At 39.6% G+C, this 110,191-nt stretch overlaps 5 protein-coding genes across 16 annotated transcripts; 3 read left to right on the forward strand and 2 right to left on the reverse strand.

Annotated features, from left to right (window-relative positions):
• Positions 1 to 7,777: 7,777 nt before the first annotated feature.
• Positions 7,778 to 9,533, forward strand: LOC108104168 (galactosylgalactosylxylosylprotein 3-beta-glucuronosyltransferase I). Its single transcript, XM_017210073.2, has 2 exons — positions 7,778 to 8,064; positions 8,129 to 9,533. The coding sequence occupies exons 1-2, from the start codon at positions 7,856 to 7,858 to the stop codon at positions 8,838 to 8,840; spliced, it is 921 nt and encodes a 306-aa protein (XP_017065562.1). The 5' UTR covers positions 7,778 to 7,855; the 3' UTR covers positions 8,841 to 9,533.
• A 2,090-nt stretch (positions 9,534 to 11,623) lies between these two features.
• LOC108103524 (galactosylgalactosylxylosylprotein 3-beta-glucuronosyltransferase I) lies at positions 11,624 to 12,067 on the forward strand. Its single transcript, XM_017209036.2, has one exon. The coding sequence runs from the start codon at positions 11,624 to 11,626 to the stop codon at positions 12,065 to 12,067; it is 444 nt and encodes a 147-aa protein (XP_017064525.2).
• Positions 12,068 to 14,434: 2,367 nt separating this feature from the next.
• Positions 14,435 to 84,271, reverse strand: LOC108103528 (fasciclin-2). Of its 12 annotated transcripts, none has more exons than XM_017209043.2 (11): positions 84,049 to 84,271; positions 80,790 to 81,120; positions 36,664 to 36,835; positions 36,443 to 36,487; positions 30,735 to 30,898; positions 24,595 to 24,719; positions 23,037 to 24,530; positions 22,782 to 22,965; positions 17,131 to 17,332; positions 15,832 to 15,918; positions 14,435 to 15,133 (listed from the first exon to the last, which is right to left on the reverse strand). In XM_017209043.2, the coding sequence occupies exons 2-11, from the start codon at positions 80,869 to 80,871 to the stop codon at positions 15,010 to 15,012; spliced, it is 2,679 nt and encodes an 892-aa protein (XP_017064532.1). In that variant the 5' UTR covers positions 80,872 to 81,120; positions 84,049 to 84,271; the 3' UTR covers positions 14,435 to 15,009. The 12 variants fall into 12 exon arrangements, with proteins under 12 accessions (XP_017064532.1, XP_017064531.1, XP_017064530.1 ...); XM_017209042.2 differs by having other exon boundaries at positions 15,832 to 15,945; XM_017209041.2 differs by having other exon boundaries at positions 15,832 to 15,948.
• A 12,505-nt stretch (positions 84,272 to 96,776) lies between these two features.
• On the reverse strand, positions 96,777 to 97,340 carry LOC108103537 (bypass of stop codon protein 1). Its single transcript, XM_017209066.2, has one exon. The coding sequence runs from the start codon at positions 97,295 to 97,297 to the stop codon at positions 96,806 to 96,808; it is 492 nt and encodes a 163-aa protein (XP_017064555.1). The 5' UTR covers positions 97,298 to 97,340; the 3' UTR covers positions 96,777 to 96,805.
• A 926-nt stretch (positions 97,341 to 98,266) lies between these two features.
• Positions 98,267 to 103,227, forward strand: LOC108103533 (mucin-19). Its single transcript, XM_017209061.1, has 12 exons — positions 98,267 to 99,064; positions 99,130 to 99,447; positions 99,523 to 99,552; positions 99,614 to 99,748; positions 99,818 to 100,099; positions 100,170 to 100,304; positions 100,379 to 100,657; positions 100,725 to 101,000; positions 101,065 to 101,196; positions 101,260 to 102,006; positions 102,070 to 102,204; positions 102,278 to 103,227. The coding sequence occupies exons 1-12, from the start codon at positions 98,272 to 98,274 to the stop codon at positions 102,892 to 102,894; spliced, it is 3,879 nt and encodes a 1,292-aa protein (XP_017064550.1). The 5' UTR covers positions 98,267 to 98,271; the 3' UTR covers positions 102,895 to 103,227.
• Positions 103,228 to 110,191: the final 6,964 nt, after the last annotated feature.

The following is a 110,191-nucleotide window of genomic DNA, read 5'->3' on the forward strand; positions in this document are numbered from 1 at the left end:
ATAAAAGTTGCAAATTTCTGTTAAAATGGGATTCATGATTTTTCAGTCCTTAAATTAGAGCTCTCATCAAAAAATCAGAGCACTAATGAAAAAAGCAAGTATAGGGTTGCTAAGAGTCGGTAGTAAGCTGTATAAAACAGTCATTGTTGTAGTCATGGGGCTTGTTTTAAGAAAACTAGAGCTTAGAAACGGCAAGGAAACCGAAATATCTGCTGCTAAAAGACGTAACATACTTTTGGGCACAAAAAAAATCATTTTTTTGGGCATAGCTAAGCCAAAAATGGACGAAATGAGGAATGTTATACCGCGTAGAGCTCGTAACTTGATTGCTATGATTCCCAATTGGTTTGCATTCAAATCTGGGAAACTTCATTTTTGGCCCATTTTTGAAAATTTTGATGATGGTACCCCTTATCAAAAATGCGAAATTTGGGCCAAAATTGACTTTCCCAAAATCGAAAAACCAGTGATAGGGGTGGTTAGTGTTGGTCGTTAGCAGCACAAAACAGTCGTTCTTTTGGCTGTGCGTCTTGTTTTGGCCGAGCTAGAGCCAAAAACCCGCGATAAAAGTTGCAAATTTCTGTTAAAAATGGGATTCCCGATATTTTACTCCTTAAATTAGAGCTCGCATCAAAAAATCAGAGCAATAATGATAAAAGCAAGTATAGGGGTTTTAAGATTCGGTAGTTAGCTGCACAAAACAGTCTTTGTTTTAGCTGTGCGGCTTGTTTTGACAAAGTTAGAGCTAAAAAACTGCAAAAAATACTGAATTTTGATTATTTAGCCATTAAATCAGCACTCGCAGCAAAAAGAGCAGTACACTAATGTAAAAAGTGGGTATAGGGGCTTAAAGTGTTGATTGTAAGCTTTATAAAACAGTCATTGTTTTAGCTGTGAGGCTTGTTTTGACAAAGTTCGAGCTAAGAAACGGCAAAAAAGCCGGCCTCTCTGCTGTCACCCGACGTATACGTTATTTTGGGCGTAAAAAAATCAGTTTTCTGGCCATAGCACAGCCAAAAATGGCCCAAACTAGGAATGTAATACCTCGTAGGGCTCGTAACTTGATTGCCATGATTCCCAATTGGTTTGCATTCAAATCTGGGAAACTTCATTTTTGGCCCATTTTTGAAAATTTTGATGATACCCCTTATCAAAAATGCGAAATTTGGGCCAAAATTGACTTTCCCAAAATCGAAAAACCAGTGACAGGGGTGGTTAGTGTTGGTCGTTAGCAGCACAAAACAGTCGTTCTTTTGGCTGTGCGTCTTGTTTTGGCCGAGCTAGAGCTAAAAACCCTGGATAAAAGTTGCAAATTTCTGTTAAAAATGGGTTTCCCGATTTTTTACTCCTTAAATTAGAGCTCGCATCAAAAAATCAGAAAAAAAATGATAAAAGCAAGTATAGGGGTTTTAAGCTTCGGTAGTTAGCTGCACAAAACAGTCTTTGTTTAAGCTGTGCGGCTTGTTTTGACAAAGTTAGAGCTAAAAAACCGCAAAAAATACTGAATTTTTATTATTTAGCCATTAAATCAGCACTCGCAGCAAAAGAGCAGTACACTAATGTAAAAAGTGGGTATAGGGGCTTAAAGTGTTGATTGTAAGCTGCAAAAAACAGTCATTGTTTTAGCTGTGCGGCTTGTTTTGACAAAGTTAGAGCTAAGAAAAGGCAAAAAAGCCGGCCTCTCTGGTGTCACCCGACGTATACGTTATTTTGGGCACAAAAAAAATCAGTTTTCTGGCCATAGCACAGCCAAAAATGGCCCAAACTAGGAATGTAATACCTCGTAGGGCTCGTAACTTGATTGCCATGATTCCCAATTGGTTTGCATTCAAATCTGGGAAACTTCATTTTTGGCCCATTTTTGAAAATTTTGATGATGGTACCCCTTATCAAAAATGCGAAATTTGGGCCAAAATTGACTTTCCCAAAATCGAAAAACCAGTGATAGGAGTGGTTAGTGTTGGTCGTTAGCAACACAAAACAGTCGTTCTTTTGGCTGTGCGTCTTGTATTGGCCGAGCTAGAGCCAAAAACCCGCGATAAAAGTTGCAAATTTCTGTTAAAATGGGATTCATGATTTTTCAGTCCTTAAATTAGAGCTCTCATCAAAAAATCAGAGCACTAATGAAAAAAGCAAGTATAGGGTTGCTAAGAGTCGGTAGTAAGCTGTATAAAACAGTCATTGTTGTAGTCATGGGGCTTGTTTTAAGAAAATTAGAGCTTAGAAACGGCAAGGAAACCGAAATATCTGCTGCTAAAAGACGTAACATACTTTTGGGCACAAACAAAATCATTTTTTTGGGCATAGCTAAGCCAAAAATGGACGAAATGAGGAATGTTATACCGCGTAGAGCTCGTAACTTGATTGCCATGATTCCCAATTGGTTTGCATTCAAATCTGGGAAACTTCATTTTTGGCCCATTTTTGAAAATTTTGATGATGGTACCCCCTTATCAAAAATGCGAAATTTGGGCCAAAATTGACTTTCCCAAAATCGAAAAACCAGTGATAGGGGTGGTTAGTGTTGGTCGTTAGCAGCACAAAACAGTCGTTCTTTTGGCTGTGCGTCTTGTTTTGGCCGAGCTAGAGCTAAAAACCCGCGATAAAAGTTGCAAATTTCTGTTAAAAATGGGATTCCCGATATTTTACTCCTTAAATTAGAGCTCGCATCAAAAAATCAGAGCAATAATGATAAAAGCAAGTATAGGGGTTTTAAGCTTCGGTAGTTAGCTGCACAAAACAGTCTTTGTTTAAGCTGTGCGGCTTGTTTTGACAAAGTTAGAGCTAAAAAACCGCAAAAAATACTGAATTTTTATTATTTAGCCATTAAATCAGCACTCGCAGCAAAAGAGCAGTACACTAATGTAAAAAGTGGGTATAGGGGCTTAAAGTGTTGATTGTAAGCTGCAAAAAACAGTCATTGTTTTAGCTGTGCGGCTTGTTTTGACAAAGTTAGAGCTAAGAAAAGGCAAAAAAGCCGGCCTCTCTGGTGTCACCCGACGTATACGTTATTTTGGGCACAAAAAAAATCAGTTTTCTGGCCATAGCACAGCCAAAAATGGCCCAAACTAGGAATGTAATACCTCGTAGGGCTCGTAACTTGATTGCCATGATTCCCAATTGGTTTGCATTCAAATCTGGGAAACTTCATTTTTGGCCCATTTTTGAAAATTTTGATGATGGTACCCCTTATCAAAAATGCGAAATTTGGGCCAAAATTGACTTTCCCAAAATCGAAAAACCAGTGACAGGGGTAGTTAGTGTTGGTCGTTAGCAGCACAAAACAGTCGTTCTTTTGGCTGTGCGTCTTGTTTTGGCCGAGCTAGAGCTAAAAACCCTGGATAAAAGTTGCAAATTTCTGTTAAAAATGGGTTTCCCGATTTTTTACTCCTTAAATTAGAGCTCGCATCAAAAAATCAGAAAAAAAATGATAAAAGCAAGTATAGGGGTTTTAAGCTTCGGTAGTTAGCTGCACAAAACAGTCTTTGTTTAAGCTGTGCGGCTTGTTTTGACAAAGTTAGAGCTAAAAAACCGCAAAAAATACTGAATTTTTATTATTTAGCCATTAAATCAGCACTCGCAGCAAAAGAGCAGTACACTAATGTAAAAAGTGGGTATAGGGGCTTAAAGTGTTGATTGTAAGCTGCAAAAAACAGTCATTGTTTTAGCTGTGCGGCTTGTTTTGACAAAGTTAGAGCTAAGAAAAGGCAAAAAAAGCCGGCCTCTCTGGTGTCACCCGACGTATACGTTATTTTGGGCACAAAAAAATCAGTTTTCTGGCCATAGCACAGCCAAAAATGGCCCAAACTAGGAATGTAATACCTCGTAGGGCTCGTAACTTGATTGCCATGATTCCCAATTGGTTTGCATTCAAATCTGGGAAACTTCATTTTTGGCCCATTTTTGAAAATTTTGATGATGGTACCCCCTTATCAAAAATGCGAAATTTGGGCCAAAATTGACTTTCCCAAAATCGAAAAACCAGTGATAGGAGTGGTTAGTGTTGGTCGTTAGCAACACAAAACAGTCGTTCTTTTGGCTGTGCGTCTTGTATTGGCCGAGCTAGAGCCAAAAACCCGCGATAAAAGTTGCAAATTTCTGTTAAAATGGGATTCATGATTTTTCAGTCCTTAAATTAGAGCTCTCATCAAAAAATCAGAGCACTAATGAAAAAGCAAGTATAGGGTTGCTAAGAGTCGGTAGTAAGCTGTATAAAACAGTCATTGTTGTAGTCATGGGGCTTGTTTTAAGAAAATTAGAGCTTAGAAACGGCAAGGAAACCGAAATATCTGCTGCTAAAAGACGTAACATACTTTTGGGCACAAAAAAAATCATTTTTTTGGGCATAGCTAAGCCAAAAATGGACGAAATGAGGAATGTTATACCGCGTAGAGCTCGTAACTTGATTGCCATGATTCCCAATTGGTTTGCATTCAAATCTGGGAAACTTCATTTTTGGCCCATTTTTGAAAATTTTGATGATGGTACCCCTTATCAAAAATGCGAAATTTGGGCCAAAATTGACTTTCCCAAAATCGAAAAACCAGTGATAGGGGTGGTTAGTGTTGGTCGTTAGCAGCACAAAACAGTCGTTCTTTTGGCTGTGCGTCTTGTTTTGGCCGAGCTAGAGCCAAAAACCCGCGATAAAAGTTGCAAATTTCTGTTAAAAATGGGATTCCCGATATTTTACTCCTTAAATTAGAGCTCGCATCAAAAAATCAGAGCAATAATGATAAAAGCAAGTATAGGGGTTTTAAGCTTCGGTAGTTAGCTGCACAAAACAGTCTTTGTTTAAGCTGTGCGGCTTGTTTTGACAAAGTTAGAGCTAAAAAACCGCAAAAAAAATACTGAATTTTTATTATTTAGCCATTAAATCAGCACTCGCAGCAAAAGAGCAGTACACTAATGTAAAAAGTGGGTATAGGGGCTTAAAGTGTTGATTGTAAGCTGCAAAAAACAGTCATTGTTTTAGCTGTGCGGCTTGTTTTGACAAAGTTAGAGCTAAGAAAAGACAAAAAAGCCGGCCTCTCTGGTGTCACCCGACGTATACGTTATTTTGGGCACAAAAAAAATCAGTTTTCTGGCCATAGCACAGCCAAAAATGGCCCAAACTAGGAATGTAATACCTCGTAGGGCTCGTAACTTGATTGCCATGATTCCCAATTGGTTTGCATTCAAATCTGGGAAACTTCATTTTTGGCCCATTTTTGAAAATTTTGATGATGGTACCCCTTATCAAAAATGCGAAATTTGGGCCAAAATTGACTTTCCCAAAATCGAAAAACCAGTGATAGGGGTGGTTAGTGTTGGTCGTTAGCAGCACAAAACAGTCGTTCTTTTGGCTGTGCGTCTTGTTTTGGCCGAGGTAGAGCTAAAAAGCCAAAAATAATGTTGCAAATTTCTATTAAAAATCGGTTTCTTGGATTTTTAGCTATTAAATCAGCCTTCGCAACAACAAATCAGAACAATTACGTAAAAGGTAAGTATAGGGGTGTTAAGTTTCGGTAGTTAGCTGTTGTAGTCATGGGGCTTGTTTTGAGAAAGTTAGAGCTAAGAAACGGCACGGAAACCGGAATCTCTGCTGCTAAAAGACGTAACATACTTTTGGGCACAAAAAAAAATTATTTATTTGGGCATAGCTAAGCCAAAAATGGCCGAAATGAGGAATGTTATACCGCGTAGAGCTCGTAACTTGATTGCCATGATTCCCAATTGGTTTGCATTCAAATCTGGGAAACTTCATTTTTGGCCCATTTTTGAAAATTTTGATGATGGTACCCCTTATCAAAAATGCGAAATTTGGGCCAAAATTGACTTTCCCAAAATCGAAAAACCAGTGATAGGAGTGGTTAGTGTTGGTCATTAGCAGCACAAAACAGTCGTTCTTTTCGCTGTGCGTCTTGTATTGGCCGAGCTAGAGCTAAAATCCCGCGATAAAAGTTGCAAATTTCTTTTAAAAATGGGTTTCCTGATTTTTCAGTCCTTAAATTAGAGCTCTCATCAAAAAATCAAAGCAATAATGATAAAAGCAAGTATAGGGGTTTTAAGATTCGGTAGTTAGCTGTGGAAAACAGTCATTGTTTTAGCTGTGCGGCTTGTTTTGACAAAGTTAGAGCTAAGAAACGACAAAAAAGCCGGCCTCTCTGGTGTCACCAGACGTATACGTTATTTTGGCCACAAAAAAAAATCAGTTTTCTGGCCATAGCACAGCCAAAAATGGCCCAAACTAGGAATGTAATACCTCGTAGGGCTCCCAAGTTGATTGCCATGATTCCCAATTGGTTTGCATTCAAATCTGGGAAACTTCATTTTTGGCCCATTTTTGAAAATTTTGATGATGGTACCCCTTATCAAAAATGCGAAATTTGGGCCAAAATTGACATTCCCAAAAGCGAAAAACCAGTGATAGGGGTGGTTAGTGTTGGTCGTTAGCAACACAAAACAGTCGTTCTTTTCGCTGTGCGTCTTGTATTGGCCGAGCTAGAGCTAAAATCCCGCGATAAAAGTAGCAAATTTCTATTAAAAATCGGTTTCTTGGATTTTTAGCTATTAAATCAGCCTTCGCAACAACAAATCAGAACAATTACGTAAAAGGTAAGTATAGGGGTGTTAAGTTTCGGTAGTTAGCTGTTGTAGTCATGGGGCTTGTTTTGAGAAAGTTAGAGCTAAGAAACGGCACGGAAACCGGAATCTCTGCTGCTAAAAGACGTAACATACTTTTGGGCAAAAAAATTATTTTTTTGTGCATAGCTAAGCCAAAAATGGCCGAAATGAGGAATGTTATACCGCGTAGAGCTCGTAACTTGATTGCCATGATTCCCAATTGGTTTGCATTCAAATCTGGGAAACTTCATTTATGGCCCATTTTTGAAAATGTTGATGATGGTACCCCTTATCAAAAATGCGAAATTTGGGCCAAAATTGACTTTCCCAAAAGCGAAAAACCAGTGAAAGGGGTGGTTAGTGTTAGTCGTTAGCAGCACAAAACAGTCGTTCTTTTGGCTGTGCGTCTTGTTTTGGCCGAGGTAGAGCTAAAAAGCCAAAAATAATGTTGCAAATTTCTGTAAAAATCGGTTTCCTGATTTTTCAGTCCTTAAATTAGAGCTCGCATCAAAAAATCAGAGCACTAATGATAAAAGCAAGTATAGGGGTTTTAAGATTCGGTAGTAAGTAGTATAAAACAGTCATTGTTGTAGTCATGGGTCTTGTTTTAAGAAAGTTAGAGCTAAGAAACGGCAAGGAAACCTAAATATCTGCTGCTAAATGACGTAACATACTTTTGGTCCAAATGCGGAATGTAATACCTCGTATGGCTCGTAACTTGATTGCCACGATTCCCAATTGGTTTGCATTCAAATCTGGGAAACTTCATTTATGGCCCATTTTTGAAAATTTTGATGATGGTACCCCTTATCAAAAATGCGAAATTTGGTCAAAAATTGACTTTCCCAAAATCGAAAAACGAGTGCAATAGTGTTGCAAATTTCTTTAAAAAAGATTTCAGCGTGAATTGTATGGCTCAAAGAATACAATATTTAGCCGGGACATACTCCAATTGCTAAACGGTTGTAGAATACGGTAGTCATTTAGTAATTTAGTAATTTTTGTATAATTTAATAAATTTTAAAGGGCAGCATATCTTTTAAAAAGTAACTGTAAGGGAATTTAATTTAAATTCTCTTAAAGTTTTAATGGTGGCATTATAGGCATAAAACGAGAGTAACGGGTATAATTATGTCGTTGTTGCTAAATAGTGTGACCAGTCCGTTGAGTGGTCTTATTTAGGCACATTGATTGCCCATTTGTTTGTTTTAATAAAATTGGGTTATTTATAAACTTTAAATACTGCCGAAGAATGTCGGAGGTCCGCATTCGCCCGCGCCAAGTCCTCATCCTGATAATCGTCTTCCTGGTGGTGCTGATGATGGTACACCGGAATGGGAAGCGCACCTGCCAAGGCCCAGAATACCTGCAGGCCATGTTTGTCCAGGCGGACACGTTACCTATAATTTACGCCGTAACTCCCACATATCCGCGTCCTGCCCAAAAAGCTGAGCTAACCAGGTATCATCTGTGCCCCATTGATTCTACTATAAATATTCGTTATTAACAATCGTGTTTCGATCAGGCTATCACATCTGTTTATGCTGCTGCCTCACTTGCACTGGATCATTGTTGAGGATACGAATTCCACAACACCATTGGTCACGAACCTTCTGGAAAGATCTGGCCTTATAAAGCGTTCCACCCAGCTAAACATCAAGACCCCACCGGAGTTTAAGTTGAAGGGCAAGGATCCCAACTGGATAAAGCCACGCGGCGTTGAACAGAGAAATCTGGCTTTGGCCTGGTTGAGAGGCCACGTCGACGTCGACCGGCATTCCATTGTGTTCTTCATGGACGACGACAACTCCTATTCAACGGAACTGTTCGAAGAGATGAGCAAAATTGAAAGGGGTCGCGTAGGCGTCTGGCCTGTAGGCTTGGTTGGAGGTCTGATGGTGGAGCGACCCCTGCTCAACGAGGATGGTAGCCACGTGACTGGATTCAATGCTGCATGGCGACCGGAAAGACCATTCCCCATCGACATGGCCGCCTTTGCCATTAGCATGGATCTCTTTATTCGGAATCCGCAAGCCATGTTCTCATATGAGGTGCAAAGGGGCTATCAGGAGAGCGAGATACTAAGGCATCTGACCACCAGAGATCAGCTGCAACCGCTGGCAAACGGATGCAAGGATGTCCTTGTTTGGCATACCCGCACCGAGAAGACCAAACTAAATGCTGAGGAGGCCCTCTTAAAGAAGGGCCAGCGATCCGATGGCGGTATGGAGGTCTAACACCCGAGATCCCACTGTTTATACATATGTTTATTTACCTAGCTATTATCCTAGTGAATTTATTTAATGTGTTCGTCTCCTGAAACTATCTGGGGTGTCACTGCGATCCCCCTCTAAGAAGCAATCGCTGCTTTCAGAGTTTCATGTTCCCTCATAGAACCTAAAGGCCCAGAAATTTAATTTTATTATCGGCAAAAATACTTAGAAACTTTGATTTTCCTAAAGAGTTTATGTGCATTTACATCATAAAAAATTAAAAAGCACAAAAAAAAATATTTGAATGGCACAGTTAAACAAATATATTCTTAAAACACAAGAGATTATAAACCATATGTGAATTATGTGACACCCCTGAGTATTAGCGAAAGTTTAATTTATAAAGTACTACTAAATGTACAATGCTCAAATCAAAGTTGTAATATATCTGTGTAAGATAGTACCTAGTCTATCTAAATGGCGGTTGCCTAGAAACCCAATATATGCTACGGCATGTTATTTACCTCAATTTAGTTCCATTTTGGTACCTCCTGTTTAAAGTCATTTAACGAATTTTCTGATTTATGTTATATCTGAACTATAAGAATGTTTTAATAGAAATTGAAAATATATGCAGTAAGAAGTGCATAATGTAAGCTTCCCTTGTGTGCCTCCTGTTTAACGCCAATAAAAACGATAATAACAATGATACCCTAACAACTCGGCTTTGATTAATATGCTTAAATTATTAATAATAATAAATAAAGTATTTAGTTAGTTTCACAACCACTTTACGATTGGATCTAGTCGCTGCTAAATCAAATTTAAAATTCCCAAGTGCTTATTTCTCCAATCCATAATATATAAGGCTCCCATTGCTCATTCCTCTCAGACGTACACAAGAGGGTTCAGAGACACTTGCACCAACAAGTGGCTCTGGCCTTTTTGTGGCTATCATCTGCAGAAGATCCAGATGAAGATGGAATTAAAACCACATTGTTTGGAATTATAGTACAGTAAATACGATTTATTTTTCCCCCTCTTCAGTTTCAATGTATAATTTTCCATCAATTTTGTTTAGTTCATATAAAAAGCTACACTGCCGCCGAACGAAGGTATCGTTTAGTTCGATCCGTTCGGGTTTTGCAAACATATTTCATATGTTTCAGCAGTTCCAGCAGTAAACAATCGCATCCAAATTCAAATTTATATAGCCTCCTGTAATCTCGATTTGGGTTCGCTTTGTGGGTTATTCGATAGGGGTTTTTAGTTTTTCTTTTTTTTTTTTTTTTTTTTTGTTTCGTATAGTATCATTTTTGTATATGTATATTAATAGGTAAAAAGCTCTGACAAGGCGCTTGACTTAACTGGCAACAGAATCTACAAAGCACAAAAAATCGGGGAACTCGGCGAATGATCGAGGATATTTACTGGGGTGAAATGAAAATGCGCTTTCCATGGGGTTTATAACATACATACATACAGATACATTCAGATCGGCGTGGTTACATATATGTAGTTCGCATTTTAGGTTTTTCAATTTTATTTTGTATTATTTGTTTCGTGTAGAAAAAAAACTTACGAATAACTTTAAATACATGTACATATATATATTTAGATTTATATATCCGTTAGATTAATGCGGTTTAGATCTCTTAACTACAATTTGTTTAATTTTTACATACATAAGAAAATACTTTTAACACAAAACTGAGCGATTTGCAGTTGTTTGATGGAAGTGGGATGAAAGATAAATGATTTTTTAATGTTTGGCAATCTCGTAGTTCTCCGTGTTTTCTCTACAACTTAGCAATTATTTTGGATTAGTTGTGCTTTCTTTTCGTTATTTTTTTATATAAATTTTCTTAGCATGTTTGAACTTGTGTGGGATGAAACGGAAGCGAAAACGCCTTTCGGGCCGTTCATTTCCATTTTGCAAGCAGCTAAGCAGTTTGTAAACATTTTCAATTTCTTCAACATAAATGTACATTGAGCATTATTCATTAAGTGACGTCTTTGGATTACACTTTCTGATGGTTAAGTATACGAATTAGCAATAGGAAACCAAGGATTCCAATATCATTTCAAGTCATTTCCTTTGTGGTCCTCCCTCCAAACTATCCGTTTTAATGTCATGGTTTCGTGGAAAGAAATGCTCACAAGTCTTTTGTTCAGCGTTTTAAGTACTACGAATTGGTGGGGGGCGGGGGGATGATGATCATAGGGGGCAAACTTAATGTTAAAACTTATTTATGGCATGTTTAAGTTAGTTATACTAAAGAAATCGTTCTCATTCCTTGCGGCTTACATGCATAAATCCCTTCTCTCTTCGCTTTAACGGCTAAATAAATGTAATTTTTTTTTTTTTTGTAAGGCATTAATTTAAGATTTCTTTCTTGCATACATATTTATATATATGTATATATATATCTATATAACTTAGGCTAGGTTCTTTCTTTATCATCTCTTCTGTTTTATTTACTCTTCCTGCTTTTGTTCATCGTTATTTGTAATTTTTTGTTATCTTGCTTTGTGTTTTTTTTTTGTGACAAAGGAGAAACAAAGCAAATGCAGCGATATAAAATACTGGTTTAAACTAGGAAAATGAAGCGACATGGAGTTATTCTTTCTTTTGTTTGTTTGCTTAACGGTTTTTCGAGCTTAATGTGCTTGATGTGTTTTAAATGCATTTAAGATATCGTATGTATTAATTATAGTAAGACATTTAGTTAGATTTACGCTGTGTAGAAAGTAAATTAAAACCAAATTAGTGTGCCAATCATCGATCGATATTCAAGTGTTTTTTCATGGACGACGACAACTCCTATTCAACGGAACTGTTCGAAGAGATGAGCAAAATTGAAAGGGGTCGCGTAGGCGTCTGGCCTGTAGGCTTGGTTGGAGGTCTGATGGTGGAGCGACCCCTGCTCAACGAGGATGGTAGCCACGTGACTGGATTCAATGCTGCATGGCGACCGGAAAGACCATTCCCCATCGACATGGCCGCCTTTGCCATTAGCATGGATCTCTTTATTCGGAATCCGCAAGCCATGTTCTCATATGAGGTGCAAAGGGGCTATCAGGAGAGCGAGATACTAAGGCATCTGACCACCAGAGATCAGCTGCAACCGCTGGCAAACGGATGCAAGGATGTCCTTGTTTGGCATACCCGCACCGAGAAGACCAAACTAAATGCTGAGGAGGCCCTCTTAAAGAAGGGCCAGCGATCCGATGGCGGTATGGAGGTCTAACACCCGAGATCCCACTGTTTATACATATGTTTATTTACCTAGCTATTATCCTAGTGAATTTATTTAATGTGTTCGTCTCCTGAAACTATCTGGGGTGTCACTGCGATCCCCCTCTAAGAAGCAATCGCTGCTTTCAGAGTTTCATGTTCCCCTCATAGAACCTAAAGGCCCAGAAATTTAATTTTATTATCGGCAAAAATACTTAGAAACTTTGATTTTCCTAAAGAGTTTATGTGCATTTACATCATAAAAAATTAAAAAGCACAAAAAAAAATATTTGAATGGCACAGTTAAACAAATATATTCTTAAAACACAAGAGATTATAAACCATATGTGAATTATGTGACACCCCTGAGTATTAGCGAAAGTTTAATTTATAAAGTACTACTAAATGTACAATGCTCAAATCAAAGTTGTAATATATCTGTGTAAGATAGTACCTAGTCTATCTAAATGGCGGTTGCCTAGAAACCCAATATATGCTACGGCATGTTATTTACCTCAATTTAGTTCCATTTTGGTACCTCCTGTTTAAAGTCATTTAACGAATTTTCTGATTTATGTTATATCTGAACTATAAGAATGTTTTAATAGAAATTGAAAATATATGCAGTAAGAAGTGCATAATGTAAGCTTCCCTTGTGTGCCTCCTGTTTAACGCCAATAAAAACGATAATAACAATGATACCCTAACAACTCGGCTTTGATTAATATGCTTAAATTATTAATAATAATAAATAAAGTATTTAGTTAGTTTCACAACCACTTTACGATTGGATCTAGTCGCTGCTAAATCAAATTTAAAATTCCCAAGTGCTTATTTCTCCAATCCATAATATATAAGGCTCCCATTGCTCATTCCTCTCAGACGTACACAAGAGGGTTCAGAGACACTTGCACCAACAAGTGGCTCTGGCCTTTTTGTGGCTATCATCTGCAGAAGATCCAGATGAAGATGGAATTAAAACCACATTGTTTGGAATTATAGTACAGTAAATACGATTTATTTTTCCCCCTCTTCAGTTTCAATGTATAATTTTCCATCAATTTTGTTTAGTTCATATAAAAAGCTACACTGCCGCCGAACGAAGGTATCGTTTAGTTCGATCCGTTCGGGTTTTGCAAACATATTTCATATGTTTCAGCAGTTCCAGCAGTAAACAATCGCATCCAAATTCAAATTTATATAGCCTCCTGTAATCTCGATTTGGGTTCGCTTTGTGGGTTATTCGATAGGGGTTTTTAGTTTTTCTTTTTTTTTTTTTTTTTTTTGTTTCGTTTAGTATCATTTTTGTATATGTATATTAATAGGTAAAAAGCTCTGACAAGGCGCTTGACTTAACTGGCAACAGAATCTACAAAGCACAAAAAATCGGGGAACTCGGCGAATGATCGAGGATATTTACTGGGGTGAAATGAAAATGCGCTTTCCATGGGGTTTATAACATACATACATACAGATACATTCAGATCGGCGTGGTTACATATATGTAGTTCGCATTTTAGGTTTTTCAATTTTATTTTGTATTATTTGTTTCGTGTAGAAAAAAAAACTTACGAATAACTTTAAATACATGTACATATATATATTTAGATTTATATATCCGTTAGATTAATGCGGTTTAGATCTCTTAACTACAATTTGTTTAATTTTTACATACATAAGAAAATACTTTTAACACAAAACTGAGCGATTTGCAGTTGTTTGATGGAAGTGGGATGAAAGATAAATGATTTTTTAATGTTTGGCAATCTCGTAGTTCTCCGTGTTTTCTCTACAACTTAGCAATTATTTTGGATTAGTTGTGCTTTCTTTTCGTTATTTTTTTATATAAATTTTCTTAGCATGTTTGAACTTGTGTGGGATGAAACGGAAGCGAAAACGCCTTTCGGGCCGTTCATTTCCATTTTGCAAGCAGCTAAGCAGTTTGTAAACATTTTCAATTTCTTCAACATAAATGTACATTGAGCATTATTCATTAAGTGACGTCTTTGGATTACACTTTCTGATGGTTAAGTATACGAATTAGCAATAGGAAACCAAGGATTCCAATATCATTTCAAGTCATTTCCTTTGTGGTCCTCCCTCCAAACTATCCGTTTTAATGTCATGGTTTCGTGGAAAGAAATGCTCACAAGTCTTTTGTTCAGCGTTTTAAGTACTACGAATTGGTGGGGGGGGGGGATGATGATCATAGGGGGCAAACTTAATGTTAAAACTTATTTATGGCATGTTTAAGTTAGTTATACTAAAGAAATCGTTCTCATTCCTTGCGGCTTACATGCATAAATCCCTTCTCTCTTCGCTTTAACGGCTAAATAAATGTAATTTTTTTTTTTTTGTAAGGCATTAATTTAAGATTTCTTTCTTGCATACATATTTTATATATATGTATATATATATCTATATAACTTAGGCTAGGTTCTTTCTTTATCATCTCTTCTGTTTTATTTACTCTTCCTGCTTTTGTTCATCGTTATTTGTAATTTTTTGTTATCTTGCTTTGTGTTTTTTTTTTGTGACAAAGGAGAAACAAAGCAAATGCAGCGATATAAAATACTGGTTTAAACTAGGAAAATGAAGCGACATGGAGTTATTCTTTCTTTTGTTTGTTTGCTTAACGGTTTTTCGAGCTTAATGTGCTTGATGTGTTTTAAATGCATTTAAGATATCGTATGTATTAATTATAGTAAGACATTTAGTTAGATTTACGCTGTGTAGAAAGTAAATTAAAACCAAATTAGTGTGCCAATCATCGATCGATATTCAAGTGTTTTTTCCCCAGCTTTGGCTTTGGCTTGTTCTTGCTAGATCATTATCATACATATTATATAATATATATATATATATATATATAGAATATATATTTTTCCCTCTTCTCTCTTGTTTTGTGCACATTGCGGTTGGACTCCCGGGTTCCTTGAGCTCTGGTAACCCTCTTTATACCGCCGAATTTTTACCAATTATTTCGCCACTACGTGAGTGCACGAATCGACCATCGAACTCGATGGTCGAGTTTTGTTTAATGCTGCCGGTGGGCGTGCGTAGCGGCTCTTTTTCATCCCTGCGAAAGTGAATAGAAAATTGAAATTGATTATTAATCATGTCGCTGCAATTTTGAATTTAAATCTCAACTGTAATTGCAGCCGTGCCAAAGCTGCCTGCTACGCATGCAACTTGTGCCAAGCAGTTCACGCGCACTGCTTAAGGACACTCAATTTTTCTACTTTTAATATATTTTAATATTTAAAAAAAATAACTTTTCGCAAGGGTATGACATATTGATATATTACCTGCTTTATTTGATTAGTAATATTCGAAACTAAATGTAAGCTAGTTACTAAATTTAATGGCTGCTTATGGAAATAAATCAGATTTAAAATAAAGCTAAAAAAAGTGGAACATATCCTGAACAAAAGGTTCTTAAAAGTGTCATACCCGTTGAAGTACTAGGAAACAAAAATCTCCTACATGGCATGCAGTGCTAGCTGAAGATGACTTATGAGGTAATTTTTGATAAGTGGATAGCTATAGGTGATGAAAGTTATAGAATGAGAGGCAGAAACAGAAAGACAATGCGCTATAAAGAAGATGCAGAGGGATGCAGGGTATGCGCGGAAGCAGACAGGCCGATAAGCGTAAGCGAGGAAAATCAAAGTGGAAAGCGGAAAAGAAAACGGAACGGAAACGGAAATGGAATTAGAAACAGAAACGGAAACGGAAATGAAAACGGAGACGGAGACGAAAATAAGGGGTACGTACAATGGTGATGTCATGGGCGAACCGCCCAGTTTGACGGGCGGCGGCAGTGGCAACGGCGATGGTGGTGGCTCCTTTACCAGCTGGCCACTGCAATAAGGTAGCGGACCGTAAAGACTGCTAAGTTAGATGGTTTTGGGTTGATATTGTTTTGGTGGTTCGGTTTTTGGTTGGATTTGATGGATGGTGTGATTGGTGATTGGATGATTGGAATAATACATGATGAGGTTGATTTAGTATCAAAATGAGAGTAGAATACATAGATAGCAAAATGGTGTAATTGATGTTTTGGTATGTATGTATGGTAAGTAACAACAATGATCAAACAGAAACAATGTGTGAATATTTCGGTGTGTGTGTTGTTTCGTTTCACATTTATCCAAACAAAGAGTCTTTCTGGGAAAATAGTTAATGAACATGGAAATATTTTTCAAATATTTCATATTCAAAACTATTTTCTTATATATTCTCAACTTTAACTTTTTGTAGCAGTGTGATTTGGTCTGCCTTTTAACATTTCTTATAATTTAACACACACTTATAACGCATTAATTTTGTACAATTAGCCATCAAACTAAGGAAATGATTTTGAAGCAAATTTCAGTGTATTCTTGTTAACGAGTGTGAAATTGTGAACTACTTTTTAGTGACTGAATGACTGGGTTTGTGTTGTTCTGTTTGTTTGTTTGGTCTTTGAATTACATTCAATATTGCACTAAAAATTTAATGGCAAACGAAAAGTAAAACGGTTGACAATTTCGAATTTTGAATCTTGTTGAGTGTCTCTGGGACTTTCGGGACTTGGCGAATCGTTCATACGGATATCAGGGAATTGCGATTGAACAACAAGGACTTGGGCCGCGCATAAACCCAATTGTATTCAAAGTCCTCGCGCCTGTGAGTTCGGCTTTTTATCGCAAAATAGGAGCGTGTAGGGGAAAAACACAAGCAGAACGCAAAAACCAAAAAATTCGTTAAATTCGATTCCGATTTTGATTTTTAGTGCAATATTCGTTTCATTTTGACGTCTTGCGCCAAAAGTTTTCCAATCAAATTAAGTAGATAGAAGAAATAAGATTAAAGAAATAAGTGATAAGTTCAAGTTTAATTTGATCTTTGAATGTAAATTTAGATTTAGCGAAAGATAGATAGTAAAAACATTTTAAACTTCTATTATAATATCAATAAAGTGTATTAGAATTATTAAAAATATTAATCGTTTATTATCAGATCAAATACGCCTTGGTTTATATCATTTATTTCTGGCTAAGACATGGATATTAAGAAATTGATAATGCTTACCTGCCCAGCTTTGCCTCGTCATCGATTTCGGAGGGCGATCGCTTAGCCTTGCGGCACATGGACGCCATGACGCCCATGTGAACGGTGATGCAGCATAGAAGATCCACTACGAACAGGAGCAGGAGAACGCCGCCGAGTGCAATGCCTACAATGGCCGCCGAGGAGAACACCTGTCGTTCAGCCACCTGGATGACATCTTTTCCTATTTTTTTTTTTTTTTTTTTTTTTTTATTTTGTGCGAATTAGAGAGGGTGCAGACGGAAGGCGGATGCGGGCGTGGATGGGGGGGAAATAAGTGTATTCGATTAGTAAATTCTCATTTAGATAGCATATATAACGAATGGGGGGAAAGAGGTTGTTGTTAACTATAAGTAACTCTAGATGGTACAATGCCAGCACCTGGCTCACTAGCCTAGGAAAACTCCTCCAATTAACAGCTAATCTTACACACTTTAAACTCGGTTTCTTAATTCGCTGGTTAATCGTTTAAACGTATTTTACATTTTTGTGTGTGTATTATATTTCTTTGTGGTTGAAATTAGTTGAAACTAAGGTTAAACATAACAAAATCATAGCAGTAACAATAATAATAATAATAGTAGTAGTAGCAATCATAACAACCGAATATATAACAGGGAAATACAAAATCATTTTCAAATTGCACCAATTCTCATAACATGAAAAGCATTTTCAAACAAAGCAACAAACTTAGCAATATCAATTTCCATTGGTTTTTAATGTCTTCAGATTTTTAATTTTTCTTTTTTTCTTTTTGCCATATATCAAAAGTTGGGTGGGGGGGTTTTTTTTACAAATAAAGCATGCAGCAGTGGGCAGGGGATTTTCGCTCAGCACAGAGAGAGAGAGAGAGAGAGAGATAGTTTGAGAAAGTGACGGTGAGTGAGTGAGAGAAAGAAGCAGTTGGTTGGAGTGTTTTAGTTTTCTTTACAAATTGCAAAATACAGAAATAGGCCAATATGCAAAGTATACAAGCAGTGTTAAGCGCAGATCAACTTAGGAATATAATTCTCTTTTAACCTTTAGTTTTATAGAGGTGTATTTTTTGTATGTACATTATGTGTGCAGGAGTAGGAGTATATAGAAGGTTGGGGGATTCGTTTGCCTAGAGTGCTTTGCTTCGGTTTTTAAAACTATAACAATAATCAACAATTAACGATCAACAATAAGGTTATTTGGTGGCTTTTTGGTGGTTATATAAATTATTGTTTATTGATTGATCAGCTGCTGTTAGTGTCTTTGATTGGTTTGTGTGCAGTGCAATTTTAAACGGGTTATAAATACATAGATATATGGGCGTTAAACACATCCGTTTTGTTACCTGGCGGCATCCAAAATGCTGAGTTGGCAACCCTGTCCCAAGTCACACACGCACGCACTGCTTTCTGTTTCTGTTAAAGTTTTCTCTTTATTACCCAAAATGAACTGCTTAAGTGGTAGGCGCTTTCTTTTCGTTTCGTTTCGTTTTTTTTTTTTTTTTATAGTTTTCGTTTACGATTTCGTTTTTCATGTTGTTTTTATTTTCATTTGCTTACAACATTCATGACATTCTGTTTTTAATTGTGATCTGTGAGAACAGTGAAAATTCCTACTGCTTGCCCGAGGGCGTTTTAAAAAAAATCGCTTTCCCCATCTCTCTTCTCAGCAACGTTAGGCGGGCTGAATTATTCACTAACTATATGTGTATACGTATGTATAACTAGATATTGTAAAGGTATAAATTTTATTTATCCGTTTTTTGTTTCCATTTTCATTTTCATTTTTTCTTCTGTTTTTAATTTACGATATATATATTTGGCTAGAAAAATCGATTTCGCTTGCTAAAAAAAAACGTGTATACAGGAATATCGGTTCGTCTAGATCGAGTTGTGGCATTTTAGTTTTAGCTTACTAAACTCGCTCGCTTACTATCATCAACAGAAGGTTAAAACATTCGTGAGCCCCCACATTTGGTTGGAAAAATTCGTAATCGCTTTAACTTAGTTAGAGTTACTTATTGTCCCCTCTCTTTAACGTTTAGGCGGCGCTCAAAACAGAACAGAGACTCGACTAAACAGCTAGTAGCTTGCAACTGCCTTGGAAACAGTATTTGGAAGAAGCTTTTTGGCTAACTCTAGGTGTAAGGTATAGAGTGTAAATGGGTAACTCTTGTACTCGTGTATCCACTTGATATTTGTTTATTCTTCTTGTAGAATTTCGCTAAAACGTCTCATATATAAATTTGGTTTACTTATGTGGTTTTTTTTATTTTTTTTATTTCCTTCATCTTATCGCTTGGCAGTGTTGTGTGTTAAAAATTCACATTGAACTAAGCGGAACGAACGGGTGGTGGTGTACGTAATCGGAATGTGTTCTATAAATGCTCTCGCTATACACAACATACAACTAAATAACAACATAACATTTGGCTTAGTGGTTAAACAAGGTCTCTAGCGGTTAGACATAGGATATAGGATACATATAAGTACAATTTATCAGTTGTATTAAGCATGTGTTTCGGTTTTGGCATTCCGTTTTCGTCTTTCTTCTTTAGGTTTCTTGAACTAGGTACTATATCATAGATTTTCGTTTTTCTTATTTTGTTTTTTTCTTTTTTTTTTTTGTACAGTTAATGAAATCGTTACCCGCCCTAAGTGATATAATTATGGATCATATTCTCTACTTGAGCACATTTAACGTAATTTATGTCCGCTTCTTCTTGCTAGTTAGATGTATGTTTAATTTTATTAGTTGTTTTTTTTTTTTTAATTTTTCATTAGGGTTTCTTATTATTTACACATTGACACACCGAACGAAAACTAGAGAAAGGAAAACCCATGATAACGGCCATCGGAAGGATCCTCCAAGCACTGCTTGCTGATGGGTGGAAGCAGGAGAAGCATCGTCAGCTGAGGTCGTTTAAGCTGTGCGCGTCGTCGGCAGCAAAATCAGTAGCAATGTCGGCAGCAGAGCAGCGCTAAGGGCAAGCAGTTGGGTGGCCAGGGGTGCAGCAGCGCCACTCGGCGAGGGGTGGGGATTATCTGTTGGTTTTTTTTTTTCGATTTTTTTTCGATTGTTTGTCGATTTTTGAACGCATTTTAGCATTTGAACAGTTCGTTTTTAATTGATTTTAGTAGTAGGAGTTGTTGTTGTTGTGGTTTTAGCACACACACACCATAAAAGAGAGAAAAAACAAGGAAGAAAAAGTGGTAGAAGAAAAAGGAAGAAAAGGAAACACACAAAAGAACATTTCGTTGTTGTTGGTTGGTCTTGATTTTAAGTTTTTTTTTTTTTAGTTTTGGTTTTGGTTACTGAGAAGACGACGACGTTGGATCAAACACAATGTGCAAAGTGTGAGTTGGTTGTTTGTTAGTTTGTTTTGTTGTTGTTTGGCTCGGTTTCGAGTTTTAATGTGTGTTTGCGTGTGTGTGTGTGTTAGCTTTCGAGTGTTTGTTTCTCTAACAAAAGGGCCACGAATGTGTTTTTAGTTTTAGTATTGTTGTGGTTGTTGTTGTTGTTGTTGGTTAGAATAATAGCTATGACTAAATTCCTAATTAGATGCACACACTAAGTCCACTGGTTAGCGAAAAGATCAAGGTTAAATGTTAAAGTTGAGGTTAGGTTAAGGTTTAAATTTAAGGTTACGTCTAGGCAAAAGCGACAGGGATGGGTAATTTCGGGAATAACGGTACGCACAAAGGGACAGAGACAGATAGATAGATAGAGAGACGGCACACATATAAACATAAGTTTTTACTTACACAAACACATACTACGCACAACATATATGTATGTACTTATAATTAGCAAAAGAAAAGGACAACAAATCGAGGGACAGAGACAACACAGCGAGAGCGAATAAGTGGATTTGAGCGAGACAGAGAAAGAGAAAGAGATAGGAGACAACGCAGGCATAACTGATAATAAAAAAGAGTACGACAGCAGTTGCAGTAAATTACAGTTTGGTTTTCTTTGAATGTTTTATTTGAGAAACGTTTTCTTTTATATTAATCGCTTATATTTCAAAAATTTAACTAAAGAAGTAGTCGCAGTTATACACACAAAATCAAAATGAAATCAATTAATAATCGATTTGATAGAAAAAATAATAATCAAGAACTCTGGTGTGATAGTGATCCAATTTCGAAACAGAAAATATTATTTTTCATTGTGTTCTTTAAATACTAGATAGAATTACATTTAACATGGTTTTTGTTTCGTCATACGTGTCATATTAATAATAATAATTATTACAATCGAAAAACTGTGATGAATTCTCAGACACACACACACACAAAAATATAAAATTATAAATTTCGAGTTTTTCTTATCATTTCGTGTCACAAAATATGTAATGTTTTAGTGTATTGTTTGGTAATTATAATTAAGTAAATGCTTAAGAATGGTAATAAAAAAAAGAGCGTAAAGTAAGCTAAAAAAATTCAATTCGGGACGCGCGCATCTCCCCTCACATTTCTATATATCGTACAACGTGGCTGACTGAGACGAGAGTGTTGTGATGAATTTTGCATTTAAATGCGAATTTTGATGAGCTTTGGGTCTCTGCGAGAGCCGGCACAAATACGATCTCAATAATGAATTGTAATGCTTAGTCAAATGCGTTGCAAATACTTTTGCCATATTATTTTCCTGGCTCAGTGGGGTGGGTGTCTGTTTTCGTTTGGAATGTATTCTTTATATGTATATTCAGGGGGCGGCTATCGTAATTAAAGAAAGTTAAAACGGTTAAGATGCTCTAGAACACGCACAAAAACATGCAAAACAAAACAAAATGTTTTCAAAACAGAGGACAATAAAAAATAGGTTTTATAACGTTGAGCAAAATAAGTTAAAATTCGGGGGAAAGTTGGTTGTTTGGTATTAAGGTTTTAAGGTTTTTATGTGGGACATTACTGGGCATATGGGGGGGAGGGGGAGGATGTTACACTGAGTGTGAACAGAAACAAAAGTCGAAACGCAATTGAAATAAACACTACAAAAATGTATGCAAAATTAATCGATTATATCTGGGATATATGTATCATATTCGTATATATATATATATAGAGCAGTAAAAATTATGTCTTTATCTAGATATCATGTAGATGATGTCTGTGTGTGAGAGATTGTATATATATATATATATATAGAGATTTTTCAGTATATATGTTTGATGTTTTTCTTTTCTTTTTAGCTGGGATCTTGTAGACTCGATACGATTCGTTTCGATATTTTCCGATACTCAAAATCGAACGTTCGAAAAACCGAAAATTACAATGGGTACGTAATAATTTCTGCTTTTACTGTTTTTTTTTTTTTTTTTTTTTGAAAAATAATACACGATTTCGTAAACGCAGAATTGAATAGAACCCATTGCTTTCGGTTAATCGATCGATCGACTTTTCTTTTCTTTTTATGATCTTTGTTTTAGACTAACATTGAGGCTAGGACACTAAGTAATGTTATGCTTATTGTGGTGGCCAGCGTAATGATTGTTGTTGTTGCTGTTGTTAACGATGTGATTGTGGTTGTCGATGTGGCTGTTGTTGTTGTTGTTGTTGTGAACAGTCGTTTGTGTAGCGCGCCGACACCGGAATTAAATCCGGCCGAATAGAGCAACGTGCCGAGATTGTTATTAGCTGAATCGGACTCACCTCGTGTCGTCTTCATAATAATGGATGCCGGCGATGAATAGCCGATGGCATTGTGCGCCTTCAGTTCGATGCGGTAATAGGTGTTGCCCACCAGTTGGCTCAGCTCGTAGGATGTGGTCTCTACCACCTCGACAGTGTTGCAGGAGTTCTCCAATTCCGTCCAAGTGCCACTGATCTTAACGCCCTGAGATGAGAAAAAGATTAGATGATTAGTTTCAGAATGAAAGGGAGCTCTAAGATTATGATCCCACTTACCGGGCAGTATTTGATCTGGTACTTGTCAATGGGCTCTCCATTATCAGCGGGCACACCCCAGCGCAGCTCAAAGTGATCGGAATAGGTTGAGGCGACCACTGGTTCCTCCTGGTCTTGCTGGATGGGATAGTGCAGTGGCTTGGGCTCCTCGGGAGCCGATCGACGCGGCGTTGACTGTTGCTGATTGACACCCCAATTGCCCAATCCCACCTGGTTGCGTGCGGCAAAACGGAAACTGTACTCCGTCTGTGGTCGCAGTCCCTCGACAATGTACGGTGAATCTGGTGACCAACTGCGATTATAGGCCGTCGACCAGTCAGGATTCAAGGCCTCCTTGTACTGTACACTAAACGCCAATATGGGCAGACCCAATTCGGTGGGTGGACCGCGAATGTCGAAGGTCATTGTGGTGGCTGTCAATTGGCTGGGCTTTGCTTCGGAAACAAAATCTGGCACACGTGCCTCCTTCAGCTGGATATCATGTTCGGCGGTACCATGGATATTGGTCGCAATGCACTTGTATCCTGAGTAGTAGTTCCTGGTGACTGGATGGACAATCAAATCGCTACGTGGTCCTGTTCCGACGATTTTTAGATTGGTATCAAACCTATCCTTGACCTTCATTCCATTCCATTGCCATTCAATGGTGGCATTCGGGATACCCATGGCCAGACAACTAAGATTTGCCTTTCGCTGTTCCCAGGAGAATACAGGTGGCAGATCCTTCATGTGACTAAAATCTGGTGCAAATTCAACGGTAATGTGTCCGGTCTTATAGGCATCGGCTCCCTTATTACGGGCAATACACTGATACAGTCCATCGTCGGTACGCTCGGCATTGGCTATGCGAAGGGTGCCGCTGCTCTCGCCGCGTTCCTCATCGTAATTGGGATCCAATAGGATGCGTGGATCATCATCTTGCTCTCCAGTTGTGAACTCCTTCTGGGTTCCCCAACGACGGAAGGTAATAATCGGTGCCGGACGTCCCTTAGCACGGCAGGTGATTGCAATTTCCTTGTTCCTGGCACCGGTCACATTGTACAACTCATAGATCTGCGGACGAACCAGGACATTCAATTTGGTCTTCTGATCGACCACACCGGCCTTATTCTTGGCCAAACAAGTATAGGTGCCGTAATCATCCTGGCTGACAGAGCTAATGGTAACCAGACCAGTTTGTGGATTCACTTGAAAACGATCGGCGGTGGCCACGTTCAGTTGTGTAGCATCGCGAATCCAACTGATCTCCGGAACTGGTTTGCCTCTCGCTGTGCAGTTGGCAGCAAATGGTTTCCCCTCGATGGCCTCCAGGTTGGTGGGCAGCGACACGATCTCTGGCTTAATGAATACCTCTACGCGAATGGTACGTTCCAATAGTTCTCCAGTCTCAATAACGGCAGCACGGCAAGTGTAGATGCCCTCGTCACTTTCCTGGACATTGCGGATAAGCAGGCCATTGGTTTGAACCAGATACTTGTCACTGGTAGTGCGGATCTGCAAATGAGGGTTAAGGTAAGTTGACTTTATATAGAATAGAAATGAGATAAATTGTAATTACCGGATCTCCGTTGCGTAGCCAGTCAATTGTTGGATTGGGATCGGCCTTAACTTCGCACATTACCACATAATCCTGGCCCAAAGTGGGATACTGATTCTCGGGGGCATTTGTCCAGGTAATGGCCACTGCAAAGAGGATAGATAAAGTATGGTTAGCTAGACTTTGACACATAAATCATAAACTAATTAAGTTAAAGTATAAAGTTGTATCCTGTGTTCGGGGTTTTTCTTGACTTGAATAGGACACCTCTTAGCACAGTGCAGTTGCTGTTGTTTTGCAGACAGCAAGACAAGGATTTGGAGTCCTGAAGTCCTGCGACAAACAAATTCTTCGGCTAGGTGTGCGCAAATTGTTTGATTTTGCTTCGCATTCATTTACACAGCACACAGACGACATGGGACAGAAAACGAAATACAAAGAGAAAAAAAAATAATAGAGAAAAAAAGGAAACTGAGCCCCCAGAGAAAAATGCAAGCCAAGCGCTCCAGACACTATTTTTTCTGGTCATGTTGACAATCCGAGCGCAGCAGTACGTGGCGTATACGTAATATAATTTTAAACAAACTGTCGGGCACATAAAAGCAATTCAAGCATCAAGCGCAAAGTCCAAGACATCCCTTCTTTCTATCCTTAGTTTTTTTTTTTTTTTTTAAGGGTCACTAACGAGCTGGAAAAGGGGTGGCAGATGAACACCCCTTCCCCCCTGCGCCTGGCTGCCAATAAATCTCCAATGCCAAGATGACTTAGAAATTGAAAATGTGTAAAAAAAAAGAAAAGAAGAAAAAAAAATAGTGTAAAGTAGTGCATTGCAAAAGTGAAATTCCTAAATCAAATACTTGCAAGCAGGACTGTGCCAAGTGGCGGCAAAAAACAACAAAAGCAAGACACACAGAAGGGGGGGGCGATTGTAAAGTACTAGGTGTTGGCAAATCAAAGCTCAGCTCACAGGGTGGCTACCAACCGGGAAGTCAAGGCGTGAAGCGGAAGAGTTGTTGTTGTTTAAGTCTGGAAAATAATCAAAGAGCCTCAATGCAAAAAGGGGAAATCCCAAAGGTAAATTACAAGTCCAGTTGTGCGCCAAAGGGCAGGCAGAGAATGGGGCTTAAAGTTAGCCGCCTAAAGAAGAATGGTCAAGTGCACAGCTGCACAGCTGCATAGCTGCACTATAAACTAAATAGGGTTAGGAACTTTTTCATTACATCTGCAGGCGATATCCTCTTCATTTAAAGTGACGTCCACATTGTTTTCTAATTAATGTTTCCCTTTTATTTTATTACTTTTCGAAATATTCGCCTGTCCAGAAACTGGCAGCTTAGAGTTTTCTAATACCATGTCAATCCCAAACATTAAATCTAGCTGTCAGTTGATTTTCATTTTATATTTTACACTCAGATTTAGGGCTACGAATGCATGAATCTGGTTTAGATTTTGCGCCTGTTTGGAGATGGATGAAGAAGACGAATCCATCTCTCTTGGCAGCATTCAGGTGGTAATGGATCCCAAAACCCATTTAAATATGCCATCATATTTTGCATTTGAAAAAGCAATCTTGGCCAAAAAGCTGTTACCCATCATTGGCAGCCTTTCAATACCAGCATGTGTGTGGCTCAAATATTTACAGTTTATTTATAAATCAGTGTAATAACAAGCCATCTCTGTCTGTCGGCCGGCTGTCAAGCTTCCCTTATATCTATATAGTACATATATATATACGATATATATATATATATATAGAGATGGGATGTCCGGCCAAAGCCAAAGCCAAAATAACGGAAAGTTGTGTTAAAAACATTTTCTATTTGCAGTTTTTTATTGGCAGTGTCTGGGTCTGGATGTCCTGAATCCTTCTTCGCCCTGCCATCCTTGTTCCTTGCTCTTGCTCTTGCTCTTGCTCGTTTCCTCCTTCAGTTTTTTTTTTTTTTTTTTTTTTGCACCCACACAACATATATAAAATAAATAAAAACTTGCTGCTCCTGTCATTTCTCTACGTTCCCCAGGATTTTTCCAGGATATTCCCTGCCCCTGCCTTCTATCCCACCCCCACCTTGCTCTTTTCAGTTTGGCTGCATTGTCGTAGCGTGTGAGATTTTGTTGTTCAAACACTTTTCGCTAGCTGCGTTCGTTCCTGACGTCTGATGGGCAGCCAGCACACACAAATATATATATATATATATCCCGATATATATATATCCACCCAAACGCCCAGAAACGTAGAGGAAAAAAGATGAACTAGTTTACGATTTCATTATTAGTTTGAACAAGGACAGGCCAGAGTCCCGGAGTCCACGAGTCCAGGAGTCCAAGAGCCCGGATCCGGAGCTTTCTTTGCCGGTGCCGGCGAGCACCGAACATGACTCACAACTTATTGAAAAAGTTGCTGCAACAACTTATTAAAAAAAAAAAAAATCAAAAATAAAAATAGGGAAAAAATAATGGATAAAGGAAGGAGGAGGCAGGCAGCGGGAAGTGCAATTTGATTTGGGGCCTGGACTGGCGCAATGGGTTCAAATTACCACAAATTCCGCAGAGTGATAATAAAATCTAACAGATTCCGTCCATTTAAGCGGTTAAATTAAATACTTAAGGGTACTGATTTTTAAGATTAATGATAGATTTCCTCAGAAGTAGCCTTAAATTTGAAGTAACATCAAAACAAGCAGAAAGCTCAAAAACTAATTAAATTCCTGGAATGCAAATATTTCAAAGATTTTAATTGGCAAGCAAAGCTCAAAAAGGTTGACACACAAATCTCAATTAATATAAATGCAAATTGATCATTTTGGCTGGCTTGAGCCTGCCTGCCTGCCTGCATTAGAGCTGAAAAGTATGCTATAAATCCTTATTTGTTTCCAAACTATTCGACAGTCAAACGAGTAATTCCGTTTAAGAAAATCCTCAACTTACAGACAATGTACAACAAAGTTTGCAATGCCAACGAAAACCGGAACAAACTAATTGGGCAGACAAATCGAAGTATATATATATATACGAGTATATATACATGTATATTTATCAACTGCAAACTCTCTAATGCCTCCAATCAACATTATTAGTGGCAATTACATGGCCAACAATGCAAAGGATGTCGACTATTATCGGCTACCACAGATTGAGTTGGAGTATTTATGTATATATAGGAATATATATATATATATTAAATTAATGCACTGCTTTCGTTCTTTGAGCTAATGCGCTTTAATGGCTTTAATTGCAAGAGCTGCAAATAACAAATTGCCAGAGATAACTTAAAGCGGAAGTAGGATTCTATTCTGCAGCTGAAACTACCGCCGTTGCAGTTTGCTTCTGTTGCTGCTGTTGCTTTTCTGGCGGAAGTTTGTTTTGAGCATATGCATTTATTAAAAGCATAAATATTGAAATATTAAGCTGTGACTGGCACAAACAACGGTATGTAAATATGCCATACCCGTACGACTTCCCCCCCCTTTCATACCTCCTTTTCGAATTCCACAGCTCGTGTGAGCTTTGTTTTCCTACACTTAGATTAGTATTTATAACTTAAAGAAGGTATATAAAACTAAATGGATTATAGGAATCTACAATCTATTTATGTTTGTATACGTCTTCCTAAAAAGTATCTTCAATTTTTAACAGCTAGTATTGATATTCCTCATTCTTTTTCTCTCAGTGCAGGAAAAGTAAATCTTGCAATTTGCCTTCAGCTCTTCTCTGGCTGTCTCTGTCGCAGTGTGTCTGCTTATTTGCTTAACTAAATGCAACTTGTGAGTTGTCAACACAATGCCAGTTACTTCTATAGACACCAAACCCCCTTTCCACACACTCCTAAACTCACACACACACACAGTCGTAACTTGGCCACATCCTTCGCCCGAAATCCTTAAGTTGCTCCTTGTTGGTGTTGATAACTAACTGCTGTTAGGCTTTCTATTTGAATGCTGGTCAACCTGGTTTCTAACTCGCTCAAACATTGTATGGGCTTAAACAAGCTTAACGGGAACATTCTGACCACTGAGTTGGAGTGGAGCGCAGCTCTTAAAGTTACACGTCCGTATGGTTTGGCATTTGGCAACACTCACGCTGACCAACACACCGAGTATGTCGTCTCCTGGCATTTAGTCAACACCGATTGTGTGCAAATTACATGGACCAGCAGCAGACTTCGCTGCAGCAAAACGCGTATTTACCTGGCCCCTGTCATTCTCTAGTTAGCAGAAAAGGAGATTTCATTCCGGCGCAGTCATTCCAAGTCAAACAGTTAGCCTGACATCGATCCCAAACTGAAGTACCCGGGAGTCCTTGTATTGCTTCCATACACTATACATACACTGGGAGCTATCTCTTACTCTCTCTCTCTCTCGGTGCCCGATATCACTCCGGGCACAAATTGTTGCCCGGCAAAATATTTGATTTCATTTCAATCGTACCAGCCTGGACGGCCTCTCAATACGGTTTGCTCACTCTCTAACGCAATGAAAGGACGTCGCTGGGCACAGTTAGAAAAAAGTATGGGGTTTCGATCAAAAACTCATTATGGATAACAGCTCTATAATTCCCAACAGCTTTTAGCTTTGCAGGAATATGTCAAATTTATAGATCCTTAAGTTAAGCAAAAACAAGCAAATTATCGGTTTTGGTAACCTTTAAAAACAAATCTTCTAGAGATTCTTCTTTTACTTTAAAATTAAAGCATTTCTAACTTATCTGCCAACTAAGAATTGTTTTCTTTCCGTGTAGCTCAGTGCTATTCCTGCAACAGTCCAGAATTTCTCACATATCACGAGCACGAGGATTGTTGGCTCACTATTTCTTTACCTTAACCAAACTCCACCCTTCGGCGCCTGAACACCGGGCGAAAGTAGATAGGGACAGCAGTCGTAGTAGTTGTAGTACTAGCAGGTTCCAGTTGTTAGCGCGCGCCCAGTGGTTTTTGCTTCGTGTGGGCAATGAGTACGAACTTTAAATTGCTTAGAAAAATCAATCTCGTAAAAGTTTTGAGCTGCAGCGTCACTTATGTGCACTCGACTACAGAAAAGTGGGCGGGTTGTGGGAGAAAGGGTTTAGGGGAAGGGGTATCCAGAGTTGCTAGAGAGTCAACGAGCCAGCAAAATGTGTGCAGGTGAGTTTTTTTTTTTTTTTTTTGTATTTTGCAGCTGCTTATTGAGGAACGTGTTCTGCTTTGTATTGTTGCTGTTATAGTTTTTTTTTTTATTTTTGTTTGAGAAAGATGAAAGCGGGCGGCTGCAGGGTCGGCGGGGGATCCACAGCGATTGCTTTGTACTGGACGCATCCATTTTTGTTTTAGATTCGCTTGCAATGCTGCGCATGTAATGAAATCCCAGCAACTGCAATTTCTTACTGCCGTAACTTTGGACCAGGCACTCTCTGGGCACTCTGGCATTCTGGCACTCGAGCAATGTGCAGGGGACACAAATTGCTAACAAGATAAATGAATCATGCAGCAGAGGAATCACGTCGAGCTTTTTCCGCTTTCAAATGGCGATTACTCACAGCATCACAAGGACAACGAGACGAGGGGGAGTTGAGAAGGTCCCTAATCGATGGCGACAACAAGTCAAGCATGCTCGGACATGTAATGACAAATTTCGGCCACCCTGAACACAACTGTACTTGGGTCGGGACAAAAGGATAAGCGGCGACCTGGCTAAGCCACAAAGAATATGTGTCTTCTATTTCTAGACCAAGGATATATTATATAAAATTTATCAATGACCAAATTGCCCAACTAAACCTGTTTTATTGAGGCAACATTAAGCACTATAAAATACATTTTACTTTAAGCTTTTCTATTTTGGAATTAAAAATGATCAACAAATTTACATTTTTGCGTTTTATTCAGTCAAAATTTTAGACCAAACATTACTAAAAGCAATAACAATGATAATAATCATTGTCAGAAGCGGAGTCTTTGCCGAAATTAGCATTTTAATATGAATGTTGTAACATTGGGTGGGTACTGAGGGTTCTTTTTTTGCTTTTGAAAATATCATAGTCTTAGATCATTTACGCTACCAAGCAACGGGATATGACCTACTCCGGGTATGCCGGAAAATGCAAAATAAAAACCCCTATCCAACGAACAATTTGCGGATTCGCCGCCACTGGATTGTCCTTACATACATACAGGAGTAGCGGGGACTTACCGTAAGTTTTAATTGTGACGCCCTTCTCGAGGATCTCGGTATTTGCATAGGAGGCGGTGCAGTAGTACTTTCCGTCCATTTCCACCGACAGCGAGGTAATCATCAGGGCCAAACTTTCGCCGGGCAACGTTTCCGTGTACATCGGCTGCGGGTTGCGTCCATTCCTTTTTTTTTTTTTTTTTTTTTTGAGAAGGGAAGTTCCGGGAGCGGTGGCAAGGCGGGTAAATGAAAGCGAGTTTGTATGTGTATTAGTAAACGGAATAATATGCATTTCAATTGTACGATTACGAGTATAAGAGTATGAATGTCAGTAGTAGTACACGGGAGTATGTTTTCGGTATAATTATTATTATTATTATTATTATTATTATTATTATTATTATTGTGTTTTTATGCTTATGCTTATAGCAATTGCTGTAGCTGTTAGTACAATTTTCCCTGCCTTTCTTCTGCTCATTTGCATGCCTTACCAAAAATGTGTTACGCATTTTTCCTCATGGCTTTTTCGTTTACCAAAAAAAAAAAAAAACAAGTCACATACATATACATTTCGCATTTTCAGCAAATTTTACCACGGCAACTTGTGAATGGGAAATGTGAAAATTTCTTTGGCTTCAACAGCAAGTGCGGTACCTATTTTCCGCCCCCTTAGAAGGGAGCAAGAAAGAGCTGCTTTTCCTTCAATGTAAATGCGATAAGAGCCATCACGTTGTTCGGCCAAATCGAAGTTAAAATCTTCTTTGACTAGAAATATTTGGTATTTTCTACATAATTGATTCAATAAAATGGTAAAATTACACTACTAAATCTTTTAGTAGGATTTAAGTTTATGTTTTCTAGTTATTTTATACTTTAATGTCTATTGAAATCGAAATAGAATGCATTTCTAAACCATTTATCACGTCTATACAAAAATTATATAATAATTATTAAACAGTTGATCATCATAATTGCCTTGAAACCATTCCGTAGAGCCAACTAAAAATAATTACCAAATAAATTACCTAATGGCTCTCTGTGTGCGTGCTAGCCCGATATGCTAATTAAACCTTAAATCAAATTAGATTTCCCTCGCATTTTGCCTTCTTTCCTTTTGCACTTTTGTATGTTTTTTGCAGTTTTCCGTGACTGCTGCTGCCTTTCGGTTTTCTTCTTTTGTGTTATTTACGAATTAGGAAAAGTAAATCGCATAAGGCAAACAAATTGTTGTGGTACTTCTCTTTCTTTCTCGTCGTTTCCCCTTGAATAGTTCGTTGGGGAGAGTTATTGCCCGAAAAACTACTACAATTTTCCAACTGCTGGCCATTGTGCGACTCACGTACTAATTAATTAAAAAAGTTTCCTTCATGGCGCCGAAACTAAATATGCATAGAGGCGGTTATTATTATTATTACGACTTTGCGAAGCGAAACCAAAAACAACAAACACAAAGACAAAGCTACACAAAGAGAAAAATAATGCAAAAAAAAAAAAGAAGAAGATGCATTTTTTCCACTTTTTTTTTTTTGCTAGGGAAAATTGCAATATTTGAAAAAGCGGCAAAAGTCAATGAAAGCCTCTGCTCTTCTTCGCATTTTTTTTTTCTCTGGTCGGCTGTGGATTTCAATTTTTGACAGTCGCTCGTCTTTTATTTTTGCAACTTTTGTTTTTACGACTGTAATTGGTTTTATATATTGCACATGTGTGCGGGCGTTTGTTTGCATTTCCTTGTTTGTGCGAGGACAGGCACAACCTGCGTTCGATTTGCGATTCGCAATTGTTGGCAAAAATGCAAAAACAGAAAAAATATTCCAGAAAACGAAGAACGTTGCACGGTTTCAGTTTGCAAAAAGAACAGTAGGGGTTAAGAAAATAGTACCAAAGATGGTTCTTTTTAGGGATAAGGATATTTGGGATAAAGGACTTGCTGGGCCAAGAGGAATATCAGTTTTTATTCTTCTTACTTTTTGGGATATAAAATTAAGGTGTATCAAGTTTTCTAACTTTCTTTTTTGAAAGACTTTTTAAGAAATAAATTTCCCCCAAAATAGAAACCTCAAAAACCATTCCCTATCCTATTCACTTGCCCTGGATTGTCTGCATGGCAAGCCGTCATTGCTGCGCCCAAAATTATGCTAACAAAAGTTGTTGACGCAGAAAAAAATACGACGCCTCGCAGGGTAAACCGCAGCAGCAGTGGGTGGAAAATGGAAAATGTTTTCGGGGCGTGGAGCGAAAGAGCGGGGCGCCGAAGACATTGTGCAAAAATTTCGCTGCATATTTGCGTTGGATTTTTAATATTGCGCCAAGCACCGGGCACATAGGAAAACCAAAAATAAAAAGCATAGAAAATGCAAAGAAAAAAACCAAAAAAACAAAAAGAAGAAAAAGAGAATAGGATAGAATAGGGATGAGCAGCACAAACCGTTACGCATACGTAAAAATCAAATTTTTGTTCGGTTTTTCTTTATTTTTTTGTTGATTGTCTCTCGGGAGGAGACTCTCTTGGCGCCTTGGGGACTCGGGGCCATACAGCATATAGCAATTTCTACGGTTTTTTATTGCATTTCTTCTTGGCCAACCCTCCCTTCCCATCTCTTCAGATGCGAATAAAGATGTCGTTTGGCTTTGCTGTTGTTATTGCCATTTTCTCTGTTATTGAATACGCAATGAAAGTCGCGGGGAAATGGCGAAAAAGCATGGGTGTTTTCCCCATTGGCTTTCCCCCCCTCCCCCCTTAAGACTGTTTAGACAGGTCCCGAAGTCATTTCTCTTTGTCTAGTTAGTTTACAGCAGCACAATGTGCAATCCTGCAATATTGATCACTGCCGTTTTTTCCCGCATTCCATTTCAATTGCAGTCCATAAAATTGACAATAGCCATGTTTTGATGCACTTTCTTCTTATTGAATTTCTTTGACACTCCAATATGCCTCTTAATATACGTTTTTTTGAGGCTTAAAGAGGCTTTGGCAAACTTCATCTCGAAATAGGAACCTATCTGATCTCGGACCAGAGGTAACAATTTAAAGTTTCACCATCCATCAACTTAATGAGCGCACAAAAACTGACTACGAGATACTTTCACTGGGCATCATATTGCCTACCCACCTACCAGGAATTATGCCTGCAATCCCTTAACCCCCCCGTCAACACCCCCTGGGGGCTGTACAGTAGAAAAGATGCTGACCGCTGGCAGGACCACTGGGCAAAAATCACAAAAAAGCAAAAAAAAAAAAAAAAAAATGTTGTGAAAAAGGGAAAATTGGAAAGCCAAACCCCCGCCAAAAGCCGTGCCCAAAAATGCGAGCAATGCCCGGCCGCAGAACTATGCCGAACTTAATCGTTTTAATTAACTTGGCCCCGAGTATAAACGGAACCATGGATCCTACCATTCCTTCTCTTCCCTTTTTGCGGAAGGGTGGCAAAAAGTGGGCCTGCTTGTCGGTTGGTTTTTGGCAGCTTAATTACATTTCGCGCCTGCAAGTATGCAATGCATTGCATGCGTATTGAGGGCGCAGAGGTTGAACAGTGCTGGGCGGGAACGTGGGCGTGGTCAGCTAAAAAAAAAAAAAAGAAAGCTAAACCGGCCAAGAACAACAACAGAATGCCCGCAGAGGAGAAGGATTTGGGCAGGGTGGGGAAGGAAGCACAGTGAAACCAAACCAAACCAACACAAAACAATCAGCAGAAGGCAGAGTAGGCGCAGGCCAGGAAACTGTTGGAGAGGCGGACAGAAGGGGGATTGTCCACTAACCCAGAGTTGCCCCAGCAGCATCATCGTTTGAAATGAAAAATTGCATTGCAGTTTTGCGTGAACGCAATTGAAAAGCCCGCCGCCCAGCCAGGGTTGCCGCAATCATAATTAAAACTGACTTTGCATGCCCAAAGGAGAAATGATAAATGACGGAAAATAATAAACGAAAAAAATTACATAAAAATATAAAGAATAAATATTACAGAGGACTATCCATAACATTCATAAATATCATCCTGATAATGTTTTCAAAAACCTTAATATTTATTATAATCGCCTGCCTCGAAAATATAAAAGCCAAAAAATAAAACTGAACCCAAGCTGAAAACACAAATTTCCACTCGCCTTAGTTTGAAGAGGGAAACGGGGTTAATTGGCACGCAATGAGTTGGGTGGAAAATGTCTCGTCCGGCAAAGGCTCCCCCCCTAAACCCTTGCACGGGTTAAACGGGCTGCTGAGGGGGGGGGGTCAGGTGTGAAACACTCTCTAGGGGCACACACAACCAGCCCTTTTTCTTGTATTTACCCATGGATTTCTCTAGATTTCCCACTCCGGGGTCCGTCTGCAGGCAAATTAATTAACACGATTTCGCTTTTCACACGCAAACACACCTATACACCTATACACCTAAACACAAATACAAACACATTGAGAAAGACAAACTGGGAGCTGAGATTTCGATCTGAATATTTGACCTAAGAATTCCCATTCGCATTTGCCTTTCACATTCCCTTGCACACGCCTGCCTTTCTGCACAGCATTTTCCTTTATTGCAATTTCGTCCTTTCTTTTTTTTTTTTTGCTGTTGTCAAGGGAAGGATTTTCACTTGATTTCGCCGAGGAAAACTTTTGTTTAATTCCATTTTGTGTACGAAAAAGTTTCTTAGCTTTCAATTTACCTGCTCATGAAATACGTTTTTAATTTATTTTACTCTTTTTTTATGGATCAACAAGCTGGTGAATTGTAACTGGCTATGCGTAAGCTGTATGAAGTTTGACAGTTCTTGAAAAAAAAAATGTAATTACTTTCAGCTGTCTTCGGTTGTTGATGATTCTCGAAAGTAAGAACTAATTTTCTTTTTACTTATGGAATGCATTTTCTGATTAGTTTACATTTAAACATCGAGTTAAGTTAGATTAACAGATTAAAAATGGATGGCATTCTCATCTATCGATAATAAAATCGATTTTAAATCGTTCTTGAATCTATTTCTCAAAAGAAAATCCAACTTATGGGCCAAGATGAAGGCGTGTTAGTACAACAACTAAAAGGGATGTTGCATGAGGAAAATGGGTGTGTTTGTATGTGTGTGTATGGGTGTGTGTGTGTGTGTGTGTGAGTGCTTTTTAGGTCAGTTTTCGAATGGGAAATGTCAAATGCCAAATGCTACTCTTAGGTTAGGTCCCTTGCAAAACTGGGCCTGGGCAAAATGCATCGAGATGAGTTAACACAACAAACAAGAACAAATCAAACAATTAATCATGCCAAAAAAACAACCACAAAAAAAGGAGAAGTGGGCGGGGCAGAGGCAAAGCTACGAAAGTCTAGAACTTTTGTGTCTCAGTCGCAGTCGATTTTGTACCAGAAACTATCGAATGTTGCAGTTACAATAACTTTTTGCCAATTGTATATTTTTTAATCGACGATTAAAGTCAATCGAAGCAGCCTGTTAAAGTCAGGGAAAAGTTTGTCAAAGGTCTGTCCAACATTTATAAGGAACTTTTGAAAGAGAAAGTCGTCCAGAAGCCAATAAAATCGATTGTTAATCGAATATCGATTAACTTAACTGTTTAGTCAGTCTGAGTTTTCTATTTACTGATGCTCGGTTGCAGTTGCATATTTACTGATTACTGTTGCAGTTGCAGTTAAATTACTGGTTACTGTTTACTCTTGCAGTTGCTGTTACTCAATTACTGGTTTTTTTTTTATCGGTTTTTTGGTGGTATTTAGCTGATCGCTTGCTTAACTTACTCTTTCTTTCTATTGCCCTTGGAATCATACAGTGGATCGTAATTCCTACAATTCGATATACGATATAGAGTGTGAGTGTTGTTGTTGGTGTATTGTTCATTGGTAAGTGTAACAGTGTTTGTGTTTTGTTTTTCATATATATATATTATATATTTCCATTTAATTTATTTGATAAGAAAAGTCACCAATAACCAGAAGGACTCATTAGGGTTAATACTTACGGCTTGGGCAGGATGGTGTTGTTTCGGTTATCCTTCCATTGCAGATCGGCAACCAGGGACGTCTCGGGCACTGTGGGTTTGCAGGTGAGGATCAGGGGCTTGCCAACCGGCTTGCGCTGGACCTCCTGTTTGGGGAAAATCTCCAGGATGGGAGACTGGGCTTGGCTCAGTTCTGCAAAAACGATAACGATACAGGCAGGCAATTAGCGAGATTGTACACAGAGAGAAAACATAATAGGAAATGGATTTTCAAAGTCTATGTAACATCATACCAAGATCATTATTTTGATAGCTATAAAGGAAAACCCTCGATAAACTCATCTGATATTGCGTTTTCCTACTGTGGTGGTCATCGGTCTTTGTTTTCATTTTATCTGCTCTTTTTCCGAGTGACTCATTTGCACAGGCGAGTAAATTTTAAATTAATTTTAATTGCCTTTGCTGTGGACGCTTACAAAGGGGCGGGGCTAGAGGGCGGGGGCGGGAGCGTGTGCCACCAGCTGGGCCCCTTTGTAATTTTCGCCTCTGCTCATTATGCACAAAAATCAACGAGAGTGTGTGTGTGTGTGCCTAGGCATGGGTGTGTGCGTGTGTCTCAATTAAATGAAATTATTCCGGCGAAATTCCAAGTGAAATTCAATCGAAATTTTGTAGAGATGTAATGGAAATTAGTGGAGCGCACTTAACATTCGAGTTATTTCATTAAGAATTTAATAAAAATGTTTGCACCATTTTCCGGTGGAAAATTTGTGTAATGAAAGCTTATCAATAGCATTCAAAATGTAAAATGTCTATCAACAAATGTCACACAGTCAAACTTTGAAATTTAATTTGAATTTGAGTTTGGGTTTTCCAAACTCAACTTGCCCAATGGTAAGTGAAAATAATTGAGTGATGTTAAAAACTTGTCACAAAACGGAAGCCCAATTAAAAATGTGAACTGACTTTCCATTGAAATTTATCATTAGCCGCACTGCGTTTTACACATAAAAGTTCATTTAATATTGTCATTGCGCTCCAGCTTATTAAAAATGATTGTTCTCGCTTTGCATGAATGCTTATTGGTAAGTTTTATGCGAAGGCTGTTAACATTTTAACAACATGCCCCCCGTTTATGTTCAATTTTGTAACAATTAAAAATTCTTAATAAATATTTCTCTGTTTTTTAATGTCACAGAATATCAACTTATATGGTGTTTTCCTTTGCCCCCAACCAACCGGAAAGTGCATCTGTTTTAGCCTCAAAAGGCACTCTATAAAGCCTTCACTTATATAAGCTAGTTACCCATTTGCTGCTGCTGGGCCAGGCCAGCTGCTCTTTTTGCCCTGTCTCTTTGAAACTTGCTCCATGGCGACTAAAAGTTGGCCATTGTTCATCTAGCTAATTACCGACAATTAAACGCTCATGAAACCCTTTGTTACGAGGTCTAGGGGATAGGATATGGATGGAGGGTAGAGGATAGAGGAGCTAAGCTGGGGACTCTTCCAAGGCAGTACTCTGGCAGGACTACTAGCCAAAAAGGCCAAGAAGTCTCAACGTTTTTGTGCCTTAGCCTTAGTCTTACATTTTCATTTTCGCTCTCGTTCTCATTCTCATTCTCATTACAATTAAAAGCCTTTCTGGCCGTTTTCTTTGACATTTTATTGGACAGTCTCAGTTGACTTGGCAGGGCGGCAAGTTTTTGGGGTGGCATAAAGTCAAGGATAACTGCTTAGACCTTTTGGCCAAGTTCAAGTTGTGCTCGCTGCTTAATGGCCAATGTCTGCACATTTGTTGGCCAATTTTATGTGCGCCTGTCTGTGTGTGGTCAAGATTAAAGTGGCGCAGCAAAAAAAGGGAGTCCCCGTCAGTGTGGCAGCTGTGATCAGTGTGTAACCTACCCCTTCTCCTTTCTCCTTTTTGTCAAGCCGCAAGTGCTCCACACAGTCGAGTGCATAAATAATTTAATGTAAACGAATCCGCTCAGGGAACGTGGGTGCAAAGAGAGGGACAGCGACGTGGGGTGCATGGTGCATGCAACAGAGTGCATTAAACTGCCCCCCGGCTTCTCCTCTTTTTTTTTTTTTTTTTTTTTTTTTATACCCCAACCAACGCCCCTGTGTCTCTGGCTCCATCTGCAGCTCAGGCGAAATTAAATATGAGAAATTTATGCGACGTTGCCTTTTTGCATTGCAATTAATGCAAGGCAACAACAAAACGGCGCCACCAACTATCCTGGCAACAAAAACAAAGAAAAGCCCAGCACAAAAATACAACAAAACAAAAAAACGAAGAGATGTGAATAATAATGAAAAGCTGAAGGTGGGTGGGAAAACTCCCACCAAGATGGAATGAAACTGCCGAATGCTCTTTTCTCTCCCATGCCTTTGCCTTTCCCCAACTGCAAGTTGTCATTAAAATAATTAACGAAAATTGCTAATCACCGACCGGCAGGGGCAAAAAATAGATTAACAAATCAATAGAAAAAACCTATTACGTTTTCTAATCATTTCATTTAGCGGTTTTTTTTATTTTTAGTAAATGAATTAACTATTTAGTTTGGCCTGCCTGTGCATTAGTATTTTGCTTTTTTATTTATTTCAATTTGTAAATTGAAAATGATTTCAGTTTTTTAAGCCGGCAATAATAATGCATTAGCATTACTTATTTAAAGTGGCTTTTGTTTTTTCGTTGTTAATTCATTGTTGGGTTCCATTTTTGTAATAAGAAATTCAGTGTGTTGATAGCGATTAATGGATTTACTAGTTTATTGATGTTTTTTTTTCTTTATTTTTTCTTTATTTTCTCTTTTTTATTGAACATGAAAAATGTGTGTTCATTTTGGCTTAATGATAGCGAAAGCGCATCGATAGTTCAAATAGCCATTTATCCTTGATGGTTTTTGCATTTAATTTGTTAATCGGTTCGTAGACTGCATTCTGGATTCTGCATTTTGCCTATACTTATAGCCAATTATTTTTAAATGCTGATATTTATTATATCATATATCGAAGTAACATTTAATGTTCTGACAGCCATTTACCATATTTTTGATGCCCGGCTGTCTGTGAAGGGCATTTCCTTTGGGACTCTCTGGCTATGCTTAATTTATATTTATTTTATTTTAAATGCATGCTGCATAAATAAAGGCGCAAGCTTTCTCTCACACACACACACACACATGGACACACATTATCTTTCTACCTCTTTGAGTCCCAACAGCCAGCCCCCTTTTCCCGCATTTCCCCTTGATTTTCCCTGGTGTATGTGTGTTGCTTTTCCGGCGCCGCATAAATAAACAAGCGGTTAAGAATTATCGCGAGGCTCTTGGGGGAAAAAAGTGCCACAGAAAGAGAGGACCGGAAAGAGAGATAGGACGATGATGGTAGGGGCGTGGCAGCTACTGGACACTGGCCGCGCCCACTTCTCGAGCAATTAATTCATTGCGCCTGGCCAGAAAATATTGTTGAAAAACAATTAAAAATTGCACATTAAAATGGGCAAATTAACAAACAAACACATACACACGAGACTTTCACACATACATATACATATATACCACCCAACCCATTTAATGCTTTAAGTCTTCATTTTTATTCCCTTCACTTTTTTGTTGTTGTTTGTTTTTTGTTTTTATTGCTTCGGTCGCGTAAAAGTTAAAATTAATATTTGTTTGCTTGAAAGTTTCTGGCGCTTTTTCGGCCAGCAGAAAATGTTGATTTATGTAATCCCCGCATTTTCTCCCAGCAAAAGTTAGTTTTCTGAATTATGGCTGCAAAATAGTGGCCATCTCTGCTACCTCCCCCCTCCCCACCTCTCGCTTCTACGCAAATATTGTCCAGCCTTCGGTTGTTTCACGCCCCTTACCCACCTTGTTTTTTTTTTGTGTTTTAGATCGCCCACCTCTTCACCTTCTGGCCAGAGGCGCGTGCTCAAGTGACGCCGACCTGAACCCAAAGGTTCCAAAAATAGCATCTATTGGTTATTGAGAGAGCAGCCTAAATTTACACAAGCCCCTCTCGAATGAAACAAAAAAAAAATATATGAGATCAAAGGGAATTCGCGAGGGGGTGTGTTTGCTAATGGCATGGCGTGTGGTTGTAGGGAAAGTGGAACCCTTTTTTCGATAATAAGACCTTGGGATTGGGGTTTATAGGTGAGATGCATTTGAAACTGCCTGAAAAGTTGCTTTAGATTAGTGAAACTCAAAGAGCTACAGCTTTTTATCAATCAAAATGAAGAAAAGTAGCCCATTTAGGCACTTCCCTGTACAAAATATTTAATATTTCTATGTTAAAGAAACTTCACTGTAACACAAAACCAACTGTTTTGCGCGATTAGCGTGTAAGCACTGTACAACTGCCGTTGTTTCTGGCAATTCAAGGCCGAATTTATTTGCACAATAAACATTAAAGGGCGCCAGGAAACCGCCAACCGCCAACCGCTATCCGCACAACGCCCACTGCCCACCCACCACAATGACTCTGCGCTTCTCTTGCCATCCACCCACTCGTTTTGGCCGCAAACATGTTTGGCATATTTGATGGCATTTCCTTTAGGCATGCATGCGTGCCACCAAACGATTGCAGACATCCTCGACATCCCTGTGTTTTATTTGCACTCGTTATAATATTTCCCCGTTATGTTTCTGCTCCTTTTTATCTCTATCTCTCTGTTTTTTTTTGCTCTGATGTTCCTCCTCCTTCGAAGATTTTTTTTTCTTTTTTTGTTTGTCGCTCAGACATGTTGCATACTTTTGTGAGCGCTGGCGACAGGAAACTGGAGCAGCCGCCTCAAGTGGTCGTCGATGATGCTACCCCCTAAACTACCCCTTAAAAACAAGGACCCTCCCACTCACTGGTTAAAAAACACAGCTAGGATGCGTTTGTATTTTTTTTTTTTTTTTTTTTTGGCATGTGGAGCTGGCTCTATGCCTTTTGAATTTTTAAATAGGCCACAAGAAGAACGAGAAAAGGAAGAGGGCGCGAGACAGCGGCATTGACAGTTGGGCTTCGTTTTTGATACCCATTGAGGGGGAACTTCTTCTGGGGTATATAGTATAGGTTCAAATTTAGATTTTTGTGAAAAATTGCAAAAATCTTATATTTTTAGGTGTGAATCCAATTTTTTCAGAAATTTAAAGACGATTTGAACGAGATATGACATTCTATGTTTGAGCAATTATTTCCATAGTTGTGAGAATAATAAAGACATTTTTTATTCCTAAAATTAGGTAATCCGAAAAGTTAAGATTTCAACAAAAAAGAAATATTTTTTCAGGTTTTTAAGCTGTAACTCAGCCGAAAGAAGTCGCACAGGTAAAAGAAATACAGTTTTCAGCTAACAACCGAAACTTCCCTGTGGGTTTTGTGCTGATTAATGAAAATCCTTTTTAAAGCGAAATTTTTCATAGTTTTGTAAGGGAAACCATAATTTTCTATGAAAAATCGTTAAAATCTTACATTTTTAGGTGAGAATGCAGTTTTATCACAAATTTAATTACGATTTTAACGATATATAACATTCTATATTCGTACCATTATTTCTAATGTTATAAGCAAAATTCAGATTATTTTATGCCTAAAATTTGAGTTAAGAATTTTTGGACAAAATCTGACATCTTCTTTGGGTTTCCCCTTCGTAACTTGACTAGAAGTTGTCTTACAGAAAAACTGCTTACGACCCCTCAACTTTCGATCAGCTTCAGTTTATATCACCCTTTATCACCCTTTTTTCGAAAAAAAAAACTAAAAACTAGAGGGCATCACTTCGTCTAGACCCTGAACTTTGACCCCCAGTTTTTAGTTTTTTGTGATTTGACTTGAAATCTTTTCTCGTGCGCACTTCAAGGCGAGAACTCAAGTGGGGGCTTTGAAATGGGAAAGTGGTGCAGCAAGTGGTGCGGAATTTTTGACGATTGCCGCCGTCTGTGTCTGCACGGTAATTGCTGCCATTTGCACGCTTCAGCCCTTGCCATATTCCATTCCATTTATTTGCCATATATATGATGAAGAACTTAAGCCCAAACGAATGCTCAAAATGTGTGCAATATGCCAATGGAGAAAAGTTAGATATTCTACATTTTCTTATATAGAATCTCCCCTATTGTAAATGCCAGACGAACCCAGTGAGTCACACTCAATTCCAAGCACTCACTCAGCTGACCTTTAACTGCGACTGGATTGGGCGGGGGATGTAACGATCTCATGATCTGTACATCTCATCATTTCATTTCGGAATTGCCTTTGGCTGGATAAACAATTTATTATTGTCTAAATTGGCACAAAATGTTTGCGCTCAATTCGGTTTGCACTTGAAAAAGTCAGCGACCCAGAAACCCAGTAACAAGTTAAGTCTCGCCCACCCTCCACCCCAAACCAAAAATGCTTCCCACCCACAATTTGCCAGCCAATGTTTAAACAAATGAGGTCATTATGAGAGCAACAGAGAGCGAGATATATAGAAAGAGGGAGAGGGAGAGAGAGAAAGATAGCTGAATGGCAAATGGCGAATAATGGCAGCAGCCAAGTGGCGACAAAGTAGTTAAAGTTTTTATCTCCCTGCACAGAAAAAAACTATAAAATGGCAAATGAAAAGTTGATGAACATTGAACAAGGCAAACTGCAAACTGCAACAGCAATTGCAAGTGCAAGTGCAACTGCAACATCCATTGCAATTGCCCCTGCAACTGGCAGTTGTTGAGCAACTGGAGTGGCAAACTGCTAAGTGAGTACTTGGCACTTGGATGCACACGCTCCTCCTCTTCCTCCACTGCTCAAAAACTGAGAATAAAAGGGATATAATCCCTAAAAGAAAGGCCAAAGAATGGGCAATGGTGTTGACATCCAATGCAGGCACGTTCTTGGAGTTTAAAAGATGCAACTGATTTGGGGTGTAATCAGTAATTAAACGGATTTATGAGTGGCTTAGAAAAGGGCTACTTCTTGGCAAACAGATTGTTAGAGAGAAAGTACCATAAAAAGTGGTAATTAATTGGGGAGTTTACAGCCAGAAGGGAGATAAATATTCTTGGGAATCCACTTTACATTCATAACAACAAATTATGTTATCAACTGAGAAAGATTTTAAAATCAACTACAATATAAACTTTCCAAACAAACACACACCCAAAAGGGCGACAACCTGCGTATAAGACTTTCACAAATCGCCGTATAAGACTTCTCAATGGTCCCACAAGCAATCCATTATAAGTAGCAGAGATCAGCTGCCCTGTTGAAAGTTTTTCAATCACTGCAAAGAATGAATCAGGTATCAGGCGAAAAGAAGGAGCCCAAAAATGGGTGGCGGCGCGTTGGGAGTTCTCTCTGCGGTGGACGAACGTTTCATATTAAAAAGAACTTCCCTGCGAAAACAGAAAAACGTCAACAAGAAAATGCATTGCGAGGAAAATGCTTGGGATATTAAGCGCTCGAAACCGAAAGTTGCTGGAAAGAGTTCGGGGCGGGGTGGTAAAATCAAAGAAAAATAAAAAATAAAAAACTACACGAAAAAACATCAAAAATTGCATATAGAAGTTGAGCTTATTATGCGCGTAAAACTTTTGGCCGTCTCCGTCATCGCCGCTTGCTTTTAACTTACTTTGCGTATTAAGTAAACTTGGCTGATAAAGTTCCGACCAGGATGGGGGAATAAAAAAGTAAAATCCAAGAAGAAAAAAAAAACCAAGCGAACGGAACCACCACGCGCAATGTGTGTGACCTCTGAAGAACCGAGAAGAATGCGCCGCTTTCACTGCTTCTTTTCATCAAGTCACCTCAGTTATAAGTTGTGCAGTGCAAGAAATCCTCTAGGATTTCGTGGGGATAAGAATAAAATATAAGTTTGCGAACGAGTGGGTGGCTGTAAGGATCAAAAAACAGTTGAATTTATTGAACATTACTGAGATTACCAAAAGAAGAGTTGTCGGTAAAGTATTTTCCCACAGTGCAGGCCCCGTAAATTAGCCTTTAAAAACCAAGCTAAGTGTGACCAAGTCACGGTTTGTTATAGACATTTGTCTCTTGCAGCTTAGTGTTACCATGCTGCCTGCATAGTTAATGGAAATTTGGCCTACAGATCATATAGAGTAGAATTCTTAAACATTTTCCGCCTTCTATCTCCAGCTGCTTGATAAAAACTCTTGCCTTGCCTTTTTTTATTTCGTATTTTTACGTTCCTTTTCTCCTCTGGCGTTTTATTTTGCTTTTAAGTGCTTGAATATGTCTTGTTAAGTAAGCAGTTAGTTTTTTGGGCGCATGTTGTCCCTGTCCCTGTGCCTGTCCTTGTGCCACCACCTCCTGGCATAAAATGTTTCGCAAAGTGTTTCCACCGCCCCCTCGAATTTTCTTGGCTAGCAAGTTTCAACTCCAGCACCGCCTGCAAGCCAAAAGTTACAGCGTTCACTCTCAATTTTTCTCCTCCTCGCTTTCTTTAACATTTCTTTCCTTTTTTTTACTATTTTTTTTAGTCAAAAGTTTTGTTGCCTCTTATTTATTTTTCTTTTCTCGGTTGGCCCCTTTCTGGTTGTGCTGTTCTTTTTCTCTACATTTTTTTTTATTTGCGGCGCTAGAAACTTTAAACAAACCCGAAAAGTCAGCTTGGTTAGGGGCAAATGGGTAGTGGGTAGAGGGTAGTTAGGGAAGGCAAAGTAACGAGAGATGAGTCGGCATTCCCTGACATAAGTAAGCCTAAGAGTTTTTCCCCCCAGAATCTTCCGGATTAGAGATGGCAATGCAGGGGAGAGGAGCGGAGCGAAGAAAAACAAGAAAGGCTGACTTTCGATAAGTTCGAAACGGTAAAAGCAAGTGGTTAACCGGTTTCATGTTGGCAGGGATTTGGAGAAGGATTTAGGGCCACTTCAGGGATCAGGCAGTAATCTCCGACAGGCTTAGTAAGTCCACATTGAAACTAATTGATGGGCTTTAGGCTTACAGTTAGATAGATTTTTTTCTCTTGTTATCGATAATTTAGATTAATGTTAGTTGATAGGCATTAATTCGTAAAAGATCTTCAAACTATAATACTTCATAGAGAAGTAATAAGCCAGACTTTACTGATTTAAATCGATGTCAGTTTTCTTATTAAGAGTTTATCGATAACACTTCAACTTCTTTAATTTTCAAAATCAATGCAAGTGAAGTGAGCAATTAAAGTTCAATATGAAAAGATTCTTGGCAATCGTTATCGATGGCCCTTGACCAAGTATTCTTCTCGGTTTTTTCGCTGGCGCTTTCTCTTTATTATTTTCCCCCTATTTTTCTCCAATTTCCCTTTGATTCTTGCACCATTGCTTTTCCTCTGTGGCGCCGAACAAAAGTTCAATTGCATAAATTAACCAAAAGCACACACAACTATACACACACACACATATTCATTTCACATTCCACATTCTGCTGCCACGGCCACATAGCATTTGGTTCTTCTTCATTATTGATGCATTCAATGACAATTCGTAGGATCTATGGGGAGATTGGAGATGGATGGAAATGGTAATGGGAATGGAAAGGGTTGAGAATTGGTGTTTTGAGGGGGTTTCGCTCGCCAGTGAACTCATTAAAATGCCATTTAATTAATCATCGCAGCGACGACGGCAGCGAAGCCAACCAAATGCTATAATTCAACGCTCTCCTCTAATTGTTATTGGGGTTCTGAAAGGGGGGGGGACGACAACGACGATGACTATTTCCATGGGGAAGAGGGTCGGTCGCCTCATATATACGAGTATGGGTGGCTCTACGTCAGTGGTCGATTGATTCATTCTCTGGTTCGCTGCTGCTCGTCCGCTCATTAAACATTGCCCATTGCTCAGCTGCTACTGCTGCTGCAGCAGCATCATCAGCATTATTACCATCAGCGCTGCATATCATCATTATCATCATCCTCATCAAACTGGGCTTATCATCACTTACTGCCCATCAACAGTTACTCAGTTTTTCACCTTCTCTTGCCCTTAGAGATGCGTTATATATATATATTGTGATTCCACTGGATAACCCTTTCTTTTAGTTGTTGTTAACCCAGAAACTTGCTTTTGCCTTGCCTTTGCATTAATCCGGTGACTCCCCACATCTTCTTAGTTAGTCAGCTATCTTTCCTAGCATCTTGCACTGTTTTGTTCCTTTTCCTTCTTCTATATTTCCCGGACATTGGAGCGCGGACGTGGACAATTCCAATTAGCTGAGCAACTTTCCGCTCAATTGACTCTCGTCAAAGTGCACTCAGAGAAATCACCTTTACTAGAAGGAAACAAGATCTTTTTGACAGAAGATATTTCTTTCAGTGCTCTCTGTAGGCTTAGCCCAAAGGCATTCAACACTTTGCACTGGCTAGTTGGTCCGTCCAAGAGATGAAGCGGAGCCATCAATCAGGTTATCAATCAAATCCGTTGGCCCCTTTTTCCCTTACCTACCCTTCCTATACCCCACCACCGTCGATGTGATGATCGATTTGTGCTAGACAATTTCTATGCTACCTGCCTACTGCCCCGCCTACTTTTTTCAGGGCAGCTGCCTAGAGTTTTGACCAACACCCCCTCCCCCCTACCATTCTGATTTTTCCTTTTCCCGGGGGACTGGCCATTCGTCCCTCTAGCTGCAAATTATGCAGCCCGACGGGGCCATCGATCAAAAATCCGTATGCAGGAGCAGCTGGGCCGGATTCCTATCTGCGGCTCATATTTTTTGCAGTCATCAATTTGGTCTTTGATTTGCCTCGCTTCTCTCGTCCACATCGCTTTCCTTTCCTCTGTTATTTTTTTTTTTAGGATTTTGTTTGGCCGGTTTTAATTCTTGGCTGCAACGTTTGCATTTGGGATTTTAGGCCTCGACAAGGGGGCGGCTGGCTTTATGCTCAATTGAGCCACTATGATGGATGGGTGGATTCGGGTGGTGGATTTCGATTTGGATTTGGACAAAGGTATATATATATATATATATCTATATTTATATTGCAGCGGGCCATAAGTCGGCTAAATATGACAGATGAGCCATGCCCCCCTTCTGATTTCAATTCTCGGCCTCATGTGTCAATTTGCATTCAATCGGCAAACCAAATTGACTTAAAGCCAGCACAGGGCAAAGGCTGGCCTATATTGTGGGATTATAAGGTGATAATATGCCATAATAGATTAACATCCTTAAAGGTAATCGAATAATATTCATTCCTTACTGTATATAAGACAGTTTAATCCATAGACCAAAAACAAAGTCTCCTTCCCAAAAAGTATCACTCTTTTCGTACTCAATTTACATTTTACAATCGAATAAACCATAAATGCAGCAATTTTATTTAGCAATTTAATCTGGCCCATAAATTGAGTGAGTTCGACGATACACAAAAATAGTAAATAAATGCTTTCAATTCCCACTGAATTCAAATTCAGATTAATGAAAGCGATTCGTGTGATTGATTCAGCCGAGTAGCAGCTATTCCCGTGGCCCCCATTTCATTTGCTTATCAACTCGGCTGGATGGTCAATAAAAAAGAAGGAAATCGTCGACTATCAAAACAGCCAAATGGCCAAAACAATGATCGAGGGGGGAGGGGGGTGGATATTGTGAACATTAACATTAATGTCTTTTCATTTGCATTGACAAAGTTGCAGTTGTTGCCTGAAAATGGGGATGCTGAATGGGGGTTAAGTGTTTCAATGGAGGAAAGGAAAACAAAAACACAAAAAACATGAAGAAATCGAGTGTAATAAAAACGATTTTCTTCTGGTCTTGCTCGGAATATCTATCTATATATATATACATATATATTCTGTACATAAAGCTTTTATATTCTCGGTCTATGACTTTCATAGCCTGTCTCTTTTTCCCATAGAGCTAAATTAACACCATCACACAAACTAATTGACTTCAATTAAAACAAATAATGCCAGTGCAGACTGCAATAGTTGAATGCTGCTCAACGTTCAATGCTAGATGTTGAATGGAATCCGAAACGAAACGGGTAAATATTTCTGTTCTATTTATGGTTACCCTGTAAGCTAGCAGGTTTGTTTGGGTATATTTGGCTGGCAAGAAAGACAATTTATGGTAGTATAGAAAGTAGAAAGTGATACCAAAAAAACTATTCAAGTTTATGAAATATTTCTAGTTTTCAACTATTCTTGAAAGAAACTTCAAACTCAAATTGGTATCTTTGCGTCTGTTAAACTTTTTGTTTTCAACTTGTAAAAAGGTAAACAAAAAGTTCTTACCCACCCCCAATTTGCTGCCCCTTTTCATCGTTTATTGAACAATAGAACACAGAAATATAGATGGTTGGAGGATATGAAAACAAACAATTGCAACTGCTCCATTTGTTCATTTGAAATTCATTTAATTTGGTGGCGGCGTAAGTTAATATCTTTCTCTCTCTCTATCTATATCTATATATATACTATATATATATAGAAATGAATGCAAATTGAGGCCACAAATCATGTAAATGCGAACAATATGTTGCTCCCATCCGGATCTATGGGAGATTACACAGGAAGAGTTCCAGTAAATGTTTTCCCAAATTCAATTGTCCATTCTAATTAACAGTTTCATGCGGTTTTCTTGCGCCTACTACTACTCCCTTTTCCATTGCGGGTGGAAAATTGCGGAAATTGAAAATGTTAATGAACATTGAAAACTGTAGAGTTGAGTTCCTAGTCGATAATTCCATTTGTTAGTCTCCTCCCTCCTCCTCCTTCTTAGCTTGACAAATTTCTAACCATTGAAAGAAGCATCAAATCGATTGAATGCCATTTGTAAGGAAATAGTTTGTTTAATTGAATCGCAAATTGAAATTGATTGAGTAATGGAGGGCAAGATGAATATACATACAATTGCAGTGAATATATCGGGCTGTTGAGCATAACAATTGCTGAATTGATTGACTGACTAAGTGTTATTGTCTAAGGGTTTTCCACATTCATGTTACTTTTCAGACATGCCGTAGAGTTGATTCTATTGATAGTTTATAGAATATATGCAAATTGCTTTAATTTAAATTGCTGGAAATTCCCTTTTGGTATTTCGATTTTTTCATTGAAAACACTTGCCTGAATTTTATGGTAAAAAAAAAATACAACTATTGATGAGAGAAAGATGATGCTAACCCTCCTCTTTGGGGGCCTAGAAAAGCTGTTGCGGTTTTGTGTTGCTTTTTCTGTGTGGGCCTTGTGGGCGCATTAAATATTTAATTAAATTTGGCCAAAAAGCCGCAGCAAGCGTCTAAGAAAGTAACCAAATGAAATGCCTTTTGCGGCTACACCATTGAAATGAAATGAAATGAGCGGGCGGCGGCGGCGGCTACTGACTCCACAGAGGACGACTGCTACTTGGAGACCTCGACACTGAGAGAGAGTCTGCGACTGGAACTCCTCCGACATGAAGACCCCGACATTCGACCCCGAACTCTCGAGAAGAAGCACTTGAAAATGCCACTGACAACCAAAGGAAATTTATAGCAAAAATTTATGTACTCATTGTTGTTGCTTCTGTGGCAGTTGCAGTTGCCGCTGTTGCGCGTCTGATGTTGCTGCTGCTGCTGCTGCTGTTTCTGTTGCTCTTGCTTTTGCTTTTGCTTTTGCGGGTTGTGTGGGAACGACAGCCGCCGCATTTCCAGGGGCAACAGTGGGTTAAGAGAGGGTAAGGGGGCTCGGCTCCTTTACGCAAAATATTTGCATGCTGTTTATACTTTTATTGCAAATATCTCATTCGCCAGCTCTACTCTCTGCCTTTTCGCCTGACAGCGGCCCCCGAACAGACATGTGTCAAAGTTTGGGGCACTGGCTGCTGTCCGAGGGCCATTATTACACTGAGAATAAACAGCAGGCATATGTGAAGTGAAATACAAACATTCTTTCAGGTTCATTCAGTAATATTTTTCAATAATATGAAAGCTGTAGCTTGCAGACCCTTTAACCCTTTTGGAAAAACTCACTTTTTCCAGTGGATTCACAGATATATTTTCATGTTTTTAAACATTGCCCCGCTTCGAGGCTCATAAATCACTTGGCAAAATGTGCTGCGTCTGGTCCCCGGATTCGGATACGGATTTTGGGTCTCCATCCAGCAGCAGCAGCAGCAGTTCCATCTGCAGAACAGCAGCTTCCCCAACTCCGATCCTTGGCAGCTAATTCCGCCTGATGCCTTTGCACCGAAGCATGGAAAAGGAGGAGGGACTTTCGGTTATGCCTCATTTAAATGCGGCAGCTCTGACACTTTTCTCTCTCCTCTTCTACCCAAAAAGAGAAGAAAAAAAAACTTAAAGAAAAACTTTAATTGTAATAAATTTTCCACATACTTGCGTACGACGGTCTGAAGTTTTACCTCCCCAGTGTAATGAAATGCTAAACAGCCAACAGACAACAGCCAACAGCCAACAGACAACAGACACTTGTTGCCGCCCCCTCTTTAGCTTTCAAACCACGCCCCTGTCAGGCACACACATGGCAGGCGAAAGAAAAGGGAATTACACAGACCGAATAAAACCGAAAAGGACAAGACAGTTTTCAGTTTTATGACATATTTTTTGGACTGTCTCCCCCCTCCTGGCAGAATATATAAACTGAAGAGCGGAATGAACGTTCTTCAACTTGATGGAAGGCAATCATAATTGAAGGCAAGTTGTTAAGCAATTTGAGTTTTTCATGGGAAATGCAAATGAATGATGACGAAAACTATAAAGAAAAATATTTCATATTTTGACAATTACCTCTCGTCTAAGTATTTAAATGAAATTCATTGGGACGTGACTTAAACTGATTAAGCTCGATTTTATAACAGGCCAGAAGTGGTCTAAAAACCATGGTTAATTTACCTAATCGGCTTATGGTCTGGCCTTAATTGATTATTTGCTGCCATTTACGAGCGCACAATGAGCCCGCTCGCTCCCATTCAGATATTCACAGACCAGTCCTATTGATTGTCCTTATCGCCTGGCAGCAGGTTAAATGGATTGATTCGCAGCAGAATGATGAAGGTGGTTCCTCAGAGTTACCAGCAACCAGCTGCCAGTCATCAGTTTCCCCCCTTCAAAGATTCTCGCCCAGTTCTCGAGTGAGTTGCCTTTCAATTGGGCGATTGAATAGCGCAGATAGCTGGCATTTGAGCCATTGAAGCCATAAGCAGCACATTATGCCGCACCTCTTATCATTGCAGGAAAATCTCGCACTCTCTGGGAGTCCATTAATTGGGCCACACAGACACAGGCTTACTTACACACATGGGTTGGAAAATGGTTGGGGTGGGGGGCTTGGCAAAAGCAGCGGGAAAGCAGGAAAATGTCTCATACAAAAGCTTCCATCTGAATGCAGACGCTGCATGGCTTAATGGCATAAGCGCAGCTACCGAAGTGCTACTTAAGACGCCTCTGGATTCCTAACCCCCTTTGCCACCTCAGCGACCCCTTTTCTAGATGCATAGATAACACCCGGATAGCTCCTTCTGCCAATCCGGGCATTGAGTGAAAAGGATTTGCCATCGTCAACTGACAGTTAGCTAGCTACTCCTCCTTGGCAACGAATTCCCACTCTGACTTCGACGTGCCGGCGTCAATTGAGGAAACAAAGTGGGGAGAAGACCCAAGGAAGTCCCCTGTCTTGACATCCTCTCTACCTCTACCTCCGAAGAACAGGACACAGAACCACGTGTGTGTTCTCCAGCAGCATCCTGTTCGATGTACTGCGAGAAAAGCAATGAAGATCGTTCTCTACTTTATGGATCTGACCGATTAACGATAATATCACCATTATAATTACTCAATAAATCGAGTTTTACTTGTCCGATTTGTTTTTTGTTAGTACATCTTTTTGTTTGTTTCAGTGTAATGGCCCTCCCCTCCACTGCTTATCCTGCTCATGCATCGCTACTCTTGTGTTTTTTTCGCCCAGCTCGACACATTCGCTTCTTTTCAATCTTTTCTTTCAGCTCCCTGCTTGTATTTCATCAACAGTGCCTGCATAATTTCGCACTGCATTCATTCCGGTTTTTTTCCCCCTTGCTTTTTTCCGCCCCTCTTTCGATAAGGATGTGCCGGGAGATGTGATGTGAGTGCCCCATGCAGCGTGTGGCGCTATTAACACTTCTGTCATTATCGGGCAATGGGCTGCCGTTGCTGCTGCTTCTGCTTCTGCTCCTGCAGCAGCTCTCTGAATCTGCAGTTTCATTTCAGAAGTGTGGAGGGGGGAAAATACCATTGCCATACTCCACCCCTCCGCTTAAACGTTGCGTTACGGTTAATGTTACTCAGGTGAGAGGTAGGTACGGAAAACGGAAGTCTCAACTTCCGTTTGTCGCTTTTCGTTCGCTACGCTCCCTCCCCCGCTGCACGACGACACCACGATGATGAAGCCATTCGATATAAATGCTGGTGGCCAGCCCTTCAGGATCTCGGGATCCCCACCAGAAAATCCCCGCCAATCTCCACCACCGCCTGCCACCCGCCCCCCAGTCAACCCATTTGGCATTCATGTGCTCCTCTGGACGTGGCATGCGTATTCAAGTGTAAGCGAGTTGAAGTGTCATTCGGAATTTGGAGCACGGTTTTCCCTGACTGGAAAGGAGGGGGTTTTTCGGGGGATTGGTCCTCTGATTAGGGTTGCTGCACTGCCTCACAATGGCCATGGAATGTGACATGACGTGTACAAGTGCTGCCATCCCAACGGAAGTAGCGCGCACAGATACTTTTCAAAGGGAGTAGAGTGATACCAATGGAAAATTTAGGTTACTTCACAAGGGCCAAAGAAAATGGGATCCTGATGTTGGGGCGGGGCAGTGGGGGCGTATAAAAAAACGCTGATGCGCTGACAAGGATTCGATTATTTCGGATGAAATTTCAAAGCATTTAGTCGGAATTGAGTGAATTCAATTAGGTGTAAAGGCGGCTAATTGCTAATTAAAGCTATCGTTTATCGAACAAATCGATAGAATCTCGTTTCCTTTTTCTCTAAAACTTGAAATCCTATGGATGTAGCTTTCCAAAGTTCATAGTTTTCAGTTCAAGTTTTGCATTTCGAAAATGTATAAAATATGTTAAGTGAAGTCAGGCCGAGATCTTTCTCTTGACCATTTGCCACTTATCGATAACATATTCAAATCAGGCCAAACAAAAGCCAGCGGCAATCGCAGTTGTGGAAAACAAAAAATGCATTCGAATTTGCATCTGCTTGCGAACACCATACCATGCTGATGATGTGCATATCGATATCCGATATACATACAAATGACCACTTCCGCGTACGACGGGAAAATAAGTGAGAGTGAGCCGCCAAATGAATTATTTATCGATTGCCAACCCACCGCACTCTTCCGTACTCCCGCTTAATTTCGTATGTAATCGGATTCTGGGCACGGCCATCGGACTTAAGACCCCCGGAAAGCAGAATGAGAACCGTTCACGCACAATCGATAATTCATATGCATGGTGTCTCTGCTCTTCCCTGTAAAACTGATTTCCCCCCTTAAATAGCTCGACACTGCGACAAAATTTGTTTACAGACAAGAAGTTAAAGTTCGATCAAAGAACACTCTTCTTTTCCCATTTTTTCCCCAGTGTACTCCTCTGAGCCCCACAACATTTCCAACATACTGTAATTCATTTTTGACTTTTTTACGTGCGGAATTATCTGCGCTTAAGATTTATGCAGCGAAATTGTGTGTCAATTTACTCCGTCGACGATTCCTCATGGACCTGCTGCTTGCTGTGTCGCCTTCTGCCCTATTTCCCCTCCATTTCCCTTCACTTCTTCCCTAACCCCCCCCCGCACACGCCCACACATGCAAAGTAGGGAGGGAAATTGCCGGCATCGTTGTCGCAGCGGGCCCAATGATGTGGAAAATGTGAATTTATATGTGAACAGTAGCGAGTACGCGGCGGCATAAGTAATAAAAAATAAAAAGAGAGAGGAAGGGAAATCGACAGGAGTTTCGCCCTGGTATCCTTGTCATTGATGCCAGTAAAGATAATTTTAACGATGTCGATAAACTTCAATTTCCATTGGCAGCCAAGGAGTATTCTCGGTCCAGCCATTTATGAGAAACTTTTTCGTATTTCTCCTCAGCCTTCTTTTTCCGAATTTTCCTATTTTTTTTCTTTTTGATATTTTTCTGGCCATTTTTCATCATTTCTCGAATGGCATTTAACTTGTGTAACACACACTGGGTGGTAAATGCGATGACGGGCAAAGGAGGTGTCTCTCTTTCACACACCATTACTGATTGAGTCCCCGGGCGGACCAGTCAACGTTTCGATAATAATAATTCCTTATTGCATTGCCATCGACCGATTGGCAATTGGATTATTACGAGGGGCATGAATGCGGTTGTCGCAGGACAAGGCATAAAAGCCATCGCCTTACGATCCTTGATCACTTATTCTCTGTAAAAGGCGATTTAACTTTGGGTCAAAAAGAACTGCAGAGAAGAAGAATCAGAGGACTGGACATGTGTGGTTTATCTTTAAGAGAATATTTCCATTTTTTTTAACGATTTTAAATTAATATTTTTCTTCTTTTCAAAATCAAAACACAAACTTTTGCCTATTGACCTAAATGAAAACATTTTGAACGTTTCGTTTGTTCTTCTCATTTTTGCATAACACTTTGAATCTGCTTTGCGAGAGACAAAAAGAAAATTTGAGGGGGATTTTCTCAATTATTTTCCTTTTTCCGCACTTCCATTTTCGGCTTATCAATTGCATGCGAATTCAAAGCGACAGTGGCAATTAAAAGTGAACCCAGTCGGAGCTATGAAAAATCACAGCCAACAATTCGTTGGCGGTTTGCAATCAAATCAGATTCCACTTTGACCAGGACAGACAGGCAGAAGACCAAAAACAAGAAGCACAAAAAACCAGAAAAATAATAAAAATAAAAAAAACCAAAAGAGGGCTTCAACATTCAGTAGTTATTTAATGGGTGCCGTTTGCCGTTGTCGTATTCAATTCATAACCACGTTCCAATCGAAATATGCATTTGTACATGGAAAAACGGTACGTGCACTGGGGAAAAACATGAGCTGGAGGAAAAAGGATTAAACCTGCTGGTATGCTGCATATTTTCCAGCAAACTGATTTCCATTGCATATATAAACCTATAATTTTTACCATAGAACATTTAAGATGCCAAGTGTTTTTCTTTTCAGTGTTTTCATATGTGCTGAATGCACGTTTATCTGCCCACATAGCTGTAAGCCTGCTGGCTATTTGGGGATTCTTTTTTTGTTTTTGTTTTTTTTTTATTATATGCACCACTTTTTGCGGTCAAATGATTTTTATTTCGATTTCAGGACACATAAACAAGAAGAAAAACGAGAAACCACAACGGTGAAAATTGAAGGATCGCGGATTGGAAAGAGGAAACAGGAGTCAATGGCAGTGGATGTCTGATGATGCCGACAATATTTTCAATAGCTTTTCCCAGCGATTCATTTCATTTTGATTTTATTATTTAGACTGGCCGCCTGTGTATGTGTGTGTCTCGTAGACTAGCTCTTTTTTCTCTCCACCCACCCATTCATATCTCTCCTGCTCACCGATTCCTCTGCTCTACAGTATTGCACATTTTTCATGTCACTAAAAAGGTTTTTCCCACCACTCCCTCACTTGAAACATAAATGCCATTGCATGGCTCGTCTGCTTCTGGATAACAATTTACCCTATTTTCTGGATTTTTTTTTTATATTTTTGGATAACTTTCGACCTTTCACAGTTTGCCAGCCATTGTTCCCTGTTATTGGTGGGTTTATTTCAAAAAGTGAAATCAATTTATGCCCTCAAAGTAATCAAATTTATTGTTTTCGATTAATTTTTTTTGTTTTTATGATAAGAGTGTCTCGTATGTAAGAGCTGATATCTGGCATATTAATTGATTTTAAGTCTTATCTCTTCATAGGGTTGCCATCATCTAGTTTTAAGGATAAATTTCAACCATTTTCCTTAAGTAGCAGCCACGTTTGCTGCTTTTCTGAAAAGTATTTTAATATCTCATATTTATGAACCCCACATATGCATTAATGCAAGTGATTGCAAGAAAGCCAAAGCATCTGCGAAATGGAGCAGGGTATTTCTTTTTTCTCATATAACCCAACCAACCCACCCCCCAATCTCTTCCTCCTCCTCCTGCTGGCTGAATCTAACAGCATATAAATATTGGATATATTGAAAAAGCAGAGAAAACGGCCAGAGAAAAATAAAAAAGAAAAACAATGTATATGGAAAAACATATTCCCATATATGCACTCGTATCTGTCTGCTTCAGTTTAATGGGCGGGAATATGGGGGGAGTGGTTGTTGGAATGGGGCGCCACTACCCCTCTCTCTCTTTATGGCTCCCTCATCGCCACCGGCTGCCATTTAATAGCATGTGTCAAGTGCATTGAAAAAGTCTATTTACGTTGCAATTGCAACTGTGGCAGTGCCACTGTCAGTGGCAGGCACTACCCAAACCACCCACCTACTTCCCTCTTCCGGCACCCCCTGGCAACACTTTGCACCACCATCCGCAACCCTATTCCTTATGCTACCATCCCCCCCACCAGTCCCAGCCCCAGCCCCAGAACAGCTAGCTATTCCGATTTCTGTTGATGATTTTGTATTTTTAGGATTTGTAGCCCAGCAAAAATAGTGGCGAAAAAAAATGGAAAAAGAAATGGAAATTCCCAACAACAAAAACATATAGATAGTGGAAAAACAAAGGAGCTATATAGAATATAGGAAAAAAAAAAAAAAAAGAGCGCAAAGAAAATTAAATTTGATGGGAAAAATATTGTTTTTGCGGTTTGGCGAAAAATCATTTTATTTCGACGTGGTGGAAATTTGTGGTCAAAGTGAAATTTATATTTCATAAACAATAAAGGTAGCTGCAGGTGGCAGGGGTGTATGCATGGGATTTATCGATAATCGGACAGGGTTGCCAGGCACGCATATGAATAATGGCTTTGAGTCCCCAGCACCCAACCTTCCCCCTGTCCCCTAATCCCCCCTCCTGTTGATCCAAACATTTCGCAGTCCATTTAAAGATGACTGAAGTGGGGCGAGTGTAGGAGGTCTAAAAGTAGGTGCCTGGAAAACTGCTGCAGCTGGCAACAATTTTGCACTCAAGTGAGTTTTCAGTTCTCTCCCCCAACGAGGAAGGCAAGCCAACCAACCAGCCACAGCCCAGCCACCAAGTGTGTTTACGAAATATAAAATTGAAAATCAATTAATTATACCAACTATACAGAACATTTTCCTTATTTTCTCAAGAGTAAAAGTCAATCGATTGCCAGCAGCAGCACATACCTGCCAAGGAAACAGAAAGAGAAATTGGTTAAATTTATGATTAATCGAGGAAAAGTTAACAACGAATAAAAATCAATGCAAAAAGTAAACGCACACATAAAGCAAAAGCCATTGTCGTCCTGATGATGTCATCGGAAAAGTGGCAAGGACGAACTTTCACTTTTCCCTGCTCCTACTCCCGTCGCCCTAATGTATGCTGTGATTTCGTTCGTTTTCCCCTCTTTTTCGGTTGCCAGTAATTGACAGTCGTGATTCAGATGCAGTCGAGAGATAAAAACTTTCTGCGCATCCCCCCCTCCCCCCTCGCCACTACAACCAAAAACAATCAAGACATAAAGTCACCCGAAAAAAACACCAACCACCCACAGCAAATACTCCCCAAAAACACACACACACACACACTTCTCCTAGTTTTCGGCGAACAATGTTCGTTATGAAAATTGAAAATTTATAGCCAAAAAAGCAAGGAAAGGAAAGGAAAGTTGCCTCGTGCCCCTGTCACTTTCCCTAGCCCCCGCGCTCCTGCTCATTTTTGGCTCTAATGTAACTGAAATTAAATTGTATTAAGGAAAAGTTTACATCGCCGCTTTCATTCTTTTTATGGCCCACTTAATGCTGGCACATTTTAGGGCTTAATGATGAGATCATATCTTTATCTGGGATTTTGGGTTATCATTTGCATGTTTTTAAGTGAAATTATAACAGGACTTGGGTTTCCCTCTAAAATTCCTACAATTAAACTTAGTTTAAGCAAGACTTAAACTAACTAAAGACTAAAGACAACCTCCAGGTTAAGTACAGGCTTCAACTCGAAGTAGGATCAACTTTTGAGGCCACAGCGATTCGAAGTGCTTATGAATTCATGACAGTTCAAAGAGATGTCAACGCCATTTGGTCGTTTCCCTCTCATTGATTCGAGATTCCGATGCGGAACTTGCCACTTGCAACACTGCAATGCCTTCTTCCGGAGGAGTACCCCCACACACCACCTCTCTATATACACCAACACCAGCTCAGCTAGATAGCTGTGTGTATTGACCCCTCTTGGGCGCTCCTCTGCCACTAAATGGGTCAACTTGTCTACTTTAGCCGCACACACAAAACGGCCAATTGTCACTGCGTTTGGGAACAGTTTTGTGGCAGAACGGCAGCAGCAGGAACACAGAGTCAGAAGCTCTTTTTGACGCTACTTTGGAGCCCACTTTATGCCTGACTTTTCTTTACAAAAATACACGAAAAACATTTTGTTTGGACTTCAAAAAAAGTTTAGAAAATAAAATTAGAATATTAAAACATTAATTTGTTAAAGATAAAAATATTTCTGTTTTACCAAAAACTTAAGTTAATTTTTCTGCTGTTTCTTCTTCTACTATTTCTATGATTTTCCAGTGTGCAAATATCTAATATCTATATATCTATATATATATATCTCGTTTAGATAGCTCCTTTCTTTCTGCTGACTTTGCATGTCAACTGACTGCAGCAGCAGCAGCACCAGCTGAGGCTGCTTCTCCACTTGATTTTCCCGACTCCATCCGTGGAGGATGGAAGACGACGGCAGCGCGTTTTAAGCGGAGCAATCAACTTGTCCGGAAAAACAGACAGACAGACAGACAGACAGACATTCAGGCATTCAGACAGAAGGACGACCAACGACGAAGGCCTTGACATTCAGGAAGAGACTCAATTATTTTCGGAGGACTCCTCCTACTCCTCCGCTGCCAGCAGATTAAACTTAAATAATCAGCACAAAAACTTTCCAAAGTAGTTGTTGCTTTCTTTTTTTTTTTTATTTTTTTATATTTTTGCAGCTCAACGTTTCCTTCACAAAAGAAGCCAAATGAGCTTTTAATTAGCCGAACGAAGAAGCCTTCGATGTGCTAATCAACTTTGGCTATGCAAAAAAGAACTACAGAGGTTAAGATTTAATGAGATAGACCACAAAAGAGATATACCAGAATGAAAGAAACTGGGAGACCTAGAGGCGAAACTGTACTTTCTGCCACAGAAAGGTTAAAGATGGGGTAGTGACTTAAAGAAAAAGTTTGTATTGAATTCTCTTTCTTAAAGTTAAGTTCGTTAATCATTAGAACTGTCAACTTCTGCTATAAAAAAATAGTAGAAAATATCCAGAACTACTCCACATTTACTCTCGTCGTCTAAAGCAGGAAGTTCTGGTGGCAGCTGCTCGTCATCATCATGGAATTGAAGTCAATTGATGAGGTTGCTGTTGCTGTTGCATGTTGCATATCTCTCTTTTTCTCTCTGTCTTCTGTCAACTAACAACAATGCCATCGAACGAGACAGCCGAACAAATGAACATATGAATACACATTCCCTACTAAAAAATAAAGACCAAAATCCCTCCCCCTCCTCATCCACAATTCCTCCTCAGATGTCACTTTGTCGGCATGGCTTTGAAGCAGGTTGTGTCCCTCCTCCTCTTATTTTATCCATTTTCCGACTGCCTCAAGTGGGTGAAAGAAGTTTAATTAGGCGCCCAAGATAAAAAAAAGGGAGAGAAGAGGCGGCACTTGGAAGAGGGGAAAAGTTCAAGCTACCAGAGTTGGGGGGGTTTTATTGATATCGTAAAAAAAAGAAACATTTAGAAAATCATTAGAAAACCTCATTATAAATCAGCAGTACGAAAATATAAAGTTGCTTCCCCCCCATTGAAATGTTTTTTGAATACCAAAACACGACCATAAAAGCATTTTCACTCCCTGATATCCTTTTATGAAATATATTTTTTGGTCCACCCCATGGCAAAATGACAAAGTTCGTTAAATAGTTATATCAAAGTGACACAAAAACGTGAAGAATTTCGAAACGAGAACACATTATTTTGAACTAATTGAAAAACAGTGAACGGCATGCAAATGCATAACCCGAACTTGACAGATTACAAAGTTTTGGGAATGGACATGAGATCGGATTACCGAAGTTTGAAAACACTGTTGTTTGGGGCAGAGATGACAAAATGCAATGCAAAATGAAAAACATTCGTAAATTAATTATGCATCAAGTCTGAAACGAAAATTAGCCGAGTCCCCATGGTTGCAGCATCAGCACATCAGCATCAGCAGATCTAATTGAGTTTTGAATTACCCGAAAAGGGATTTCGGTCGGCTTTGAGTTTGCAACTTTTTGTGGCAAAACACGCGGGGCTCCCTAGCATTGTTGGTCATTTTTCCCCCAGCTAACACTCACACACACACACACACACACACATATCAGTCACACATTTCAGGGCAAAAGTTTCTATGCAACTCGAATGTAATCGTATTATTTTAATAATGCCCTGACAGTTAGCCAAACTGTCAACGGAAACCGGAAGCGGCAACTGCCAGAGTTGCCACACCTAACTGTGCCGCAGTAATGTTCATATTCTGGGTTCTCTCTTCTCAGTTCTGGGTTCTAGGGGGTTATAAAGAGGAACGTTTACAAAGTCAGTGATTAAACTATTTATGACAGCTTTTTAAATGGCCCCTGGTTCGCGTCATTTCCACTCTCAGTGCGGCCATAAAAGTTGTGCCCGTTGCTGCTGCTGCTACTTCTGCTGCTGCTGCTGCTAGGGTTGCCACCAAAGCGGTCAGTGAAACTTGCAACAAAAACCCGCAAAGAGCAATAAACATTTTGCTGGCTGGCAAAGGAAATTAAGAAAATGAGCTCGAAATGGGGCAACAAAATAAAAAAAATAAGAAAAACATAACAGAAGAAGTCAGCAGATCTCAAAATGCTGTGCGGTTGGCAACACTGTTGCTGCTTTTAACTCCTAGTGCTGGCACCAGCCACGCCCCTATATATATATGAACGCCCTTAAAATGCCTTCACGTCCCAGACACATTGTTGCCGCTTTTTTTTCGCGACGCTTTCGCTTTGGCTGCGCATCTGATTTTGATTTCAAGGCCCTTTTTCCAGCCATTGTTGTCAAGTACAGTTGTGCTTGGATCTTTGTAGTTGAAATGTAAACGGGACTAAAGGCTTGGGGTAAGAAAAGGATTTTGGAATTGAAAAGGTCAACTTATATGATGTGCCTTATTTCTGTTTCGAAATTAATCAATTTTTTGTTACCTAAAACAAAAAAAACAATTCATTAGTTAAGGTTAACTTCAACTTTTTACTTAATCATTTCTTTCTACCATATGTAGTTCCTCGGCGTTCCCCAGGGTGCCATTAATATCTGTTGAGCTTAATTCGAGACCTAAATGTGCCATTAACACGATAGCCGTTGTTTTACTTTCAGTGTAGTCGCGTGTGTGTGGCATTTTGTGCTGACATCAAGTTGCGTGACTCGGCGGTGAGCAATCGATGTTGGATGTTGCAGGTTGCCGATGGTGATGTTACCCGCTGCCATCATCAGCAACATGCAACAATGACGTCGGCGTGTGTGTGCCCATTTCTTTTGTTCGAGAGTTTGTAACAGTTTTTTTTTGTTTCTTTTTCTTTTTTTAATATTATTTTTCTACTCTACAGTGTCTACTGAATTATTATCACAAATTGACCTCGTGCCGAAATTGGTAACGAGTATAACTGCATCAGTTTATGACCCAAAATGTGAAGGCATTTTACCCACCCTCCCCCGTCGACTTGGTTTCGTTCCGTTCAGAATGTCATCTGCATGAAAATGACATTTTGCAAGCCAAACAGCTTAGCTTGACCTTTGATCGCTTTAAATGTCCTGACTGCCTTCTGACGAGGCGATGATTTCCAGAAATCCCTTCACCCCCGGAAAAAGCTAATGGCAAAATCGATGGCAATCAGGTTTTAGTTACTAAAACGCAACTAAAACAACGGCAAGATAATGCTCAGATCGAGATACTGCCCTCCTCTCCTGGCAATTAAAAGGCAATTAGTCGGCAGATGCACAGTTTCAAAATGCATGAGATACTCGGGCAGCAACCCAAAAAAAAAAAAAACAAAAGACCAAAACAAAAAACATTTCAAACAATCAACCTGAGTCGTCCTCGCAAATCGAATCAAATCAAAACGAATCGAGAGACCCATCTGATGCTCTTTTAATTAACACATTTCTGCCAAAAGGATTCAATTTATATATATATGATACATATGATATATATATCTAAACGAAAATGCTGTCAAATTACAGAGGAGAAAGGATTTTGAAGGCTTTTCATATGAAAATTGTATAGCAGCAGAAGACCAAAGTCAGATTTCTATTGGATCTTGAAATTTTCCCAGGCTCCCAAAATGAGACGGACGGATGGACGATGATGATGATGATGCGAAGAAATCTGGAAATGAGTTATGTATGTCGGCACATATATATCATTTACGAGTCTATATCTGTCCGCACTCGGCACTCTTACAGCTCGTATTTCGACAAATTGATTTCACACACAATTCAGTTGGTCGTTTGGGTCGGGTCGGTCCATCCATCCAATCCATCTATCCACATTCAACAATACTATACAGCCATTCACCCATTTACTTCAACAAGCGAGTACAAGCTCGCTCGCTTCATCAGCAAAACTCAGCATCAAGCAGCAAGAACAATTATAATGCTGATGTTGCTGCTGGCGTTTGCTTCTTTTTATACCATTTAATATGCATATAAACAAAACGCAAACCGAAATGAAAACAGAAAACCAACCGAAATGGGGGGCACAGCACTATAGTCATTATGAGTTATATCCAAGTCATGGCTGCCCCCTCCGTCCATCCATCTGTCCCAGTTGTTGTGAGAAAGTTGTACAAATTCGGTTTCGAGGGGGGATTGGTACTACTGTGGACCCTCTTCCCCGCGACATTTGATCGATGTGGCAAATGTTATCCAACTCTCAGCTTAAAGTGATTTCCAGTGAATTAGAGCGCAGCAGAAACAGCTTCTAAGATCACATATCATCATATATAGAAAAAAAAAAATATAAACAGAGATCAGCAGAAAATGCAAACTGAGGATTATCCTGCTTAAGCTTACCATTCCTCCTTACCATTCTTTAGAAAAATACCAAAGCTTAAGAAGAACTTGCTGAACAGAAAACAACAAAGAGAGAACTCAATCGACAGACTGAAATTCAATTAAGAAGTGCAAACAAGAATTCAATAACTTTTTGACTTTGTCCCGAGTGTGAGAAGAAAGAACGAAAGGCTGCTCTGCCAACTTAACTTAGCCACAATTTTGTTTATAAGATTCTCCAAAAAAAAAAACTCCCCAAAGACCAATCCAATCGCCATCATAAACAAAGGCCAAAAGTGGATGCGAAACAATAGAGTTTTTCGCTTTTGTGCAAATAAATTTCATCGTCTAAACACAATGCAAGTTTGTTGATGTGTCAATTGTATAGAGGGGAAAAGGCAACTTTTTCACTCATCGCCAATAACAAATACGGGCGAAAAGCGAAGGAAAAAGAACGAACTGAAACTGGCAACAACGAAAACAATAATACTCCTCTCCGTTTCATTGGGCATCTCAATCTAGAATCTCGAATCTCGAATCTCTTCCATCTATATATCCTCCTCATCTGTCCATCTATCCGACTGTTTTAATAACTTTTTCTTTTTTTTTTTTCTTTTTTGGCCATGTTTTCGAGTTGTTTTGTTTGGACAGCGATTGGTTTTGCTTCTATCGTTTTGTTTGGCTAATGGTAAATGGCAAAAGGCAAATGGCAAATGCGGCAAACGGAGATGGCGTTGGCATGATGAACCAAAATATTTGATGGCTTTCAGTGTTTCCTTTATGCGCTTAATGAAATTCTCTTGCGGTTTGTTTACAAATCAAATTTGACTAATGTGGTTTGATTGATTCGAAATCTGCTGTTGATGCGCGTCTTCTCAGCGACTCAGTTTTTGTTTTCCTTTAAAACGTTTGCCGGGGCCTGCATTGAAATATCCAAATCGCCCCCAAAAGAAACGTTTCCAAATATCACTATTTTTTTTTGCATATCCATACACACCCGGTGTTATTTTCGTATTTTTTGTTTTTTTTTTTTACCTTTGCAAAATGTTTTTTGCCCGGCAATTATACAAACAAACCGTGTGCGCAAACACAGATACAGATACTCCACTTCACATGCTGTGCAAACTTTTCAAGCGTATAGTTTCGCCCCCTTGCCCCCTTGGCTCGCCACTCCTTCTCCTCCTCCTCACCCTCCTCCTCCTCCAAAAAAACTAAAAAAGAATCGCCTACCACCCCTGTGTTTTTCGCATAGTTTGGCAATCCATTGGATGCGTCGAAAGCATTTAGATATTTTCCCCCTTCTTTTTTTACATTTTTTTTTCATTTTTTTGGCCAGCAAAAATCGCTGTTAACATTTTTCTTTTTTCTCCCCAAGCGAGCAACACTTTTCGCTTGAATTGGCGATCCATTTATTGTCTTTCTTATCAGCGGGTCTAAAGATACAGCATGGTCTGTCCACTAGGTATCTCTTGGATACAAAATCATTTCAGACTTTCATATGAGAGAAAACATAAAAGATGTTAATTTTATCTTAAGACAAGATTAGCTATTTTTAATTTAGATTTTCAGGCATCTATGATAAGATATCTTTTAAGAAAGTCATGGCTTTTCCTTATCCTAGACAGCTTACTAAATACTAAATTTACCCAAAAGATACAAATCAAAGTCTAACCCCCAAAAAACACACACCAAGACTATCCGAAAGATACAAAATGTAGCTGGCAAGATTGGAATTCGAGCATACATCATTCTCCGCTGGCATTTCCCAGGCAGTTAATGAGGCAATAGGGGTCTCTCCTTGATTAGTGGCAACCATTTTCACGAAAAATCTAAACCCGAAATAAAAGAAAAGAAGAAAATTCCCAAGACTGGCGCCTGACCTTTCCATCATTTCAATCAATACGAAAGACAAACACACGAAACTGAGCCGTTAAAAGCCAACAAGGCAAATTCTCCACTGGCTTGACCCCAAAAATCAGAAAAAAAAAAAATCCATCCATGAGTAGGCACCAAAAATATCCACCGTAGATGCGTAGCGTAGATACTTTCGGGTCAGAATCGAATTCAAGTGGCGGAATGAATACGCAACATTTCTATATATATATTTGGCGACACCATCATCTCCGCACACGAAAATGGGAAATATTTTTAGCCTCGAATGAGAAAATCAATTCCAGAATGAGCCGCAGGCACTTTGAAGTCCAACGGATTGTGAATGGAGAGGCGGAAGAGATATATTTATATATATAGTCTAATAGTATATAGTCTTCTATATAGTCTGCCTTAATTCATATCTAAATCTGAGACGACGACTGAAGCTGATTTAAATGGTCTTTTTCTGTTGTTGCTGTTGTTGTTGTTGTTGGGGCATAAACAAAACTATAAAAAATGTTCTGTTTTGGTTTTGCCAAGGCGCCACAAAGGGGGGGCAGGGTTTACTCTATGTTTTTATGCCACCACCATGGCATCTGTGTTTGCATTTGACCCGATTTATTTATAAAGAATGCAAAACGTAGAAGGAGTTAGGCTTTTTGGGTTTATGCCCAAATAGAATTAAATGCTGCCGGGGCCTAATTGCATTTGTTGCGTGTCACTGAGCAGCAGCAGCAGCAGCAGCAGCGGCGACGGCAACTCCCCAAGGGCTTAAGGGGGGGTTCTCTTTCAATTAATGGAGGGGTAAAACTAGAAGGGATAGGATATCAAATAAAATCAATTAGTAGAAGAACAGAGCCTGAGGCTTAGATATCTCGAAAAGCAAACTCATTCCCTACTCTGCCCCCCCTTGGGCGCTAACCTTCAGCTCAAAGGGAAAGTATTTAAGTTTTTATTTTTAAACTTTAAGTTTAAATCTACTCTTCTAATCAACTATTTCCTTTTACCCAATTCAAATCTATTTATGATTGCATCGGAATTGACCTTTTACCTCGGCCAGTAAATCGTATCTGTCAGATACATTCTCTGCGCTGGAGTTTCCCCTTCCCAAAACAAGAAACAACAACAAAATGCCCGAAAATCCCATTTCAATGTCATTGCAGCTGTTTGCCATTGACAAAAACAAGCCATCGACAGCAACTGGAACATAATTGTGGGCAGATACACACACACACACACACACACACACGAACGTGTCAAATTAATTGCCACTTTTAGATGTTCGCACCTTCGGTGAAGAGCTGGAATTTGAGTGTGCCGCATTCCCAGGAACACTCACTCGCTGTCTTTCTGTTCTCAGCGATTTTCCTTTATAACATATAGGCTGGCATATTCCTTCCATAAATTCCCATTCATGTATGACAGGCAATTAGTGGGCGTGGCTTTTGGGCCTTGTCGCCACATTTGCATTGTCACCTTTAATGAGTTTCTCTTCGCCGACACATGGAGCATAAACAGGTAATAAAAACGCGACATATTCTTTGGGTATTATTTCCCCCCCCGTTTTGGAAAAAAAAAAAGCAAAATAGAACCCAAACTTGGAGGTGTGAAACCATCAATCATGACTTACGAGCCGCGGGCTGTGCGTGTGTGTTCTTTTTTTATGCTTTTTTGTTGTCAGATTTCTTTCTTTTTTTTGATGGCCATTGACATTGACACTTACCTGGAAAGAGAAAATGATGGAAAATGGTGGGAAAGAACATAATTAGTGAGGTGTTTTTGGTATATCATCATATAAGTACTTATTTGTTAGGCAAAATAACTAAGAATTTGGTTGATTGATTGCTTGAGGGGATGCTAAGATATATCTTTCATTATATTTATGCAAATTTCTGTTCTAATTTTTCTCTTCATTAGAATAAATTATGCAAACTAAACTACTTTTCCTGTAAACTAATTCGATTTGAATGAAAATTTTCCCCTTGGCCTACCCCTGTACTTAAGTACAGATTTCCTGCAACCTGTTAATTGAATTGTTTATTATTTAGAAGACCATCCTTAAGATGGCTTAATGCCGGCATATTGCTTTGAGGCAAACCAATTTGAAAATCCCCCGGAAGAGTCTTTGGACACGTGACAACGACCACTTGATGGCATTTTGTAATCTCCTTCACCTAATCCACTTCATTTCCGCACTTTAGATTTTGGGGTGCGCGCTGGAAAATTGAATTGTAAACAACAAATTATAGGGAAAATGTTCCATAAAGTCAGAACAAAACAGAAATCCGGATTTGAAAACAGAACAAAGACTGATGATGACGACTGTCACTTAGCCACCCCTAAAAAAAAACAAACAAACTAATTGAAAATCCTGATGCTGGAATGTTCCTTTTTTTTTCTGCAGATATATATATTTTGTTCAGTATCTGTGAAGATATTTCAGCTTAAATGAAGTGTTAACAGGCTGCCAAGAAATGCCTTACGGCCGCATAAATCACATTCGCAATTTGGCAAAGTGCAGTGGCGGTTTTCTTTTCCTTTTTTTTTCGGCGTTTTTCTGGGGGTGGATCATGAGTTAGTGGGGAGTTTTCCACCCGAAAATATCGAAATAGAGAAACAAAACTTGAATTTTTGATTTAAGGACAAAGACAAAGCACAAAGGCGGGCAGGCAGCCAACCCTTGAAACAGACTCTGATTTATGTGACTGAAAAAAACAATAATAATAAAAAAAGCGGAAATCAAATTAATATGTTGGATAATGTTTCTGGGACGCAGAATCCTAGATATCCAACTAAGAACTATGCCAAAATCACAGCGGGTCATAAATAAATCGAATTCAAAGGGGGCAGATAGCGGCAGAGAGCCTGGGTAAAAGCTTTTCTAAACATCCCTCCCAACTCACTTGATATAATTATAATCCCACCCCCAAGATGTTGCGCCTTTAATTGACATATTATGTAAACAGGATAGTTAACATTGCTCATTTCATTTCATTTCATTTCGTTTCATTTAGTCACAGCTGTATTTGTTCAGATGGTGATAGAAAAGGGGCGGGCGTAACACTCTATGCGGAGGTGGTTGGACTGTTCGGGGCTTCAAAGTGCTTCGTTATCGTCCTCCCATTTATTTCCCATTGTATTCGAATTTCACGAAAACTTTATGGATTTCCTGACTCAATCAGTGAGTGCTTAGCCTTTTAGAGGGAAACATTTCTTAATAATAATTTCATTAGAAGCTGACTTTTTATGCCCCAAAAAAAAAAAAGAAAAGCTGACATCTCCTTTTCTAATTGGTTAAATATGTTTTCTGTGGGCTCTCCTTCTCTTTCTAAAGCAATTCAATTTTGCTGATTGAGGCTGGCAGCGTTCCTTCTGTAGGCTAAATGCTTGGAAAAAGTCAAAGAAAAAGCCAAGAAAACTATGCTAGTCGTTTTTCCACTCTTTATTCGTGTGCGTAATTACGTTTTTTGGTGAATGTTTTGTCAGTTGGCTGTCAGCTAAGCGATTGAGGCGTTTGATAAACTGCAGCTGCAGTTTGAAATTCATTCAGATGCGCTTCGGCGATATCAGCTTGAAGAATATTTTAAACCCAAAAACATACAAAAACTGGAGATGTAGCTAGAAAACTTACACGAATGAATTTCCATTATTACCATGATCAGGGGTTTGAGATTGGAATACAGATATACCAGATCGATGTCGCCTTGAGTTTGCCACTGCCACTGTGTTGCATTCTATTTTTGGAATGCTAATTGTGGGTACAGCATAACCATGAGATACAACATTCTTCTGCACAGCCGCTTTAAATGCCGTCTGGGGAGCAGCCGTCACTCGAATGTCTTGAGATATATATATGGGGGGGATAAGCAAAAGGGAAAGCAGCAGCATAATTGGCATCCCTCCTAGAACAAAAGCCACTTGCGGTCCATATATCATGGCAGATCTGCAGAGTTATAGAGGGGAAAACTTCAAACTGAAGTTGCAGTTTGGTTTGGCGGAGTGTGGGAAAGGCCCTTGCCTTTCCATCCACAGATGGAATCCCCCACACACATAATATCTGTTTGTTGTCTTTGGCACTTTTTTTCCAAAAACATTTCTCTAATGATATGATCCTTGTGTTTGTTTTTGATTACTCAAAATGTGTTTCTTTTGCTCCCCCCAACTAACAGTTTTATTGTTTTGAAAAGATCCTCATGGGATCGAAAATGACGAATTTATGAGAGATTTCTTTGATATATATATATCTGATATATAGTATATACTATATACTACCTTTCCTTTGCTTCCCCATTAAAGTGAAACTTCCTGTTTGTAACCTTATACCCCTTTTAGACTGTCGCCATATCCATACCAATATCGAATGCCTATCCATCCAACCATTTTCACGCATCAGCTGGCACCGAAAACAAGTCAAACACCTGTTGGTTCTTCTCAACGGGAACAGAGAACTTTAAACATTGCACGCCTCGCTGGTTGCATTAAACCCAAAACAAATTCAATTAAATACATCAAAAAAAATATATAAAAACAACAACAAACTTTCAAGTGTAAAAAAGCCAGAGAGAATGGATGGGGGGTTAAGGGAAAAAAACAGGCAAATATTTATGATTCATTGAGTGCAAAATGTCGTGCTCAGTTGTACGACTTCCGCTAAGGGGACTCCAAATAACAAGTACAAAAAAACCTATACATACTTCTATATATATATATATATATATATACTTGTACAACAAAAAATATAGGTGACCATCAAGTCGAGAGTCTTGTGTTGACAAATTGACAGCAGAAAAAACACCAACACCAGCAGCAGCAGCAGCAGCAGCAGCAGTAGCAGCCGCCAAAGGAAGTCGTTTCAACATCATTAGGCACACAGACTCGAACCACGCCCCCTCTTTACCAACGCCCAACGCTCTCAAAAACGACAGTTGTTGGCAAGTGAAAGGCTTTTTGTTGCAGCTAGATCAGAGGTTTATAAATACAGGAATATTGCCAAGGAATATAAAACTTAATGCGGCACTAATGGCTGACAAATAAAACTGCAACATGGCTTAAAAGCCATAGGTCTGTCAGCAGACATATCTATTTTTGGTCCAACTGACTGACTACAAGCTATAACCGATGTTGTAGAGGAAATATTTTTAGCAAATGAACAAACAAATGGGGTGGAAACATAGCAATGAGGGGATGGATGGTATTATGCTATATATATATCTTTTCACTAAAAGTCGTTAGAATGAATGGTCTAGAAGTTATTAAGATGGGTAAGATAAGTTATAGTTGGAAGGGATGTTTTGGGATATAGTCATAAGTTGTTAAGCTATCCGATTATAATGGTAATAGAGTAGTAACTCTCTCTCTATAGAAAAGAGATCTCATTTCTAGGGTCTTCATTCCCCAACAAGAAACTCCCCTGGAACACAAATATTTGTAGGCTTCCCTGACCGACTTTTTGCTATGCTGAAACAGTTGGCCGAAATGAAGCCAGAAGAGGGACAACAACCACCAAGGACCCTCTGGACGATTCAAATTCCCCGAAACGATCGCCAGGGGAGAGGCAATCAGCAAACAGTGAACACTCGGCACGCGTAACTGCCATAAACTATCTGCGGATGGCGCAAAAAAAAAAAGAGAAAAAGCTGAATAATTAATAAATCTAGAAACAAATTAATGAGGCCGCAACACGCGCAACGCATCTAATATTTTTCCCTGCGATGAGCAGGGGGAGGGTTAAGGGGGGAGTGGTAAATGGCCCGGGCGCATGCCGGGCTGCAGTACGTTAAAATTTTCCGCCTATTTGTTTGCAACAAAACAGAATTAAAACAATCGTAAAAACAAAAATAACCAACAAGAGGCATGTGGCACTCCCCGTTGTTAACCCACCAAAAAGGCCTCCCCCCTCGCTGCCCTGAAACACACACAGAGAGAGAGTATTTTGCTGTCGTTAAATCGGCACGCGTCAGAAATCAAATGTCAAACGACACACAACAATACACAATACCATAAATGGGTGCCGGGGGGGAAGTCATATTGTAAGAGATGAAGCCACTTGGATGATATATCCTGGCAGGCTATGTACATCCCCCTAGGCACCTTTTCACTCCGATCGAAGGGTATCTCTATAGAGGCATTGTGCTGCTGCAATTACGTTTATTAGCAATTGAAAGGCGGCAACCGGCAACCGTCAACCGTCAAAGTTGCACAATTGCATCCGGAATCAGGGGAACTAATAGCCAAAACTCGTAGAAGAACAAGCTGGAAAATAGTCTTTCCACAGAGATATGATTTGGGTGGCCCATGTAGCATTTGCTTTTTGAACTATCGATAATTCGGACGTTGCCATTTCGAAAGTGATTGTCAATTTATCAAATATTTAATACAAGGTTTGCGGTTTACGAAATTATTAAGTTTAAGCTCAAAGAAAATTGTTAAATATTGATAATTAAAACCGCAAATCCTACGTGGGCCACCCTTTACTATTTTTTATAGCAACAATTCCGCATAAACTTTCCAATTCACAAAAATTCTCAAATCATTAATAATTCCCAACTGCAAGAGAAAAATGTTTGCTCATCAGACAGCTTAAATTAGAGATCGCTTCATTGGCAGAGGCAAAAAACCAGGACTTGGCCACGAACAAAAACTTCTTTTGCTAGCCCTACTGTATACTTTTTTTTTTCTACCGATTTCGGGATTAATCAAACCAATCGGAAACAAATTCGATTGCAGCATTTTCAGACCCAAAAAACAATTTGGAAAAGTCTCTACACACACACACAAACACACACACATGAGGATGGTTTTAATGGCCCCAAGACCATAAACAACCAGAAAAATAAAAAATCCAACAAGAAAAAATATGCCTGGCTCAGCTTGAAGAAAATTGAATCACAGGAATTTAATCATCAGTCAGTCCATCGTCGTTTCTCTGTGTGTGTGTGTGTGTGTGTGTGTGTGTGTGTGTGTATGTATGTATGTGTGTAAAAAGAGTGCTTTATGCGCTTTACTCAGAATTTGCTGCAGAGCTTAAAACATAAAGTCCAAAAGTGACGACAGACATTGGCAGCGTTTTCACCGGAAAGTGGGAAACCCAAGACTGGGCGGCCTCTGCAAGTCGACAGATAAAACTCAGCGAGTTATGTGAACGCCCAGGAATCTCTGAGGTAAAGAAGACGAGACTACAGATACCCTGGATTAGTTGGCTCTATATCAGCGAAATATTCTAGATATCAGTTTTCGAATTTGAGTTCAGGGAATCTGAAATATTTTTCACATTTTTCTAAGCTTTCAATGTCTGCACTAAAAAACTGCATTCCTTTTTATTTTAAAGTTGGCCAACAAAAGGACAAAAGGTGAATCACTAGCAAAGTGTTCTTCCTCCTTTCTTTCTTTTTTTGGTTAACAAAAATGATAAAAGCCCGAGATTCAAAGGGTATAGAAAGGATGAGGATGAATAAGGCGAAGAAGAACTTTCAACTGCAACAAAGCAATGTGAATGAACTTTTACTTTTAGCAGACATCAAATCACCCAGCATCGCTTTCTCTCCATCTCCATTCTGTTGGTAGGGAAAGGTAAAGGCCATCATTAATCTTGGCTGTCCACTGGATAAACCCGTCCGCTCGTCCCCCGTCCGCCATTCCTCCAACATTCATATAATCCCCGTTAGCGATATCTGGCTAAGTTTGCTGACTCAGTTTCCCACTCGTCTGGCTGTGCTGCTGCTGCAACATTCTTGGGTTATTAATGGGTTAAGCTAATTATTGACAAAGCTGTTTGCCCCTACAGGGTGAGGGTTTATAAGTTCTGGACACGGAATGCTTCACTCTGAATTTTGTATTCCCGACAAACTGACTAATGTCCGAGGAGAATCCAAGTCCAAGTCCGAGGGTGCATTATCCCATCCTTCCTGGACAACACAGCACAACGATAACAATCAATTTAAAATTCTTTCCAATACATTTGCTGCTCAAATTATGCATGACAAATGCTTAAAAGTTCATGACTAAAATGCAAACACAAAGAAGGGCGCCGAAAAAAAGGGAAAAGGGATAAGGGGGGTCGGTCGGTCGGTCGTCGAAGGCAGTTGATTGTTGCTATTTTGGTCGTTTTCATCGCTTCTTTTGTTTGCCCTGCATTGCGAATGCGCATGTGAAAAATTGCCATAAAATTATGAAAATTTACGCTAAACTATGCCCAGTGCAAAAAACAAAAACAAAAACAAAAAAAAAAGAAGAAAAACTGGATAAAAAGGGGGGGCCGACGACTCTTCACCATAAAAGGGGTTTTCTCATGGTTCCCAGCCAACTTGGCGTCGGCTAAAAAGTTTTCGTAACTTTGGGAATGGGATAATGATGAGAATGAAGCCGGCACACGGCTCAGTCGAGAGGTTTCAACAAGGAGGGCAGGCAGGCAAGACAGGCAGTAGTGGAAAATGGGGTTTATCAAAGAGAAGGAGGTTTCCCAGTCAGTCAAAGCGCCAAGTTCCAACGAACTAGTTATTTTCAAGTCGCGGAACTAGTTTATCAACAAACTCTTTGATAACTTTTCCCCATAATACCGTATTCCCTATATATATAGTTAATTTTCTATTTGCCAAAACTGTTTTGCCCCAGTTTCTTCTATATAATTTATGACTACTTTCGATCTAAGAGTAGCTCTGCTTCCCATCAAAGAGAATCCTTAAGGATTAGTTTCCTTTTAATTACCATATAGTTTTCACTGATCTGGTTAGACTGGAGAATCCAATTTAGACTGAAGATGGCTATGCAATGTTGCCAGAATAAGAACAGGTTAGTTTGAGTACCTTTTCCAATCCCAAACCCAATCCCATTTCTGTTTCATTGCAACTTGCAGCAACCCATTTTAAGGGGCAAGCGAAGAGGAAACAAGAAAAACCGACAGCGGAACATGGCTGGCGAAGGGAAAAGGAGGGGTGCTAGATGCGAGGGGGGCTTTCAAGAGGAAGTGCAGCAGGGGCGTATGGGGTAAACGTTGATAATGACGCGGGGAGCCACTGAGCACATCATATGAATGTCAGTGAGGAGCAGCAAAGGCAATGGCTGAGAAAAATTGAAGGACACAGAGAAGAAAATTTGTAGAATTTATGATCAATTTTATGATTTAAAATAAAACTTTGATCACTTTTGATGGAAATACAAAAGATTCTTTTAGGGTTATCAAAGAGGTTTCCAATTTTTCTAAATAATTTCCAAAACTGCTAACCATTTTGCGCAGTGCAATCAGAGGGCAGAGAGCAGACAGTGCTGATGGCAGAGGTTTATTTGGTTAAATGCTGAAAATTGCCAAAAGCAGCGGAAAGTGGCGGTGTGCTAAAAGGGGAGCAAAAGGGGGGTAAAAGAGGGGGGCAAAAAGGGGAAACCAAGGGGAATTGCCTTATGCTTGCACTTTTTGCCGCTTTTCGTTGTTTTGTGCACATCTTGATGAGCTGCCGCTGATAGTTGAGGCTTAATGGTGGGAAAAAAACAAAAAACAAAGCGGCAGGGCAAGATAAGTGCTGCGGATGGAGCAGGAGGAGAAGGTGAAGGCGGAGGATTGGATGAGATTGGGTTTGGGATTGGGATTCAGTTTTGGGAGGACGATGAGAGGCTGGCGGCTGCCAAGGGCGCAAGGTGCACGACGGGGTGATGTTCGTGGGAGTGGAAGTCACTCAATTTGCAGTGTGGGAAATTTAATGAGTCGGGCGGCAAAGCGGGGTATGGCGAGGATCAAGGGTATGCAAAGTGGAGCACGACTCCGTGGCAAAAAACCAAACAAAAAAAAAAAAGACAATTTGATCCCCAGACCAGAACTAAAAATCAAGTACAGTGGGCTAGGCCAGGCCACTTGCCAATTAGAAGTTGTGGCAAAATTCACATTCATACAGCAATCCAGGTTCCCAGGAAATATTTTCCTATATAAATATAGTTTTCCTTCACCAGCCTTAAAAATCACAACCAGAGTTGTCCTCTCTCTCTCTTAAACGGACAGCTATCCCACCTTAAACGGACAGTACACTTGAAAAATGCGAAATAGAAACGAATTGATTAAACGACCGACGACCAGGGCAGGCAACCAGAACAAAGGCCAAAAGCGAGACAATAAAGGGTGTGGCTTACCGGGGGAGTTGCAGAGGAAATAAAAGAAAGGACCCAAATGGACAAGACGGACGGACGAACGGACAGACAGACAGACAGAGAAACGGACAGTAGAAGTTGGGACCTGGCCATGCACTTTGCATTACCAATTAGAAGAACCCGACGACGAGCGGACCGACGGCACAGAAGGTAACAAAAATTGACAATTGACGCCGCAATCAGGCAGGCAAACACACATGGGCGTCGAGTCGTGGGCGGGGTGGTGTCTCTCTCTCTATCTCTCTCTCATTGTTATGCAATTGCAATGGGGCAAGTCAATTAAAAACATTCCATTCAGGGCGGCAGGCACAACCCTCAGGTTCGTCTGGCCACCGATGACCGTTTGGATTACGGCCAAAGGCGGATATCAATGACCCAACCTCACCACTTCCCTTATTTCCCTATGTGACCCATGTGACCATGTGCATCTCACCCATTCTTCCTGATAACCCTCCTCCTCCTTGTCCTCTTCCACTTACTTTTCCTACGTTTCTCATTCGAGCAAGACATAATCCAATTAGCAATTAGTTGTGTATGGACGGGGCGTCATCGGGTTACCTGAGCACCTCCCAGATGGTTCGATTCCGATAGGATGGTGTGTGTATAAAGAAAACAGGTAGTAGAACACCAGCCTTTAGGCCCTAAGGAATGTGTCCCCCAAATCGAAGGCCTGCCCTGCCAATTGGTTATAACTCAATTTTTGGGCTGGTTATTAGGCCTGGCACGTCTCGGGACGTCGTTTCCTGTTTCTGAGCCTTGAGATCTCGATCTCTTGGCAACTTTTTAACAATTCAGGAGCGCTCAGGTGATGGTGGCATTGGCAAATAATGAAGAGAAAAACACTTCTAGAATATATTAATAGATTCAAATAAATATAAAAATTTTAGTTTTAGAAGTGAAATAGAAAGAAAAACTAATTCAAGTTTTTGGAAAATCTTTTGATTTTTGGTAAAATGAAAACCTTCAACTTATAGTCAAATGTAATTAACTTTCGTGAGGCCCCCAGATTGGGCGCAATGCGGGTGGTGTGGACCTGGGCCCCCAATCATTTTTTTTATGCTTCGCTTGAATTTTAATTTAAAATTCATTCATCATACTTGAAGATGGAAAAATGCAAGAGGAGGGCGGAGGACGGAGGGCTGGTCGATGGCTTAACAACAATCCTTCATTTGTATTTTCTGTGCATTCTTTGTTTGCCGGGCTTTGCCGGTCTGTCGTTTTTGTTTTATATACATTATGTATATATAGGAATGTATCTTATCTTGCTCTGAGACTCATTGTTTAAGCTTCATTGGGATTATGCGGGCTTAACCCCTCTCTTTTTCTTCGTTTTTTTTTTTTGTTGCTTTTTGTTTTTGGTTTAACTCTCTCTTACCCACACTCACTCACTCACAGCATTCCATAACAAGTAAAAGCAACTGAAAGTCTTGCCATATTTTTCACACTAATTCAATTCTCTCGTTTTTCCCTTTTAATTTGATGTTTTCCTTTTTTATCTCAGCTTATTATTTTCACATATCATTTTTTGTGATAATTAAGCTTGCTTTTTGGAATATTTTATGAGAGATGTAAAAATGGTTAACAGAAGAAGTCACAAGAACACACTTTTCTTCTGGTTTTCGCGTGGGTTTTCCAGCTCATTTGCAGTTAATTTAAATGGTTTGGACTCGGGCTTTTCCGCAACAATGCCTGCTAATTATGGTGAAGTTTTTCTTTTTTTTCTTTTTTGGGTTCACGGCTGCATTGAAAAATCAAGCACCCATTAAGATCTCTGCAGAGAGATATATATATATAGAAGAGAGATATAGCCCAGGCACAGCTCATTATCATTTCTGCAATCCACTTGAATCCTTTTGTTTTTCTGTCCCATCCGAAATGTTTTGTTTTATTAATTAAAGCGAAATGCAAGGCTTTCCGGGCATTACTGGATTAAAATTAAAACAAGGGAAAAATCATGAAAAAAAAGAAAACGAGAGCTAGAAAGAGGCAGCAGCAGTGTGTGTAAGTGAGAGGCGCATAAACAAGAAACGGCAACAATTCTTTTCTACGCACGGCCAGACTTTGCAACATAATTGGAATTTCCTTTTTCCTGCCCATTCCCCACATTACCCCTCTCTCTCTCTTTCCGCTGGCTATATTCGCTCTCTTCCATCTTTGTCTTGTCAAGTGGCACAAAAGACAAGAAAAGAAAGAACTCAAGAGTTGCCCGCTTGACCATAAGCTGTCCCATTCAGGCAACAACTTGAGCAGCAGCAACCTGATGTTTCTCCCCCTACTCTTTCTCCTTGATAGAAAGGTGGATACTAACCGGGAGGGTGGAGGGTGAAGTGGACAAATGGAACGATGATGCTGCTGGGCGTGAGAGACTAAGACTGACTAAGAAGTCAAAAAGATATGAGTCAGAGAATTCTGAGAATGTCCTCAGTTCGAGGAAGAGAGGTATAAAGTCGAGTTCATGGGCTTGGGTTATAAACTCAAGACCCTCCTCTCTGAATTCTCAGTCTCAGCTTCCACTTCTTTGTGTTCCACCACAGTGATTTAAGAAAGTAAATGAACATGTGCTTGAAGATTTCCTTAAATTTTTATTAATATTTCTTTAAGAATCTTGAGAGATTGTATAAAATTCAAGTTTATGAAATCGAAAAACAGGTCCATGAAACACCCCACAAGGCTATATTTTATCACCTGCTAACCTGTTAAGTTTAGCAATTTGGCATTCGCATTCCATAGGAAATACTAATCGTGACTCTTCTAATATAAATCTTGCTTTGCCAAACGGGTTTAAAGATATATATTCACCATTAAAAAACATCTCAACTTTGGTTTACCCTAAAAGTCCAGCTTTATTTTCCTTTCTTTGAGAGTGGTCCGCCCAGTGGAAAAATCTGGAGTGCCTCAGCTCTCAAGATTCTGCTGGTCCCCGCTGTGGACCTCTCAGATTTTCCATTTTCCATTCATCTAGGGAGCCCTCATCGTCCATTAATGGCTTGACGAACTACTCGGACTATGTCTAACTGACAGTTTTCCCAGGCGCGATGGCCGAAGTGAAAGCGGCACCCAATTAAGCCAGTTTCGGGCTTAGCTAATTAGGACTGTCCACCCTTTTTTTTTTTTGTTTTATTTTTGGTTGTATTTTTGTACTTTAGCTGCCCCTTCCCCTCCCCACCGCTTTTCTCAAGACATTTTCTCCTGTGCTTTTCTTCAAAGTGTTTTTCTCACACAAAAAACAAAAAATAAAACAAGACGAAGAATATATAGAACAAGCTGCCGTTTAGAGCGCGGCAAACAAAAAAAGAAAAGCGCGCCAGTCAACAACATAAAAAGTTTTAAGTTTACTACTCGAAAATTAGAGCACAAACTGACCACAACAAAGGCGGTACGAGGAAGAAAGGGGCTGCTTTTCTCACTTTCTTTCTTACTCAGGGAAAATACTTATTTCCAACTAACCGAAATATGATCAGTTAATCCGATGAGTCATCTAGCAATGACTTAACCAATTTGTATTTTGATTTCCTTTCTAAATAGTGGAAGAAGAAAATTTAAGAGATTTTTCTGACGGGAAGAAAAGAAGAAATTACGTTAATTAAATTCGACTTTCTGCGGTTTTAGAACCTTGCCTTTGGGATCGTCTGACCAGCGCTTTTGTGGTCCAAAACCGGATGCGGTAATTGCTGGGAGAGAAGTCGTCTTTGGTCTCTTCTCGACTTAACAGTTAAGCCAAGAAGTCTTCTGCCAGCCTATAAACTTCCTGAATTATGTATCCAGCAAGAAGATATATCTTGCAATTTGTTGCTAATCTGGTTTTATGGGCCAAAAGCTAGTTTCAGTAAGCGGTTCTTTGTTCTTAATTTCTAGCCTATTATTTAGCCATTAATTAAGAATCATTTTTTGTTTAGATTTTTGGCATAATCAAGTGATTATTTCTAAGAAACTTAATATCAAGATAGTTGATTATAGATTGGAATCTTTTTTTGTGGATATTAGCTAGCCAGAAAAGTTCTAGAAATATTCTCAGATAGCTACCAAATCTCTTACTTAACAAGCCTAGTCTTGCGCAATATTTTCAAGTTGTCTAGGCAAAATGTTTGCTCAAATTTTATTACCTCAAAGTCAGGTGCCGGAATCTTAGATATATATACATATATATACCTTAGTAAGTCTATCATGTATACTGAAAAATTTACGATATTTGAGCAGAGCTACGGTATATAGTCTGTTTTGAGGTAAAACAAATATTGACTCTAGAGTTTCGGGAGATTGCGGCGATAAGGAAAAAAAGATGATTTTAGTTTTTCCTAAGATGTTGTTTTATTTCCTTTCTGAGGTCTCTATTTACCTAGTGTTTCAGGGTCGCCCATGGTCGTCATCAGGTAACCAAGTGCAAGTGCTCAGGTAAAGTAATTTGTCTGCCCAGTTTTTGTGGTGGGATCAGAAGAAAGAAAGAAAGAAGAAACCTGAGAAAAATATGATATGACCCTGTCTGACTGATAAGCGGATTTCAGCTAAGTTGGAAGATCTCATTGGAGTCATAATCGTGATAGGACTGATATAGTACTTAGGTTACAACAGTACCAGACGAGTAAAGCTAATGATTTGTCAATTTTCAGAATGATAATTAAGAGCCAAGTGGAAAATTAGGGCATCATAAAGGTTATATGAATGGAAATGTAGGGTTTTTTAGGCCTCTTTATCAGTTTAGATCTTGCTAATTTTGCATTTAAGACAATTTTAGAACATCTCTTAACCACTTCCTTTCAGTTTTCCTCAAAGAAGTACACAAAGACTTTGTGTGATAAACAAAATTTCAAAGTTTCTCAGACATATGCCCCATCGAAAAGCCATAAATTTGCAACTTTCAATGCAATTTGTGCCTTGGCTTCCCATTTCTAATTATAATGCCAAAAAAAGAAAAGCATTTCTTCGACTAAAGAGGAGCCTTCTTCTAGTTTTCTTCCCGTTACTCACCTATTAAAGAGCAGCTGCAGAGGAGCAGCGCCAAAAAGACGCCGACTGTATTCAGCGGCAGCGATTTTCGCAGTTCACCCATTTTTTATCGCTGTTTTTTCTTGTTGTTGTTTTTTTTTTTGGATTTGGTTTTTGCAGTATTAGTAGTAGTTTCCCCTGCTTGCAAATTGATTGCTCTTTCTCGCTATCCCTCTCTTTTTAACTTCTTTGGTTTGTTTACGGTTGCACACGAAAAAAAATGTTTAAAAAATTTGCAGTTTATATTTTTTGTTTTTTTGATTAACACTTCTTTGTCTTTTGGAGTTTTTCTTGCTGTTTTAGGTGCGTGAATCTGGAAAAGAAATATGGTAGAAAAGTGAATTAGTTAGGTTTAGATTTGTATTAACTTTAATTTGTGTTTAGATGTTAAAGTTAAAGAGTGACCTAAGAGAGTTGCTCATCTTTCAAAGCTTCTTCGAGCTTCTTCAAGATAATGTTTCTAAGATAATGTTTAATACGCTTTTTTATTAGTGAAAATGTCTGGCTTTTGATTATTATTTCTTCCCAAGTTTTTTTTTTATTAACTTTCCAAATAACTTTGGCATTTTTGTTTATTGCCGCTTAAAGCCATCTTGGCCACTTCTCGCTGTAGAAGTTCATCTGGATTTGATATTTGTCATAACTTTAGCATTTCTGATTCAAATGGCAAATGTTGGCATTTATGGGCGCGAAGAAGAGGCAGATGCCGAATGCTTTTTACCAGTGCGACTGCTACAGCAATAGTGTGTGGCAGGCGGCGGCGGCATGACTCTTTTGCATTCTAAAGTTGGCGGCGGCACCCAAGTTAAAAAACAGGAAAAAAAAATAATACATAAGAGAGAAAAAAACCTGCTGCGCCGCTGACTTCGCACATGTTGGCCAGTTTTTTGTAACGGAAATTGCGGGCCTTTTGAGCAGTCGAAACACGTAGAGCGGGAAATATTACAGGGGGTGCTGCGCGCACTACGGATGGGGGGGTTTTCATTTTTAAATACAAAGAGGTCCTCTCTGAATTCTTAAATACAATTCTTCTACCTAGTAAAAATGTTCAAACCAAAAAAATGTATATTCTCCCGCAGATTGTTATCTTTTGGGCTAAAGAGTGGAATATATATTTTTCTTATCGCTACCAACTTATTTGCTTTCGACTCTCTGATTAATCGTGACTCAAGCTATCTCTCTTTGTGTTTCATGCTCCCTCTCTCTCTCTCTCTGTCTCTGTCAGACACTAAACGTGCACCTATGCTTTATGTCCTTGGATTGCAACAAGTTCTAAAGTACAGTTGGCACTGGTTAAAGGGGAAACTTTAGGTTTTTTTGGGATAAGCATTTTTAAAGGTCTTTTTTGTGATGTTGACTAAGACATTCTATATCTTAAGGTTTCTTAAATGTAACTATAATATATTTTTTATTAATATTTCTTTTTAACGTAATGATGAAATAAGTATTTCTTTTCTAACCTTATCACTGGCAGAACGTGACTCTTAAATCATGACTAATACCTAAGGTAAAGAAGCATTTTGATAAAAATAATCATGTAACTTCCAGCGGATTTTAAGTTAACAAAAGTGGAAGTAGCTTTTCTAAACTATAAAGAAGTTATGTTCCTGACATTAGCCTTTCTAGATCATTAGCTTTAGCAACAATTTCATTATCAAAAAATCCAAAACAAAACCCTCAAATCTGTAGCTGCTTCTTCGCCAACAACATGTCTTGCCACTAATCCCGCCCACTTTCCTTTAGCGGGACTTCTCCCAGCGCCCACCCAGCCCCCTCATTTGGCTTACGGTTATTACAGTTACTGGGGTAATCGATATTTAAGGCAGGCCTTGACTTTTTTTCTATAGAAAAACCATGTGTCTGCGGCACGCGAAATATTCTTGAGAATTTTTTTTTGGTGTTTAGAACAGGCCAACAGCCAGCTTGCTTTTGGCAAATTGAGACATCCCAAAACAGAGTACTACGAAAGCAGGTCTTAAAATATTCATAAAGTTTCAAAAACGCTAATTATAATGGGAAACTCTTGTGCTAAAAGCAGGGGGGGCTAAAAGGGGTGACGGGGGAGCCAAATAGCGGGAGAATTTTTGGGAATCTGTTCAAGTTGCATAAAAGTTTCAAAGTTTTCCACTTGAAATTCGTGAATTATTAATGCTGATGTCAAATGATTTGATTTTGACTTTCGACGTGGGGGCCCAACAATTTTTAATTACATTTTCAAGAGTTTTCCTCCCATTTGCAGTTGATTTGTTGAGATTGGTTTTGGGAATGAGAAAGTTCGAAGAATTTTGATTTTAATTTCAAATATTTAAAACTGCTAAATTGTTTGATTTTGAATCGAATTAGTTCTAATTTAAGAGAGCTTCCTTGTTCTTACGTAATACGTTACGTTACGGAAAATTGAATTAAGCCATTAACTTTACAGCCGACGACTTGTCACATTTTGAAAACTTTACTTTGGAAAACTGCCAGAATTAAGGCTTAAAAACTTTTTTTAAGTCAAAGAAATGCAGTTGGCAACTTTTTACTGGCTTGTTTAACACAGTTTAAACAAATATTTTTAATCATGTTATAACTTTTGTGAGAAGCCGCCGCCGCAGCCAACAAAGTTAACTTTAGCTTAAAGGAGATTTTGGCCTAGACAAAAAGGTAACATGAAATTGACTGTAAAATTCGAGGATCCCTTTTCTACTTTCTGTTTTTCATTTAGTTATGTTTTTCATTTTAATATTTTCCAGCTGCATAGTGTGAGTCAATTTCCAGTGCCCACTGTTGGTTGGCAGCAGCAACAACCACAAAGCTGGCAGCGAAGCGGGCCCAAAACCAGTTTTCAGTTTTATTTTTCTTGTTTTCAGGTGTTTGTTGTTTTTTGTTCTTTTTTTTCCATAAACGTTATATGCACTTTTCCAACTCGATTTTTGTATGGAGTTTTCAAAGGGTTTTTCATGGAGTTTTTTATATTTCTTTTTTTTTTGGTTTATTGAAAATAAACTAACTTTTGCACGTGACTCATTGGAATCTTAAACAAAAAAAAAACATTAACAGCAACAACAGAGAGTGCGTGTGAACGAGAGAGTGATACTTTTTTTGTCACACGCTAAAAAAAAAATTTAGAAAAAAAAAACCATCCAAGAATGCCGCCAGTTTATTTTTGGTTTTTAGGGAGCGCTGTCTCGGAGAGATGCTTTTAGTTATAGTTTGGCCAAGTTATGTGTTTTTGTTATAAATATTTATTTATTATTACCAATTTCTCATTGTTTAACTGGCACACTAACACACACGCACACGACGCGCCATAACCGCTAACACAGACAACACACAAACAGTGAAGAGAGCCGCGAGAGAACGATAAGCTAGTAGCCAGCTATTATTTGTTGTTCGCTATCGCCAGTTTTGTGTTTCTCTTTCGTGAGCAAAGAAGAGCACTCGACGCGTTGGCCGTCGAAACGTAACTGAAAGCGTCGCCATCGGAACGCCAGCCAAATACCACAAATTGAGTTTGTTGCGCACGCTGATGTGGCAACGCCGAGTGTTGCCAGCGGCAGATGGGGATATGTTGCGGAGTGGGCGAGCGAGAGAAGTAGAGATACGAGGCATATATGGAGGCACAGTTTGTTTTCAAAAGATCTTAACATCTACTTATTCATTATTAAGTGAGTATAACATAAAGTTGAAATCATAAACTTTTTCTTCATATTTATATTATTTATAAATATAATTCCCAAACTATAATTCCAGTGGAGAGACCTTGCAGCTACCGTTAGACGGCGAAGAACTCAACTTTTTTTTTCTTCTCGTATGTCAAGCAAGGTCAAATGGCGATGGGGCGGAGAGTAACTGGGCGGCGGCACTTAAGCCCCATTTCGTCACTTTTACGAGCGACTGGTGTTAAGTTTTTGACACATTTTTTGTTGCCCAACCTTTCGTAGGGGGTTTGTCAAGAAGCCTCTAGAACAGGCCATTAAAAATGTAACTACCTTATTCGGGGGCACAAAATGCTATTTCAACGAACTTTAACGTATATTACGAAAATGTTTATTATCAAGAAGAGGTTTAGCTGTGGCTTATAGGAAAAAGAATTTAAGAAATACCCCTCCTCCTCTGTTGTAACTGTAACGAATAGCAACATCCTTCGATGTTAGCAACATGTTGCCCGGGCCCTCTTGCAACATTTAGCCTCGGGAAGAAACCGGAGTTTAATGTCTTATTTTTCGGAATTTCATTTTACGATCTTGCTTGCCTCTGCTTGGGAAAACTTGGAGATGGGGGAAAACGACGACGACGACGAACGACTTTTCCGGCTGGCAACATTTCGATGATTGCCACTTGTTGCCCGCGCAACATCGACTGAGTTTCGATTCGAACTTCGTTTTTTTTTTTTTTTAATTACAGCGCGCTGTCAAATTAACCTCCCACCGCCCACTAACCACCAAGGAAACGGGAGAAGGAAGGGGGTGTTGTGCGATTTTCCCGGTTAAGTGGAAACAAAAAGAATAAAACAAAAACCAAAAAAAAAAAAAAAATCCCAGTTACGTTTGAATGCGTTCCGTGCAATTTACTAAATGAAATTGCGTATCTGACAGATGCATAGATGCCAATGCGATGTATTCTGCAGTTATCATTGTTGTTTTGTTTATGTGTGTCGTGTGTGTGTGTGTGTGACGGAGCAATTTATCACCCTATACAGAGGGATATATATATATATATTTATATAGATATATAGCAGCTATACAGCACCCTCCCTCCTTCCCTTACCCGAATCGCCAATAAGTGATTTATAGGATTGTTATTTTGTCGTTGATGTCGCACTTTCGCTGCGCTTTATTTATTGCCCTGCACCTCCACATCTCATCCCCACTGCTTTCCCACCCACCACTGCACAGCAAACCCGATTCGACCGTTTCGTCCGATTTGTTGTGTGTTAATTTTACTTCCATTTTTCCGCCGCACGGCCACATGAATTTTCCGAATTTTTCACAGATGAATATTGAATTGATCGGCTGGGACTACTGAACTGACTGTGGGAAATGTGGTGACAATCGTTCTTCATGCTTAATTTGCTAATGTGCGAGACCTTTGACCTGCAAGCTGGTCATGTGAAATTTGTTCCCATTTAAAGATTGAATAAGGGAAGCATAAATAGGATCATAGATAATATTTTATCTTAATCCCAACTCAAATGGTAACATTTGATAACGTAAATTTTGATTTTTTAAAACTCTCTTTCTTATTAAAAGAACAAATTTATGTTTATAATTAACACATCAAACCCAAACTAATCGTGTTTAACAACAATAAACTGCAGCTAAGAGCTAAGTTTCCTTTGTCAGAGTAAGAAAAAAAAAAAGAAACGACTTCCCCCCTTTGAAAGACTGCAATTATTTAACAATTATGGGAACAAGTGAGCAACAATGGCTTTAGCTCGAGAGTTGATCGAACCCACTTGAAATGGTTTCGCCTGACCTGTGACCCTGATATCCGATCATCTGCTACCTGATTTGATGAAGACATCGACGTAGAAGGAGAACGCAGCCCGGTGGGATGTTAGATTTCAGATGGGTGGTCTTCGAATTAATCTCCAGCGATCATCTCGGCAATTCTGTTCCAATTTGTAAGCCCATATCGAGTTCGTTTTCTCGTTATGCCCGTTTCTATAGCTGGAAAATCTATGATGAACACCTGAATTTTTGGTGGTGCATCAAGAACATGGTTCTCAAATGACGGCTGTAACCGCACAGCCCGAAATCATTAGAAAAAAAATGGTTAATAACTCTATAAGCAATTAGATCCGAAGAGTTCCCTCCATTCTGTGTTTAATTTCTGACAGGTTTTGTCCGCACCGAAGGCAGAAACTCACTCCCCATCTTGCCGCTGATGCTGCTGCTGCTGCTGCTGCTCTTGGCCAGAAACTTTAGCCGGGCATCATTAGAGTTCACAGAAACGACAGCCATTCAGCGGGCCGAATGATGAATTATGGTCGTCAAATTGAACACACAAAGCACACAGAATCCGAAGAGTTCTGGTTTCGAATACATATATCTTAAGATACTCTGTTGCACTTACAGACAATGTGAATCAAAAGATGCCCAAGGTGCCAACGACGGATGCACAATAATTAATTGATATTTAAGCAGTCTCGCCTTATGAGTTCATTTGCCAGGACTTGGACGGCACAAATCAAAGATGAAGTTGCTCTGAAATGAAGAAAAATAAAGGATATTTAATGGTTTTCAGTTTCAGATTGATTTTTTAAGGATTTTTTTGTGATTATGTTGTAGAATTTGGCAAAGGATCATTAATATTGTTTAAAAATCGATCTTAAGATCAAGTTTTTCTTTTTGGTTTAAGTCTCATTTCGTACTTATTTTCATTCAGAAATTATATTAACTGATATATCATATTTTGATATTTCTTACAAAGGTACAATATATTCCTTTTTATAATGTCACTGCTGTTGTCTTTCCAAGAGTCTATTATCTTTAACCCTAGGTTTTTGGTCACAAATGGGTTAATGAGTATCTATTGCTGACCCATGTCCATGTCCATGGAAACCCCTCAACTTTTTCGAGTGTTTCTGTATAGAACCCTTCTGTTATTATTATACCATTAAATGGCCCCTCTCTATTCGTCCCCCAAAAAATAACCCTTGACCCTGGAAACACACACAGAAAAACAAGTTGATGAGGCCTTTTCTTTGACATTCTGAAAATAGTCTCATTAAACCATCAGGACAATAAATGGACATGAAATATTTTCACAGTTGACCTTTAATGAGCTGAACCCATCTCCCTCCCCCCGCTCCCTTCTATAGAATTCCCAACTTCCGTTCGTATAGCAACCGCAAAAATCCTCGATTCCTTGCGATTTTCAGACTCGGCGACCCTTATTTTTCAGCACCCTAACCCCCACCCAACCAGAATTTCATTTCTATTTTGCTCGGACTTTGGTATTGTTTATTTGTTTGTTTGTTGACCTTTTAGCCCTTGGCGCGTGACTGTGACCATTTGTCCATTTCAGTTGCGCACGCGTGCCCAGATATTTCCGATTGCCTTGACCCAAAACTATACTTCTGGGGTGACATCTTCCATCCGCCCCTTTGTTTTAAAAACATTTTCGACCACCTCCCTTCTGCCTTGCCATTTTCGGTTTTCAATTAAATTGCCAAAAATTATTGCTTGTGGGTGTGTGTGTGTGTGTGTTTATGGGAAATGCCTATGAAAAGAGTAAGAAGGGGTAGGTAGGAGTTCCACCGGGGGGTTAGTTAGTGGACAGCATAAACAAGATCGGGGTCATCCATTGGGTAATGGTAATTGCGACCAGTTCTCATTTCCTGTTGCGTTTCTAACGATTTGATTTAATTTAACGCACTTCGCTTGCGTAGTTAAAAGTTTTTGTTAAAGGAAAATGAAAAAAGAGGATGGGGAAATAGTATTCTGTTGGGTGGCAAAAGGGTGGGTTATAAAGTCGAAAATGAAAAACGACAAAAATCACTTTCTTTTCCCTATTCAGAGGCTTATAACTTGACTAAATGAAGTCAGATTTACAGTTTACAGTTTGGTGATCTAAATTCAAAAACCAATCAAACTGCATCAGAGAAATATTCAAAATTGGGGGAAATTTTTTTTTCAAAATTTTGCATTTTTTGATAGGGGTACCCCTTACAAAATTTTGAATTTTTTGAAAAATTTTTTTTTTTCCAAATTTAAAATATCTGGTAAGCAGCATTTTTCAGTGTCAAAAAACATTTACAAAAATGTATTTCCTTTTCCAAGAAACCCATTTTTGAGAATTTTACAGCAATTTTTCCAGGAAAAAAGTAACAAAAATTGATCATTTTTTAAGATTGAATTTTATGCATTGAAAAATACAAAAATATTTATTATTGTAGTGTTTTTAAGAAATAAAATAAATATTAAATATAAGTAAATAAAAATTCAATCAAATTCCATATTAAGATTCATGAATTTGGACAAACAATCACCTCTGTGATTGCCCTCGCCCTCCTAATCTTCATGGAAATGGCTTCTACAATCACCTGGCGTCAGTCAATCTGAGCCAAAAATGACGCCCGCCTAATCCACCGAAATTGTGCATTCAAAACAGGCTAGGCTAAAAGCCAGGAGCACCGAATTCGAAACCCCGAAAATTTTCGTGAACAATGGCAAAAAAAAAAGGGAGGTGTGGCAAGGACAATTAGCGTCGGCCGCAGCTAATTATGATCCCATCGCCGCGGGTGGTGGACAAACCTACATACATATATCTATGTACTGTATAGGTGAGTCTGGAAAGAGCGAGTCTCTCTGAAGTTGGGAAAACTCAAACTCATTTGCGGTTCAATGCACGGGCAGGCAGGAGGGCGGGCGGATGGTTGGTCGACGTGCAGACCCAATTTCACTTTCCCTCGTTGCGTTGACATTTTCCGCATAGATTGTGAAACCCTTAATTAACTTTCGAGGGCAAATAAGGACCCCGGATATGTCCACTAATCCAGACAGACTTTCCTTTCGTTAGGTTTCGTTTTATTCTGTGTTTTTGTTTGCCGCGTTTGCAATGTGAGTACAGGACATTCGAGACGCCACCAAAGGACCAAACAAACGACGACATACAAACAAAAACCAAACAAAGACAAAACAAAAGACCCATTGGGTCGGGGCCCCCCATTCCCCCATTCACAATGTCCTGGTTTTTTATTTCTCGGCTGCCATGTCGCGTGCTCCTCATCCATCCACATATCCTCTGTCCAGTTTAGTTTGGCTTTGCCCTAAACAAAATGGTTTACCTATATTTTCTTTAACTTTAAGGATTAGTTTTAACGACTGTATTCAAAGAACCTTCTTTTACTAAGACCAACAATCAACCTCTCAATCAGATTCTCTGCTATCAATCAAAAAACTGGGCAGCACTAGGCAATTACTCAGCCAGAGGTATTCCCAATTGCCTCATTATTTCTCTCAGTACAGTGAGTGCTAAAAGTAAGGTAATAACATTCGAATTTTACACCTACAAGAGGCAATCGCCCGCCGTGTGTGTCCTGACCACAGACATCCTGCCAAACACACCCGCACCGCCGCCTGGCGGAAAATCCACCTGAGTCCTTCTTCCCTTACTTCGGCTCCTTTGTCCTTTTGCCGAGCGCACACTCATTATGCCATGTGGTCAAACACAAAGTATGTCTGCATGTCCTGCGGTCCAACAATGTTACTTTGAAGCTATATATATCTACTTCTCTATATATATATATATATATGATATGGCTATAGGCGGTATGCGAACATGAGGTATAAAAAAAAAAAATGTAACAAAATAATTCCCATTCCCATGCCAACATTTCCGGGAGCTGGGCAAATTTAGGGCTTCTCGCCTGGGCGAGGAATGTGTGGACAATGCGTTGCCATTTAACGCATTACTGAGCCTGCTTCATCTCACAAAAAAAGAAATTGGCCAAAGGACGTGCGAAATTCCAACTTCAGGATGCTCAGGGTTTGCTTTTTTTTTATTAATACCTCTTTTTTAAGCAATTTTTTAAACAAATTTTTAGGTTTTTTCATGGATTAATTGCCATGGAAAATGATGTTTATTTCCAGAAGTTGCTTTCCATTCTTTCTAATATTCTTAACTGCCAATATACCTTTCATTCCCATTAACCCATTACAGGGTATATAAACAGTGTCTGCGGCTGGGCTTTTTTTTTTGTTAGTCATAATTATTACCTTTTGGTTAGATAAGGCGTCGCTTGGTCTGGTCATCTCGAAAGGATGCTTTGTTGTGGTCGATGGGCCAGGTTAGCTTCCCCTTCCCTTAAGGGGGCAGGACAATGCCCACCTCTCAAAGTTGAAGTTTATGTGGCATGAGATCAACAACGCTCTGGAATTTTCTTCCATCAAAGTTATGGCTTTATTTGAAAAGGATTCGGGAAAATCTTTTTTCTATTTACGGAATTTTTTAATCAAACAAAATTTGTTAAAAACGTTTCTTTCTTTTTAATTTCTTTTAACTTCTCATTAAAAAAAAATATTCCCAGAAATATCAAAAATCCTCATTTGCTGCTTAACTAGCTATGTGGTCAATTAATTGGTCAGTTTTGACTAAATGATAGCAAATTGTTTACTTTATTGCTGTTAAGTGGAAGTGGAAAGAAGTACCAGCATAGTTTCGTTTAACTATCTAACCAATTTGACCAAGAATGGGAGGAAGAAGTTCCTAAGTTTCGGGGGAAACTATAGAAACATAGAGAGAGATCTGCGCCGCATAAAATGTGGAAAAAGAACCGCCGTGTGAACGTAATCCGATCGCTTTTGTGACCATAGAAACCTGATGGTTACGTTTGCCATCCAATTTCCAACCGCTAATCTAGGCGGAGAGTTTGCTGCGCTATTTATCGATGAAAGCGTGGTGGCCTTTATTTTGGAATTTCGGTTTAAGGTTTCGCGTTTGGAGATCCGGGTAGAACGTAGTGTTTCCTCACCTCCCCTCCCCTCCCTTGGAAAGGAAATGTCAATATTTGTCATTACCGCGTGGCATTTTCTAGCGAATTTCTTCGACGCTTTGTCTACGGTTTTAGTTTCTTTCTTTTTTTGAGGGACTTTTCAGGGTTTGGTTTCGTCGGCTTTTCCTTTGTGTCCCGCGCAACGGCCATAAAACCAACAAGGGCGAAACAAAGGCCGACGTGCGCCGCCGGGTGATTATGTAAGACGCAGTTGCACATCGGACTGATATTTGCTTTGGCAACACAGCCAAACCTCACACACACACACATATATTGCAGCCGGAAATCCATGAAAACCAGGAACCAAGGAATCCATGGAACCAGAAACGAAAAACCAGGCACGGCTCTGTTTGAATTGGCCTCTTCCGTTTCCGATAATCGGATATGTCGACGACCGATATATGTAGATATATATTCAAATAGGGCGACCAGAAATCAAAGATGTGATTAAAAATCTAGAATTTGAGGCAACTGCAGGTTAAGTTAAGAGGTTTTTAGTACTAACTTTCCCCAGAATTTATATACTTATAAAAAAAGTTAAGAAATCTAAAAAAAAATGCCTATAAAAACACATCAAGTTGCCTTTGACAAAACCTTCTCATACCAAGAACCCTTTCAGTCTAAAGTTCTCCGATATTTTACATAACCCAACGGAACGATCGAAATTTTTAATTTTACAAATTTTTAGGCATTTTTGTTTTTGAATTTGAAAATCATTTACCGCATCAACATGCACAATGCCCCACAGGATATCGGTCCCGATCACTGCGATTTCGAGGAAGAGGTGAGACGAAAGACCCTCGAGATGAACCAGAATATCTTCGCCGATTGGGAGGCAATCTTCTTTGCGGATCCCCGGGTCATTGTCGAGGATTTCGGCGATATGGAAATGAGTGTTACGGACGAGACCAGCGAGGATACTGAAGATATTGGCGATTTATTTTGATACATGTTTATTTCCTAGTACATTCCTCGGCTATAATTATCATTTAATAAAGTTCTGTCTTCGTCGCATTCTGCCTTCGTCATCGTCGTCGTCGTCGTCATCCGTCATGATCGGTTTTCGGGATCGTTCATTGTCCCTCAACTCATCGCTCACTTGTTCTCTAAGCGGATTAGGTTTCACACCCAAAAACGTGTTCGGGACAATGGATACGATATGGTGGAACAAAAAAGAAAAAAAGTAAAACAAAAAGTAGCACAAAAAGGGAAACAGCTTGGGCAACCCTCGGGACAATGAGCAAGCCATGTGGCAAGTGGATTGGCAGTTTGTAATCTGCCAACCCCTCTTCATATACTCGTATATATATATCCTAATATATATCCCCTAGGTCTGATCCAGAAGTGCACTTGCTACATGGTTATTGCATCATCGCCTTATTGTCCTAATGCGATTAGCATTCATTTTTAATCGGACCTTATTGGACACGGGTTTTTCGTCTAAGTCTTTTGATAGTCCTCCTGCTTTTTTCCTCTTTACGTCCTGTACACTGACAGAAAGTAGATGAAAAGTTGTAGTTAAAAGATCATATTTATAAATTAAGTTCAACCTTTTCTTGCCCTGCCTATGAAGTTGCCTCAACTGCTCATTACGCAACTTCTTGTATTTTTGGAAGAGGGTTTCCTTCTTTGTGAAGTGGTCCATTGTTTGTGCCCTAGACCAGAAAAGTAAACTGTCTCGAGAGCGACAAAATTGTGGCAAAAGTACAGTCGCTTCAATCACCACCCCGGATCCCTGGCCCCTCCTCACAATGCCAACCCCTCGTGGAACAAAGGAGTTGAACAGCTTACGCTGGAGTGGGTCAAACGTGGAGCGTGCTCAGCCTGTGAAATTGCAAACCAGAACAACGCTTTCATCGATAATCACTAGGGTCATTCGGTGGGTCAAGTGTCGTAGCAGCGCGTGGCAAATCCTTTAAAGGGGTTCGCAAAAAAGGGGAGGCCAGAATACATGGGGAAGGAACTACTAAAGAACTTAACTGAGAATAGATAGGGCAAAATTGCGATCATTATAGATGCAAATCAATAAGAAGAAAGGGCTGACTCGTGACCTTTGAGAGAAGTTTTTAAAAATGAAAAAAACAGCAAAAATCTTACTCGACCTGACAATTTATAAGCTGTACATATTCTGTTCTCACCCAATCTATCTGTTCCCTGTAAATTCCCAAACCTAGCTCCCGCGAGTATGCAATGAATAATTGCAAACTAGTGGTCGGGCAGAGGGAAGAGACAGCACAAAAGCAGGCAACAAAACAAGCAGATATTCCATTTAGATATACGTTTGGTTTTCCATTTATAGTTTTGTAGTTCCATCTGCGGTATCTGATATCGCCTCCATCTGTTGCCGTTTGGCATCGTGGTGTGTTTGCTTTTAACTAACGTGACACAGCCGCCGCATTCAAATCAGCTTAATTAAATTGTAATTGGATATGTTTTTTCGCCTAGAAACTGACACAAACAAACTAAATCCAAAGGGGGAGTGCTGCTGTTGTGTGGAGGAAGTGTGTTGACGACGAATGGAAAATGTGAATTGGTGGCTGATGGCTGATTGTTGATGGCTGACGGTTGATAAGCTCATCGCGTGGATTGTCTTTAAAGCTGCGGACAGACGTCTCTATCCGTCCAGTCAGCCAACCATTCATTTATCTATATAAACCACCCACTAGCCCATCCCTTAACCCATCCACCAACAAGTGATGTTGAATTGAATTGAAAAAGTAGCCAAAAAAAAAGCTGAAAATATATTTGAGTATCAAATTTTTCACAGGAGAAAAAAATCAAATAATTTTCATCTTTTTTGGTTAAAAATATTCCGATTTTTGGCTGTAACAATGGAAATAATTGTTCAAGCATGCAATTTAATACTTCTTTGAGTTTGTATTTTAATTCCTAGTATATTTGCATTCAAACCTAAAACAACCTTAATTTTTGACAATTTTATGATAATTCAGAGGTAAAATTGTTTAATTTGGTGAATTGTTCTCAAAAAAGACGATGTTACCGCTTGTCGAAAATGGGAAATTTGGTTTCTCCTTATTTCCTCTCCTCAGTCACAGTATTATGACCATAACTAAGCCAAAATTGGCCCCAAACTAGAATGACATACTTCGTTGGATTCCTTATTAAATTTCTAACAAAACTGCATTCACAGTTAAAAATCCAAATTTTTATCCATTTCTCGAAAAAAAGACGATGGTTACCCCTTATTCAAAATGCGAAATTCCGTTTCTTCTTTTTTCCTACTTTAAGTCACCGTATTATGTCTATAACTAAGCCAATAGTAACCCAAATCTGGAATGCTATATCTCATTGGATTCCTTATAAAATTATTAACAGAACTCTATTAACACCTAAAATTGTTAAATTTTATTCATTTTTCTCAAAAAAGACAATGTTATCCCTTACCCATAAAATCTATAATTTGGCTTCTCATTTTATTCCCTTGAAACCTGACAGTATTCTTCCTATGACTAAGCTGTCTTTTCACAAAGTTAGAGTCAAAAAACATATTAAAAATACTACATCTTTATACTAAAAATTGGCAATCAAAAAAATACGCAATAATGTAATAGAATAAAGAAAATTATATAGCCAAAGTGCCATCAATATTTGGTAGAGGCTGTTGCTTCTTGTTTATGCAACGAAACTAATTTAAAGTACTTCACGCGGCGGTCGCTTAATCCGTTTTCATGGTGTGCGTGAGTCTACCCCGCTCTCTGACTCCACCCAACACCCCCTCTCACAGGCACAGCACACTGTGTGTGATAACTTCGTTAAGTTGTTGACACGCACATATATATATATATATGTATGTCTATATATTTTATATGTGAGGGTAAATAATAATAACAATATAGTCAGTCAGTAATTAAATGACACTGGCACGTGGCGCCACGAAGCCAGCAACAAAGTTCACAGGATAGCCGAAGGAAACACCCAAACGCCCAAACATCCACACACCCACTCACAGAGTCAGACATACAACACTCTCACCTACAAGGGCCCGAAGCTATGGACAAAGCCATTAATTTATCAGCACTTTTTAGGGTCACAAAGTTGAAGCCAATGGCTCAGTTTCAGTTTGTTTACTGCTTTTTATAGTAATATTTTTCAGGATTTTCTATAATTATTAATATTAAAATATATTAAAAATTATAAAATATATTAAAAATTATAAAATATATCAAAAACCATAAAATATATCATATTAAATTTCATAAAAAAAAGGATTGATTGATAGAAATATACATCAGATTATCTTAAAGCGAACAAATGCACTACTTTCTCATTTTGAAAGTCCATCAAGCTTCACCCTGAAGCCCTAAAGACCAACATATTTTCCAAGAACAAAAGCTGAAATGTCAAGTATTTCCCAACCTAGCATTAACTACCATCCATCCAATAAAGGTACCAATTCTCGTCACTTTTCACTACAAATGTACTCCTTAGTCATTCTAGACTCTCTCGGAATGATGGGCTTTCGATTAGCAAATCATTGTCGAACTAAACTGAAGTTATTTTCCATTGGCATGGCATTCTCTTTGTATGCCCCCTCTGCTCCCCTTTTTATTTTTAGAAAACCCCATTGGAAATCGTATGGGAGATTATTTCACCCATTTGATTAGAAAATCGAGCACGTTCTAGGGGGGGCGGCAACAGTCAGGCATATTTGCGGCTTCGTTTCATTTGGTAATTATGACCACCGATGCCCACAGATGCAAATATGCCTGTGTCTATACACCCCATCTATGTGAAGGGGGGTGAAATCCCCCGCTGCTGCTGCTGCGGTGCACATCGTTGACATTATTCACATTCAACTATTTGCAATACAAATTCAAGTAAATCATTGCACGAATTAAATTTCATTTGTTTACGACTCAATGAAAAGCCACAAAGCTTCTGCCAATAGGCTTTCGCTGTCAGTTTGAGTTGGTCTTTTCCAACAGTCAGACAGAAAGGAAGATATATATACATATATTTGTATATATATATATATAGAGAGAGAAAGATTCGCTGGTTGAGATACAAATTTATAGCTTGTATTTTTGGCACAATTAAGATTTGCGCACATAAACGCCCCAACTTGTGTTGGCATTAAGTGCTTTGCCCGAAAACTTTTAATTGAAATAATTTGTTAAGGCCTCTAGGGGGAGGGAGGCCGGCCAAAAGAGACTTCAACTTTTGAACAGAAATGCGAAACATTTTCTTAATACGCACAAACACACTCCCATACATGATGGCAAATATTTTTCTTTTCTCTCTGCAGGCATTTTGACTTACAGCCTAGAAAAAACAATAATGGCCTTTTCAATTACACAAATTTTTTTGGGTAAATTTTGCAAATTCCAAAATGCCAAAGGTGAAAGAATGCCCAAAGGGTCATCATAACTAATTAATTTGATTTCATTTCATTTTGCAAATGCCGAAAGAACTTTGAAAGTTTGATATTATTTATCAATAATAATAATAATTTCCCATTAAAGGTATCGATTTCATATCAATTTCTTTATTTAAACTAGACTATATAGCCCTTATCATTACTGAACTTGTAGCAGAATCTCTTAAAGCAAATCCTAGTTCTTCTGGTGGTGCTGGGAATGGTCTCGGTGGTTGAGGTGCTACTTGCATTACCAATAGTTGTGGAAGTGGAACTTAAACTAGAAGTGGAACTATCCAAAACACTCGAAGTGGAGTTACTAGCTACTGTCGTAAGCTCTGTACTTGATTCTGTGGAATTTCCAGATGCCAAAGTTGTGGTCTCCAAACTAGTTCCATTGGAAGTTGTGGTCTCCAAACTAGTTCCATTGGAAGTGGGTGCCAGTGTGGTCGTTCCATTACTTATTTCCACTTCCAGGAAATTCAACAAGGAATCCATAAACTTCTGTATAGCTGTACGATCCTCGGCGGTGAAAGTTTGTGCCTCTGAAACATCACAAATACAAGAACTTCCTATCAAGGAAATAATCAACAAGAACACAAAACGTTGATCCTGATTTAAGACTGCCATTTCAAGTTAACTGTCCTAAGTTGCCGTTCTAACTGCATTAACTTACTGCAGGTTTTTCTTCATTTATACTAATTAAGTATCTCTAGGCGGAAATTTTGGGGGCAGCTTGGGGCAGTTACGTGACAACGCACTCTCGAATAATATGCAAGATAACTCTTAGAACTTTCGACCATCTGGGTCGGGTCACTTCTTTGGCTAATCTAACTTTTAAGCTAAAGTGTGAGAAATTCTATGAGGCATTTCAAGAGATGTTTGCTTATAAATATGAATCATCATTGCTTTCAAGTCAATGGAATGGTAAATGCGGTGAATGAACTTAAACTTAGGTTTAATCTTAAGAAATGTGAAGCTTTCTGTTTATAAGATGGAAAGTATTGAAAACTACGTTGAAGTTATGATTGAACCAAAATGCTGTTTAGTTTCTTTCTTTCTTTATAGATTTTAGGGAAGGAGAGAGGGATATTTTGTGGGGTTATTTTGTATATATGGCCTATATATGTACAGAATCAGATAATATATCTCCACAAATCCCCCAACTTATGAAATACAAAGTTGATACTTATGCCAATTTCCAAAATATATCTCCCTAAACCCTTTTTTCCCTTACTAAAACCTACAGAAACTAGACTAGATCTCAACCGACAACGCAGAGTTCCAAATCACTAGGAATCATTAATCTCTGGAAAGCCAAAGCTTTAAGACCCAATTTCCTCAAGTTAAATCCAACCGATCTGCACCCACTCACCCACCGCAAGAGATAAGAAAACTGAGCCGCCGAAACATGTCGAATGAATTCTCCAAGCATATCGACAACGATATTGATGTTGGAATGGCACGTTTTACAGAATACCAAAGAGATAATCTCGTTGGTCTCGATGTTGATAAGCGGCCAAGAGCGTTGTATAAAAGAGCTGGGCAGAGCATCGAAATCTATCAATCACCATCAACTCAAGTTAGTGGCAACAACCATCGAGATGTGGCGCCTTCATTTGTTCCTACTCCTCTCCACCTGTTTCCTGGTGCCTCACGATGCCAAGCCCACGAAGCGAACACCAGTCGACTTTTCCTCAACCACTTTGGCCTCATTACTCCTAGAAACGGAATCTAGCAACGGAACTACGGAACAGGATCAGTCTACTACTACCGAATCGTCACCGCAGAGGACACAACGTGTTACCAATATTGGACGATTGGCTTCTAAGGATCTGGCTGATTTGCTTTTGGCCAGCATGCAGGCTCGTGGTGCCAAATTGACATCCTTCCAGGAGTCCACAATGAAATCGTTGCGCAGCGAAGAGACCAAGGATATCAAGGGCAACAATGTCTTCCTGCAGGTTGGCATGGATGTGATTATTGACATTTTGATCGGAGCTCGTGATAATGCCACGTGTGGCAGGATTATCAAGGATATTGAACAGTCGCTGGATAGGAATAGCCTAACTTTGACTCTTAAGTCCTTCATGGCTTTGTGTTTCTTCAATGGCATTGAGTGTGCCAAAGAAGAAGTTGGTCAGGTGATCAAGAGCACCCATTTGCGTCAGCGACAGCATGCCAAGAACTCTCAGGATGACCAACAGCAACAGGCGGAGGGTTCAGGTCTTCGTACCGCTCGTCGCGTGGGCGTGGTCAAAGACGATCGCCAAACTGTACTGAAGTTCCTGCAGGCACGCAACATCAACGAGCTGAGCTCCATCCTAAATACCCTGCTGCAAGTATGCGGAGCTTCTGGCAACGAGGCACACAAGATCATCAGAAACTTAAGAGAGAGTGAGTATATCAAGCTACTTTCTACGATCTCTGATTCAGCTGATTACTATAACATATCCTTTCAGTGGGTCCCGACAGCGTCAGTTTGCTGCAAGTGAATGCTTTTAGCATGCTTTCCGTTTCCCTGCTCGACAGTTTGTCCACCATTGCCGAGGGCAAGACGAGCGGCTTATGCTCTGCTGGCCCGGAAAGTTGGATCGTTCGCCTGCTGGCCATGGGTGTGGACAAGGTGGTACTTATGGGTCTAATGACCGCCCTCGATCGCACCATTGTCTCCTCTTCTACATCCGCTGAAATGGCCAATGCCGCTGCTCTGAATAGCATTAATGGTGGAGACCTCAATGATAGCCAAAAGTCAGCGGCCACCGCAAAGCGAGCTATATGTAAGTTGAAATTGGATTCGATTTCCCATTCTTGGTTATAACCCTTAACCCTTCTTTTTTCTTTGATTTCTACAGTGGACTCAGGAGTGGGTAATGATTTCAACTGTAAGTTTTCCTTTACCTTCCTGATAGATATACATATTAACTATTTAATTTGCATTTTTAGTGGCTCCTTCCGTCGAGGAAATTGGCAACTTAAACACAGTTAATGATCTGATCAGTGCCAACGTGCCCGTAGGAGCTGATCTGCCTGTGCTGAGTACCATTGATGGTTCTGGTTTTACCGGCAACGTTCTTAATCGTAAGCATAACTTACTCTAGTTACTAATTAGTTAGTATTAACACTTATATTTTGTGTAATTTCTTGCAGAGGGAACCGATGTTCTTGTCAAGGGACAAGGAAACACTTTCAATCGCTTATTGGGTGCCAAAGTTCCTGTCCTAGCCACTGCTCCGATATTGTCCAGCATTAACAATGAAGGTTCATCATCTAGTTCTTCGGGAACTCCATCTAGTTCCTCTTCCTCCTCGAGTCCATCCACCAGTTCGGGATCTACATCTTCTGGTTCAACCAGTTCGGGAACTTCTTCTGGCACTGGCTCTGGTTCTAGCTCTTCGGGAAGTACCTCCGGCGCGGGTAACAACTTCAACTGTAAGTTTTCCTTATTTTTTCATTTGATGGATTTCTTAGATTATATCTTTTATATATAATATATATATAGTGGCTCCTTCCGTCGAGGAAATTGGCAACTCCAACACAGTTAACGATCTCATCAATGCCAATGTGCCAGTTGGCGCTTTCCTGCCTGTCATAAGTAACATTGATGGTTCTGGTTTTACTGGAAACACTCTCAATCGTGCGTATTCCTCACATATTTCAAAAGTTTTGAGTTATTTTTATTAACATTTCACATTTTTCTCATTTCCGCAGAGGGTTCTGATGTACTGATCAAGGGACAAGGAAATACTTTCAATCGCTTAGTGGGCGCCAGGATTCCAGTCCTAGCAAATGCTCCGATTTTGTCTTCTATTAACAGTGGCAGTTCTACTGGCTCCCCTTCAGCGAGTCAATCAAGCGGCTCAGGATCTTCTGGAACTACCACAACTGGAACATCAGGATCTAGTGGCTCTTCTAGTTCTACTACCAATTCCAATTCTTCAGGCAGTCCTAGTTCTCTCACTTCTTCTGTAATCGGCAATAATGTGAATGGTAATAACTTATAGTTTTCTTCTTTATATTTTAAAATATATATTAATATATTATTCCTTTATTCCAGTTAAAGGCGATTCCATTACTGGCAATCAGAACTTCCTTTTCAAGCTCCTCGATCTCGGACTGCCTATTTCCCTGGCTGCTCCCGTTCTTAGTATCATAAATCAGGGTTCTTCGACGGGTTCTACCACTTCTTCGAGTGGTTCTACAAGCGGTTCTTCAACTGGCTCTTCGACTGGCTCTTCAAGTGGCTCCTCCTCAAGTGGCTCTTCAAGTGCCTCTCCTAGTACTTCTTCAGGCAGCTCCTCTACAGGATCTTCAGTCGGAAATAATGCCAACAGTAAGTATTCTAGTTAACTAACCAATAGAAGTAACCTAATGACTTCAACTAACTTCTTCTTTAGTCGATCCCAGTGTTGATATCATTGGTAATAACAACGAGGTTACCAAAGTCGTCGACGCCAATGTTGATGTCTTGGCCAATGTCCCTGTTTTGAGCCAAATAACTGGAACTGGTTTTGCCAATAATCTCAATCGTAAGTTAACTTGGAAGATGACTTAGTAGGATGACTAATTAAGTTTAATTTTGTATTTCCTAGAAAAACCCGGCGTACTTATCAGAGGTGATAATAACACGGTAACTAAGGTTGTAGATGCCAATGTCCCCGTTTTGGCCGCTGTTTCGGCGATCAGCAGTATCACTGGTGGTTCTTCTACTAGTGGATCCTCTGGCAGTGGCACCTCTTCATCGACATCTTCAGGACCTTTGAGTGCTCTGAGTGGCCTTACAGGAAGTTCAGGATCTGGTTCATCTTCCAGTGGCCTTCTTGGAGGTCTTCTTGGCGGTTTGGTGCCTGCTGTTGGCGGTGTTCTGAACACAGTGGAGCCCGTTGTTGGCGGTGTTCTGAACACAGTGGAGCCCGTTGTTGGCGGTGTTCTGAACACAGTGGAGCCCGTTGTTGGTGGCGTTCTGGGAGTAGTGGAGCCCGTTGTTGGTGGCGTTCTGGGAGCAGTAGAGCCCGTTGTTGGCGGTCTAGTCGGCACAGTTACCAATACAGTTGGTGGCCTTTTGGGCGGTGCTACAGGCAGCTCTTCCAGTTCTTCCGGTTCTTCAAGTTCCTCCAGCCCTCTTGGCGGTATTACCAATATTTTAGGTGGTGGATCCTCCGGTTCCTCCATAATTGGAAACAGTGCCAGCAGCGGTCCTGAAACCTTAGTCGTTGGCAACAGAAACAACATCGTCCGCTTGGTGGATGTCAATGGATTGGTCCTGGCCGACATTCCCATATTAAGCAGCATCACAAATCTACTTGGTGTTGGTGGACTGATCGGCAACTCAGCTAACAGTAAGTTAGAGTTATTGGTTTTTTAGGTAATATTACACTAAACTTTATCTTTAACTTTTGCAGAGGGTCCCAAGACTGTGGTTATCGGCGACAACAATCGTATTGTGAAGCTGATTAATGTTGACCTGTGGGTTCTGGCCTTCCTCGATGTCCTTAACATTATCCGCGGAAGTGGTGGCGTCTGCAATCAGCTTAACTGTAAGTTTGGATTATCTTCTGTATGTAGGGATGATCTCTTATTAATATCTGTATTTCTTTTTTACTCTTTTAGCTGGACCCAACACTGAAATCATTGGCAACAACAACGATGTGGTTCAGTTGGTCGATGTTGACTTGAGTGTCCTGTTGGTTGTCGATTTGCTGAGCCACTTGATCACCACTGTGGCCAATGATTGTGGCAGCACCACTACAGTAGCGCCCACTACCGAAACACCCACTGCTCAACCTCCAACTGTTCAACCACCCACAGCTCAACCTCCCACTGCACAACCACCCACTGCTCAGCCACCCACTGTTGAGCCTCCAACAGAGATACCACCCACCTATGGACCACCCACCAATGAACCACCCACCAACCAGCCTCCCACCAATCAGCCTCCCACCAATCAGCCTCCCACCAATCAGCCTCCTACCAATCAACCACCTACCAATCAGCCTCCTACCAACCGACCACCCACAAACGCACCACCTACCAATCAGCCACCCACCAATCAACCTCCTACCAATGCACCACCCACCAACAGGCCACCCACCGATCAGCCACCCACCAACCGCCCGCCATCGCCCAGTCCCAATAACTGCTATCGCCGCTACTGCCGCAAGTGGCGCACTCGTCCCAGCTATTTGTGCTACAAGAACTGCGGCGGTGCCTACACCTACAAGCCCTAATAAGATTGCCAAAATGCACCACATTGGTAATAAGCAGCCAAAGAGCCACCAAAACCATTGGCCAAACAGCTTTTCAATCTTGTTATGCGTGGCATTGCCAGCCTCCCTGCCTCTGGGCATTTATTTATTTTTAATACTCTGTAAGCAAAATTTGTTTAATTTATTTGAAATATATAGAAAGTGAATTAATAATTCTTGGTTGTTTGAATTTTTTAAGTAGTTCATAATATCTTTTGCAGTCATATTTACAATCTATCCCAATTAGTTGCATATAACCCACCATTACGCCTCATTTTATTCACCCATCGCGAGCAATTACATTAACCCCGCCCCCTTAAAACCAAATAAAAAGTTTAAACGAAAAACCAAAAAGTTACGCTTTATAAATAAAAGATAACATTATTAACAAAAGCCACCCACGAACCGCATCAAAAAATACCTAAGAAGACCTGAAGTTAGACAAATGGTCGTCAACCGTTGGAAATTTTAGGAAATTTTCCGGGCAGCAGGGGAAAAGCCCATCCGGAACGTGCCTCATGCCGCATGAAATCATAATGAAAGCAATAAAAGCATCACCAACAACCAGAAACAGAATCCATCCAACACAACTCTGAAACAAAACCATTCACGAGCTATGTCGGCGAGCTTGAGGTGCGAGTGTCTCTCACCTCATAATTGATGACCTAAGTAATTTGTTATGGCTGCTCTGAAGAAACGTGAAACGTGTGGCAAAACAAAAAAAAAAGACACTGCCGCACCACGACAATTGCGGAAGAGCAAAATATTGAAGCAATTATAAAGTAAAGCCAAGAGGGGCGAAAAAAACATGCCTACGGGAAAAGTTGTTTCTCCAAGAGAAGGGGGAGAGGGAAGTGGTTCTTCCTCCTGCTAATGATAACCATCAGTGGGGGTCGCCTTGGGTGTTTAAATATTATGCAACACCACCTCGGGGACACAATTTGGTTGCCAAAAAAAAAAACCAGTCCCAATGATTGTCGGCACCTGAAGGAAGCTCAACGTTAGAGCAAATGGCCATTCTGGGAAATAATCTTCAGCTCGAAAGTGGTTAACAAAAAGTGCGGTCAACTTTTAAACACCTCAAAAGAAAATTCCTTGGCCATAAATCCAGGCAGCTTCATGAATAAATCACCCGAAAAACTTTTCCTTATTTTGATTCACAGCAATGGAATTGCTAATATTTATTGGTCAATTATTTATATTTCTGGTTTAGGGTTTTCATTTAGCTAAGCAGAGGTGGCTTTGTAGTAAGTTTGGGTTTCCTTAAAAGTGGGTCTGGTCTAAACGTCCAATCAACCTTTAGTAAACTTATTAAATCACAAAAGCATTTCACTTAGAAATCATCCAGCAATTGCCCAAGTTTATTGCCTCTGAAAGTGCAGTTTTGGGTCACCTTTTAGCCTTCTCAACAGACGACAAACCGCTGAACTTATCTCCTTCTTTTTCTTATCGCTTTTCTTTTGCCCAACTGAATACAGGAAGTATAAACTTTCCATCACTTGTTGCCAGTTCGTTGTGATGGTGGCGAAAGTCTGCCTTCTGCTGCCATCCCCCTTTTTCTTTTTAGGAGCCGAGAGACAATAATCGATATCCAGCACGGGGCATTGGGCATTGAAAATGCAGCAGACTTTTAGGCGCAGACATGTTTTATGTACTTGTCAGTCAGCCAGACAACCCAGACAGACAGACAGTTACCGTACCGTACGTACCATCGTATACCGTAGAGAATGGGAAATGTACGGCCGCGTACAAGTTTTGTAGCAAAGCTACAAGTTCCGCCCAACAGTTGCTGGCTCGCGCCCATTCTCGTCTTACTTTCGCTCTGGATTATTCTTCTTTCCGCCGTTGCCTTTTATTATTGTACATAATTTGCACGTGCTGCGAATATCTAAAATTTACGACCAGCATAGACACCACACACATACACACTGAGAGCGAAAGTGCACAGGTTGGTTGGTTTGTCTACTGCGGGGAAATCGCAGGATTTCGGTTAGTCTTGTGGGGGTGGGTGGACAGTGAGAGTACCAGGGGATGGTGTTGTCGTGTACATTATTTTGCTTTCAAGCGTTGAAATAAAAGGAAAAGTCGTCGAGCTTTAAATGAGTAGCAGGGCACACAGAGAGAAATGATCAAGAACTAAACAAATAACTCAGAAAACAAAAATAATGAAGGATGTCATGGTCACATTAAGCCAATGTATAAGTGACATGGTCACACCAAATCTTTGTCAAGTTAACATGGTCACATTGATGTGCCTGCTTAAAGCAACTCTTAAGCTTATAAAAAGAATATGATCAAGAATGTCTGATCACTTTGTGGTGAATATTTTCTCTCCGTGCTGGCATCGTCCACTGGGTCGAACCCCATCCTCTTTTCCGCTGTCTCTAGGTGAGTGAAATCTTCCACAAGCTGCCCCTCGGGATCCCTTTGGCCTGTCTGTCGCGCTGTCTCTCTTTCCCATACCAGCACCACTTTATTTCTAACTCTGTCTGGCTTTCTGTCTTTCTGTCTGGCTGGCTGACTGGCTTGCTTACTTTTACACGTTTTATGTCGAAAATAAATGTGAACTAATGCATTTTTATTAATATATACAAGCGTGCTGGGAATTCCGAAGCTAGGAAATGATGTCGGCTGGGAATATATAGAGACACACCACGGACCTAACACCCACTTCCCATCCCCTCCCGGGCCATACCGTATGAAAGCCACCGCCCGCTGACGATGATTAAGCGTAAAAACCGCAAATGTTTTTTAAATGCAGTGCAAATGCTTGCGGGTCATGCCCGGTGCTCTCTGCTCTGCTCTGCTTTTTAGCTTCTTGCAGAGCAAAGAGCCAGAGACTTTTCTTTTTAGCCAGCTAAGTGAGTAGTTTGTTGAATCGTGTTGAAATATTTAGCACAACGTGTACGTGCCGACATTGTGCGGTCGCTCTCATCTCTTCAATTGGATTTCGGATTTACAGCAAACAAACAGAAACGAAAACGAGTAACGGCTATACAAAAAAAATAAAACTGTGTCAAGACCCATTTTCCTCACACTCCCCAAACACGCATGTTTTTGGGGGTTTAAGTGGATATTTAGTTTTCGAGGGAGTGCGAAATGGTGATTACCCAAATACGAAATCGTAATAAATGTTGTAATTTCAAGATCAATGCTTGGAAACCTGATTTTACAGTCGTTATATAAAAAGCTGCCTTGAAATTGGCTTTAAGGGTAATAAAATACAAACTTCTTTGGACCTATGGGCACATTATTGGGAAAAGTGTGACCAAATGAGTCAATGAAACAGAAACAGTTGGTACAGTTTTTTCATATTTGAAGGGCTTTAGGTAAATCTTTCAGCATTTAAAACAAAAAAGTCTTAAAATTTTTAAATTAAACCTAAAATCTGTTAGAAATTTGAAGGCCTCAGACGGAAAAAAATTCCTAGACATGCCGATTTGTAGATCTTGGCGCCTTCATGCAAAGGTTATCGCCCTTCTACCCAACATTATCCACTTCATTTCAATGCGTCCACTCGCAAATGAAATGAAAAAGCCAACAAAGTGGCTATGAGGGGAGTGTTGTCCCGGAGGGTTGTGGGGGGGAGGCGGCGAAGACGGCACTTTGCATACTAAAAAGTGTGTGACCCAGGGAGTGGGTGGCGGGCAAGGGAATAAATAGGAAAAGCAAATAGCCCGCCGCTCTATTGACATTTTAGGGTTTCATTGTAAAGCAATTTAAATTATTGTGTATATTTTCTATTTCACTCAGCTTCTATTTCTTTTCTTCGCCTTTATTCAAGCCCTCTTCTTACTTTCTTCATCTCTTATATATTATATTATATATATATGTATGTGTGTGTGAGTACTTCTTTTTTTTTTTTGGGGTAAGAAACATTTTCAACTTAAGCATTCAGGACATCGTGTCCGCGACTCGTGTCCTGTGTGTTCTATTCTATTCTTTGGATCCTTTTGGCTGGATTTTATTTTGTGCAAATTTTTCAAATGTTATCCTTAATTTAGTTTATAAGTAGATGCCAGGCACGTACCAGGCAAATGACATTTTATTTGTGGATTTTTATAGACTTTCCTTATGCGAACACTCGCTCATCCCTATTGCGTGGTGCGGCGTGGTAGCGGGCAAACCGAAAAATAGGTCGTAATTTGTGTTTTTGTTGTGAGTTTCAATTTTGTTTGTTGGCATGCCTGTGCTGTTGTACAAAAGGGCTAGAGAGCACATGTGTCGTTGATGAGTCAGGCAGGATGTGCGAGGCGATAAGAAGTAGGCGTGGTCATGGGGCCCTCCCTTTTTTGGGGGGTGATAAGCTGTTCGATCAATTTACACAAATTCTGTTTTGAAAAAGTTAAACGACGTTCCTTGCAAATGATGTCAAAGAAACTTTTTAGTTTTCCTCTTTTTTTCTCCCACTATGGTCACATTGCAGTTTTGTCTCTTTCTTGATAACATTTGGTCACACATAGCTTTTGTTATGAAAACCGATTTACTACTTTTATTGGTCTCCAATGTGGGTTAACCGCCATTCAGTTTTCCCCCCGGAATACCTAAGCTACGCATTCAAAGAAATCTAATGAAATCCAAAAAGAAGGAAAAACAAGAGTCATGGCAAAAAAACTGCAACAAAAGGTGGCCAAGGCGGGCCAAGGGGTTGGTCCAAGGTTTAAAAGGTTGAAAGTTGAAAGGTGTAAGGTGAAGGCTGACGTGTGCCCCATAAAATTGCTGCTCTTCGCTTTCCAGCTATTCACATGCTCGTACGGGTTGGAACATAAATTGCGCACAATAAAGCAAAAATTAAAAAGCGTAAACAGAAATTGCTTGCCTTCACCAAAAAAAAAAAGGAAAGCAGAAACCTTCTCTTTCACTTTTCCTCACATTTTCCACCGTGTGTTTTCATTTTTCCCCACCATTTCAGAGCTGTCAGAGGCGGGATTCCATTTTGGCCACCCACCCTCTGTCAAAAGGTGAAGACAATATGAAAACTAAAAAAAAAAAAAAAAAGAGAAAGCTTGGCATTCCTTTATGAAAACATTCTTGCCTCCAGGCAGAGCCAAGTTTTTATTACTTTTTGTGTCTTAAGTAATGTAATTATTACATAACAATTATGCGATTGGCTTTGTATTTTTAACAAACATTTGTTTATTAGCTCTGTTTGGTTCATTTTTCATACTTTAAATAAACATTCGCTTGTTTAAAAATTCAGCTAAATGCCTAAGCCTAAGCATACATTCAATGAAATTGTAATTTATTGTAATTCGTGTGTGAGACAAGAGTAATAAAAAGGAATCAAGTCCTGACTCCTGAACTTTTTTGGAATATTAAAGTGCTTTCGCCTTTGAAAAGGGAAAACCTTAAGCGGGGGAAAAAAAATGGAAAACTCGAAAGAGGAAATGATGGGGCTGGGGGGTCGTCCTTTATTGGGGGCGGCATACAATGGGCCAAAATGGAAAGGCAAAAGAGATGCGAATAGACACACACACACACCTTTATTATTATTTTTACACTTAACTTCCGGTTTACGCCTATTACGCCACCCACCCATCCACAACAACAGTAACCATCCCCCACGATCAAATTACAAAATACAGCCAGCCCCTGTGTTCTGAGCCTGTCTGCCACCTTCCTCATCCTGAATAAAGTTATTGTCCCCTGACATTGTGTTGTTACTGTTTTTTTTTCTTTTTCTTTTTTCTCTTTCCATTTTGCCTTTCTGCAGGACCGGTATATCCTTTGTGCCACGCATTTTCACGTGTTCGTTCCGCATAGTTCCGTTTGATACGCCACAAAAGGTGTCGCCGTTTCTCCCCGCCGGAATCCGACTTGGGAGAGGATGTCGTCCTTCGGTGGCAGGATGTAAGCGGAAGCCACCGATTACGCATACGGATGCAGCTTCAGGACCAGTTAGTAATCGGGATTTCAGGGACTCGGAAGTGCAACCATTCGCGAATATATATATAAATATTATGTCAAAATATCATTTTTGAATGACTTGCCACAGAAATTTATATATTTTTTCCACTATCCTAGTTTCTCTATGAAAAATTCACGTGTTACTCCCTCTTCTTCTTCCTCACTTTCACACATGAGTTTCCTTTTCCCATTTCTAATATATTCATAACCCATTTGAAACCTTTCTACCACCTGAAACCAGAGCTCGCATCGATTATAGCCAGTCCTTATGTTGAGGACAAGATACATCCCTGGGAGATCGTATACATCCGATACAAAGTCAAGGCCTTTCACGGCGCTTAACTAAGCGTCAGTTTGGTTTTTGATTTTCTTTTTTTTTTTTGTTTTAGGTTTTTTGGGGCATCAACCAGGGGGGGGTTTGAGACTAGACTAGATGTGGGTGGGGGTTTTCAAGAGGGGTATTGCAGGAGATATGTGAAAGAGAAGCGGCTGTCAGCTTTGATTGATGCGCTGGAAACTTCGCGTGAAATTGCACACCGAAAACACCAAAAACCAGAAACGGCAGCGGTGGTGGTGGCTCCAAAAAAAAAAGGTAAACTGGAAGGCAGAGCGGCAAAAACAAAGCGGAAGGAAGCACTCAGTGCACGCAACATACACTGAGAGAAATAATTTGATTATTGTTAAGAAGAGGAAGAACTTTTTGGAATTTCTGAAGCTTTTCAGCATTTAACATACTTTCTCAAAAGTATTTTTAATTTACCTATTTTTTAAATATTTTTTAACATTTCCCTGTGTATCCTGTACACACACTATTGTCTCATATACATTCACATATATATATTCCCAACTGGATATGTGTGTGTGTGACAGTCTCTGTGTGTGTGTCTGTTAGGCACTGTATTTGTGTAGGGCGGCATGCTTGGCTGGGCACCTGGATATCCTGAATATCCTGGATATGTTCGTGGCGGTCTGAGCTGAGCGGGGAGGTTGTTGGCTGGCTATGCTCCTCAGTCCTCGAGTGACGGCGCTTTAAAATGGGGAAATTAAAATTCCAATAATAGCAACGCTCCTAACGGAACCCAGGTGCTTAGCTATCACTCGCAACAAGCCCAACCATTTGCAACCTCCCACCCCCCTCTGATTTTCCTAGCATTCTACCATCTACCATATATATATCTGACGGCAAAAGAGCCTCTAAGTCTGCCGCTGTGTATGCGACGACGATAAAAATAAATTAAGCCACAAATTGCAATTTAATTTAAGGTTTTCCTTAGCCTCACACAATCCACCCACAAAAAGCGTAAAGAGAACTTGCTGCGCGACACTTTTTCGTGGCATATTAAAATAACTTGCCACATATTTCGGTGTCGCC

Source organism: Drosophila eugracilis, unplaced genomic scaffold (assembly GCF_018153835.1).
Source record: "Drosophila eugracilis isolate 14026-0451.02 unplaced genomic scaffold, ASM1815383v1 contig_2147, whole genome shotgun sequence".
Taxonomy (NCBI): Eukaryota; Metazoa; Arthropoda; class Insecta; order Diptera; family Drosophilidae; genus Drosophila; species Drosophila eugracilis.

What these genes read in the sequence shown, in the direction of transcription:
- LOC108104168 (XM_017210073.2), top strand. Translation starts at nt 7,856, where the DNA reads ATGTCGGAGGTCCGCATTCGCCCGCGCCAAGTCCTCATCCTGATAATC. An exon ending in CAAAAAGCTGAGCTAACCAG is followed by an intron (nt 8,065 to 8,128) that starts GTATCATCTGTG and finishes TGTTTCGATCAG; the next exon opens with GCTATCACATCTGTTTATGC.
- LOC108103524 (XM_017209036.2), top strand. Translation starts at nt 11,624, where the DNA reads ATGGACGACGACAACTCCTATTCAACGGAACTGTTCGAAGAGATGAGC.
- LOC108103528 (XM_017209041.2), bottom strand. Translation starts at nt 80,871, where the DNA reads ATGGGTGAACTGCGAAAATCGCTGCCGCTGAATACAGTCGGCGTCTTT. An exon ending in CTGCAGCTGCTCTTTAATAG is followed by an intron (nt 36,836 to 80,789) that starts GTGAGTAACGGG and finishes TCGTTTTTGCAG; the next exon opens with AACTGAGCCAAGCCCAGTCT. An exon ending in GACGAGGCAAAGCTGGGCAG is followed by an intron (nt 15,949 to 17,130) that starts GTAAGCATTATC and finishes CATCTAACTTAG; the next exon opens with CAGTCTTTACGGTCCGCTAC.
- LOC108103537 (XM_017209066.2), bottom strand. Translation starts at nt 97,297, where the DNA reads ATGGCAGTCTTAAATCAGGATCAACGTTTTGTGTTCTTGTTGATTATT.
- LOC108103533 (XM_017209061.1), top strand. Translation starts at nt 98,272, where the DNA reads ATGTGGCGCCTTCATTTGTTCCTACTCCTCTCCACCTGTTTCCTGGTG. An exon ending in CACCGCAAAGCGAGCTATAT is followed by an intron (nt 99,448 to 99,522) that starts GTAAGTTGAAAT and finishes TGATTTCTACAG; the next exon opens with TGGACTCAGGAGTGGGTAAT. An exon ending in TTTTGCCAATAATCTCAATC is followed by an intron (nt 101,197 to 101,259) that starts GTAAGTTAACTT and finishes TGTATTTCCTAG; the next exon opens with AAAAACCCGGCGTACTTATC.